The sequence below is a fragment of the Oncorhynchus keta genome, chromosome 22 (assembly GCF_023373465.1).
Source record: "Oncorhynchus keta strain PuntledgeMale-10-30-2019 chromosome 22, Oket_V2, whole genome shotgun sequence".
Classification (NCBI taxonomy): Eukaryota; Metazoa; Chordata; class Actinopteri; order Salmoniformes; family Salmonidae; genus Oncorhynchus; species Oncorhynchus keta.
In genome coordinates, this window is record NC_068442.1 from 35,171,175 (window position 1) to 35,315,353 (window position 144,179).

The window sequence follows — 144,179 nt, forward strand, 5'->3', positions numbered from 1 at the left end:
TCATAGGCCTATCAACCAAAGAAACAATGCAACCCCACTAGATGAGATCGTAGATTCAGTGGAATTTTTTAAAGACATGAGCAAATAGATCGAAGCCTGTTCACCAGTGAAGATAGACTTATGAATCGCCTTTCTTAAACAAGATGAGTAATGTGACTAACACGATACCTAAAACTATAGGGGAATTAAGGACAATGGTAAATGGATGACAAATGGTCAAATTTGTTTTCTCGAGTGTGTGTATTATAATTGTCATGTAATCAAACAATGGAATTGTATTCGTCACATGCTTCGTAAACAACAGGTGTAGACTAACAGTTAAATGATTACTGACAGCCCGGCCCCTCCCAGCAATGAAGAGAGAAAGAAAATGTTGAAATAATAATAAGGTATAGCACGTAATAATACAAGTAATAATAGATACACAATAAGTAATGATAACTTGGCTATACACGGGTACGAGTACTGAGTCGATGTGCAGGGGTACGAGGTAATTGAGGTAGATATGTACATATAACTATGAATAAAGTGACTAGGCAACAGGATATATATTAAACAGTGAAAAAAGGTTAGTGCAAAAGAGGTCAATGCAGATAGTCCCTGTAGCTATTTGGTTAACAATTTAACTAACTATTTAGCAGTCGTATGGCTTGGTGGCCTTATTTAGTCATTCTAAACCTTTAGAAGCAATATTTGCATCTGTAAATGTCAGATAAACCGTTAATGAGCGTTGTGACAATAGTTTCATATCCCATCTTTGTTTTTGTTTTTTGTCTTACCTTCCTAATTCTGTACAGGTGACGAGTAGTAGACATATACAGTAGACATATAAGTAAACCGTGTCAAGTGAATTCATATGGACTGTCACAGTACCAGACACGCCCCCTCCCTGCGTCATGTCCTGTTTTATAAGGTTCCATCATAGGCGCACTGTCCACATGGCATACCCTACACCCCTCAAACTCAACTCTGGATCTTTTCATTTCCCCCTCTAATCAGAGACTGATTTAGACCTGGGACACAAGGTGTGAGCAATTCATTATCAGGTAGAACAGAAAACCAGCTCCGGAACTCATAGGGTAAGAGTTCAGTAACCTAGGCCTATACTGTAGCCTATGACTATGAAGTTCTGGTAGCATATATACCTTTATAAATGAAACTATTTTCTATAGTGCCTTACACGTTCCCTATTATTTCAATAATGTGCATGCCATCACCATTCAGTAGCCTAACATTAATAGGAGTAAGTCGATTAAGGTTGTATTAATTTTACAACGAGTGAAAGTATTTTGCACCATATTTTCAATCAATAATGTTACGGTAATATCTAGGCTTTAACTTTCAAATGTTAATAGTTATAATATTGTGTTCTAGTCTATTGCTCATTCATTGGTCATGATGAAGTAGGCGTTTTTCTAGAGTTTAGCCTATTTCGTCCTATCAGCGAATAACCTGCTGCTCTCACCTATCATTAAATCTATACAGTTATAAATATTAATATGGTGAGAAACAATGCTAAAGACCATTTTCCCAGAGGAAATCAGATAAATAGCTAGAATATAAAGTATAAAAAGAGCTGTTTAGAATGAACGCGGCTATAGAGGCCCTGTCATTGGAGCTGAAACGAATCCGCCTCCTTTACTTTGATGCTGCTTTTGCTGATAGACCTTCAACTTGAAAGTACGAATAGTGCACTATCGTAAACACACCCCATACATCTTTGTCATTGATACAATGATAACATAGGTCTGGGGATAGATTGGGAGTTTTGAGAAGTCTTATATCAGTATCTCGCTTCACAAGAATGTGTAGCCTAGCATGAAGAGTAGGCTATTATAAATATAGGCGAGTCAATAGGCTATTAAATAGCATAGCCTACAACTTTCGTTATCGCATATAGACAATAAAATAGCGATTTATTGAACATTGTGCACACCTTTTGACCTTCACACCCTTTAACTTTTCGGTGGAAATATCACATCAATACAATAAGTGCATGGTAGCGATGGCTAATGTCAATGTTCCCATAGGTGGACAAAATACAAAATGACAGGTTTCTTTCGCGACTTCCTTATGAAATGTATAAACCCTAAATATCACAGCTAAAGCAATGTTACTAGTTTAAAGCTGACACACTCATAGCAAAAAAGAGCATGGAAATGATTTACCTTAAGGCAATTGCTTATGGATGAAAGTCTCTCTCTGATTTCAGCACCTGTTGCCTGTTGAAGATATCCATCAAATTCAATGTCAACTATAGAAAACAACAAGTTGGCGTTATACATAAACAGATGTAATTATGCAAGGACAAAATATTATTATCAGAAAAAGTGCTCTATTTCAGATGGTGCACAGCACAAAATTCGCCGAAGCTGACAAAATACTATTTTAGCAGCAGATTTTAAACAAAAATAGCTATTTTTGAAGTGGAACTGGCAGCATAACAAGCTTAGTCTACTTATAAATAGTCTCTGGTTTTTAATATGAAAATTGCAGTAACAAGATATAGCCTACTGTACATCACCCTGTGGGTAAAGGAAAAGAGAAGAGCTCGCGCGCGCACACACACACACACACACACACACACACACACACACACACACACACACACACACACACACACACACACACACACACACACACACACACACACACACACACACACACACACACACACACACACACACACACACACACACACACACCTGCTACTACTCAATTGCAAAACTTCTGCCTATTTAGAACGCATTTACTTTTGATCCACCAATAAGGTTCATAATAAAACAAGTCCAGGCCTATAATCACATAACATAAGAATAATCTGTATTTCAACTGGTCACAAATGTCCTCAAAAAAATCTAAACGGAGAGTGTGCAGTTAGTATTTTCCTCAGTGATCTTAAGGCTTGGTAAAATAACGTTTATCTAAAATAATACAAGCATTTTCTGTGTTGCCAAGATCCTCTGGGGTCTATTGTTGTCCGTTGCAAAGGCCTGATTAATTAATTTCACACTGTAGCTCCAGAGAAGATTTTCCCACAAACAAGTGACCGAGAAAAATGTAGCCGCAAAGAAAGAAGTCAAAATCAAGTTCAACAACGTGCAGGCGCTCATTAGCATGACAATGATGTCTGGGCGCACAGAGGTCTTCTTAACAAGAGGGTCTGGCGTCAGGACACTCCACCTCCCAGACCCCTGAACATTTTCCCAGGCTCTCCTAACAATCGCACAACTGTTTGCTTTAAACGCCAGCGCTGGGGCCACTCGGTTCACCCCATCATTACTCCGCGGACTGCACAATGGACGATTCCGTTAAGACATGACATTGCATAGGGTATTAAAGCCGAAATACTACTAATGTTTTCTTACTTTTAAGTGGAAGTCAAAATCTATATATCATTTCAAACTTAGTCTACTTTAATAAGCAACAAAAACAAACCATGTATAATGATGTATATGATTTATAATGCTGTTATTATTAGTAGTAGTATTCATGTTATTATTATTATTATTATACTTTTGTAAGAAGTACAAAAAATGGGTAATACCTACGCAATACCAAAGTTTACAGTTTATTGATCTTATATCCAACTGAAATAAGATTGACAACCCGTTGGAATAAATCTAATGCATACGTACATACCGTGAACTTGGGGTAATCCATTAAAATAGGCCTTACTGATGTCCAAACTGAATTTCAGTTATAGAAAAACTCTAGCTCTGCAGCAGCAGTGTAGAGTTTGCTGCAGCTATACGATATTGAACCAATCCCATAGAGAAAAAAACCCGGAGCTATCTGGATGCACTTTAGCTATACAATGAGTCAATCCACCCCGGAGCAGTTTATGCCAAACACTGACTTTACTTTTGCTTGAGTGGCCTGAGACAGGCCAACTAGCAGAGACGACTCTCTGATATGTGCAAGTAATCAGTCTGCCAGTCAGTCCCGCACCACATTTTCTCACCGCTTCGGAGGGAAGCTGCACATATCTGTCATTGGTCCCCCTCACAGGCCCGCCTGGTGTGGACGTGTCCAGAAACACAAACAGTTGTGCTCCTCTATGCATTGTCCATTGTGAGTTGCTGTCTATTGTTCCAACTCAGCGTGAATGGTCCTTTTCCCTTTTTAGTTACGCCCATTATCTTTTTCTGAATCATTCGCTAGACATAAGCAAGAGACAGATAGATGGGTAGGCTATAGTGTGGTGGAGATAGGAGAGGAGTGGTGGGAGGGATGACGTAGAGAGACCTATAGAAGGGACCCAACACGACTTGGATGCATGAGAAGAGAAATAGAATGCTTGAAAGCTTTTGCCCATCACTTGGTGTCATATCAAATCAAATTATATTGGTCACATACACGTGATTAGCAGATGTTATTGCGAGTATAGCGAAATGCTTGTGCAAGACGCAATACACCAGAACACTGTCTGACAGCTACTTCTCATTGAAACCAAACGTTTACCCTTTAGATACGTTTTACATATTTTCACAAAATATAAAAGTACAACTCCATCTTCCAGCTCCAATTTCTTTGAAGTCAACTCTCATTCAATCCTCGTAGAAAGGCAGGATTGCACAGTTCTAATGAGGTGATTAAAATAAATGCCGGCACCCATTTCAGAACCATAGCACCAGCGGAGAGGGAGTGACCTGTCACTGCAACTACTTGTGCTGCGCCTGTTGCTTGAAGTAGCCTAAACTTGCGTCAACTGCTTGCCTAGTCACGGAGTCACAGCGACGAGAGACAGAATACGCACCAAGCCTTCAGTCCCTTCCAGAAAAAAGCACGGAACATGCAAACGCAATGACTAGAGGTGGATAAGACACCGTTCCTTTTCTAACAGCCGAGCACAAGAACGAAGCTCTGCAGCCTCCTCTACCACTAAGAGAAAAGGCTCGGTGACTACGTCTCCATCCTCTGACCGGGCGTAACCGTGCTCTGATCAAGAGTATTTTCACATTCAATAACCGACTTAACGCCTGTAATAAATTAGCAGATACCACATTTCAAAAAACGATGGATGATCTGGTTGCGGATGGATTCAGCGTTGGGTTGAAAGATACGTGCTAAGTCCAAGCTTCTTATATTTTACTACGTGAGTGAATACGTGCTTACGTCAGGCTCAGGGATAGGTTACCCTCCTGAGTCACAATTTAATGGTATTGTGAAAGGGTTTGGTATGTAAGCTTGATACTGGCAAATAACAATCCATATTTCAAAATAATAATTTATCTCTGTTGAATATCTGAATATAATGGGCATCAAATGTATCAATTAGGCCACCCCCCAAAAAATGACAACCTTTGCAAGGTTTGAAGGCTCCTGACAAAAAATACTTCTGGTGAGATGAATTACTGTGTATAGACACCTGCATGGCCTATATTTAGCATAATGTAGCATAATGTATTTACTCATTGGAAAGTCATAGGCTACTAGTCAATTAACAGAGATAATATTAATACCCACCAGCGTTTCGTTCGATTTACTATCTTTACAGTCTTTCTCGCAGCTCATCTGACCAGAGATAAAACCATGGAAATAAAAGTGTAAAAAGTAACCCAACAACAATAATAACAGTAATGTAATTTATCTTAATTAAAAACATAGTCACTTCAATGTCAATTTGAGAAGCATGTTTATTTTGATAACAACCTCAATCTTTAACGTCAAGGGCAGCAGAGCTTTTTTGAATTAGCTGACCCCTAACTCGGGCCTCTACGTTATAACAGGGCTTTATTCCCAGTGTAAACATATATAGTATAAGGAGTCAATTGGGCCAAGGGAATCGTTTATTTGATTTTTAAGAATATAGGCAACTTTTATGAACATATGTACATCCACACATTAATGTATTTAATTATCAGTAGGCTATCAAATGGAACTCCTGAATCTAACTTATACTTTATCCATTAAGGATATTAAAGACCTTGGTTGTTGTTGTTCTTGCTCAGGGATGCCACTTAGACATAGCCTACACTTCACATAACCACAACGTCTGGAATATTCTTAATATTACATATAAAACACATTAGGATCTATTATGATTATTATTATTATATTCGCAACTTATTTATATTGCATAATATGTGTAATATTTAGTATAAAACTGACATCAACAGCATTTCACCCTGCCTAAGTGGCGTCGCGTGGTAGCTAGCCTACTGCAATGTAGTATCTCACTGTAAGATCTGTAACATACCTGTAACTGCATTGCAGTAGGCTAGCTGATGCCATTTAAGCTTGGTGAAATGCTGGAATTTCATTTTCATAAATTAACAGTTCATGTCAGATTTATACAACATATTGCACCTATTATGCAATATAAATAAGTTGCGAATATAATAATAATCATAACAGATCCTAATATGTTTGATATGTAGTATTAAGATTATTCCAGGCGTTGTGATTATGTGAAGTGTAGGATATGTCTAAGTGGCATACATGAGCAAAACAACTATTTGGTACATCATTTGGCTTTAATAGCTCTTACCAAATAAAATAAAATGTTATCACATGCACATATTTAGCAGATATTTTTGCGGGTTTAGCGAAATGCTTGTGTTTCTAGCTTAAACAGTGCAGTAATATCTAACCATTCACAACAATACACATAAATCTAAAATTAAAATAGAGAGTACTTTTAGACATTGCAAAATTCGTGTGAATATAAGCTGATAAAATGAACCTACATTATAGTTTTGAGATTCACAAATTTCAGCATGTATCTCGAATCTGTGGCAATTTTGTTCAAATCATAAACCACGTCAAGAGAAAGGTCCTTCTGTAGCTCAGTTGGTAGAGCATGGCGCTTGTAACGCCAGGGTAGTGGGTTCGATCCCCGGGACCACCCATATGTAGAATGTATGCACACATGACTGTAAGTCGCTTTGGATAAAAGCGTCTGCTAAATGGCATATATTATTATTATTTAAAGGACTGAAGCAACTGCAGAAACAGCGACCCCCATTGGACGAAAGCAGCAGTAGTCAAAGAATGCACGGTATCTTATGACAAACATTGATGAACAACCTGTTGCACAAAATGAAAAAGCTATTGTTCACACTTTTATTATATTGTAAGGAAATTATAATCATTAGTCGTGGCAATTAAGTAATATGGTTGTAGCAGTTTATAAACCGTTTGAGCCACATCATATTGCATATATTTTAGGTGCTATAGGCCTATCACATTTGATACATTTTTAAAATTGCAGTTAATAAACATTTTTCATTAATAATGTGGATAACATAATGGAAATAAGAAAAATCCAAAATTATAGAAAAAAAGTATGCTCGTAAAAGACTCCATGTGATAGATTAGAGGTTAGGTACTATAAAACTCAGATATCACTCATTAAACGTAGATCCACTAAACATAATTTGATTGTCCTTGGTATTTTAAATATAAAGAAAACAATTATTGGTGTTATCATGTTGTATTAAATATAAAGAAATCGCCATAACAACACATTCAGTTTAAGTGTCAAATAGCTATTCCAAGAAAATAAAAATAAGAAAATAAAGCCATCACTATCGTGAATTAACACTAGACCCCTAAAACACGTAAATGTATATAGTCTCCCCACTCAACACCTGATTTCATGTATTCCACACAATGCATAGATTATTATGTTAAATCATTAATGGTGTGTCGTTATATATTCATAGGTGTGGATGGAAGAGGTGGCTGGAATGACCCATGTGTTGCATACTGTAAGATTAATGAAAACGGTTGAAAAATCTGTACTGATACCGAACACAATGAAATTCTATCGAGATATTTGGTGAGGAAATCTATACATTTACCGAAAGTGAATCAAATGAAGCCAACAACACCGACGTTCATAAAAAAAAGTATAGGCCAATGGACATTTTGATAGGCTACCTAAAATAACGTAATATGATTCTGGGTTGACTTTTATTTCATATGTTGAAGAATAATTTTTAGTACATTATATCAATTTCGTGCTAAATTCGATGTTTTTTTAAATCTGAGATTAACATCCATACAGTATTGTGCAGTGCAATGCTTATACACTGAACGCACATTCTTGTTGTATTCTATTGAATTGTAGTTTTTGATATTTTTTATGTTTCAACCTGGTCTTAAGACATATTACTTATCGCTGAAAAAGGAGGTGGTAAAACCTATGACAGCCACATAGACACTTGCTGCCCAGCTACAGTAAAAATCGGCTACTGTATTCTAGAAATGTGTTGTATATGTCATCTCTGTGTGGAACACCTGATCATTTTAATTCTATTGGTCAAAGAACACAATCATGTATCCATTTTTCCAATGAAGTGAAACATACAGTATGCTCAATCTAATATAAAATACTGGTAGTTAATCATTCTCTGAACAGTCAATATGATGGGACATATAAACTCACAGCAAAATATCCTTCAAGGGTAAAATCCACTTAAGTACTTTGGTGTGAGCATACAATTATTAGGATTGATTTGGACAGAAGAGCAGGAATCGCATTGATCATTTAGAAAAGGATGGAAATAAAACACCCAAATGTCTGAATATAACATGTAACATATTGAAGTGTGTATATATTTGTGACCCAGATAGAATCTAACTGATAGTTTCAGTGTCTTCTTAATGCACAATATCTATTCGTTTGATAAATAAATATGTATTTTGACAAAGTCATAATATCTTTGATACCAAAGAGGTTTTGTAAAACAAGGTAATCACAGTGTTGAAAAGAAAATCATTGGCAACTCTTATGCCATCTTCTTACTGCATCTGGCTGTTGCCATACTTATCCTTACTGCCTCCATGCACAGCTATTCAATAACCATTGCATGACAGTTTGGAGCTTTGATATATATTAAACTCTTATATATCTGTAATATAACTGTAAATGCAATAATTACCTTGCCATAACTGGATTTCTGTCTGAAGAGGACACTGGTGAAATACCTCTGATACATCTTACCGACTGTAGATAAATGGGATTCATACTAGATGCTATAATGTCCCAAATGTACACTATGTATGTTTCCCCACATTCTTATAGAGATGGCTCTCTGAGTGTTCTAATTGGAGATTCATTTCAGAAAACATTCTTTCATCTTTTTCCCTCTGATGTGAGTGTGGGGGATGAGGAGATAGAGAACAACATACAGTATCAGTCGACTGCCAGACCGCTGCATTAGACTGTAAATTACTATAATCATATTCATTTATTTTCATCATATATGCACATTTTAATTTTCCTGTAATTCACATAGATAAGCAGCATAATGTAAATATTGTAATCTAATGCATGATAGCAGAATCAATGCAATATTGCCCAACCTAACCATGTGAGTGAGAAGAATCTGAGCCAAATCCAACGTTATAGAGAATCATGCACAAAGATTAGTACATTTGTGTCTGTCACTCACAACAAGCCTGTGATCTGATCAGCCATTGATAGACAAAAATCAAATTCCAAATCAATAGCTTCAGAATGAATCATATTAAATAACAATATATATAGCCCATAAATAATTGCTTTGAATATGCATCAGAATTACTACACATACACCCACACAAAATCACAGAATTTCCAGCATCAAGTTCAATGGTTTACAAGTGACCACTTTTGGGAATTGTAATCGCCATACTTCAAAGGGCTTGACCCCACATAAGGGCATGAGGGTCATGCATCAAGCCAAAGAGAGAGCAAATATTTGGGGTGGTGGGATACCTCCCTCAAGCACGCAAGCCCTCCACCAATTAGTACTGACCTAACATGCCTATGACCTATTGTGAGCTATTGTCATGATAGGACTCAATTTAAAATCCAAGTTAGCTTAATCGGAAATTAATACGATCACGTTTTTATTGCATCTAGATGATCAAAAGATGAACTCAACTGTTTGGTAAAATGAGAATAAAATGGGAAACAGTAGAACCTGTCTAATAGCTAAGTAATGCTCACAAATACTTAGCCCTATCATCAACTCAACTTGTCCCTGCATGCTATTTAGGGGGAGACATTTTGAAGGTGTCCCCACAGAAAGGCCAAAGTTTAGGGGTGTAGGCTGACATCAGTCAAAAAATCTACAGAGCAGAGGGAATAGCAAGTGCCCCTTCCATCCACTGGAGATTCATAAGATATAGTTTGATTTACACTGAGTTCATTGAATTTGGTCATCAGTGCTCTCTCAAAACATTAAGTGCATAACCACTCTGATGTTTTGCAATGTCATATAAACCAGAAGAAATACATGCATAGACAGCACACATAAATACTAATCCTGCCAGGGCCTATGTCTAGTAACCTTTACTATGCAGCCTTCTCTACCATGCAGCTACTACACCAACCTCCACATAAGCTGGTGAGTAAGGAGAACCGGAGGCAAATCTAACACCAACAGTCATTGTCCAAGCAACACAAGTGAGTCAGGAGAGCAGTGTTTGCACGGATGCCATGCCTTATGACCTGCAATGTACAGTATACTGTATCTGTGGAAAGTGTCAGCGGAAATGTCCACTGACTCAATGCAGAGGCTCTCATAGGGATAACATCGATCTGTATCATCAATACGTATATCTTCTGTATCATCAATACATATATCTTCTATATCATCGGTGAAGGGAATATTTGGAGGAAATATGATACTGGAATAAGCACATTCTGGATTCTGTCTACACACATGTTAAAGAAATTCTGACAAGAAATCATGTGTGAATGTGAATACATCAATAACACATCAAGAAGGATGTTAAGTGTGAGGTAAAAACAATCGCAACTTGCACTGCTCTGAGCTTGAGTAGACCTATCATGTCACAAGAATTCCATGTGATAGATAACATCTATCAAGTTAAGATTATTAGCTAATAATCGTAACTTGATAGGTAAGGTTATTAGCTCTGTCTCTCCACAGCAATGACACATAGAATGAATCCCATATTTTATGCCTAACAACATCAAATGTGAGAAGGAAATATAAATTCCAAATCATTACATTCTCTATTATCGTTATGCACGACTCAACATTATACTCATAGAATTGTATTAACTTAGTGTAATTGTTGAAAAAACAGAAATGATAACCGATAGCCCAATGCACATACATATTGCATTTTTTTTCTTACAAATGAAGGGATGCAAAGTTGCCAGCTTTGAGGCCTATATGTGCAACAAGAATAACTAATCAAATAACTATATGAAAGTTTATAAACTTACAGTGTATTTCCTGGAGAGTTCCTGCAGAGAAAGATGCTTATTCGTTCCCTACCATGAGAAAAAAGACTCGATTCTATCTGCCACCCCTCTTTAATTACAAACAAGCTGAATTTTATGTTAATGAGCAGTGACATCAGTCTCAACCATTTGCGCAGCATAAAGGAAGGGGGCAAGGGGCAAATTCTCCTCTCCTTTCCCATGCAATTTCGACGGTCAAGTTCAAGCACAAAGATTTTTGGGACAATTGTCATTCAAAACACGTATGTGTATAGGGACATATGCAAAATTCTTTGAGGGACATAGACCTCAAATATTTTTACCATTTAGGCATTTTGGTAGGGCCAGCCATTTTGCTATAACTAGGCTACTTGTGGAATGTGGAGATGAAATTAAGGTACCTCGAAAATAATCATTAGTCAAATTTGAATCCATGATGTGGCTCAATTTAATTTTCTAATCATCGGTGAGTATTTGAATTCAGAGGGAGGCCTACATTTGGATACAATTTAGATACAATTCTCATCAAATAAAACTGGAATGATATGTAAATGTAGAGTAGGAAATACAATGAAACCTTTCTCAATTTATTATTTCTTCTCCAAACATTCCTCCTTAAAAAACAACCATCATATTGTTACAAAAAATAGCATTCAGTTTCACTGTCTCAAAATACAGTAGGCCTATTATTATATGGCCAGTAAAGTTAATGGTGGGGTAACAGTAGAGAAATAACAAAGACAAACATGAGAAGATTTAAGATGCAAAGTGTATATACAGTAGCAGTCAAAAGTTTGGACACACCTACTCATTCAAGGGATATTCTTTATTTTTACTAATTTCTACATTGTAGAATATTAATTTAATGAAGACATCACAACTATGAAATAACACATATGGAATCATGTAGTAACCAAAAGTGTAACGGCATTCTTTGTTTGTGGAAAGAGAGTCGGACCGAAATGCAGCGTAGTGGTTACTCATGACTTCAATAGAGAAAGTGACACATGAAATAACGATACAAAAACAACAAACGGAACGAGAAACCTATTACAGCCTATCTGGTGAACACTACACAGAGACAGGAACAATCACCCACAAAATACACAGCGAAACCAGGCTACCTAAATACGGTTCCCAATCAGAGACAACGAGAATCACCTGACTCTGATTGAGAACCGCCTCAGGCAGCCAAGCCCATACAACACCCCTACTCAGCCGTAATCCCAATAATACAAAAACCCCAATACGAAAATACAACAACATAAACCCATGTCACACCCTGGCCTGACCAAAAATATAACGAAAACACACAATACAATGACCAAGACGTGACAAAAAGAATGTTAAACAAATCAAAATCTATTTTATATTTTAGATACTTCAAAGTAGCCACCCTTTGCCTTGATGACAGCTCTGAACACTCTTGGTATTCTCTCAACCAGCTTCATGAGGAATGCTTTTCCAACAGTCTTAAAGGAGTTCCCACATATGCTGAGCACTTGTTGGCTGCTTTTCCTTCACTCTACGGTCCAACTCATCCCAAACCATCTCAATTGGGTTGATGTCGGGTAATTGTGGAGGCCAGGTCATCTGATGTAGCACTCCATCACCCTCCTTCTTGGTCAAATAGTTCTTACACAGCCTGGGTTTTGGGTCATTGTCCTGTTGAAAAACAAATTATAGTCCCACTAAGCGCAAACCAGAAGGGATGGCATATCGCTGCAGAATGCTGTGGTAGCCATGCTGGTTGTTTGCCTTGAATTCTAAATAAATCACTGACAGTGTCACCAGCAAAGCAACCCCACACCATCTCACCTCCTCCTTCTGATTCACGGTGGGAAGCACACACTCAGAGATAATCCGTTCACCTACTCTGTGTCTCACAAAGACACGAAGTTGGAACCAAAAATCTAAAATTTGGACTCATCAGACCAAAGGAGAGATTTCCACCAGTCTAATGTCCATTGCTCATGTTTCTTGGCCCAAACAAGTCTCTTCTTATTATTGGTGTCCTTTAGTAGTGGTTTCTTTGTAGTAATTCAAATATGAAGGCCTGATTCATGCAGTCTCCTCTGAACAGTTGATGTTGAGATGTATCTGTTGCTTGAACTCTGTGAAGCATTTATTTGCGCTGCAATTTCTGAGGTTGTTAACTCTAATGAACATTATAGCATCATCCACTGCAGCAGAGGTAAATCTGGGTCTTCCATTCCTGTGGTGGTCCTCATGAGAGACAATTTCATCGTAGCGCTTGATGGTTTTTGCGACTGCACTTGAAGAAACTTTTAAAAATGCACACCTGTTCATTGAAATGCATTCCAGGTGACTACCTCATGAAGCTGGTTGAGAGAATGCCACGAGTGTGCAAAGCTGTCATCAAGGCAAAGGGTGGCTACTTTGAAGAATCTAAAAAAAATTGGTTACTATATGATTCCATATGGGTTATTTCATAGTTTTGCTGTCTTCACTACTATTCCACAATGTAGAAAATAGTTATAAAACATTTATAAAACCTGGAATGAGTAGGTGTGTCCAAACTTTTGACTGGTATTGTATATATTGCAGATCTGCTAGAAAATGGTTTGGAAATTACATTTAAAAAATAATGTATAAATTGTCATTTCGATTTGTTAAGAAAAGCTTGAGAGATGTACAGCTCATCTTTTATGTCGGATAATTCTTTGTACAGCAATTCCAATTATTCCATCACAGAACACAGATGTTTATGCACGCACGCACGCACGCACGCACGCACGCACGCACACGCACACACACACACACACACACACACACACACACACACACACACACACACACACACACACACACACACACACACACACACACACACACACACACACACACACACACACACACACACACACACACACTTGTCCATGGTGGCCAAAAGAATACCTACGGGATGCTATGAAGACCAAGAGCCACGTAGTGTAATATAATTACCTTTGTACATTTCAGTAATTATGCAAGTACACACGTGCACACATTCATGAAGTCAGAATCCTGAATCAGTATAATGACAAACTATAGCAAATGTGCTACACACAGTCATGCTAATCCAATTTGGCTTGGTTCAGCTGAATTATCTGCATTTATGTAGCCTAAACCCCTAATCAGGGATACTACGGGATGATCTAAACAAGTGAATATGATGGTTTCATTGAATTTCATCCTATTGCAGGTGTGGCATTGGCACTTTGGACTTCTTTTTTGTCTCATAAAGTAAAGAGAAAGAATGGAGAACTACTCTAGTCCTAGTGCACGCAATGCAAGGTGGATGGATGGATGGGCATCCAGGATAACCAAAGGTACTGTATATACCTCCATTAGACTATGAATACATGCCTGAACATGCAGAAATGTTATTACTTAACAATTACAATGTTATTCGGCCTATTTAGACTGAGGGTGGACCACAGAAATGATATACAAAACGCTACAGCTATCATAACTGAGAATGTAGCTGGATTTTCTTTCTTCAATCCCATGTTATGCACAATGATCACTTGGTATTTTGTTATTGTCTAAATGACTTAAGACACCAGTCTGCAGGAGCAATGACGACATCAACAAGAAAGAGAGAATCCATGATCTGTTAATGTGTGGTAATACAGGACAAAGGAGGCAAACACTTTCATGTGCTGCTTGACACATGTCACTCTAGCAGTGCTAGTCACATGCCAACTGGTTAATCAATCGTCTTTGAAAAGCCTTATATCTTGCCACCACCACATCTGGCATTTGGATCATTTTAATTTGTTCAATTCAGTACAGTACAAACGGTGAATGGCGGTGTTATAGGGAGGGGCTGTGCACTGTGCACAGTGTCTCCACAGGGGCTCTTTCTCTACATTGTGTTTCCAGTCCATCCCTGTCCGAGGCTCCCCCATGAGATATGGCGGTGTCTGAAATGTCATAGTCATGAATCTCACTCCTCTTTTACATCCCTCTGACAAATCAGTCCCAATCTCCTTGGTTACCTTACCAATATCCATGCATCAAACAGAGAGGAGGATGCAGCCTGTGAGTGGAGGGAGAGGTGCAGGAGGTGGGAGGGTCCACTGACAGGGCCACCGCTGCCACATTTGCATGTATTCAAATAAGGCATGAATAACATCCACGCTGCAAACAAAGACGGACCAATAGGATGGCCTCTCTTCCACCAGCCCACAAGCCCACAGTATTCACAGCAGCACACTGGGACAGAGACAGGGAAGTGGTGTGGGAACAGAGAGGCCCCTCAGCAGTGCAGGGGGGAGACACTTGTGGCCCCCAGAATATTAGCATTTCATTTGTGCCCACTTCCCAGTAATTTCTGGACACAGATGGTTAATGTGGCTGAGGAATTACCATTTGTATCAAAGATGGTAGTGATGGAAGTGTTTTTAAGGTGCTGTTTTTCTTTTATACTTGACTGTGTCTTCAATGAGCTATCAGAAAGATGTTATGGATCCAACCATATGTATCCATAGATATTTTACATTCTAGTCATTTAGCAGACGCTCTTATCTAGAGCGACCTACAGTTAATGCATTCATCTTAAGGTAGCTAGGTGAGACAACCACATATCAGTTGTACTGATACAGCAAAGTCAGTGGCAGTAGGAAAAGACCAGTGCAGGTAATATTATGTATATTGTGTCACACAACATATTTTAAACACATATAGACAGTAGATTTAGATTGGATCTATACAGCACCCAGTGGAGGCTGCTGAGAGGGGGGGGAGGCGCTTCTAATAATGGCTGGAATGGAGTCTACCACATGGAAATCACATCTGATCTGTTTGATACCATTCCATTGATTCCATTCAATACATTATGAGCCGTCCTCCTCTCAACAGACACCGCTGACGGCAGCACACTGTGCCTACCATCATATCTAGGTCTACAGACCAGATAGTCTACCCGCTTTCTCCACCGATTCTACAACACTAGTCAATCAAACACAATTTCGCACTGAATTCTCCAAAGGAAAGAGTTTTCATATTCAAACAAACTGGACAGCCCTTTCAGGATTTACAGGTGAAGAAGTTGTCACGCCTTGGTCTTAGTATTTTGTGTTTTCTTTATTTGTTTGGTCAGGCCAGGGTGTGACATGGGTTATTGTGGTGTGTTTTTGTCTTTGGGGTTTGTGGGGTGTCTACGTAGTCTATGGCTGCCTGAGGCGGTTCTCAATCAGAGTCAGGTGATTATCGTTGTCTCTGATTGGGAACCATATTTAGGCAGCCATATTCTGTGAGTGTTTCGTGGGTGATTGTTCCTGTCTTTGTGTTTGCACCAGATAGGGCTGTTTCGGTTTTCGTTATTTCATTTCGTTATTTTTGTAGTTTCTGTATGTATAGTTTTCCTTCATTAAAATATCATGAATCATCATCACGCTGCATTTTGGTCCGATCCTTGTTCTACCTCTTCGTCAGAGGAGGAGATAGAAGAGAGCCGTTACAGAAGTAGGCTTGGTGGTGCATACTTGCATAAGCTGGATGTTACCATCGTTCACAATGCTTAGTTTAATTTCACTCACCATTCTGATTGAAATCTCACGCTCTTGTGCACAAATTCTGTGGGCACAACATCCAACACAAATCCAGCTAGAGGGGTGCTGCCAATCAGAAGAATGTTCAAATTGTAGACCCCCACCAAGTGAACGTACATGCTAAATTCAGATTTGAATGCCATTATTAGCTTTTTGGCAAAAGATCTTGGAGGTTTTGCTCTGTGTGCTCCAGTGGCAGAATGGAGGCGACTTCTTTATAGAGGATTATCTGTCATTTCTATGCATGGCCTGGACCTGTGTATGTTTGTATCATGTGCGATCAAGCACATCACACTGGATGTTTAAGAGGCACGTAGAAAGGTCCTTGTTGCCAAAATATTACCCCAGCACTGTCTTAGAAAAGCTCAGACAATATCTTTAAAACCCTACAACAAACATCTAATCAAATCACAGATTCTAAACCGATTGTCTTTGTCTTTTCTACTGCAATTCATATTTACTGTTTATGTTTAAATGGAGTTGCTGACTATCACATTTGACACTTTTTTTGGTTGTTTATGTGAACTTGGTTAATTAAGTTAAGTCTGCAAGCACTGTAGCACTGTATCACTGTATCACTGTAGCACTGTAGCAATGTATCACTGTAGCATTGTAGCACTGTATCACTGTACCACTGTATCACTGTATCACTGTAGCACTGTATCACTGTATCACTGTAGCACTGTATCACTGTAGCATTATATCAATGTAGCACTGTATCACTGTATCACTGTAGCATTGTATCACTGTATCACTGTAGCATTATATCAATGTAGCACTGTATCACTGTATCACTGTATCACTGTAGCACTATATCACTGTAGCACTATATCAATGTAGTACTGTATCACTGTAGCACTATATCAATGTAGCACTGTATCACTGTAACACTGTATCACTGTAGCATTGTATCACTGTAGCACTGTATTACTGTATCACTGTATCACTGTAACACTGTATCACTGTAGCATTGTATCACTGTAGCACTGTATTACTGTATCACTGTATCACTGTATCACTGTAGCATTTGATCACTGTATCACTGTAGCACTGTAGCACTATATCACTGTAGCACTGTATCACTGTAGCACTGTATTAATGTAGCACTGAATTACTGTAGCACTGTATCACTGTAACACTGTATCACTGTATCACTGTAACACTGTATCACTGTATCACTGTAGCATTTGATCACTGTATCACTGTAGCACTGTAGCACTATATCACTGTAGCACTGTATCACTGTAGCACTGTATTAATGTAGCACTGAATTACTGTAGCACTGTATCACTGTAACACTGTATCACTGTATCACTGTAACACTGTATCACTGTATCACTGTAACACTGTATCACTGTATCACTGTAACACTAGAGCCATCCTGTGAAAATAGTGTCAGTGTGTTCTACTGCAGCCAGTTTCAAACAAGCAAACCTACATTTTTTCTGTTTGTTGTTGATCTGTCTACTGTCTTTTCCCTTTGAGGTTGAATTCAACACACAAAATACATTACTGCAGTGGCATAACTTAACAAAAACAACATTTTAAATATTGAACACTGATACAAATAATCTAAATGTCCTAAGCTGGAAAAATGTGACAGGTTCTTTGGATCTGGGTTGAGCAGGCAGAGTGACGTAGAGGCAGACAACAACAAGAACAGTTGACAAACATTTAATGAATTAAGGTATGGTTTCACCATTTCACTGTGGCCCATCTCTGGCCCTGGAACACATTCACAAACCAAGCAATTTATAACATACTAAGAAAACAAAAAGCAGAGGAGGTGGTGCAGCCCAGGAGGCAGGCATCCATTTTCCTTCACGTACAAGACTCCATTACCATTGTTTCTATTCACCATTTATTTCAATACATCGAGAAATGTTTAACTTAAAAGTAAAACTTCTCCTAAAAGTGACACTGCATTAGTGTGACTCACAGCCAAGAGCAGAGAGTGAGATGCATGCATATTTAAAGTTTTAATCCTCATGATCTGCAAAATATTTATCTTCGGGCAATCAGATGTAAGACCCCGCCGTGTCCAAAGCATGCAACAAAGAGATTATCATTAGGTAGAGCCTATAAGTGAGGCATTCAGGGTCTTTAGAAGGCATGGGGCGGAACTAAGACAGGGATGAAACTAAACACAGACAAAGAATGTGAAAATTAGCCACGGACAGACAGATCTAAAGACAATTAGAAGACATGGGCAGAAAGATACTGACAGAACTCAAGAATCAGCCAGTTGCATTATTATGCAACATGATTGACCACCTGCAACCAAATGTAAAAATCAAACTACATGTTCTAGGCACATTTTTAGGGAAACAGTCAGGAGGCTAAATAATAATAATAATAGTTAATGAAAATACTATAGCTAAAGTTTCCTTGTAAAGAATCAGTAAACTTGTCACGACTTCCGCCGAAGTCGGCTCCTCTCGTTGTTCGGGCGGCGTTCGGCGATCGACGTCACCGGCTTTCCAGTCATCGCCGCTCCATTTTTCATATATCCATTTGTTTTGTCTTGTTTCATACACACCTGGTTTTCATTCCATAATCACACTGCATGTATTTAGTCCTCTGTTCCCTTCCATGTCTTTGTGTGTAATTGTTTATTATTAATGGTTTATATTCACGCGCTATACTTAAGATTTCATGTTCCGTGTTTTTTGGGCACTTAGATATCATGTTGTGCCTAGTTTTTGACCAGAATAAAAGTGCGCCTGTTTACTCTACTCTGCTCTCCTGCACCTGCGCCTTAACAGAATTACACACCAACGATGGAGTCAGCAGGAGCAGGTACCCCGGTTAGAGAAGTCGAGGAGCGCGTCCAGGAACATTCAGCTATGTTACAACATCTTGGTGCCATGATGGATCGCGTTGTCCAGACTATGGACCGCTGGGAGAGACAGGAAGTCTCTCCAGTGCCTCGACCAGTGCAACCGGGGTTGCCTCTACCCGTCCCATCTGGAGCCAGTCCCAGTGGGATACGTCTCTCCCTTCCCAGGGAGTATGATGGGACGGCCACACAGTGCCAGGGATTCCTATTACAACTGGACCTTTACCTGGCCATTGTGCACCCAGCTCCCTCGGGAATGGAGAGAGTGTCTGCCCTCGTCTCATGCCTCTCAAGGAGAGCCCTGGAGTGGGCAAACGCCGTGTGGGAAAAGATGACACGGCGTTGGACCACTTCGAGGAGTTCACCCGTCGCTTACGGGCCATCTTCGACCATCCGCCCGAAGGGAGAGTGGCGGGAGAACGGCTCTTCCATTTGAGGCAGGGGACGAGGAGCGCCCAGGAATTCACCCTGTAATTCCGGACCTTGGCCGCCTGGAGCAGGCTGGTACGATAGGACCCTCATCGACCACTATCAGTGCAGCCTGCGTAAGGACGTTCGACGTGAGCTGGCCTGCAGGGAGGCCAACATCTCCTTCGACCAACTGGTGGATTTGTCCATCCAGTTGGATAACCTGCTGGTCACCCGCGGACGCCTAGAGGGGGCACTGTCGGTGTCATCTTCCAGCAGGGAAGTTTGGTTTATTTTCAGCGTGTGTAGTTTATAAAGTATTTAACTCAATCATCGGTGTGACAGTTCTAGGTCATGGTTGTTATCGTTTGGGACCGCACAGGTTATCGCATGGATTAGTAGCAACATTGTTTCGAAGCTTTGACATACAAACCAACAAACCATTGGACGGTCAGACAGTACACCGGCAAGCCTGAAGACCACAGCTAAGATCTCTCTTGTTCTCTTTCTCTCTTTCTCTTCCCGCTATTGTTCCAGTGCTAAACCCTGCAACCAGACTTTCTATTTCTCAAATGCACTTCCCATTGAAGTTCATTAGAGCTGGACTATTATTGCCCTGCCAGAAGTATTTGGGTGGACATTTTAGTTAAAAGTGAGGTTACTTGTAAGTTGTGTATTGTTATTTGAACTGTATTGAGGTGGGGTGTACTAATGACATGTGGGCGAGAAGATTGTGGACATTTTTAAGGCCTTTGTGTCTCTGAATACCCCCCACATTCATACCCTCTGCACTCCTCCACTGGAAGATAATACAGATTATTTCAAATCCTCAATTGATGACTGGGTTCTTTCTTGTATGAAGTTTCTGTTCAATTTCTCTGCCATTATTATTATTATTATTGTATTAGGTATTCTTGGTGGGGTTACCCCTGTGCTGTGATGTGGGTTTTATAGGGTGTGTATTCTCTTTTCTCTCCATTGGCTATCTGGTAAACAGGCTACACTCTAGGCAGTCTCTTCTGCTGATGTGTGTGGGTCTGGTAGTGGTACTCTCTCTAATCTACTATTTTCCTTTCGGCATGGTTAATAACTGCCTGGTGCCCGAACAAAATCTTTCTTAATCCCTCTCTAATAAATACCGCTACAGAATTGCCGCCCAAACAGGGACTTGGATCAGAAGAAGTTCTTGCCTATGCAAGTCGCGCCCTTAACTCAGCCGAGAGGAATTATTCAACGACGGAAAGGAAGTTCCTCGCTGTTGTCTGGGCTTTGGAGAAATGGAGCTACTACTTGGAGGCGAAGATCTTCACCGTTGTCACAGACCACGCTGCTCTGCAGTGGGTTCTGGCATCAGGCAAGACCAACAGCCGTCTTATTCGCTGGTCTATCAGACTGCAGAAGTTTGACTTCATCATTGAGTATCGCAAAGGAAAACTGAATGTTGTACCAGATGCCCTTTCTCGGATTACAGAGACTGCCAATGTTTGTCCTCCCTTGTGCAGCACTTACACTACCGCTAAGTGTCTGGATGATTCCTTTCCTCTGAATGATGAGAGTGAATGGAGAGCACAGCAGAAGGATGCTGCCATCATGGCGATCCACAAGAGTCTGTCTGAAGAAGACTCGAAGAATCGCTTCAATGATAAGTATAGCATAATTCAGGATAAAGTGGAGATGGAATACACAGCACCCATTATCGCGTCTTCATTCCTTCTACATTGAGTGACCAGATAATCCAAGTTTATCATGCTAATCCCATGAATGGCCATCTTGGAGTTTTTAAGACTTACCGAAGACTACAAGAGGTGGTTTACTGGCCAGGCATGCGGGTTGATACCCGGAAGTTTGTACAGCAGTGTGAAGTCTGCCAGAGATACAAACCAGACATTGGCAGACCTGCCGGGAAAATGCAGCAGACCGTGGTGAACCATCCAAATGAAATGTTGGGAATTGACCTCATGGGACCTTTTCCTCCCAGCCGGGGGACCCGGAATGAATTTTTATTGGTGGTAGTGGACTACTACACACACTGGGTGGAGTTGTTTCCCCTCCGCAAAGCCACTGCATCAGCCATTGCTCTAATTCTGCGACGGGAGGTCTTTACCAGATTCGGAATTCTAGACCAAATCCTCTCTGACCGAGGTCCGCAGTTCATATCAGGAATATACAAAGAGCTCTGTACCTACTGGGGTGTAATTGCCAAGCTGACCACAGTTTACCATCCTCGGACCAACCTGACCAAGAGGGTAAACCGAACCCTGAAGGGGATGATTGCTTCATTAGAGGGGGATCAGCACACAAGGTGGGATCAGCATCTTCCTGAATTTCGCTTTGCACTGAACTCTGCCTTGCAGGAGACTTTTGGGGTCACTCCCGCCAAACTACAATTTCTGGAAAATACAGGGTGTACTCAGTTCTACAGCTTCTGGAGAATATAGGGTGTACTCAGTTCTACAGCTTCTGGAGAATGCAGGGTGTACTCAGTTCTTCAGCTTCTGGAGAATACACAGTGTACTCAGTTCTACAGCTTCTGGAGAATACAGGGTGTACTCAGTTCTACAGCTTCTGGAGAATACAGGGTGTACTCAGTTCTACAGCTTCTGGAAAATACAGGGTGTACTCAGTTCTACAGCTTCTGGAGAATACAGGGTGTTCTCAGTTCTATAGCTTCTGGAGAATAAAGGGTGTACTCAATTCTACAGCTTCTGGATGGTTCATCACTGCCAATACAACAGTGCCTTCATAGACTTTAGACCAAGTCTGACCAAGTCCATACAACTACAGTTGATGTTGGAAGGTTACATTCACTTAGGTTGGAGTCATTAAAACTCGTTTTTCAACCACTCCACAAATTTCTTGTTAACAAACTATAGTTTTGGCAAGTCGGTTAAGACATCTTCTTTGTGCATGACACAAGTCATTTTTACAATAATTGTTTACAGACAGATCTTTTCACTTATAATTCACTGTATCACAATTCCAGTGGGTCAGAAGTTTACATACACTAAGTTGACTGTGCCTTTAAACAGCTTGGAACATTCCAGAAAATTATGTATGGCGTCACAAGCTTCTGATAGGCTAATTGACATCATTTGAGTCAATTGGAGGTGTACCTGTGGATGCATTTCAAGGTCTACCTTTAAACTCAGTGCCTCTTTGCTTTACATCATCGGAAAATCAAAATAAATCAGCCAAGACCACAGAAACAAAATGTAGACCTCCACAAGTCTGGTTCATCCTTGGGAGCAATTTCCAAATGCCGAGTCCTATATCGACATAACCCAAAAGGCCGCTCAGCAAGGAAGAAGCCACTGCTCCAAAACCACCACAAAGAACACCATTCCAACCGTGAAGCACAGGGTTGACAGCATCATGTTGTGGGGGTGCTTTGCTGCAGGACGCACTGGTACACTTCACAAAATAGATGGCATCACGAGGGAGGGAAATTATGTGGATATATTGAAGCAACATCTCAAGACATCAGTCAGGAAGTTAAAGCTTGGTGGCAAATGGGGTCTTCCAAATGGACAATGAACCCAAGCATTTCTTTTTTATTTCACCTTTATTTAATCAGGTAGGCTGTTCCAAATGGACAATGACCCCAAGCATACTTCCAAAGTTGTGGCAAAATCGCTTAAGGACAACAAAGTCAAGGTCTTGGAGTGGCTATCACAAAGCCCTGACCTCAATCCTATAGACAATTTGTGGGCAGAACTGAAAAAGCGTGTGCGAGCAAGGTGGCCTACGAACCCGACTCAGTTACACCCAACTTCACCCAACTTATTGTGGGAAGCTTGTGGAAGGCTACCTTAATTAAACGTTTTACCCAAGTTAAACAATTGAAAGGCAATGCTACCAAATACTAATTGAGTGTATGTAAACTTCTGACCCACTGGGAATGTGATGAAAGAAATTAAAGCTGAAATAAATCACTCTCTACTACTATTATTCTGACATTTCACATTCTTAAATAAAGTGGTGATCCTAACTGACCAAAGACAGGGAATTCTTACTAGGATTAAATGTCAGGAATTGTGAAAAACCTGATTTTAAATGTATTTGGCTGAGGTGTATGTAAACTTCTGACTTCAACTGTATGTGTAGGACCAAAAACAGAGACAAAACCTCTGAAGAAAGAAAGAGTTTGAGTCAAAACACTCCCTTCTGACACTCTCCAAACTCATGAAATAAACTTTCAATAAAATACATCATTACTGTGGAATAACTTAACACTTTAAATGTCACACTTGAATAAATAAACACGTACCTTTGAGTACAATTGACCACACCCCAAACATTGGTGGTCCTCAAATGGCTTTCAAACAAATTACTAGCACAGCAACAACACATCCCTAAACACACAAATAACCCTTAAGTATATTGAACAAAAATATAAACGTAACAGGCAAAGATTACAGTTCATACAAGGAAATCAGTCTATTGAAATGAATTAATTTGGCCGTAATCTATTGATTTTACATGACTGGGAATACAGATATGCATCTGTTGGTCACGGATACCTTACAAAAAAGGTAGGGGCGTGGATTGGAAAACCAGTCAGTTTCTGGTATGACCACCATATGCCTCATGGAGCATGAGACATCACCTTCGCATAGAGTTGATCAGGCTGATGTTGTCCCACTTCTTTTCAATGGCTGTGCGAAGTTACTGGATTTTGGCGGGAACTGGAACATGCTGTCGTACACGTCAGTCCAGAGCATCCCAAACATGCTCAACGGGTAGCATGTCAATTGAGTATTTGTATTTGTATTTCTTATGGATACCCATTAGCTGCTGCCAACGCAGCAGCTACTCTTCCTGGGGTTCAGCAAAGTTAAGGCAGTTAGCAAAACTAAGGCAGTTGACAAAATTAAGGCAGTATGCAGGCCATGGAAGAACTTGGGACATTTTCAGCTTCCAGGAATTGTGTACAGATCCTTGTTATACGGGGCCAAGCATTATCATTCTGAAACATGAGTTGATGGTGGTGGATGAATGGCACTATACAATGGGCCTCAGGATCTCATCATAGTATCTCTGTGCATTCAAATGGCCATCGATAATGCAATAGTGTTCCTTGTCTGTAGGTTATGCCTGCCTATACCATAACTCCACCACCACCATGGGGCACTCTGTTCACAACATTGACGTCAGCAAACCGCTCGCCCACACGACACCATACACGTGGTCTGCGGTTGTGAGGCCGATTAGACGTACGGCCAAATTCTCTAAAACGAATTTGGAGGTGGCTTATGGTAGAAATGAACAACAGCTCTGGTGGACATTCCTGCAGTCAGCATGCCAACTGCACACTCCCTCAGAAATTGAGACATCTGTGGCATTGTGTTGTGTGACAAAACAGCACATTTTAGAGTGGCCTTTTATTGTCCCCAGCACAAGGTGCACTCAACAACGAGTGTATATAGCAGGCCTGGAATTTCGTGATTTTAGAGGCAAGGCCATTTAGTCTTCAAGAGGTGCCCATCTGCCATGGCACAAACAACATCTGATAGGGCACCAAAGCCATTAACCAAAATGTCCAATTAAATTGGTTTGAAAATCAAAAACAGTAGCTATACTGTTAAGAAAGACATCAGTGTATGTAAATGTATATAAACAATTAGCCTACATGTAGAAGTGTAGGTGATAGCCTATTCATATTGGCTACAGCCCATCATGTCAAAACCGATGCTGACATAAGGGAGGCACCTGAAAATGTAGCCAAACTTTAATGAGACGTTTTATTACATATACTGAACAAAAATATAAACTCAACATGCAATAATTTCAACAATTTTACTGAGTTACAGTTCATATAAGTAAATCAGTCAATTGAAATATATTCATTAGGCACTAATCTATGAATTTCAAATGACTGGGAAGATGTGCAGCCATGGGTGGGCTTGTGAGGGCATAGGCCCACCCACTTGGGAGTCAGGCCCAGCAAATCAGAATGAGTTTCTCCCCACAAAAGGGCTTTATTACAGACAGAAATACTCTCCAGTTTCATCAGCTGTCCGGGTGGCTGGTTTCAGACGATCCCGCAGGTGAAGAAGCCAGATGTGAAGTTCCTCGGCTGGCGCGGTTACACGTGGTCTTTGGTTGTGAGGTCAGTTGAACGTATTGCCAAATTATCTAAAATGATGGAGGTGGCTTATGGTAGAGAAATGAACATTAAATTATCTGTCAATAGCTCTGGTGGACATTCCTGCAGTCAACATGCCGATTGCATGCTACCTCAACTTGAGACATCTGTGGCATTGTGTTGTGTGACAAAACAGCACATTTTAGAGTGGCCATTTATTGTCCCCAGCACAAGGTGAAACTGTGTAATGAGCATGCTGTTTAATCAGCTTCTTGATATGCCACACCTACCAGGTGGCTGGATTATTTTAACAAAGGATAAAAGCTCACTAACAGGGATGTAAACAAATTTGTGCATACAATTTGGGAGAAATACACTTTTGGTGCGTATGGAACATTTCTGTGATCGTTTATTTCAGCTCATAAAACATGGGACACAATTTACATGTTGCGTTTATATTTTTGTTCAGTGTTAATAAATCTCACCTGCAGTACTAGCAAATATGGTTTGGTATGGGTACTAGCTGGTCATGTCTAGAAGCGACACAGCTTCGGTCAAATTGATGTCAAAAGTAGATTTTTTTTCTTCTTGCATTTTAGCTAACCCTTTTCCTAACTTCATTCTCCTAACTTGATGCGTTCAATTTCATAGCCTGCAGCATATGTTCAATTTTGACAGAAGTGGCGTGCTTTCTCAATAAAAATCGTACTAGATGTATTTATACATTTGTAATGTTCATCCCTAATTAGGGTCCACTGAGAAACACTGACCCACACTTTGGTTCCTGTCACCTTAAAACTAAAGTTTGTAAATTATCTTTGCTAAAACTGCAAAATATAACGAACAGATTAAGTGTCTCATCACTTTGTATGAGAAACTACAACTCCCACAATAATAAGCCCAGTTAGTGTGATTGGTTTGGACAGCTGTGAAAGTAGTCTACGTGTACTTGGCTTTATGATACAGTATCTATAAAACTAGGCTATTTTTTTATTGCTAAGCAGGTTCAACTATTTATTTTCTACATTAGAAAATGTATTATTGTGATTAAGGTATATTTTTACTAGGCGTCTTCCACCACTTTTGACAGTTTGTAACCGGATCCAAAGAAATCGTGAACAGACATCTATCTATTCGAGCCAATGAAACCGCTTGTTTTCTGCGGTTTGTGGAACCCAAATCCAGGCCTGCCTACAGTAGCATAATGTCATCAGCTCAGAGATATTTAGAGGAAAAGGAAGCGTCCCCCCCTAGTTAAATGAAAGTCAATGAACTAAGAAGACCAGACCCATCTGCTATTGCATTGGTGTCAGTTAAGTAGACCTGAACTTACAATTTATGTTCAATGGTAAACGGACAGAGTGAACAATCTTAATTTATCTGCCATCTTTGATCAGTTGTCAAGACACAAGTGTGTCGCTAACACTACGAACATATACTTCAGTTCGTTGAAGAGAGATGGTGAGTAAGCTAGATGTTTAATCTGTGTCCACTTGCAACCAGTATGTAATGCTTCGCTAGCTAATTCAAATGCTTGTAGCTATAGCATTTAGCTACAAAATAGCTAGGTAGCTAGCTTAGAAATGTCAGCTATCGGTAAAATGTCGCTACTGGTCACAGTTACTGCTTCAGGTTCTCTTCAAATTGAGAGCTATATGTTAGTTTGAAGTTAGCATAAATTGCTATTGCATTCTATTAGCCACGGACACGTTGCACACGTTAGATAGCTTACTTGGGCTGCTAGCATGGATGGTAACCTTCAAAGCTAGCACTTCCCCATGTCATGGCTATCTTGGGTCATTTCTTTCATTGGCTTAAGAGGACTTGGTTCCTTCCTTGAAAAGTTGAATGACTGACAGTTGTAGGAGGGCACCCCCCACTCTCGACACGTGTAGTAGCGACACCTTTGAGACACGCAGCAGTTGTGTCGGTTGAAAAGATTCTCATGAAACTCCATGTTGGTTGTCTACGAACGCTGGTTTGACCCCTTTTTGTACTGTAGCTACTTTGATTAACAAGGTGTGTGTCTGTTTGTCTGAACAGGCGCTAATTGGAGTGCAGCTGGTGGTCAGCTTGCTGGCTGCTAGCATCATGCAGAGAATGACTCCACACTGTTCTTTTGCCCGCTGGCTTCTATGCAATGGCAGGTAAAGTAATGTACACAAATCTCATGCAGAAGTGGATTTGGAGTTTAGGTGTAGAGACATCCTGATAGTGGTTTGGAGTTATTCCTTGTTAGATGATGAGGGTAGGAGAAATTGCCTAATCATAGTGAATACATTTGAGTAAAACAACAGTCATACTACTAGCCAACTACTTGCAATGTATATATGTTTAAAACAAATATAACTTGATCCTTTCAGTCTATTCCGGTTCAAACACCCCTCTGAAGGAGAGCTGTGCGCCCTGGCAGGCAAACAGATGCCCAGCAAGCCCAGCAGGAGAGACAGGTGTGAGCTGAGGGGGCATGATGATACAGTATAACTGGTGTCTTTTCTTTTGTATCACTGTTATGATAGTAGACTGTGCTGTTACAGGGAAGGTTTGCTGACTTCTTCTTTGTAGGAGACAGAATGGGGACAGCAAGCCTCTCACAGTGCCGAAGGACATCGACCTTAACTTAGAAAAAGCTCCAATTGGTGTCCTTGATGCCCTTGGTAAATAAAACAAAAGCATGACCACTACTGCTGACTGAAATGCCCTCCAAGCCCTTGCATTTAGGCCTTATCTTTTCCTTACAATATTTATGCTTTGTCTCTCCTTTCCCATTATCAGTACTGCGATTCTTCCTGGAGTACCAGTGGTTGATTGACTTTGCAGTGTATGCGATGGGCATCTACCTTTTCACTGAGGGCTACTTCTGTGTAGTTGACCCTGCCATGGAGGTCCACATTGGGGCCTTCTGGTGTGTGCTGACTGTTCTCTGCTGCCTGTATCCTTCCGTTCACCTTCTCTGAGATCCCATAGTTGTTTGTATTACAATTTTAACTTGAAAATGGAATTTAACTTCTTCTTAAGACTTAAGTTGTACTCACTGTACCTGTCAGTGTTATCACCATGTAAAAACTGTTGGTGTCAATTCCTACAAAGTGGCCTCCTTGTATACATCAATAACCCTATGAAAGTCCCGCCTACTTCCTGTTGCAAGTCCCGTACTGTTTTATTCAAGCTTATAATCAAAATAAACGTAAACCATAAACGTGGTCATTTTAAGGTAATTTTAAGATGCAGTATGTGAAATGATATTTGTATTTTTGAATTAATTTGCTTTTTGATTATGGAAAAATAAAAATTCAGTCAAACCTTCATGAAAGGCATCAGGTAGAAGTAAATTAATCCACAAATATAATTTGACATGTCTTAAGTGAGCAAGTTTTCATGAATTTGATATAAGCTTGACCGTATGAAACTTGCAACAGGAAGTATAGCGTGTCACCCAAACATGCACAGTTGCCAAAAAAACACTCAGATGCACCTGTTGTGCTCCTCCTTGATTGGAGTTGTTTGTTGAGAGACTGCCCGATTGTCCATGTGTTGCCCTTAACCCTCTCACAGGAAAACCCTCCACTCCCTGATGGGCCACTATTTCCGTTCTGATGAGGGGGGTGAGCGTTCAGTGTGCTTGGCCTTTGGTTTCCTATCTCTGCTGGTGGCCATGTTGGTGCTAGTGGTCAGAGAAGACTACCTGGAGTTTGGCCTGGAGCCTGGTATGTCCACGACACTAACCCCTACTACAGCAGTCTCATGGGGATGTACACTGTGTGTACAAAACATTTAACACTTTCATAATATTGAGTTACACCCCCTTTTCCCCCCTCAAAACAGCCTCAATTTGTCAGGGCATGAACTCTACAAGGTGTCGAAAGTGTTCCACAGGGATGCTAGCCCATGTTGACTCCAATGCTTCCCACAGTTGTGAAGTTGGCTGGATGTCCTTTGGGTGGTGGACCATTCCTGATACACAGGAAACTGTTGCGTGTGAAAAACCCATCATTGCTGTTCTTGACACACTCAAACTGGTGCACCTACTACCATACCCGGTTCAAAGGCACTTAAATCTTGTCTTTCCCATTCACAATCTGAATGGCACATGTTCAGTTGAAGTCGGAAGTTTACATACACTTAGGTTGGAGTCATTAAAACAAGTTTTTCAACCACTCCACAGATTTCTTGTTCACAAACTATATAGTTTTGGCAAGTCGGTTAGGACATCTACTTTGTGCATGACACAAGTAAAATAATTGTTTACAGAAATATTATTTACTGTATCACAATTCCAGTGGGTCAGAAGTTTACATGCACTAAGTTGACTGCCTTTAAACAGCTTAGAATTTTTCCAGAAATTATGTCATGGATTTAGAAGCTTCTGATAGGCTAATTGACATCATTTGAGTACCTGTGGATGTATTTCAAGACCTACATTCAAACTCAGTGCCTCTTTGCTTGACATCATGGGAAAATCAAAAGAAATCAGCCAAGACCTCAGAATTTATTTTAGACCTCCAAGTCTGGTTCATCCTTGGGAGCAATTTCCAAACGCCTGAAGGTACCACGTTCATCTGTACAAACAATAGTACGCAAGTATAAACACCATGGGACCACGCAGCCGTCATACCGCTCAGGAAGGAGACTCGTTCTGTCTCCTAGAGATGAATGTATTTTGGTGTGAAAAGTGCAAATCAATCCCAGAACAACAGCAAGGGACTTCTTGGATATGGTGGAGGAAACAGGTACAAAAGTATCTATCCACAGTAAAATGAGTCCTATATCAACATAACCTGAAAGGCTGCTCAGCAAGGAAGAAGCCATTGCTCCAAAAACGCCATAAAAAAAGCCAGACTACAGTTTGCAACTGCACATGGGGACAAATATTGTACTTTTTGGAGAAATGTCCTCTGGTCTGATGAAACAAAAATAGAACTGTTTTGTCATAATGACCATCGCTATGTTTGGAGGAAAAAGGGGGAAGCTTGCAAGCCGAAAAACACCATCCCAACCGTGAAGCACGGGGGTGGCTGCAGCATGTTGTGGGGGTGATTTGCTGCAGGAGGGACTGGTGCACTTCACAAAATGGACGTCATCATGAGGTAGGAAAATGATGTGGATATGTTGACGCAACATCTCAAGACATCAGTCAGGAAGTTAAAGCTTGGTCGCAAATGGGGTCTTCCAAATGGACAATGACCCCAAGCATACTTCCAAAGTTGTGGCAAAATGGCTTAAGGACAACAAAGTCAAGGTATGTGAGTGGCCATCAAAGCCCTGACCTCAATCCTATAGAAAATGTGTGGGCAGGAACTGAACAAGCGTGTGAGCAAGGAAGCCTACAAACCTGACTCGGTTACACCAGCTTTGTTAGGAGGAATGGGAAAAAGATTCTCCCAACTTATTGTGGGAAACTTTTGGAAGGCTACCTGAAATGTTTGGCCAAAGTTAAATAATTTAAAGGCAAATACTAATTGAGTGAATGTAGACTTCTGACCCACTGGGAATGTGATGGAAGAAGTTAAAGCTGAACTAAATCATTCTCTCTAAAATAAAGTGGTGATCTTAACTGACCTAAAACACATTTTTACTAGGATTTAAATGTCAGGAATTGTGAAACTCCTGAGTTTAAATGCATTTGGCTGAGGTTTATGTAAACTTCTGACTTCAAATGTACACAATCCATGTCTCAAGGCTTAAAATGTATTCTTTAACCTGTCTACTCTGATTTGAAGTGGAATTGTGGCATCAATAAGGGATCATTGACTGACCAGGTGAATCTGTCATGGAAAGAGCAGGTGTATGGGATCAGTAATATGCCAAATGTATTGTGTTCATCGCCCAAATATGCCATTAACTACTTTTGCGGTGAGCTTTACAAACGGGTGTACACCGCAATAGTGTTGCAAATATAGAGTCAACTAGGGTTTCGATTCTTTACATTGTACACATATGGTTAACATTATGGCTTACCATACTGTAAGGCAGGCATCAACATGGCTGAACGGGTACAAACCCCCCTCCCCTACGACTACAAATCGCTTTCTACGGGTTTCCCCTACGACTACAAATCGCTTTCTACAGGTTTCCCCTACGACTACAAATCGCTTTCTACGGGTACAAACCCTCTTTTCCCCCCCCTACGACTACAAATCGCTTTCTACGGGTACAAACCCTCTTTCCCCCCCCTACGACTACAAATCGCTTTCTACGGGTACAAACCCTCTTTTTTTTCCCCCCTACGACTACAAATCGCTTTCTACGGGTACAAACCCTCTTTTTCCCCCTACGACTACAAATCGCTTTCTACGGGTACAAACCCTCTTCCCCCCTACGACTACAAATCGCTTTCTACGGGTACAAACCCTCTTTTTTCCCCCCTACGACTACAAATCGCTTTCTACGGGTACAAACCCTCTTTTCCCCCCCTACGACTACAAATCGCTTTCTACGGGTACAAACCCTCTTTTTCCCCCTACGACTACAAATCGCTTTCTACGGGTACAAACCCTCTTTCCCCCCTACGACTACAAATCGCTTTCTACGGGTACAAACCCTCTTTTTTCCCCCCCCCTACGACTACAAATCGCTTTCTACGGGTACAAACCCTCTTTTTCCCCCCCCTACGACTACAAATCGCTTTCTACGGGTACAAACCCTCTTTTTTTCCCCCCCTACGACTACAAATCGCTTTCTACGGGTACAAACCCTCTTTTCCCCCCCTACGACTACAAATCGCTTTCTACGGGTACAAACCCTCTTTTTTCCTTTCCTACAACTACAAATCGCTTTTTAAGCTTTAACTTTTTGTATTTTACATGTCAAATCCCTGACTAAATTCAGGTGACCTAAGCTCTTCCAAATATGGAGTTGCAGGTTTGCCGTATCTGTCATGTTTGCGCATATCTTTATGGCAGTCATTTTCCTTAAGGTCCTTGGAAATGACCTGCATATCTGATGTTCTAAAAAAATTCTAATGCAATATATCGATTTACAAATACCAAATCAAAAGGTGTTTGTTTGTGGATAGTGATTTACATTTGTGGGTTGGTACTTATTTGTACAGATCATGATACACGAATACAAAATGCATGCTGTGTGTTCACAATACATTTGGCATGATATTGATCCCATACAGGTGTTCCTAAAGTTCTGTAGTGTGTGTGTTTGTAATAAAAAACCAAATATATATATATATATATATCACACTTAACTTTGATTTGTTTAGTTAATTTTATCATTTTTATGCTTTTGTATTGCAGGTTTTAACAGTCTTTTTGACAACCTTGAAGTTTTTGCAAAACAGCAAGGCTTTGCTGAGTGGTCGTAAGTATCTTTTCATTGGACAGCTTAAATGTATTTAAAATAAATATGTAAATCACAACTTGGGTCCATAGAATAGTCATTCATGGACTGATATGCTTTTAGTGATCTGTGTGTTGGCAAATGTTCTCTCTAATGTTTGTTATATTTGGACTCCCATCAGAGTCCCGGTGACCAAGCTGACTGTGAAGTTGGGTCTGGCTGCCATCTGTGCTTTTATTGGTGCTTTGCTGGCCTTCCCTGGCCTCCGCCTAGCCCAGACCCACCTGGACGCAGTTCAGATGAACTCAGACCGCCCATTCATCCAGTAAGAACACTAACACCGATTTAGCTGTGAAACCAAATAACCACTTGGCTCCACTAGTGATGTCTTCCTGTTCGGTATTTTCTGCTTCCTGTAGGATTCTGTTGCACGTTAGTTTTCTGGCTCCAGTGGTGGTGATCGTGTTGTGGATCAAACCCATCGCTAGGGACTTCCTGGGGAATGCTCCCATGGGGAAGACCTCGGTCACGCTGTAAGTGTGTGTCTTGGTACTCTATATGTACAAAAGTATGTGGACACCCCTTCAAATTAGTTGATTCGGCTATTTCAGTCACACTCGTTGCTGACGTGTATAAAATCGAGCACGCGGCATGTAATATTCATAGCTAAACAATGGCAGTAGAATGGCCTTACTGAAGAGCTCAGTGACTTCACGTGGCACCGCCAAGGAATGCCACTCTTCCAACAAGTCAGTTCGGTCAACTGTACGTGCTTTTATTGTGAAGTGGAAACGTCTGGGAGCAACAACAGCTCAGCCGCAAAGTGGTAGGCCACACAAGCTCACGGAACAGGACCACCGAGTGCTGAAGCGCTTAATCGTCTGTCCTTGGTTGCAACACTCGCTACCAAGCTCTAAATTGCCTCTGGAAGCAACGTCAGCACAATAACTTTGTCTGGAGCTTCATGAAATGGGTTTCCATGGCCGAGCAGCTGCACACAAACCTAAGATCACCATGTGTAATGGCAAGCATCAGCAGGAGTAGTGTAAAGCTCGCTGCCATTGGACTCTGGAGCAGTGGAAATGCGTTCTCTGGAGTGATGAATCACGCTTCACCATCTGACAGTCTGACTGATGAATCTGGGTTTGGTGGATGCCAGGAGAACACTACCTGCCTCAATGCATAGTGCCAACTGTAATGTCTGGGGCTGTTTTTCATAGTTCGGGCTACGCGCCTTAGTTCCAGTGAACGGAAATCATATCGCTGCATACAATGACATTCTAGACGATTCTGTGCTTTTAACTTTGTGGCAACAGTTTGGGAAGGCCCTTTCCTGTTTCAGCATTACAATGTCCCCATGCATAAAGTAATGTCCATAGAGAAATGGTTTGTCAATCGGGGTGGAAGAACTTGACTGGTTTGCACAAAGCCCTGACCTCAACCCCATCGAACACCTTTGGAATTAATTGAAACGCCGACTACAAGCCAGGTCTAATCGCCCAACATAAGTGCCCGACCTCACTAATGGTCTTGTGGCTGAATGGAAGCCAGTCCCCGCAGCAATGTTCTAATATCTAATGGAAAGTTCCCAGAAGAGTGGAGGCTGTTATTGCAGCAAAGGGGGACCAACTCCATTTCAATGCCCATGATTTTGGAATGAGATGTTTGACGAGCAGGTGTCCACATATTTTTGGTCATGTAGTGTATGTATATACTTGCTGTATTCCACTCTTGTGCACCCCCTGATTTCCTATACTTCAATGTTGAAATATTACAATTATGACTGTTTGGCACCCTTGTGCTCATTCCTTCTTAGGGCTGTGGCGGTCATGAAACTTAGTCAGCTGGTTATTGTCATGCAATTGACTGCCGGTCTCACGGTAATTGACCGTTAATTAACATTACAGTACATTATAAAGAAGTTTAACAAATCCATTTAATATACACCATCTCAATAAATCCATGATTTACTTTGGGTAGGTCTAAAGAAACATATGAAGAGAATGTACAGTATTTTAGAAGAACTGATTTTATGAGTGGGCCTACTGTATGTTATCTGGCCATGCGTAGGTTCTAGGATAGTTAATTTAGCAGACAAGATATGCTTTTTAGTCCTGTGCCATTTTATATTATATGATTTTATAGTAAGAATAATAGAAAGGATATTTTTCCCATTCCGGAGCAGAGTGCGCGTATGGAGTGTACAAGTGATCATTTGAAAGGTCCTATACGCTTGATTTTAATCTAGTTGTGAATGATACGAATCTTAGAATGTCAAACAATACTAACATTTATGAGCTGGATGATGTGACCTAGTTAATTGAGACTATCATCAATAGTATGTCAAATTTGTTTCGATTTAGAATGTCCCATTATCAAATGGGCAGAGGAAACAAGACATCTCCGTATGCACTGGAATAGCGAATGAAGGCCACTTTCCCGCGGTTTGTTTTGTAACCATGTCAGGTAGGCTACTCTGGTTTTATAGCAGCGCATGTGCTTATCATAAGCAGCTGAGAAATAAATATAGTAGCAGCTTTGATCATCTTTTTAGTGGCAACCATCTCAACTCTGCTTTCACACAAGATTGCATATAGAGATGTCTGGGCTTATAACACTTACTGCGTGACAGGTGATATTGCGCCCACACTTTGTATGCCATGGGCTCTCCAACAATGTTCTTGCAGCTCTCTAGTGCTTAATTTGATAAGGCATGTTAAATCTGTTAAGGAATATAGGTAGTAAAATGTTTTTACAATGAAACATATTTAATTAAACTGACAGTCCCGATCTCTGCGCTCTCGAAAGGAATTAAGGGGAGAGCGAGGAGATGGAAACGCACAGTGGTGAGATTGTGTAGCTAAAGGAAGTGTCAGCCTATTCATTATGAAAATATAACAGCCTACAATTTGTGAATTTGTTTTTAACTGTAAGCCGCCTTGCACAATCAATGAACCAACAGTTTTGCCTATGTGTACTATAATAAAATAAAAAATAATTAAATAAATAAATAAATATATATATATATAAGACATCTGCCGTGTGTTGTAAGCGTTACGCTATGTATTGTATAAGGAAAAATAATTTTCATTCAGGGTTTTTTTCGGGCTTGGGCTCAAGTCTATATGTATCCATAAGGTCTAATATGTGTATGGGTGTTTTGAATTGATCATCACCTTAGAAAGCACTGTCCACTTCATTGTTTGGCTTTGAAACAACATCCACAATCACCATGTTTTCCACTCAGTTTCAACCTGTTATTGAATTTTCCTTCAAATTGATCGATCAGTGAGGTGGGTTTTAAAAACTGTTCTGATAAGTGTTTGCTATGATTTGAGATCCAATTTGCATTGATGTCTGTGGTTAGAGGGACTATAGAGATCAGAGTACACTGCCATTAGAAGTTGGGTACTAACAACACATGTCCAGAATGCGTAAGAGGAGATTAACGTGACTCAATGGTCATGTGGAATTTGACTGTGGTCATGACTGCCAGTGTGGCGGTATTGCAGTCACCGCAACAGCTCTACTCATAGTGTTGCCGTCTCTGTGTGTTATCCCAGTATGTCAAGCGTGATGTTTGACAGTGTTCGTCTGTGGACGGTGGTGGTGCTGTGCTGCCTGAGGCTGGCCCTGACCCGCTACCACATGCAGGCCTACCTCAACCTGTCCCAGAAGTGGGTGGACCAGATGAAGAAGGAGGCAGGACGCATCGCTGCCATCGACATCCAGAGGAAGGTAAGATGCCTAAACCTCTAAACCAGCCATTTTGTTTTTCGAATTACCGACAATATGATTTTCAATACTGTTTTTTTTTTTTTTAAGTTATGCATGCATACATACACTTTTTGGGGGGGCAGAGGGGTTGGGCTGGGGTGTGCTACGCCACTGCTTAAACTATAAGGTAAGTATAACTATAAGAAATCTAAGGTGTCGAATTATCTCCAGCTCAGGGCTCCAGCTATGCATTTGGTTTGCTAACTTTCTAGCTAATTGGCTAGATTTCTAGCTAAGTGGCAAGATCAAGCTTCTTGCTTACAGCAGAGACATACAATCTCTGTTGGCTCAAGATCCCTGTTGCCTAAATTGTTTTAGAAATAGTGCCCCTTGTGTGCACTTCCGGTAATACCGTATACCCTGGTATGGTACAGAAATGGGTTTGAAAATATAGGTACCGCCCAACCTTAGTTGACAGAGGAAACCTGTATCCATGAGTCTTTGTTGTCCTTCCAGGTGACCCGAGTGTTCTGCTACCTGACCATAGTCACCCTGCAGTACGTGATCCCTGTTCTACTCCTCCTCTTCTCTACCCTGGCTCTGAAGGTTCTGGGTAAGACATGTACAGCACCTAACAACATAAGCAACAACTCTAATCTCAGTGAGGCCTTCAGTGACTGCTGAGAATCTGCATTCTACAATTTAAAAATGGAGAGTCATGATCATTTACCAACCGCTTCACCATAATGCCTGATGTTACAGGTAACTGCCAAAATAAAGGAAATACGTGTGTAAATGAGGGATGCAAAGTGTATTGAAAGCAGGTGCTTCCACACAGGTGTGATTCCTGAGTTAATTAAGCAATTAACATCCTATCATGCTTAGGGTCATGCATAGAGATGGCTAGTTGCCCATTATTTGGGCAACCATGGCTAGAAGAAGAGATCTCAGTGACTGAAAGAGGCATCTCAAAGGAGCATAGGTGTTGTTTTTTTAAAGAATGTGACATTTAGAAAATCTAGTATGTTTTAAATGACAAATTGTTATACTAATTTCGGCTTTTCATTTAGTAGACTTTGCTGTACACTTTTGAGGAAGAGAATGAACTTTCCAGACTCTTGTTTGATAATCCGTTGATAAAGAGAAAAAGGGACCCGCTGTACCCAAATGAACAAATGGCGGGAATCAACGCAATTGGGCGTTAGATGATACATTCTCAGGATTGGTGAGCCTATTTTGTTGATATTTCTTGGTTACTGTGTTCATTTTGACTAAACAGTACGTTCTGAAGAGGTGTGTGTGTGTGTGTGTGTGTGTGTAGTACGATTAGTACACAGTATACGCTACTGGTCAAAAGTTTTAGAACACCTACTCATTCAAGGGATTTTATTTTTACTATTTTCTAATTTGTAGAATAGTAGTGAAGACATCAAAACTATGATATAACACATGGAATCAAGTTGTAACCAAAAAAAGTGTTAAACAAATCAAAATGTATTTGAGATTCTTCAAATAGCCACCCTTTGACTTGATGACATCTTTGCACACTCTTGGCATTCTCTCAACAAGCTTCATGATGTAGTCACCTGGAATGCATTTCATTTAACAGGTGTGCCTTGTTAAAACGTTAATTTGCGAAACTTCTTTCCTTCTTTGTGTGTTTGAGACAATCGTGTTGTGACAAGGTAGGGGTGGTGTACAGAAGATGGCCTTTTACCAAATAGGGCTAAGTCCATATTATGGCAAGAACAGCTCAAATAAGCAAAGAGAAACTACAGTCATCACTACTTTAAGACATGAAGATCTGTCAATACGGAACATTTCAAGAACTTTGAAAGTTTCTTCAAGTGCAGTCGCAACAACCATCAAGCGCTATGGAAATGGCTCTCATGAGGACCGCCACAGGAATGGAAGACTGCGAGTTACCTCTGCTGCAGATATGCGAGTTACTTACCAGCCTTAGAAATTGTAGCCCAAACAAATGTTTCAGAGTTCAAGTAACAGACACATTACAACATCAACTGTTCAGGAGACTGTGTGAATCAGGCCTTCGTGGTCAAATTGCTGCAAAGAAACCATTACTACTAAAGGACTTTATTATTATTAAGAGACTTGCTTTGGCCAAGAAACAAGAGAAGTGGATGTTAGACCGGTGGAAATTTGTTCTTTGGTCTGAACTCCAAATTGGAGATTTTTGGTTCCAACCGCTGGGTCTTTGTGAGATGCGGTGTGGGTGAACGGATGATTTCTGCACGTGTATTTCCCACCCTGAAGCATAGAGGAGGTGGGAATGCTTTTCTGGTGACGCTCTTTGGTTTATTTAGAATTCAAGGCACACTTAACCAGCATGGCTACTACAGCATTCAGCAGCGATATGCCATCCCATCTGGTTTGGGCTTAGTGCGACAATCATTTGTTTTTCAACAGGACAATGACCCAACACACCTCCAGGCTGTGTAAGGACTATTTGACCAAGAAGGAGAGTGATGGAGTGCTGCATCAGTTGACCTAGCCCCCCACAATCACCTGGCCTCAACACAATTCAGATGGTTTGGGATTAGCTAGACCGCAGAGTGAAGGAAAAGCAGCCAACAAGTGCTCAGCATATGTGGGATCTCCTTCAAGACTGTCGGAAAATCATTCCAGGTGAAGCTGGTTGAGAGAATGCCAAGAGTGTGCAAAGCTGTCATCAAGGCAAAGGGTGGCTATTTGAAGAAATACACTTTTCTTGGCAATTACATGAGTCCATATGTTATTTCATAGTTTTGATGTCTTCACAATTATTATACAATGTAGAAAATAGTAAAAATAAAGAAAAACCCTTGAATGAGTAGGTGTTCTAAAACTTTTGACCGTAAGTATATACAGAACAAAAATATAAACACCATGTAAAGTGTTGGTCCCATGTTTCGTGAGCTGAATTAAAAGATCCCCAGCATGATCATTACACGGTTGCATCTTGTGCTCAAGATGATTAAAGGCCACTCTAAAATGTGCAGTTTTGTTACAACACAATGCCACAGATGTCTTGAGGGAGCATGCAATTTGAATGCTGCCTGCAGGAATGTCCACCAGAGCTGTTGCTAGAGAATTGAGTGTTTAATTTCTCAACCGCAAGCCGGCTCAACATTTGTTTTAGAGAATTTGGCAGTACGTCCAACTGGCCTCACAGTCGCTGACCACATGTAAAAATGCCAGCTCAGGACCTCCACGTCCGGCTTCTTCACCAGTAGGATTGTCTGAGACCAGCTGCCCAGACAGCTGATGAAGCTGGGTTTGCACAACCAAAGAATTTCTGCTCAAACTGTCTCAGTGAAGTTCTTCTGCGTGCTGATCGTCTTGACCAGGGTCTTGACCTGACTTCAGTGGACAAATGCTCACCTTTGGTCACTGGCACGCCGGAGAAGTGTACTCTTCACGGATGAATCACGGTTTCAACTGTACCGGGCAAACGTATGGCGTTGTGTAGGCAAGCAGTTTGCTGATGTCAATGTGCAGGCATAAGCTATGGACAACGAACACAATTGCAGTTTATTGATGGCAATTTGAATGCACAGAGATACCGTGAACAAATCCTGGGGGAACATAGTCTTGCCATTCATCCACCGCCATCACCTCATGTTTCAGCATGATAATGCATGGCCCCATGTCGCAAGTATCTGTATACAATTCCTGGAAGCTGAAAATTTCCCTGTTGTATATTCACCAGACATGTTACTCATTGATCATGTTTGGGATGCTCTGGATTGACATGTATGACAGCGTGTTCCAGTTCCTGCCAATATCCAGCAACTTCGCACAGCCATTGAAGAGATGTGTTGCGCTGCATGAGGCAATGGTGGTCACACCAGATACTGACTGGTTTTCTTATCCATGCCCTTTTCTTTTGAAGGCATCTGACCAACAGATGCAGTCTGTATTACCAGTCTTGAAATCCATAGATTAGGGCCTAATTTATTTCAGTTGACTGATTTCCTTATTTGAGTTGTAACTTAGTTAAAAAAAAAATGTAATTTTTGCATTTTTAAAAATGTTTTTGTTGTGGGCAAATGCTGTTAGAAGTAGGCAAGACATTTCAGACATCGTGTGTGTGTGTCAGTAAGCAGGAACTCTACCCAATTGAGCACTTGCGAGATTCTAGAGCGGTGCTTGACACACAGTTTTCCACCACTATCAACAAAACACCAAATGGTGGTATTTCTCATAAAAGAATTGTCGCATCCCTCCAAGAGTTCCAGGCACTTGTAGAATCTATGACACGGTGCATTGAAGCTGTTCTGCCTCATGGTGGCCCATCACCTTATTAAGACACTTTGTTGGTGTTTCCTATATTTTGGCAGTTACCTGTATTTGTAGCCTGTAAGTTGTTCATTTAGAATGTCGCATGTGGTAACGGCCTTCGTTCCTGCTGTGTTTTTGTTCTGTATGTCAGGTGACTTCTCATGGAGTGGTGCGGAGCAGGCTCCGGGGGTGACTCCTGCCCTGGTAATGCCCACAGTCACTCCCGTCCTGCCAGGGCTGGAGGAGGACGAGGATGGGGTGGAGTACATGGAGGAGGACATCCAGGCCACGGTGGCTCGTCTGACAGAGAGCTTCTCAGCCCTGCGCTCCATCCTCACCCCACTCTTCTTCAGAGGCCTCTTTGCCTTCCTTACCTGGTGGGTGGCCGCCTGCCAGGTCATCAGCAGCCTGTTTGGCATCTACTTCCACCAGTACCTCATGCAGAACTGAGGAAGAATACACAGAACTACACTATCCACAATACATAGCTAACACAAGCCCAGTGTGATGTAGGCAGGTAAAACTCTTTAACACAACAGAAGGACAGGATGGGTGCTCTTGTCTTACTGTAACTAAGGTGTCACGGATGTAAAAAAAAGACATGAGGCTTTCTTCTGACACACTACTACTTTGTTGTCCTGTGGGACACAGATTATGTTTTCTGTGACTGCCTGGGGACTGATGGAGATGCAGTATAATGGGGACTGAACTCTGTCCCTTGCTACTTAACACTTATCTTAAGCCTTATTCATTTTTCATCACACAATATTGTTAAATGCTGCAAATGAGACTTTACTATTAGGAAAAAGGTACCACTATTAGACAGATTCAGAAGCTCTTGAAGCTTTTTAAAATTGTCGTCCTATAGTTGAATTTTTTTTAAACCTTTATTTAACTAGGTAAGTCAGTTAAGAACAAATTCTTATTTTCAATGACGGCCTAGGAATAGTGGGTCTGTTCAGGGGCAGAACGACAGATTTGTACCTTGTCAGCTCGGAGGTTTGAACTTGCAACCTTCCAGTTACTAGTCCAATGCTCTAACCACTCGGCTACGCTGCCGCCCCTGTTCTAATACCGTACCGATTGTCATGAACCCATGGAGTTCAGTCTATGTAGCAGTCATCACCACTTGTGTATGGATTTATCAAACTCGGCCCTTGCCTCCTTAATCATGCCTCCTTAATCATTTATACCCACCTTTTAAAACGAAGCACAGAGGATCAGTTACTGTGTTTATTTAATGAAGTGAGTCAGAGGAATTCCAAGTGCCTGGAAACTCAGGGATTTTAAATCAATGATATGATCTTTTTTCATTAAATGTTTTTTTTCTCTGTAAAATGGTAGACTGGTGATAGACATTTATCTGTATCATTTGATAACACTCCAGCCCAGACTGGATTTGGCCAAATTGACCTGTTATCAACCATCTTTCAGTCTCAGCAAAGTTTGTTAGTTGTTTGAACAAGGTACTTTGTCTTTTATTGCTGCCAAACTATAATTTTACAGATGTAGGCTTAGAACAAATCTCGCTTAAACCTAGGTCTGAAATGCGTTGCTGATTGTAGTGTCAACGTTTTTATTTATTTTTAATGTATTTATTTCTACTCTATTGCCCATGGTCATATTGTGTTGGAAAGGTACAGGTGTCGTGCTGCTGTACGTTTGGGTCATGGTTTATGGCACGTGTGATTTATTTGATTTAATGTTCGCTAATCATTTCACGGTGTGTGTGGTTTGTATGAAGATGCTGTTTTTACAATTAAGAGACTTCTGAATGCATGGCGTTAACTTTAGTTGTGTACAAGTGTTTTTATTTGGTTGTGTGCCTTAATAAAACAATAATTGAATATTTTTATGATTCTTTTCAATCTTTTAGTTTTTAGTATGCCAAAATCACATGTTTTGATTATCCCAGCAAATTGTAAATTTCAGATTTTATTTTCTCCCAATGACTTCTTTTCTGTTCTTATAAAGCATAGGAGATAAGGGTGATAAAAGATGGGGGTCCTTCAAAGTTAATCATTTGACAAAAGACCATGCATGACAATGGTGAGTAGCTGCTGAATTGGGCATTCACCTCTGACCTTAATCATTGATAATTGCCTTGCACTTATTCTGTCAACAATCTGATAGACACATATTTTTTGTAAGTATATTTAGATTTTTCGATCGAAGTATATTCAATATCATATACCTTTGTAGCAATGTGATGCTAACTTATGTCAAATTTCTCAAATGGTATATTTTTGTGGATATCACTTATTGTGAAATAATATTGGTAAAACCAGCTTGCTATTGTACAGCGCTAATGGACATGACCTTCCCTCAGACGTGACACAGCCAGAAAGGCCCGTGGAGCTGACTTTAAAAATATATATTTTTTTAGCTTTATTTAACTAGTCAAGTCAGTTAAGAACAAATTCTTATTTTCAATGACGGCCTAGGAACAGTGGGTTAACTGCCTGTTCAGGGGCAGAATGACAGATTTGTACCTTGTCAGCTCAGGGGTTTGAACTTAGTCCAACGCTCTAACCACTAGGCTACCCTGCCGCCCCAATGATTTAGTGAGGGACTGACTTATCTGAGCCTTCACGTGCTGGTGAGGTGGGAATGTTTCATTGGAGGATATCGATAGTGCTCAAGCACAGAACTAGATGGGACCAGATAACACATTGGAACTTTGTTATGGATGGCTGAGATTCTGATCTTGATTGTCTGTTTCACTAACAGTCTTTTTCTGTTTGACAACATTGTTTTATAATTGTTGAGTGAAATTTCTGAAAAAATGATTTTCAGTTCACGGTGCATTTTACAATGATGTCAAAACCGCTATTATGAGTACTTTGACATCCTTCTGAGAATTTTCTACCTAATCCTCTATTGCTCCTCCTGGTATAAGGCCTATATAAAATGTATGTGGTGGGGCTTGCTCTGCTCTTAAGGCCAGGCAGATTCAGGTCTTTACTAGCCTCTGACAGGTCTGGGAGAGTGTCTGGCTTAATGAACTGGAAGGTGACAGGGTTGACATATCTATATAATCACATTAATTATGTGCATGTGTTTGGAGGCCCCCAGTCTGCAGCCTGCAGCCACCATGGCTGTTGCTATAGGGACCAGGCAGCTACCAGACAACGGAGGCTTCAGTCATGCCCTGCAGACTGGCCCTATCCTCAGGGGAGCTGCCCAGACACCACCCCTGTGACTCTTTTCATTTGGGGAGCAGAGGCCATGCCGACGGGTGGGAGAGGGATAATTCTAGCCAATTTCATTCGGGTTATTCTAAATTGTACGGAAATGCTCGAGGGAAGAACATATTCACTGTATGTGATGTTCAGCTGTTATTGTAAGGCATTTTGTATTGTCTGCACACTATATAAAGCTTGTCTGGTTTTAGTGTTCCTTCATTCTTGTTCCCCCCTCAGTTGGAACCTAGTGGTTTGACATGATAGTGAGTGACTAGATGTATTCAGTGGAACAATCTAGATAAATAGACACATGAAAGATACACATAGTAGATAGCATTTTATCGGTCTTCAGATAAATATACATCAAAGGAAATGCTGTGACTTCTGAATCAACATGTTTTTAAATTAGTCAATTAGATGTACAGCCTTTGGGTCAAAATAACTTACAAATCAAATATTGCTAATTGAAAGGCAGCCACATCATTAAAACAAGTATAAAGCCATGGGTTGTTTTGATAAATACTGCCAGCGCTGACACTACCCACTGGGCACATATGTCAATCCAACGTATAGTTTTGATATACATTTGGTTGTGTTGTCAACTAACATAAATTCAACATGTAATCAATAAAAAATGTCACAATGTCATTGCATTTAGGTTAAAAAGGTTAAAGACTAGATTCCCTTACGTTGATGACTTTCTGCAAATCCAATCAGTTTTCCACGTTAATTCAACGTCATCACATTGTTTTTTGTTGTTGAAATGACATGGAAACAACATTGATTTAACCAGTTTTTGCCCAGTGGTATTGATGTGCTGGAATAACCTGTGTGGTTTTTACTGACAAGTGCTTATATTCAAAAATACAGTGCCTTGCGAAAGTATTCGGCCCCCTTGAACTTTGCGACCTTTTGCCACATTTCAGGCTTCAAACATAAAGATATAAAACTGTATTTGTTTTGTGAAGAATCAACAACAAGTGGGACACAATCATGAAGTGGAACGACATTTATTGGATATTTCAAACTTTTTTAAATCAAAAACTGAAAAATTGGGCGTGCAAAATTATTCAGCCCCTTTACTTTCAGTGCAGCAAACTCTCTCCGGAAGTTCAGTGAGGATCTCTGAATGATCCAATGTTGACCTAAATGACTAATGATGATAAATACAATCCACCTGTGTGTAATCAAGTCTCCGTATAAATGCTCCTGCACTGTGATAGTCTCAGAGGTCCGTTAAAAGCGCAGAGAGCATCATGAAGAACAAGGAACACACCAGGCAGGTCCGAGATACTGTTGTGAAGAAGTTTAAAGCCGGATTTGGATACAAAAAGATTTCCCAAGCTTTAAACATCCCAAGGAGCACTGTGCAAGCGATAATATTGAAATGGAAGGAGTATCAGACCACTGCAAATCTACCAAGACCTGGCCGTCCCTCTAAACTTTCAGCTCATACAAGGAGAAGACTGATCAGAGATGCAGCCAAGAGGCCCATGATCACTCTGGATGAACTGCAGAGATCTACGGCTGAGGTGGGAGACTCTGTCCATAGGACAACAATCAGTCGTATATTGCACAAATCTGACCTTTATGGAAGTGGCAAGAAGAAAGCCATTTCTTAAAGATATCCGTAAAAAGTGTCGTTTAAAGTTTGCCACAAGCCACCTGGGAGACACACCAAACATGTGGAAGAAGGTGCTCTGGTCAGATGAAACCAAAATTGAACTTTTTGGCAACAATGCAAAACGTTATGTTTTGCGTAAAAGCAACACAGCTCATCACCCTGAACACACCATCCCCACTGTCAAACATGGTGGTGGCAGCATCATGGTTTGGGCCTGCTTTTCTTCAGCAGGGACAGGGAAGATGATTAAAATTGATGGGAAGATGGATGGAGCCAAATACAGGACCATTCTGGAATAAAACCTGATGGAGTCTGCAAAAGACCTGAGACTGGGATGGAGATTTGTCTTCCAACAAGACAATGATCCAAAACATAAAGCAAAATCTACAATGGAATGGTTCAAAAATAAACATATCCAGGTGTTAGAATGGCCAAGTCAAAGTCCAGACCTGAATCCAATCGAGAATCTGTGGAAAGAACTGAACTGCTGTTCACAAATGCTCTCCATCCAACCTCACTGAGCTCGAGCTGTTTTGCATGGATGTGCAAAACTGATAGAGACATACCCCAAGCGACTTACAGCTGTAATCGCAGCTGTAATTTTGCAGCTGTAATTTTGCACGCCCAATTTTTCAGTTTTTGATTTGTTAAAAAAGTTTGAAATATCCAATAAATGTCGTTCCACTTCATGATTGTGTCCCACTAGTTGTTGATTCTTCACAAAAAAAATACAGTTTTATATCTTTATGTTTGAAGCCTGAAATGTGGCAAAAGGTCGCAAAGTTCAAGGGGGCCGAATACTTTCGCAAGGCACTGTATGTCAAAATAACTTGAATGTGTCTGTGAGAATACTGTTTGTAACTGAAGTTACTGTTTTTACCTTTCTACATTTATCCACAGTTGAAGTAGTTTGTGTCAGACACATAAACATTTCTCCTGGCAATAATTCCATGTTGTCAATCAGAACCTGCCCATATACCCTCTGTGTGTGTCTTCAATACACTAATTATGCAGTTTTATCTGAATACCATCACATTGCACTGCATTAACTTGTCACTTTTTCCATGGAAAATCACATAATTAATTACCAGTAGTAGCACTAATGGCTGATTCTTTCTGCATTGTCTTGCCTTCAGAGTGATGGTGTGAAATACGTTGACCTCTTGTGGACTAAGGAGTTCACTTCAATCTACACACAAACCCACAAGAAACTAAACGGATACAAGATAATTTTACATGAACTATTTTCAGACTTTTTAAACATTAAATTGATAAATGAAACAATAACACGCCACAAATGATCTGCATAAAACACAAAAATCATTACAAAATATATATATAAAAAACTCGAGCAATAAAATGTGTCTCAATGTTTTTTTTCCATAGACAAAAGTTAATTTATGCAGTTTATTTGATAGGTGTCTGATTGTCAACATACCCTATTCCCATTGACCCACTGAAAATGTGTTTCCTTTTCAGGAATGAATAAATAACTGGAATTTATTTAAACAAAATACAACAGTGCTGAAAGTAGTAAACCTTTGAAGATGTATGATGATGACTAGTAATGATTCTTATACACCATTATATGCTAAATGTTGGCTTGTTTTGGATATTGCTTCACAAATAATTAAATTGAACACAATATCCATTAATAAGAAATAAAGCACATGTTACATTCCCTTTAGTCTTAAATGTGTCATCATTTTGCATTACTAAAGCCAGTGTCCAAAAATAAAGACTTTAACTATGCAGTATATAGTGCAAAACCAAACAGCTTTGCTCAGTAATTTCCTAGCCTTAAAAAGCAACACTAACCCTGTATAATGGAACCAATGATCCAAATCCCTGAGAGACTTATTGATGCACAGATTTTAAATACAAAAATCCATAAGTGCAGATTGCATTTTTGTTTTTCTTTAATCAATTCCTATCCAGACTAACTTCCCACTCACTATCACAGAGGGTGTGCCACTATGATAGATGAGTAGAACCTTGGTGCTCCCTAATCGGTCTCCTGTGAGCTGACCACTTCATTGATTTTGGGCTAAAGGCTAAAGCATTAAAGTTATATACAGTGCCTCCGAAAAGTATTCAGACCCCTTGACTTTTTCCACATTTTGTTACATTACAGCCTTATTCTAAAATGTATTAAATACAAAAAATCCTCAACAATCTACACACAATACCTCATGACAAAACATATACCTTATTTACAAACCAAGCCATGAGGTCAAAGGAATTGTCGGTAGATCTCCGAGACAGGATTGTGTCGAGGCACAGATCTGGGGAAGGGTACCAAAAAATGTCTGCAGCGTTGAAGGTCCCCAAGAACACAGTGGCCTCCATCATTCTTAAATGGAAGAAGTTTGGAACCACCAAGACTCTGCCATGAGCTGGCCGCCTGGCCAAACTGAGCAATTGGGGGAGAAGGGCCCTGGTCAGGGAGGTGACCAAGAACCCGATAATCACTCTGATAGAGCTAGAGAGTTCCTCTGGAGATGGGAGAACCTTCAAGGAGGACAACCATCAGGCCTTTATGGTAGAGTGGCCATATGGAAGCCACTCCCCAGTAAAATGCATATGACAGTCTGCTTGGAGTTTGCCAAAAGGCACCTAAAGACTCTCAGACCATGAGAAACAAGATTCTCTGGTCTGATGAAAACAAGATTGAACGCTTTGGCCTGAATGCCAAGCATCACGTCTGGAGGAAACCTAGCACCATTCCTATGGTGAAGCATGGTGGTGGCAGAATCATGCAGTTGGGATGTTTCTCAGCGGCATTGACTGAGAGACGAGTCAGGATCGAGGCAAAGATGAACGTAGCAAAGTACAGCGATATCCTTGATGAAAACCTGCTCCAGAGCACTCAGGACCTCAAACTGGGGTGAAGATTCACTTTCCAACAGGATAACGATCCTAAGCAGACAGCCAACACAATGTAGGAGTGATTTTGGACAAGTGTCTGAATGTCCTTGAGTGGCCGAGCCAGAGCCCGGACTTGAACCCGATCTAACATCTTTGGAGAGACCTGAAAATAGCTGTGCAGCAACACTTCCCATCCAACCTGACATATATTGAGAGGATCTGCAGCACTCCACCATCAGGCCTTTAGAGAAGAATGGGAGAATCTCCCCAAATACAGGTGTGTCAAGCCTGTTGCGTCATACCCAAAAAGACTCGAGGCTGTAATCACTGCCAAAGGTGATTCAACAAAGTACTGAGTAAAGGGTCTGAATTCTTATGTTAAACATGGCTAAAAAACTGTTTTTGCTTTGTCATTATGGGGTATTGTGTGTAGATTGATGAAAAAACAACAATTTATTCAATTTTAGAATACGACTGTAATCTAACAAAATGTGGAAAAAGTCAAGGGGTCTGAATACTTTCCGAAGGCACTGTAACTGGGGACCTGAATGTAAAGTACTACTCTGAAACACAGTGCTCTAAGAACATGGCTAAATGACAATCTCCCTTACCCTCTGCTCTGTAGCTCAAACAGGATGAGAGAACCACACTGATATGTGGTTTGACATACCCTCTGACCCCAACACACAGACAAACCAACAAAACCCAACAACACACCCAGCAATATATCAGGATCAGAGAGGCAGTGACACATGTTCATCACCCACAAGGGAGAGTCCAGCCCAGCTCTAAGGGGGGTCTCTCTTTCCTCTGGGATGATGTGAATTAATGAACCTCATCTCCCCATCCTCCTCTCTCTGTGAGTGGGCAACCATGTGGCAGGCTTGCTTTGGCTTGAAGGAGGGTGGGTGGTGTGTGGTAGTCGCTGCCAACTATCTCTGCCACCCATCGCTAATTTCTAATTGCCTCAGGGGCAGCCCCCCTTTCTCCTCTGCCCCTTGCTGAGCCGGGTAGGGAAAACCTCCTTTGGGGAATTCCTCTCTCTCATTGGCTGGGTAAGGTTCCTGGGGAGTGTGGCGAGCAGAATCGGGGGTGCTCATTGGAGAGTGCTGCCTCAGATGTTGCAGCGGCGGAGAGGTCGCAGAGCAGATGCGCTCCGGGGAGGCTCGCTCTGATTTGATGCTGAGGTTGAGGGAGGGGTGAGGAGGAGTGGTGGGAGTGGAGGCTTGAGAGGGAAAAGAGCACCCTCTGCTGGACATCCTGGTACACAGCAAGCAGACAGAGAAAAGGGAAGAGAATATGCATCACATAGAGCGGGGGTATTCAACTCATTCCCTACGAAGTCCGAGGCCTGCTGGTTTTCTGTTCTACCTGATAATGAATTGCACCCAGGTCTAAATTAGTCCCTGATTAGAGGGGAACACTGAAGAAACGCAGTGGAACTGGCTTTGAGGTCAAAAGTTGAGTTTGAGGGACATAGAGCATGAAATAAATCCCCACATGCTATTTTTCCTATAAAGGGCACTAGAAGACTCATCACAACAGTATCATGGTCCATCCTTGTTCAATGTTTAACACTTAGTAATTGAGTAAGGTTTCATATCAGTGGTCTTACACTGGGCTGAGGTGGGGTACATGTTGCTCCTGCTGTTGTGCCGTCTGCCACGGGTTCACTGTACCACGCTGTAGACTCACAGCATGGGAGAAACCTGGGTGGCTGTAGTCTGGGACAGAGGAGAATGATTATTTTATATCACTAACTAAGAAGCACATACAGATGTCAGAAGATCAGAGCTGCAGTCTTACCAGATGGTCCAGCAGAGAGGCCGTAGCCCCCAAGACTCTGGCCCAGCAGACCTGCCTTCCCCATGGTCAGCATGTGGTTCCCTGGGTGCATGCCCTGGTACAGTATGCCTCTCTGAACATTACATGGAGAGAGAAGCAGTTACTCAGTTCAAAACATTATAAACTGGGTGGTTCGAGCCCTGAATGCTGATTGGCTAAAAGCCGTGGTATATCAGACCATATATCATGGGTATGACAAACCATTTATTTCTACTTCTCTTATTATGTTGGTAATCAGTTTATAATAGCAATAAGGCACCTCAGGGGTTTGTGATATATGGCCAATATACCATTGCTAAGGGCTGTGACCTAGCACTCTGCATTGCATCTTACCTAAGAACAACCCTTGGCTGTGGTATATTGGCCATATACCACACCCCCTCAGGCCTTATTGCTTAAATACAGGCCATGTGAGTAAGTGTGAGAGTGAGAATTATAGTGTACAAGCGTGAGTGTGGTTGGTCCTCTGATTGGCCTTTCGTAATGACATCGTCATTACACTAATCTCTGATTGGTCTCTTCATATTGACATCATCATAATAACATCGACATCACTCTGCTCTCTGATCGGTCCCTTCATTATGACATTATCATTAGGACGTCATCATAACTGGGGCTGTGGCAGTCATTGAATTTTGTCAGCCGGTGATTGTCAAGCAAATAACTCTTGGTCTCACAGTAATTGACCGTTAATTAACATAAACACATTTAGCATCTCCTGGCTTCCAGCCACTGCCGACCTTTGGAACATCTACATTTTAATAAGTCACATAAATCCATGTAATATAGCCTATACCTTCACAATGAATCCATGATTTATTTTAGACAGGTCTAAAGAAACATGATATGAAGAAAGTTGTATATTTCAAAAGAACAGAATAGCATACTCGGAATTGTCCTTATGTTAGGACCTGAACTGGCTATGCCATATGGCTGTGGGCTACACTAGTTCATTTATCAGACAAGAATTGCTTAGAATTACGTGGCATTATTTTATAGTATGAAGAATACAATTGAACATAGCTGAATAAAATAGAAAGGATGTTTTCTCCAAACGATTTCTGAGGGTGTGCGCACATGCAGCTATTCTTTATTGAGTGGTTAACAAAGAAATAGGTCCCTCTATATGCTTAATTTAGAGCTATTTATGCAACTTTAGTTGTCATACAAACATTGAGCTATATGTTTAGATTTTGAATACGTTCCAAGGCGACATGAAGCGACTATATTGATGATAAAAGTTGCATGAAAGGCATGAGCTCGGCATCGCTTCTTGCACAGGCTGCACACACTTCATCAGTCTCTCATTCACAAGTTGTCAAGCACTTGATAATGCCTCAAATTTCTTGACAGAAACCCCCTGGTGTGGCTGTAATGCCCCCTAAAGAATAAATGCCTTATGCGGCCAGTGGCCGTTGTGCCCATGGGCTGAATATAATAATTATAATTCACTTCTCCAGGCTACATGTTCCGATGCACCTCTCACTCACATGGCTCTCTCAGATATCGCAATTCTTATAAGCTAATGCCTGTCACATTATTGGGTTCTTCCCAAAGGCTCCACAGCTCCAAAGTAGGCTACAAGTGAAGACAGACACATCGGGGACGCAGCTGTGCGCGTTCTTCTTATCGAATTCACATTTACACATTTACTTTTCGTCAGCCAACAAGATGAGTAGGCCTAACGAACAGCAAAAGCATTAGCCTATGTCAATCTACTATCCACCATAGTACAACGGTTGACGTATTCTATTGGTCAACTTGTCCTTCTGTGCGAGAAATAAATATTCCAAACATTTTCTGGGGCAGTTGTGGGTGTAAGGACAGACGCTGGAGACAAGAAGCAAGTGCAGGGAGTGAACATTTAATGAAACACGGACAGGAACAGAATATGGACAGCGTCTGGACAGGGAAACAAAAATAATGTAACACAGGGAAAAAACTGAGGAGCAGACAGATATAGAGGGGCAATCAACAAAGTAAGGGAATCCAGGTGGGTCCAATGAGTCTTGATGTGCTTAATGATGGTGACAGGTCTGCGTAATGAAGGGCTGCCTGGCGCAAAGCGGGAGCAGGTGTGACAGTACCCTCCTTTTAGGGGTGCCACCCTGCATCCCACCTGGGCGAGCCTGATGGGCTGGCCGAGGCATGGCGCTGGACTAGCCGGCTGAGGCGTAGAAGCCCGATGAGCCGGCTGAGGCGTGGGAGCCCGACGATCCGGCTGAGGCATGAAAGCCTGACGATCCCGCTGGGGCGTGGGAGCCTGATGGGCCGGCTGAGGCATGATGTGGGATAGGAGCCTGATGAGCCGGCTGAGGTGTAGGAGCCCGACGATCCGGCTGAGGCATGACGTGGGATGTGAGCCTGCCGTTCCAACTGAGGAAAGGAAACCTCTCGAGCTAGCTAAGGCGTGGAAGCCCGACGAGCCAGCTGAGGCACCCCCTGTTTCATCGGTCACCACCAAAAACAAAAAACAAGAACTCCCTGATGCTTCAAATAGTGGTGTCAGCATTCTGTAAGGACAGACGCTGGAGACAAGAATCAAGTACAGGGAGTGAACATTTAATGAAACATGGACAGGAACAGAATACGGACAGCATCTGAACAGAGGAAAACAAAATGACAATAATGCTGACACGGATAACAAACTGAGGAGCAGAAAGATGTAGTGGGGCAATCAACAAAGTAAAGGAGTTCAGGTGAGTCCAATGAATGCTGATGTGCGTAATGATGATGACAGGTGTACGTAATGAAGGGCAGCCTGGCGCCAGAGAGGGGAAGTGGAGGCACGCGTGACAGTGGGATGCGATAGATCCCAAATTAATACAACCACTCACATCAAAAACCTTTTAAAAGAGGCTGATGCAACAGATTAGAAAATGTATCTTACAATGCTGATAAAATATTAGGCTATTTCTTCACATTATAAGCGCAGCAACACCAGTTGTAAGCGGATGAATGTGCTTAATTTTAATTTTAATGTCTAAAAAACGTTTTTTCACTTTGTCATTATGGGGTATTGCTTGCAAATGGAATTTGTTTTATTCTATCCATTTTAGAATAAGGCTGTAACGTAACAAAACGTGGAAAAGGAGAAGGGGTCTGAATACTTTCCAAATACACTGTAAATAGCAAATGTAGGACGCTTATTCCATGGTTCATTTTCATGCCAGCCAGATAAGCTATTCTCCTGCTGTAAAGCGAAGCAATGTGCTTAATATTAGGAGTTGAGAAAGTTGAGAAATAAACTGATGGGATCCTCCTTAATAGAGGACATCAAAACTCTGTTTTCATACGCAATTGCATAGTCTACAGAAATGTTGCGCAACATGAGCTCATGGGCTCTCATGAAGTGTTTGATTTGATTTTCGAATACATTTGCATGGATGTCAGAGTGACTATAGGGACAATAGAGTGCTGAGTACCAGGCAGTTATCAAGTTTGGTAGACTACTATTGACCATCAGCAGCATCAGAGCTTGGAGAAGCCTAGTTACCGTGACTAAGCGGTTACATGGAATTTGACTGCTCTCATGCCTCGTGACTGCCGGTGTGGTGGTAATATGGTCACCGTAACATAACCCTGATCTCTGATTGGTCCCTTCATAATGACATCGTCATAACCCTGCTCTCTAATTGGTCCTTCATAATGAAATCAACATAATGATACTGTCATTACCCTGCTCTCTGATTGGTCAATCATAATGATAATAATAATCATAATCATAATAATAATCATAATATCCTTCCTGTTTGGCCCTGTCCGGGGGTGTCCTCGGATGGGGCCACAGTGTCTCCTGACCCCTCCTGTCTCAGCCTCCAGTATTTATGCTGCAGTAGTTTATGTGTCGGGGGGCTAGGGTCAGTTTGTTATATCTGGAGTACTTCTCCTGTCCTATTCGGTGTCCTGTGTGAATCTAAGTGTGCGTTCTCTAATTCTCTCCTTCTCTCTTTCTTTCTCTCTCTCGGAGGACCTGAGCCCTAGGACCATGCCCCAGGACTACCTGACATGATGACTCCTTGCTGTCCCCAGTCCACCTGGCCATGCTGCTGCTCCAGTTTCAACTGGCCTGGGCCCTAGGACCATGTCCCAGGACTACCTGACATGAGGACTCCTTGCTGTCCCCAGTCCACCTGGCCATGCTGCTGCTCCAGTTTCAACTGTTCTGCCTTACTATTATTCAACCATGCTGGTCATTTATGAACATTTGAACATCTTGGCCACGTTCTGTTATAATCTCCACCCGGCACAGCCAGAAGAGGACTGGCCACCCCACATATGCTCTCTCTAATTCTCTCTTTCTTTCTCTCTCTCGGAGGACCTGAGCCCTAGGACCGTGCCCCAGGACTACCTGACATGATGGCTCCTTGCTGTCCCCAGTCCACCTGACTGTGCTGCTGCTCCAGTTTCAACTGTTCTGCCTTATTATTATTCGACCATGCTGGTCATTTATGAACATTTGAACATCTTGGTCATGTTCTGTTATAATCTCTACCCGGCACAGCCAGAAGAGGACTGGCCACCCCACATAGCCCGGTTCCTCTCTAGGTTTCTTCCTAGGTTTTGGCCTTTCTAGGGAGTTTTTCCTAGCCACCGTGCTTTTACACCTGCATTGTTTGCTGTTTGGGGTTTTAGGCTGGGTTTCTGTACAGCACTTTGAGATATCAGCTGATGTACGAAGGGCTATATAAATAAATTTGATTTGATTTGATTTGGATTTGATTTAATGACATCGTCATAACCCTACTCTCTGATTGTTCCATCATAATGAAATCACCATAACCCTGCTCTCTGATTGGTCCATCATAATGACATCATCATAACCCGGCTCTCTAATTGGTCCCTAGGTAATGGCATCGTCTTAACCCTGCTCTCTGATTGGTCCCTTCGTAACAACATCGTCATAACCCTGCTCTTTAATTGGTCCCGTTGTAATGATATTGTCATAACTCCCAGTAAGACTAGCTGTCGCCATTGGCGTCGGCTAATGGGGATCCTAATAACACAAATAAAAATGTATTTGTTATTGGTCCCTTCATAATAACATCCTCATAACCCTGCTCTCTGATTGGTCCCTTTGTAATGACATTGTCATAACCCTGCTCTCTGATTGGTCCTTGATAAGGACCATGAGTGATAGTGAAACTATATTCTATAGCCTGCAGTACTGCAAAACCTCCTGCTAACCTCTTGTTATGACTGACAAGTAGGATTTAAGAGATCCTTACAGCACTGTTGAGGTTGGCGCGAATGCCACCCATACCAGGGTGGCTCTCTGCCCGCCGGTTGTCATTGCCCAGGTTCAAAGGGGGAGGAGTCTTCATCTCCAAGGCCCGGCTCAGGTTACCATGGGAGAACATGGAGTAGCCAATACCTTTACAGAGAGAAAACAAATAGGAAGTGAGAAACAAGATGTGGGTAGAATAATGTTTCACTCACAGACAGTACACTCATTCACTCTCTCTCAATCTCTCTCACTCACTCCACCTGTAAAACAGAAGTTCTTTTTTAGGATTAAACTTTATCTCTTGTAGACATGTGGCATTTCAGATTACCAAAACGTACATTGTTAATGTTAACCTCATAATGAAAAAAATGAAAAAAAAGCATTTTTTTTAAACATATGTTTTGGTCTGATATGTATTACATACATCATAATGTACAGTGTAAAGCATTTCAAAATGCAGGGTTAATTGACTACATAGTTGAGCTGCGATGGCGTTCCATTGAGTGGCCTCCCTACTACTAACTATAGAGTATGAAAAGTGGAGTTGAGCTCAACTGAGATGACCAGCAGGTGCAACACACTCACTGCTCAGAAACCAAAGATCAGCCTCCAGACGCTGTTTCACTCGTGGGGGGGACTGTTTCACACAACACGTAAGCATGCACACACACACGCACACACACACACACACACACACACGCACACGCACACACACACACACACACACACACACACACACACACACACACACACACACACACACACACACACACACACACTTCCTGTTTGAACAGCCAGCTGCACAGCACTGAGGTGGCCTCATTCTGTAGGCAATCAATGACAATAATGGTACCTCTCTAGGAATGTTTGCAAAGAAGAACTAGGGGGCCAGGTCTTACCTGAGTGTGGAGACATGAAGGCAGCGTGGCTGTGGGGCCCTGCAGGGCTGACTGAGCCTGGTCTGGGGCCCATTGGCTTGAAGGCAGGGGGTCTGTGGGAGCTCAGGCTGGGGTTGGACGAGTTGGGGTATCCATTCTCACAGCCAGCAGTCACCAGGAACTGGGCCTCAGGTGAGAGCAGTGAGGGGGCCTGAGGAGAAATATGGGAGAGTGTCTGTTTCAGTTGAGATCAGAAAGTTAGGTCTATTGCCGCTGCATTGTACTGCTAAAGTATCTCTTTAAGTACAAAATGTGCTCACTGAGTCAAATGAATGGTTTGACCGTTCAATAGAATAATTTTCTCAAACTGCCATTCTTCTTCACTAAATACAATAAATCAATGAAACAGCTTTAGTCCATTTACAGCCTTTGGCTCAGACAGCATGTGTTTCATAAGACAAGTGTGAGTAGTTACATGGTAGCGCTGGCGGGCCAGGGAGAGGTCCATGCCCTCACTTAGTGGACCGAACTTCTCTGCTGCAACCTGCATGGGCTCCTCAGTGTCCAGCAGCTCTGTCCCGTCCAGACCCAGGCCTTTCCTCCGCAGAGTCTACAGCAACAGGACAGAGAAAAGAGCAGCACACATACATTACCTCAAGGATACCACAGCCTGTTTATACTATTGCCTCTTGGGATGACCTAATGATACAGAAGTGGGCTGTACCAACATTGCTTTTTCAATGCGTTATAGGGTTGCCCAAGTAAGAATTTCATAAGCTTAAGCATTAAGCATTCATAAGCTTAAGCAACATCAAAGCTATCTCAACTTCATTGGGAATTAATTGGAACCTTGGACATAACAAATGACTATACATACATACTGTATAGGAGAACATGTGTAATGTGTAGACCTAGTAATGTATTTATACCTCCATTATGTCTGTGTTGGTCCTACTCTCGTGAGGCTCGCTGTACTCTGTGTACTTGAGTAGGACCTTGTCCATGTCAGTGCTGGCGTACTGGAACAGACGGTTGGTGCTGTTGAAGATGATGAGGGCAATCTCACAGTCACACAACACACTCAGCTCATACGCCTTCTTCATCAGGCCAAACTTACGCTTGGTGAAAGTAACCTGGGGACAGAAACATATTGGTTCAATGTATTATTTATCATGTGGGACTGTTTAACTAAACCATGGCAAATACAATAATGATGGAAAGTGATAGAAATAATCAAAGAGTTGTACCTGTCTATTCCGCTGGTCCAGGATACGAGAGATTTGTATTTTTTTCCTTCCCATTGTGATCGCAGTCTGACAGGTGGCTTTACACTGTGAAAAAATATCACATTTTCATCAAAAAATAATTTCAACTCATCACCTTTTCATCACATAATAGAGAGAACATTTCACCAGGATATCCCATTGCGATAAATCATCTCTTATAGATCACATGGCAACATCAACAAACAATTACACAATCAAACCTGACAAACTTTCAAAAAGCAAACCATATGGTTGAGACCACTGCACTTTGGTATTTTATTAGGATCCCCATTAGCTGTTCAAAAGCGGCAGCTACTCTTCCTGGGGTCCACACAAAACATTAAACGTGACATAATAAAGAACATTAATAGACAAGAACAGCTCAAGGACATAACTACATACACATAAAAAAGGCACACGTAGCCTACATATCAATACATACACACAAACTATCTAGGTCAAATAAGGGAGAGGCATTGTGCCGTAATTCTTTAAACCAGGTTTGCTGTTTATTTGAGCAATATGAGATGGAACGGAGTTCCATGCAATAATGGCTCTATGTAATACTCTACGCTTTCTTGAATTTGTTCTGGATTTGGGGACTGTGTAAATACCACCTCTTGTGGGGTAAGTGTGTGTGTCAGAGCTGTAAGTTGACTATGCAAACCATTTGGGATTTTCAACACATTAATGTTTCTTACAAAAATAAGAAGTGATGCAGTCAGTCTCTCCTCAACTCTTAGCCAATGGAGACTGGCATGCATAGTTTTTATATCAGCCCTCTGATTACAATGAAGAGCAAGATGTGCCACTGTTCTGGGCCTGCTGCAGCTTATCTAGGTCTTTCCTTGCAGTACTCAACCCCAAGACTCGACAATAATCAAGATAAGACAAAACAAGAGCCTGCAGAACACCCCCCTATCCACATCGATGGAACAGTAGTGGAGAGGGTAGTAAGTTTTAAGTTCCTCGGCGTACACATCACAGACAAACTGAATTGGTCCACCCACACAGACAGCATCGTGAAGAAGGCTCAGCAGCGCCTCTTCAACCTCAGGAGGCTGAAGAAATTCGGCTTGTCACCAAAAGCACTCACAAACTTCTACAGATGCACAATCGAGAGCATCCTGTCGGGCTGTATCACCACCTGGTACGGCAACTGCTCTGCCCACAACCGTAAGGCTCTCCAGAGGGTAGTGAGGTCTGCACAACACATCACCGGGGGCAAACTACCTGCCCTCCAGGACACCTACACCACCCGATGTCACAGGAAGGCCATAAAGATCATCAAGGACAACAACCACCCGAGCCACTGCCTGTTCACCCCGCTATCATCCAGAAGGCGAGGTCAGTACAGGTGCATCAAAGCTGGGAACGAGAGACTGAAAAACAGATTCTATCTCAAGGCCATCAGACTGTTAAACAGCCACCACTAACATTGAGTGGCTGCTGCCAACACACTGACCCAACTCCAGCCACTTTAATAATGGGAATTGATGGGAAATTATGTAAAATATATCACTAGCCGCTTTAAACAATGCTACCTAATATAATGTTTACATACCCTACATTATTCACCTCATATGTATACGTATATACTGTACTCTATATCATCTACTGCATCCTTATGTAATACATGTATCACTAGCCACTTTAACTATGCCACTTTGTTTACATACTCATCTTATATGTATATACTGCACTCAGTACCATCTACTGTATCTTGCCTATGCCGCTCTGTACCATCACTCATTCATATATCTTTATGTAAATATTCTTTATCCCCTTACACTTGTGTCTATAAGGTAGTAGTTTTGGAATTGTTAGCTAGATTACTTGTTGGTTATTACTGCATTGTCGGAACTAGAAGCACAAGCATTTCGCTACACTCGCACTAACATCTGCTAACCATGTGTATGTGACAAATAAAATTTGATTTGATGATTTGATTCGATTTGAGCTAAGTCTCGCGTGGCCGTGAGAGCTAGCTCTGTTCCTTTTCATTTCTAAAGACAAAGGAATTGTCCGGTTGAAACATTATTGAAGATTTATGATAAAAACATCCTAAAGATTGATTCTATACATCGTTTGACATGTTTCTACGAACTGTAATAGAACTTTTTAGATTTTTCGTCTGGACTGTGCTCGCGTTGTGCATTTGGAGTACAGAACTAAATGCGCGGATGAAAAGGAGGTATTTGGACATCAATTATGGACTTTATCGAACAAAACAAACATTTATTGTGGAACTGAGATTCATGGGAGTGCATTCCAATGAAGATAATCAAAGGTAAGTGAATATTTATAATGCTATTTCTGACTTTTGTTGACTCCACAACATGACGGGTATCTGTATGGTGGCTGAGCGCTGTACTCAGATTATCGCATGGTGTGCTTTTGCTAATAACCTTTTTTGAAATCTGACACAGCGGTTGCATTAAGGAGAAGTATATCTTTAATTCTATGCATAACACCTGTATCTTTTACCAACGCTTATGATGAGTATTCCTGTAAATTGATGTGGCTCTCTGCAAAATCATCAGATGTTTTAGAGGCAAAACATTACTGAACATAAACGCGCCAATGTAAACTGATATTTTTGGATATAAATATGAACTTTATTGAACAAAACATACATGTATTGTGTAACATGAAGTCCTATGAGTGTCATCTGATGAAGATCATCAAAGGTTAGTGATACATTTTTTCTCTATTTCTGCTTTTTGTGACTCCTCTCTTTGGCTGGAAAATTATTTTCTGTGACTAGAATGTTTTACTGTGACTAGGTGCTGACCTAGCATAATCAGATGGTGTGCTTTCGCCTTTTTGAAATCGGACACTGTGGTGGGATTAACAACAAGTTTATCTTTAAAATGGTGTATAATACTTGTATGTTTGGGGAATTTTAAATATGAGATTTCTGTTGTTTGAATTTGGCGCCTTGCACTTTCACTGGCTGTTGTCAAATCAATCCAGTTTACGGGATTTCAGCCGTAAGAAGTTAAGGGTTTCAGTGACTTCATTAGCTGTGGTTGCTGATGTGTATATGGTTGAATCATCAGCGTACATGGACACACATGCCAGTGACAGGTCATTGTTAAAATTGAAAATAGTAGAGGGCCTAGAGAGCTGCCCTGTGGTACAACACACTTTACATTTGACATTAGAGAAGCTTTCATTAAAGAAAACCCTTTGAGTTCTATTAGAGAGATAGCTCTGCATCCAAGATATGGCATAGGTTGAAAAGCCATAACACAAGGTTTTCAACAACAGGTTATTAATATCAAAGACTACACATAAATCTAACATTACAGCTCCCACAATCTTCTTATTATCAATTTCTTTCAACCAATCATCAGTAATTTGCATCAGTGCAGTACATGTTGAGTGCCCTTTTCTATAAGCATGCTGAAAGTCTGTTGTTAATTTGTTTACAGAGAAATAGCATTGTATTTGGTCAAACACCATTTTTTCCAACAGTTTGCTAAGAGCTAGCAGCAAGAACCAGCAAAGGCCTCTTTATCACTCTTGGGCAGTTGAATTACTTTTGCCTCCCTCCAGGCCTGAGGACAAAGACATTCCTCTAGGATCAGATTAAAGATATGACAGAGAGGAGTGGCTATAGAGTCAGCTACTATCCTCACTAGATTTCCATCTAAGTTGTCAATGCCAGGAGGTTCGTCATTATTGATCGATAACAATCATTTTCCCACCTCTCCCACACTAACTTTACAAAATTCAAACTTGTAATGATTTTCTTTCATTATTTGTTTCTTTATGTATGAATACCATGGCTCACTGTTCGTTGTTTGCATTTCCTGCCTAAGTTTGCCCTTCTTTGCCAATAAAATAATAATTAAATGGTTTTGTGATGAATAAGCCATCTGATTTGATGGTGGTCCTTCTGTAGCTCAGTTGGTAGAGCATGGTGCTTGTAACGCCAGGGTAGTGGGTTCGATTCCCGGGACCACCCATACATAGAATGTATGCACACATGACTGTAAGTTGCTTTGGATAAAAGCGTCAGCTAAATGGCATATATTATTATTATTATTATTATTATTATGAAAGATGGTAAAAGAAAGTACAATGTTTTTTCCCATAATTTTTTACATCATTGATCTTGGCTTCATAATACAGTTTCTTCTTTTTGTTGAGTTTAGTCACATAATTTCTCAATTTGCAGTAAGTCAACCAGTCAGGTGTGCAGCCAGTCTTATTAGCCACTCCTTTTGCCCCATCTTTATTAACCATACAGTTTTTCAATTCCTCATCAATCCATGGAGCCTTAACAGTTCTAACAGTCAGTTTCTTAACAGGTCCATGTTTATCAACAATAGGAAGAAGCAATTTGCAGGATCTGGATGCTCCTTATCAGACCAACAAATATTTTTAACATCATCCACATAAGTCACAGCAAAATCTTTTGTATGATCTCTATACTCTATTTTAGGCCCAGCTTTTGGAACTTTGGCTTTCCTGGATATAGCCACAATATTGTGATCACTGCATCCAATGGGTATGGATACAGCTTTAGAACAAAGTTCTCCAGAATTAGTAAGAATGTGATCGATATATGTGGATAATCTCGTTCCTGTAGTGTTTGTAAACACCTTGGTAGGTTGATTAATAACCTGAACAAGATTACAGGCACTGGTTACAATGAGAAGCTTCCTGTTGAGCTGAAAACTTGATGAAAACCAGTCAATATTCAGGTCCCCAAGAAAGTAGACCTCTCTGTTTACTTCACATACACTATCAAGCATTTCACACAAATTATTTAATATACTGACTGTTAGCACTCGGTGGCCTATAGCAACACTCCAAAAGAAAAGGCTTTAGATATGCCGAGAGTCCTGTAACCACAACACTTCAATAACACTAGACATAAGATCCTCTCTAAGCATTACAGGGATATGACTCTGAATATATACAGCAACACCTCCCCCCCAGGGCGGCAGGGTGGCCTAGTGATAGTGTATTGGACTAGTAACCAAACGGTTGTAAGTTCAAATCCCCGAGCTGACAAGGTACAAATCTGTCGTTCTGCCCCTGAACAGGCAGTTAACCCACTGTTCCTAGGCCGTCATTGAAAATAAGAATTTGTTCTTAACTGACTTGCCTAGTTAAATAAAGGTTTAAAAAAACATAATAAAAAAATAAGCATTTCTATAGATGTTATATCCTTATATTGCTACTGCTGTATCATCAAATGAATTATCTAACTGAGTCTCAGAAATGGCTAATATATTCATATTATCTGATGTCAGCAAGTTATTGATTTCATGAACCTGTCATGTCCTGACCATAGAAAACCTGTATTTTCTATGATAGAGTAGGTCAGGGCGTGACTAGGGGGTTTTGTTCTAGTTTATATTTTCTATGTGGGGTTCTAGGTTTAATTTTCTATGTTGATGATTTGTATGATTCCCAATTAGAGGCAGCTGGTTATCGTTGTCTCTAATTGGGGATCATACTTAAGTAGCATTTTTTTCCACCTGTGGGTTATGGGATATTGTTTATGTCAGTTGCCTGTTATCACTGCATTGTCTTCACAGTTCGTTTATTCTTTATTTGTTTTCTATTTGCTTAAGTTTCACTTGTTTCATTAAAAGTATGTGGAACTCGGCCTTGGCCCGACCATCATTATTACGAACAACGTGACAGAATATCCTTATTTCTAAGGCTAAATATATTATTTTCAGCCCTTTCCTGGGTAGCTTATTAGAGATAGACATAATATGTCAAAGAGCAAAAAAAGCAAGAGAACAGTCTCTGTGCAGGGTAGGCCCATACACAGTGCTGTCACTCAACCGTATCAAAATAAGAGCACCAACCACCATACAGTATGGGAAAATGTCATCTGTTTTCTTTAACCCTTCCCCCTCGTCATGGCAGTCTATTTATTTATACCCTGATGAGGCGATAGGGGCTAAAGTTAGAGCAGGCCCATGCAGGGCTGGCACTCCCCTAGTCTGGGTTACCCCGGGACCAGTGTACACCAGCCAGCTCCCTGTAAGGTCGAACACAGGCCCTGGTGGAATACAGCAAAAGAAAATAAAGTGTGTTTTCGACCAGGAAAAGTTGCAAACCACCCCCTCTTCTCCCATGTTCAGGCAGATGTCACAGAGAAACATTTTTAAGACCTTTTTTTCCCGTTTTAACCACAGATCATAGAAACACGCCGTTTTCACATACAGCGGTACCAGAGCGCCAAGTCTAGGACCAAAAGGCTCCTTAACAACTTCTACCCCCAAGCCATAAGAATGCTGAACAATTAATCAAATGGCCACCGGACTATTTACATTGACACCACCCGCCCCCCTCCATTTGTTTTGTACACTGCTGCAACTCACTGTTTATCTATGCATAGTCACTTCACCCCTACCTACATCTGCACTGTTGGTTAAGGGCTTGTAAGCATTTCACAGTAAGGGCTACACTTGTTGTATTCGGCACATGTGACAAAGTTTGATTCAATTTTTTTCCTTCGACCGCATGGTTTTGTTTTTGCTCTGACATGCACTTTTTAACAAAATGTGGAAAAATGGAAGGGGTCTGACTACTTTCCTAATGCGCTGTATTATAGACACTGGTATGGTGCTGAAGATAATGAGTTTGAGGTTGAAAAGTTGCGGAGTTGCCCTTTAAGGTACAGTATATGCTTGTATTGTTAGCACACCAATAAGTTACAGATCAAGATCAAGAAATCACATTCAGCACCTTACTGCAAAGTAAGTGATAACAATACCGGTCGTATATCACACAAAATGTTTGTGTTTTATTGCTTGAGATAAGTTGATTGTTGAGATCAGAAAGTGAGGCCTATTGCAGCTCTCTGCATCCCTATCCTCAGCTGGATTGGCCGTAGCTGCAGACTGTCTAAGCAGCTGACTGAACTGTACTGTCTCTACTGATGCAAAGCCCAGAGGAATATTCCCCTCGTTTTCCTCTCATATTGGGCATGTATGACCTCCTCTATATTTAGAGGTCACATCCAAATTGTGAGTGAACGGATATGGTGCCGGTGTTCCCACGACCCCCAGAGTCCCCCAGAGTGCCCGCTGCCCCCTCGCCCATGCTTGGCACACGGGCACTATGGGCATTTCTGAGGAATCCACCTCTGTGCACCTATCATTACCTTATAAAGTATCCACTGGCCTCTACAGACAAGACACTCTCACCTATCAAACTGTAAAACACAACAGAATCAATGTTTTCATTCATACATCGTTGCCACTCACAAAATGTTCTATGAATGAAAACTCTTTACGAATAATACCGCTTTATTAAGACTGACAGAATTAGAAAGTAGACAAGTCCCATAAATCTATAGTGCAGCGTACTAGTAACAGATCCTGGGCCAAATTAGTAGTAAATGCTCTGATATTGGATTGCATAAACAAGACATCCACCATAGAACACACCAAATGACTGGGTTGCGTGAATAACCCAACATGTTGGGATGTTGGGATTACCCAAACATGGGTTAATTTAATTTGGATATTTTTTACTCTCATGCTGGGTTGACCTAGCAGCTGTTTCTTTTTTATTGCTTTCTTTAGTGTATTTTCATGAGGTGTGGCTTGTAGGGGGCGGCTTTCAGCAAGCTCTTGTTGGCAACCAATAAGAATAAATGTAGGTTAAGTTTGCATGAAGCAAAGACAATTTTTCCCTTTTTTTATTTTACACATTCTTCTTTAATATTTTGATTGATTTATTACATATTATAATAAGATATACCACCTTATTGCATCCCAACAATGGGATTTATATAGACTTTCAGGAAGCTCATACACTTCTGTAAGCATCATTGAAACTACAAAAATTTAAATATCCAACCTTCACATGTGACAACATTCCCCAAGAGAGGATGGCTTTCACTTCAACAGTAATAAATTCATTAACTTCTTTGAGGAAAAGATCATGATTATTAGCAAGCAGTTTACGGACTCCTCTTTAAATCTGCTTATTCCTTCAAAGCTCAGTTGTCCTGAGTCTGCACAACTCTGTCAGGACCTAGGATCAAGAGAAACACAAGTGTTTTAGTACTATATCTCTTGACACAATGATGAAAATAATCATGGCCTCTAAACCTTCAAGCTGCATACTGGACCCTATTCCAACTAAACTACTGAACGAGCTGCTTCCTGTGCTTGGCCCTCCTATGTTGAACATAATAAACGTCTCTCTATCCACCGGATGTGTACCAAACTCACTAAAAGTGTCAGTAATAAAGTATCTTTTGAGAAAGCCAACTATCGGCCGATAAAAAAAACTATCGGCCTATATTTCGAATCTTCCATTCCTCTCAAATATTTTAGAAAAGGCTGTTGCGCAGAAACTCACTGCCTTCCTGAAGACAAACAATGTATACGAAATGCTTCAGTCTGGTTTTAGACCCCATCATAGCACTGAGACTGCTCTTGTGAAGGTGGTAAATGACCTTTTAATGTTATCAGACCGAGGCTCTGCATCTGTCCTTGTGTTTCTAGACCTTAGTGCTGCTTTTGATACCATCGATCACCACATTCTTTTGGAGAGATTGGAAACCCAAATTGGTCTAAACAGACAAATTCTGGCCTGGTTTAGATATTTTCTGTCGGAAAGATATCAGTTTGTCTCTGTGAATGGTTTGTCCTCTGACAAATCAACAGTATATTTCGGTGTTCCTCAAGGTTCCGTTTTAGGACCGCTATTGTTTTCACTATATATTTTACCTCTTGGGGATGTCATTCGAAACCATAATGTTAACTTTCACTGCTATGCGGATGACACACAGCTGTACATTTCAATGAAACATGAAATATGAAAATTGCCCTCGCTAGAAGCCTGTGTTTCAGACATAAGGAAGTGGATGGCTGCAAACTTTCTACTTTTAAACTCGGACAAAACAGAGATGCTTGTTCTAGGTCCCAAGAAACAAAGAGATCTTCTGTTGAAACTGACAATTCATCTTAATGGTTGTCCAGTCGTCTCAAATAAAACTGTGAAGGACCTCGGCGTTACTCTGGACCCTGATCTCTCTTTTGACGAGCATATCAAGACTGTTTCAAGGACAGCTTTTTTTTTTAACTACGTAACATTGCAAGAATCTGACACTTTCTGTCCAAAAATGGTGCAGAAAAATTAATCCATGCTTTTGTTACTTCTAGGTTAGACTACTGCAATGCTCTACTTTCCGGCTACCCGGATAAAGCACTAAATAAACTTCAGTTAGTGCTAAATACGGCTGCTAGAATCCCGACTAGAACCAAAATATTTGACCATATTACTCCAGTGCTAGCCTCCCTACACTGGCTTCCTGTCAAGGCAAGGGCTGATTTCAAGGATTTACTGCTAACCTACAAAGCATTACATGGGCTTGCTCCTACCTATCTCTCAGATTTGGTCCTGCCGTACATACCTACACGTACGCTACGGTCACAAGACGCAGACCTCCTAATTGTCCCTAGAATTGCTAAGCAAACAGCTGGAGGCAGGGCTTTCTCCTATAGAGCTCCGTTTTTATGGAATGGTCTGCCTACCAATGTGAGAGACGCAAACTCAGTCTCAACCTTTAAGTCTTTACTGAAGACTCATCTCTTCAGTGGGTCATATGATTGAGTGTAGTCTGGCCCAGGAGTGTGAAGGTGAACGGAAAGGCTCTGGAGCAACGAACGGCCCTTACTGTCTCTGCCTGGCCGGTTCCCCTCTTTCCACTGGGATTCTCTGCCTCTAACCCAGTTACAGGGGCTGAGTCACTGGCTTACTGGTGCTCCTTCATGCCGTCCCTAGGAGGGGTGCGACACTTGAGTGGGTTGAGTCACGGATGTGAGCTTCCTGACTGGGTTGGCGCCCCCCTTGGGAGATCTTTGTGGGCTATACTCGGCCTTGTCTCAGGATGGTAAGTTGGTGGTTGAAGATATCCATCTAGTGGTGTGGGGGCTGTGCTTTGGCAAAGTGGGTCGGGTTATATCCTTCCTGTTTGGCCCTGTCCGGTGGTATCATCGGATGGGGCCACAGTGTCTCCTGACCCCTCCTGTCTCAGCCTCCAGTATTTATGCTGCAGTAGTTTATGTGTCGGGGGGCTAGGGTCAGTTTGTTATATCTAAAATACTTCTCCTGTCCTATCCGGTGTCCTGTGTGAATTTAAGTATGCTCGCTCTAATCTTTCTCTCTTTCTTTCTTTCTCTCTCTCTGAGGACCTGAGCCCTAGGACCATGCCTCAGGACTACCTGGCATGATGACTCCTTGCTGTCCCCAGTCCACCTGCTGCTCCAGTTTCAACTGTTCTGCCTGTGATTATTATTATTTGACCATGCTGGTAATTTATGAACATTTGAACATCTTAGCCATGTTCTGTTATAATCTCCACCCGGCACAGCCAGAAGAGGACTGGCCACCCCACATAGCCTGGTTCCTCTCTAGGTTTCTTCCTAGGTTTTGGCCTTTCTAGGGAGTTTTTCCTAGCCACCGTGCTTCTACACCTGCATTGCTTGCTGTTTGGGGTTTTAGGCTGGGTTTCTGTACAGCACTTTGAGATATCAGCTGATGTACGAAGGGCTATATAAATACATTTGATTTGATTTGACAACTATGCAACAGAACAGATGAGCAGGAATGACATTTACCCTCATGGGTGGTTAAAAAGAACTGTCCGAATGCCACGCCCCTACTAAAACTACGCCTCGAGCCTACTGATCTGACCCACTGGGTCATATCTCAATAACCCAGCACTAATAACCAAGCAGTTTTTATAGAAAAGCACCCAACTAAGTGAACCAACGCCTGCAACCAAGCAGTTGGGTCAACCAAACAAACCAGCATTTTTGTTGGAGTGTAGCAGGCCTACATTTTCTTCTGCAGAAGATAGTATCTCACCTCAGATGTAAATTAAGAGAATAGAGGGAAGTGGGGGATCTGAGCTAAAGAGAAGCCAGAGATCTTTATCACATAGGGGTTTACAAAAAGTTCATTTCTCTCAGATATAACTTCTCACCACAGACAACCCCCCCTCTCACACAGCCAGGCAAATATAGCATTTACCACCCCCCTAAATGGTGAGGACTTGGCCTTCTCAGAGTGGTTTTGAATGTTTCTCAAACCACTACTGCCAGCAAACCAGCACACGCCTAATGTCACCTAATTCTGGATAATGCAGTCTGTATGACAACTGCTGCTCAAGGTCTCAAAAAGGCTAAAAACAGCCAAGTAAGACAGCAATGTAGCTGTCAGCAAGAGTTTCACTGTCTGTAAAATCATTGGAGTGTTGATGAGAATATACATTTGGCTGCCTTGGGAGCTAATGACCACATTTTATGGTCTTAATTTCCGATGACCCTATACATACACTTTTTTACACTCCAGAGATCCTGGTATCTACGACCAGGACCAACTATGATCCTTTATTGATGTCACTTGTTAAATCCACTTGAATCAGTGTAGATGAAGGGGAGGAGACAGGTTAGCGAAGGATTTGTAAGCCTTGAGACAATTGAGACATGGATTGTGTATATGCGCCATTCAGAGGGTGACTGGGCAAGACAAAAGATGTAAGTGTCCTTGAACGGGGTATGGTAGTGGGTGCCAGAGGAACCGTTTGTGTCAAGAACTGCAACGCAGCTGGATTTTTCATGCTCAACAGTTTCCTGTGTGTATCAAGAATGGTCCACCACCCAAAGGACATCCAGCCAACTTCACACAACTATAGGAAGCATTGGAGTCTACATGGGCCAGCATCCCCATGGAACAGTTTCAACACCTTGTAGAGTCCATGCCCCGATGAATTGAGGCTGTTCTGAGGGAATAGTGCAATAATTGCACACATACAGGATCTACAGCTCCTAGCGACCGAGAGCAGCTTCCTCTGACATCTTCCCGGAGGCCAGACAGTGGAAACGAGACCATTACACACTAACAGAGCAGGCCTCTAACACAGTCAGGCTCTCTCTCCCAAAGACACCCTGCAGTCCCTGGAGACAGGTAAAGACTAATTGCTGAGTGTCTCACTGAGACAACACGGGGTGAACACCAACAACACACTGTTGTGTCATTACCAGTCAAAGCTGTAGCACTACTTCATAATATATAATAATAATATATGCCATTTAGCAGACGCTTTTATCCAAAGCGACTTACAGTCATGTGTGCATACATTCTACGTATGGGTGGTCCCGGGAATCGAACCCACTACCCTGGCGTTACAAGCGCCATGCTCTACCAACTGAGCTACAGAAGGACCACATGAGTGGGGGACTTGATACAGGGGCGTTACTTCTCACTAACACACTGAATGGTAATTCCAGTGAATGTTAAATGGGAACTTACTCATGAACACTGATACTTACTGTATCTTTACACAACGATAATAACGGTGTCATGCACATTCCATTAAAAATAAATATGTTTTGTGCTAATGTTTACTCTTTGCAATAACTATATATTTACCCTTTTAGGCTTATAACTTTGAATAGAGAAGCATAGGTTTGGGTTACAGTATGATCCAACTACCATACAATATTAGCTGGAAATAAGCATACAAGCAGAGCATATGGCACCTGACCAGGCCAAAGCCCAACACATTTTTTCGGTATTAGTTGTTGATGCTTCTGCCAGTCATTTCAGCTCAATGTCAAGATGAGAAACCAGGTCTCAAAATAGAAGGCAGGAATCCTATTTGCATAACCCAATACATAAAGCCCCTGAGCCAAGGCAACCATGCCGACGCAAACATTTATTGACTCTACACAATTATCATCAACCAACCTCAATTATACAAATTTGAAATGTAAAAAAAATACCTGTGAGGCATGAAGATAACACTTAATTTATTGCTGAATGTATCACACATTAAGGTTTGCATGAAATCTGGGATAAAGACAGAAATATATATTTTTTTATACAGTATAAATTTGTGAGACTGATTTATGTTTGAAAAATCAAAATTTTACCCCATAGGTATTTAAAATCTAGTGATATAGCAGGGTCAGAAAGTTCATATGCTTCGTCATATTCAATCACGCCCTGGCTGGACCTTTGCAAAACTGAGGTGTGAAAATATTTGGCTAATTTTAACAGGAGATAATTACATTTCCTGGATATTTCGGATTGAGACAGAATAGAAACACACTATGGGTAGGACAACTCATTTTTCTGGACTGGCTTTGGGATTTTTGATGACCACAGAGACCATAGTGTCATGTCAAGACTATACTGTCATGTCTCAGCTTAGAAAACTTCAGAGAGAGACAGTGAGGTACTCATGATGACTGCACAAGGGGCAACAGGTTCAATACTGAGTGACCAAGTTTTGTGGTTTTATTATGAAACGAAGAGGTCAACGATGCTCTCTTTCAGAACAAACATATTGCTGTCCATGGAAAAGCAACTTGACCACAAGAATAACAAACACAGAGGTTGTCAAGTCATGCAAATAATTTGAACTGTTCAGTATGCAATAAACACATATTTGTTGCAATTGAGCATTAGAAACATTTCCGTATTTTACAAAAAACTGTTGATTCTTAAATATTCTACTTTGAATACATGTTATTCTTTATGGATCCTAACCACAGAATGTGTGTCTTTCTATTGTTGTTTACACTCTCAGTTGGCAATGCTTGGATGCAAGTTAAGATTTTTGCAAAACTGAATGAGATTAAAGTGTAAGGATAAAGAAAATGCATTTAAACAGCCACTGGACCAGATTCCACTTAACATATTTGCAGCACAGAGAATCTTTCCATTGGGATAGAAAAGCTTGCCTCCCTATTGTGACAGTATCATTTACACCCACTAAGCCACTGGCATCATCTACAATAGATGTAGTTCTTACAAAAAACAGTGTATAAATGTTCTCTAGCATTTAACAAAACGTATGCATTACTTAACAAAATGTTGTACATGCAATGGGAATGAAATAACAACACACACAATACACCCCTCACCCCAAATAACCATTATTTATGCACACTATAAATGTTATATTTGTCAGTCATTATTATGATGTGTAGATAAATTAGCTGAAAGTGTCATGTCTTGTTGGGTATACATGGGGCATTACTCTTGCTATCCCTTTCCTTTCATCTTCAATTCTAACACAAATATGATCTGACTGAGGTGTGACTCAGTGGGATACAGTGATAGAATGAACATGTATTACTATTTATCATGCAAGCATTAGCCTAGGCCTACTTTTTCCATTACTTTTACTTCATTGGATGACATCTCACTTTTCAACTGCTCGAACACTACTATTAACTTGTTGCTAACATTTTGAAAAATCATATATTTGATCCTATCTATCTCTTTCCACCAAAATGAAACCATCAACAAAAACAGACCTACTGGTGATTGCACCTTAAATGTATCAAGTGAAATACTGTGTCAAGCACAGCATACGCAGGCACATGATAGTCTTACGTAATTATACAACTGGGCAACAGCACTATAAATACAGCTGTGAGGCCTGCGTGTGTTGTTGCTAATAATAAATAAGACTGCCAAATAATGACTGAATTGCTGACGTCATTCAAAAATACTCGGTTAATAATAGCCCTGTCCCAGAGTTAGGCATTCCTAAGTATCTATCTAAGTTACTTACATAGTAAGTACATACATAATAGCACGTGACTATGCAACAACTTACAGTATCCTCAGAATATAACGTGTATTTTAGGCAACTCGGAGAGTAACTGTGTTAAATGTTGTTTTGACAGAGGAAAACAACAAAGGTATGCGCTCAGCTCACCTATATTCTTTGATGTTTCTCCAGTGTCACGTTTTTCCCTTTTTCTTTACTGTAGGCTCTGCGTTTGACCCGTTATTTACTGAGAAATACGACAGCAGAGTATATTACTAGTTTGTTTCCTGTCTCAAAATGATTCAAGAGCTCTTCGTCCTCGTTGAAGTGAATAGAATACGCAGTTCCGTGGCTAGAGGTGTCCACTTGATGCTCGAGGATGATGATTCAGGAGCGCTCCTTCCAACATCGCGCACATCTCCGGCAGCAACAGCTGTCTGCAGCCCATTTGTAAATTACCATATATACCGCCCCCTCGGCTGTGCCCATTGGCTTAGCGTTGATACACTCATCCGCCTCCGCTAGCCAACATTTCAGTTGACGAGAGACTACAGAAGAAGGCTACAATTCAATGAAGGCTGTCACAACTGATGCCCCAAATAGTGTGTGTCAATATGACATGCTTGCTTCTTAGTTTTTATGTTATTGTTAGATGTGATATTTTCATCATACACATTACTGTACATGACAAGTCATGGACATGTTATATTATAACACATGAGAATAAATTAGGAAAATGTATTGTGAGATTAAAGAGCAACTGGCCCTAAAACCCAACTAATCATTTTGAAAACGGCCAAATTGTCATCAAAATGAGTCAGAAACATGTATTCTAGTGTCAAAATGTACTAAAAAGTGTAAATAGGATAATTTTGGTCATAAAGTCAGTCTCGTCTAAAACGGAGTTTGGAACCTCAGTGCGTCACAAGTAGGCCTAAATTAAGGTTGGGTTTGGATTACAGTTATGTCATCAAATAATGCCCCCTTTTGCCAAACTCCTCCTGCAAATCGCCTCTCAGACCACTATGCTTCCCTTCATTGAATGGGGCTCCGTTGTTTCATCGCCTCCAATGAGTTCAAAGGATCATGACCGTTTTAGCCTCAAAGCCCTATACGGATTGACCATGCATGCATGCTCCCACCAGGATGCACAGCTAACTGGTTTGCATGCCCTGCCAAAGGACCAGTGGTGGAAAAAGTACCCAATTGTCATACTTGAGTAAAAGTAAAGATACCTTAATGGAAAATGATTCAAGTAAAAGTGAAAGTCACCCAGTAAAAAACGACTTGAGTAAAAGCCTAAAAGTATTTGGTTTTAAATATACAAAGGTGGATATCATAACATATCCAGCAATATGATTGCAATGGTTTAGACCTCCAAAAATAATTTGATTCACTGTTCACTTGCTATTTTCACAGTTTGTCAGGCAAGACCTCAGAATGAAAGTGGTTCATGCGACACAAGTACCCTTGTTACACCTCCTATGTTGTTGCCAGTCCCCCTCGACTCCTATGAAAAGGATACGCCATCATGAGGCCTCTGATAGTGACCCGAGTTACTGCCCTAATGACACAGTGGCTTAATCAACAATGACAGGTAATGTGTATTATGTGAAAAGTTGTATTCAAAAGTTGCATTCAAAACTACCTTGCTTGATAAACTAGTTGGATAATTCACAAGCCAAGCAGATACAACCAGTAGAGTAATTTTGGTTGTGAAGTGCATTAGCAAAAAGCTTTGTCCTTTCTTTAGAACATAATGCAATTTACCACTTGGCTGTCTATTATATAATCCTGTCACAGGCCCTCCCAGTCAACACCACCTCACAAGATTGCCTGCTGCAGTTGTTCGAGAGGATTCCAGTTTGCAGCCGAACTGGCAGCATAGAGAAGGCCGGCAAGGGGGCCCTCATCAGCACTCCTATGAATGAAACAGTCAGCCACATGTTGGCTGTATCTGGCCAGCAGCCTTCACCAGTCAGCAGCAACAGCTTTCACAGGCTCATCATTCGTACAAATACAGAAGTTAACCCACTTCATTACTTTGATAACCCAATTGTGAAACATAATTTATGTAAACTGACATAATTTGTTGCTTATTTTCTACTTCTTAGATGCATATAACGTCCAGGGCATAACCTGGTCTGATGGAACCAGCCTGATCACTGTGTTCACCATTATATTTCACTTTCAATTTATGATATCTGAAGTGAAATAGAAAGGTGAACACAGCAATTAGGTTGGTGAGGAAGTCCAGACTGACAGACGGGCTTGATACTGATGTCTCTGAATGGAGAGACACTTGGCACTCTACAGTCGTGGCCAAATGTTTTGAGTATGACACAAATATACATTTTCGCAAAGTCTGCTGCCTCAGTTTGAAGGATGGCAATTAGCATATACTCCAGAATGTTATGAAGAGTGATCAGATGAATTGCAATTAATTGTGTGCCGTCATCATTGCTTTGCACAAAAAGGGCTTCACAGGCAAGGATATTGCTTCCAGTAAGATTGCACCTAAATCAACCATGTATCATCAAGAACTTCAAGGAGAGTGGTTCAATTGTTGTGAAAAAGGCTTCAGGGCACCTAAGAAAGTCTAGCAAGCACCAGAAACGTCTCCTAAAGTTGATTCAGCTGCGAGATCGGGGCACCACCAGTACAGAGCTTGCTCAGGAATGGCAGCAGGCAGGTGTGAGTGCATTTGCACGCACAGTGAGGCGAATACTTTTGGAGGATGGCCTGGTGTCAAGAAGGGCAGCAAAGAAGCCACTTGTCTCCAGAAAAAACATCAGGGACAGACTGATATTCTGCAAAAGGTACAGGTATTGGACTGCTGAGGACTGGGGTAAAGTCATTTTCTCTGATGAATCCCCTTTCCGATTGTTTGGGGCATCCAGAAAAAAGCTTGTCCGGAGATTACAAGGTGATCGCTACCATCAGTCCTATGTCATGCCAACAGTAAAGCATCCTGAGACCATTCATATGTGGGGTTGCTTCTCAGCTCACTCACAATTTTGCCTAAGAACACAGCCATGAATAAAGAATGGTACCAACACATCCTCCAAGAGCAACTTCTCCCAACCATCCAGGAACAGTTTGGTGACAAACAAGGCCTTTTACAGCATGATGGAGCACCTTGCCATAAGGCAAAAGTGATAACTAAGTGGTTCGGGGGACAAAACATGAATATTTTGGGTCCATGGCCAGGAATCTCACCTGACCTTAATCCCATTGAGAACTTGTGGTCAATCCTCGAGAGGCGGGTGAACAAACAAAAACCCACAAATTCTGACAAACTCCAAGCATTGATTATGCAAAAATGGGCTGCCATCAGTCAGAATGTGGCCCAGAAGTTAATTGACAGCATGCCAGGGCGGATTGCAGAGGTCTTGAAAAAGAAGGGTCAACACTTCAAATATTGACTCTTTGCATCAACTTCATGTAATTGTCAATAAAAGCATTTGACACTTATGAATTGCTTGTAATTATACTTCAGTATTCCATAGTAACATCTGACAAAAATAAGTAACACTGAGGCAGCAAACTTTGTGGAAATTAATATTTGTGTCATTCTCAAAACCTTTGGCCACGACTGTACATTAAAATGTTACTAGACACAACTTTTACTTGTGTTGTCTTTTTTAAATGATTTAATTGAATAGTATCAGTCAATATGATGTGGGAGAAACCCTGTGTATTCTGTACCAGGATCAGGGAACTCCTGTTGTTGTCACGCCCTGATCATGGAGAGCTTTTTATTCTCTATGTTGGTTAGGTCGGGGTGTGACTAGGGTGTGTCATCTAGGTGATTTATATTTCTAAGTTGGCCTGGTATGGTTTTCAATCAGAGGCAGCTGTTTATCGTTGTCTCTGATTGGGGATCATATTCAGGCAGCAATTTCCTTCTTGGTGTTTGGTGGGATCTTGACTATGGATACTTGAATGTTAGCACTATTGTTAGCGTCACGTTTCGGTTGTGATTATTATTTTGTTTTGCTGTGAGTTTCACTTAGTAATAAAAAGATGTGGAACCCAGTACACGCTGTGCTTTGGTCCACTTATTATGATGATCGTGACAGTTGTATACAGGACACCGCACTGGAAGATGTTTACCAAGGTTTCTGATCCTGATTGCCGCCAGACAAAATGCAGATAGGCACAGTATCTCTATCGGCTGGGAAACAGCTGAGGGCAAGGTTCTGACAGATGGGCTTGGCGGTGGAAATGACACACCCAAGAAACACTGACTTACCCCCAAGCCAACTCACGTATTGCTTCTATCATGGCCGCCAGCATGTCTTGAGGAGCAAGCCAAAAAACGAGGCAAAATCAGCAGGTGTAGTTCCCCTTTAAAATTGTTGGACACTTATTCCATTTTACTCAAGCTATTGGTGGCCATACCAAATGATGCAATGGTATAAAGCAATTTCTCTGACAAAAATTTGGTGATGCAAGTGTGACGGAGAGATGCTAGACCTGGACACTGTAATTGATTAAGAATCTATTGTGCAAGATATACCTAACTTCGCAAACACTTATCACACAGAATTTAACTGTAGGCCTTTGATGCTGTAATATACAGTTACGTTTCAACTTCACAACATTTTTGTATTGTAAATAATATTCATGAGTTCAACGCCTTATTTAAGTTGCATATTAACAGCTTAGGCTGGTGTTGCACCAAGTAAAATGCCATTTCACACACTCCATATTTTCAAGCATTGTGGTGGTGGCTGCATCATGTTATGGGTATGCTTGGAATCGTTAAGGACTGGAGAGTTTTTCCCAGAAAGACACAGCTGTAATTGCTGCCAAAGATGATTCTAACATGTATCGACTCAGAGGGTTGAATACTTATCTAATCATATTTTATTTTATATATATTTTTTAAAATACAAATGTTCCCAAAAAAATTCCACTTTGACATTTGAGTATTTTGTGTAGATCGTTGACAAAAAAAGACAATTAAATACATTTTAATACCACTTTGTAACACAAGAAAATGCAGAAATTGTCAAGGGGTGTGAATACTTCTGAAGGCACTGTATGTACTGTACATATAGGTAGGGGTAAAGTGACTAGCAGCAGTGTATGTGGTGAGTTTGAAATTGTGTTTGTGTGTATGTGGCGTCAGTGTGCATGTTATGCGTGTGTGGGCATGTGTAGTGTGTGTGTGTACAGTATGTGTGTGTCAGTGTATCAGTGTAAGTATGTGTGAGTATGTGGGTAGAGTCCAGTGTTTGTATAGTAAGTGCAAGAGAGTTAGTGCAAAAAAAGTGTCAATGCAGGTAGTCCGGGTAGCCATTTGATTAGCTATTTATCAGTCTTGTTTAAAAGTCTTATGGCTTTGGGGTAGAAGCTGTTCAGGGTCCTGTTTGCTTCCAGACTTGGTGCATTGGTACCGCTTGCTGTGCAGTAGCAGAGAGAATAGTCTGTGTCTTGGGTGGCTGGGGTCTTTGACAGTTTTTTTTACCTTTCTCTGACGCCACCAGGCATAGAGGTCTTGGATAGCAGGGCCTCAGTGATGGACTGTCTGGGGGCCATATGCACTACCCTTTGTAGTACCTTGCGGTCGAATGCCAAGCAGTTACCATTCCAAGCGGTGATGCAGCCAGTCAAGATGCTCTCGATGGTGCAACTATAGAACTTTTTGAAGATCTGAGGACCCATGCCAATCCTAAACAACACTGTAGCCCCGGTCTTGGTCTGTGTCGTTCATAGATATGTTACTAGTATACTTTTTGTGCCTTGTTCTGAAGAAAACATAGATAAACCACAGAGAAGACATCTATTTCTGTTCACTGTATTGGGTTTTCAAAACATTTTATTGGTCGGAGATGTTCTAATGAAGGCCTACCATTGGTATGACAAGAGTTCAACTCAAGTTGGATTGTGGATAAAAATTACCCATTTTCTTTCCATGATGAAAAGTGAAATAATCCTTTCATTTTGGTTCACAGCAAATTCTAGGAGCTCCCTATTTGCTGACTTGCTTGCTAACTCACGTACATTGGCTGTGTGTCAGTAAAAAGGTCATTCAAGATGAATGATGTCAATAATACAGCCTAAGAACAGAAGGGGATAGTGGTGGATAAAATTACAAAAAATATAATAAATGCTCCAAAGAGAGGTACACTACTGTACATAAAACGATTTGATAGGTAACTTAGATCACCCTTTGCCTCCTGCTGTTTATATTTAGTTTAAGTTCAATTGGTGAGTGTATAGACTGGCAATAAGAGCATCCGATATCCATTACCTCTGTCCTTAATGTCTCACTTTCTCACAATCTGCATTGAATCTCACTGCATACTTTTCCAGCTAGTATTACTTACATTGGTTGTGCTTGCTTGATCTACAATACATTTTTCACCGTTTTACTGAACTCACACGGCTAATCAAGGCTTATTACTCTTCAATAATCTAGCCACATCCCTTAGGCCAAACATAGTACTGACATGGTTTATTATATATAGCATGCATTTGTCAGTTCAAAGATGTCAAAAGTTAGTCCACATACTATCTTAATAGATACGGTATATTTAGAGGTAATTACTCAATCATTTATGTGAGCTACACTATTCTTGACTATTTTGGGAGGTGGCACATTGCTTTGGACACTCCTAAAAAGTATTTAAAGACAAGTGTTATTAACATTGAACAATCACAGACATACACACCCACACTGATTTCCAAGGAGGCCTTTCATGATGCAAGAGTTAGCAACATCCCAGAAGGCCGCTTCCATCCTGGCGATAGGCTACATCCCTGTGTGCAGCTGGATTCATCAAATCAGTGGAGAAAACACACGACACCATCACCTTTAAATAAAAGAGTAAACCACCTGCTAAGAATCATAGAAGCTGTGTTGACCTTTTGTCTAAAAGTTATTCATTATGGAGGTTCAAAGACAGGGCAGAGAAGATCTGTTATGTTACATTCAGTTACATTATAAATGGAATAGTGGTCGACATTATCATGTGAATTAATGCATGTATAGTATCATACATCTTACACGGTTGTCCAATAGCATCCTATAGCATACAACTTGGATGACGTATAGTATTGCACGTCTTTATCTGAGACCAGGTTGCTTCTTGCGCTGTAACAACATAAGAGAATTAGGGGGAGAATTTACATTGGCGGTTAGGGAAACTAAAGACAAAGGTTAGGAGAACTAAAAAGAAAATGGTTAGATGAATTTACGTAGCAGGTTAGGTGAATTGGGTTAAGTTTAGTATCAGGGTTAGCTAAAATACTACAGTTGTCCCTGACACCACTCAAACATGCAACCTTTGGATTGCTAGACTGTTGCGGATTTCACCCACCCATCCTCACTGACAAACCTCCCTAAACTAGACCATTAGTAGGTGTCATACATCTTGGAGGTGTTCAGAAATAAGTAAAATATATTTTGCATGCCTCTGAGGCCAGACCGCAGTGTTGTGACCAAAGTATTTTTACCCAAAAGCCTTATGAATCACATGAAGAGAGTATATTCTAAGTCAGATGAAGGAGCCTTTGGAAAGTGTTCACATTTAGACTTATTTTTTGTTTTCCTGAAACTGCTCACTTCTGCTTTCGACAACATCAGATGCTGCCATTTTAGTATGTGTGGTGAGGCTGTCAAATTCAGAAATAGACTCCATGGTCAGTGTGCATATGTGAGAGCAATTCTTCGTTGTGTGTACTTTTATAGCTGCAAGCTTATCTCCATCAGAACAGCTTCAGCTGCACTACAGGTGTCCTGCTGTCTTCAAGACAGTCACATGCAGATAAAATTTCCCTTACCCCTTATTACTAGAGATCAGCATCAGTACATACACATATATAGAATTATACCTAATTAAGCTTTGGTTTTCTTGGAACTTTTGTTGCTGTAGGGGTTTAACATGTGCTATACACTTCAGAATGGATAAAATACAACCATGTTTGTTTGCATGAAATCAAAATATTATATTTGTATACTAGGGAGGTATCCATTTAATTAAAGTAACTTCAGAAAATGGAGGCATAGCCATAGTCTAAATATGGATGATGGAAAGAAATAGTAGGAATATTAATTAATCAAACTGTAGGCATTGTTTTTTTGTTAAGTGGTGCAATCCACAGAGGTCACAATGATCACCAATAGGACACATTTACTGTCAATCAAGTATTTTCTGAAATTCAATATACTGTAAACTGAAAGTATTAACGCAACATGCAACATGCCCACTGAGGTCGTTAAGACGCCAAACTACAGTCAGGTCAAGACCCTGGGGAGGACGACGACTTCGCAGATGAGCTACCCTGAGACGGCTTCTGACAGTTTGTGCAGAAATTCTTTGGTTGTGAAAACCCACAGTTTCATCAACTGTCCGGGTGGCTGGTCTCAAGATGATCCCGCAGATGAAAAAGCCGGATGTGGAGGTCCTGGGCTGACGGGTTGTGAGGCCGGTTGGGCATACTGCCAAATTCTCTTAAACGACATTTGAGGCGGCTTATGGTATAGAAATTAACATTCAATTATCTGCCAATAGCTCTGGTGGACATTCCTGCAGTTAGCATGCCAATTGCATGCTCCCTCAAAACTTAAGACATCTGTGGCATTGTGTTGTAACAAAAGTGAAAAAGGTGCACCTGTGTAATTAATGATCATGCTGCTCTGGTGGATTAATTATCTTGGCAAAGGAGTAATGCTCACTAACAGGGATGTAAACAAATTTGTGCACAACATTTGAGAGAAATAATATTTTTGTACAGTATAGAACATTTCTATGATAGTTTAATTCAGCTCATGAAATCAACACTTTACATGTTGCATTTATATTTTGATCAATGGTGAAATGAATTACGTTTCCTAAAGAAACCAAACATGAAAGGTGGGTGAGTGAATGCACAAGGCAGTAGCCTCAAATCAACAGAGCAACAGCAGTGCGCTCTCTGGGTAAACAGTGTTTGTTTCCAAGGCAACCACTGAAAAGTTAATTAGATTCAAAGAGGGAGATTTCGGGGAGAATGAATGAGAGGGCAGGCAGGACACTCCATTTCAAATTCCCAGGAACTCTTGGGGCGTAGCACAATCGCGAGCTGATGGCATTGCGTCATCTTTTGGCAATTTTAGACGCTCGTGCATGATAAGCGAAACAATAACTAATGTAGACACTTTTAGTTTGATTATTTTCAGGAGGCTACTATTGATTAATTAAATAGACAATGCCTAATTAAAGAGCTATTGATAACTAAAGAATGTATTTTGATGGATCCTTATTCATTTTAATAGCATGTCTGCACCAAAAATATGACGATGGCCTAGTCAACCCAACATAAATAAAAACCAAGTCATAATATACAAATAAAAATATTTGTTTTCTGGAGCATGGTTTCTTCATATGTAAAATGTATTTGAGGTTTAAATGCAATGCGCACTACTGCAATTGTGTTAACGTTCCCAAAATGCCTTCATGCCGGTGTAATTCATGTTTTGGAATGGAAAGTGAATAGTTTCTAACTTGTATAAATTTGTAGTTTCCCCCCGGCTGTGGACTGCTTCGGACGAGCACATCAACGCATTGTTCCGGAGAATCCAAGTGAAAAGTCCATTGTTGTTGCGAAGTTTTTAATCTGGGGATTTAAAGAACATCACATGCTCGGCTGGGGGAGTGGGTGCTCGCGCACAATACGCAAATAACACTCTAATTCCATGATCGGACTCTAAATCACAGGTTTCTTACCTTTTCCTATTCAAAACATTTTTCTACACTTAAAAACATTTGTTAGTTTGAAGCCTTTGGAAAAGAGGACCGCAAGAAGGATCCGGAGGATAAAGTGGATTCCCACCGCGATAACTTTTTCCAAGGAAGACAAGTGCGTCGACGTCAGTCCGTGATTTATTACCCAAGTATGACGGTTTACAGCCAGCGGTCTTTGATGGTCCTTGGTTTATTAGGGATCCTATCAGGGATTATGTCTCTGCTATCGGTCAATCTGATTTTCCATTTACAAACACAACAGATTGCTGTGAAGGAATCTCCCCCCACCATCTCCATCGTGCCAACTAATGTTTGGGCAGTGCTGATGCCAGTGTCTACAGTGCTTTCTGCTCTGTCTCTCACGCTCAATTTGAGCTCTGTCGTGGCCTGCCTTCTGCACAGCTACTTTACAACCGAGATATGCAGAGGAGATGATACTGAAAGGTAAATCCATCAACACACCTATACTTAGGATGCTATTTGTTGTAGGCTAACATATCACTGATACACCAGTAGTTTATTTGGTTGAATAATGTGCTTTAATTAGCCTATATTAATGTTTGACATTGATAGAAATAAAAGAATACTACATTCTTATGCATTCATAACTTTCAGTGTGTGCAGAGGCTGCTTGACTGACCGACCCCCTATCTCTAAACTCGGTATGAATCCTGGACGAACAATAGCATTTCCTCATTATGCACCCAGTGCACGGCCCTTGGCCTTGGCCTCAGTGGCCCTGCTCTTTCCCACTTTTTGCTTATAAATGTACTTTCATTTAGCTTCTGTGCACTCCAGTGCAAGTAATTACAAAGCATTCTGTTTAAAACGATCGATTTTGAGCAGAAAAGTATTCCACATGATGGAACAATTATGGACAGAAGGCCTAATTGCAACCTTGAATTTATTTTGGTCTAAATACATCATTTAGCACTTTCCATTAATAGTATGGTCATGTAACTGATGCATTTGCTTCATTTCCTCCCACAGAGCAGACTGGTTCCTATTGGATAGCCGAGCTGTCCGACATGTGGCCATCGGACTATTTTGCCTTGGGGTTTCAGTATACTTAGCAGGTAAGACCAACAACAAATAACAGTAAGGCCTAGTTAATGACCAGGACATATTGTGGACCAAAGCAATCTGCATCCAGCTGGTCTTAACACTTGTCACCCCAAACTCATTGGCAAAATCAAAAGTAACAAACTGCTACATATTTGGTAGCGTTATGTACACAGTAGTCAGCCCACATAACTATTCCACATCAAGTAACTCCCAAAAGCAATAAAGTCAGATTTAAAAAAGACAAATACACCTTATGGAACAGTGAGGACTGAAGGGTCACACACAGGTACACACACCTGGATAGCGTGTTGCATTAGAGTAGTGGCCTCCAGAGAGACAGTTAATATGTTGTAACATTTATTTTAATGTTTAAAATTATATTCTAATATATATTACTGCATTCATTTTCGCTGGATCCCAAGAAGTGTAGCTGTTGCTTTGGCAGCAGCTAATGGGGTTCCATAATAAATACAAATGAACCTCACGTGCAAGCTTTTAAATGAAATCTGCTTTAGCTAAATTATCAGACATTACATACATTTAGACCAACGGCTAAACAATTAACAGCTTCTACCAAATAGTTGTGACCCTAGAAAGGAAAACTTAATTTAGATTCCTACAGATATATTCCAGTTAATTTGCAGCAGAGGCAAAAGTCACTACTTTCAGAGCCCCTCCAATTGATTGATACACAAGGCCCAAAATAATGACTTCTTTGACATGTTAATGTATGTCCTGGCAAAGCTGCTGGCTTTCCATTCCATTGAGTCTCTTGTTGAGGTGGTGGGGGCAGGGCACCATTGTGATGGTAGGGTGAATGACCTGACCCCACAGCTCCCTTTCAGAGGAAACTTGGCCAGAGCCTCACTACAATGTCACAATGTCGTCATCATCATCATGTCCCAGAGCTGTGTTTCTCTCCTCCTTCCTTCAGCACTCTTGGGTCTGTGGTTCTTCTCCTGCTGAGAGATGTCCAATATAGTAAAATAGGTCACAAAAACACAACCGTGGCAATGCACTACATTAGAGTTATCCACCCCAGGGAGAAAAAGGATCTGAAAAGTGATCTTTCTTACAGTGTATAGACTCATCTTTCTGTACCTGTCACTGTGTCCATCTCACCCTCTTATCCTGTTTATCTTTCTCTATCCCTCTCTCTCTGCTGCAGCTATGTCCATCTACATGCTGCTGGTGTTTGAGGTAGAGCCAGGCATAGCGAGCGCATGCGTACTGGCCTCGGGCATCCTGATTCTGCTGATGATCGTGATTCACTCCCTGGTCAAAGCCGCCCGTACCGCCCAACACTACTGCGGTGGGGAACACACTGACACCTTGTACCAGAACCAGCACGGTGGGAGCACCCCTGCCGCCCGGCAAGGCAAGCTCCAAGACGGGGAAAAACCCAGGAGGCACCGCAACAACTCCCAACTCCACCGGCATTTGTCCTACCCCCCTCCCTGCACCGACCCTAAGCAGCATCACCAGCATCAGTACTCCCCATCCCACAGCCCTCAGAGCCACAGCAGTGACAAGGAGGGCTACAGTAGTGGTGGAAGTGGTTCTCGAATGCACAGGACCCTGTCAACAGAGTCAGGGCTGCTGCAGTCTCCATCTAAGCCCTGGAATGGCATTAACAATGAGATGCGCAGCGTGCTGGCCCGCAAGTCAGGAGCCTCCAATAAAGACTCTACTCTGGTGTGACCTGACCTGCAAAGTCTTAGCAGTTAGTACATTCCTAACCAACCATCAAACGTTCCGAAGGATACAGTATGGATAGAAAATATCGGAAGCTATTTAAAAGCTCGGAGTTATCCCTTCATGATCCAAGCACCACTAATACTATTACTGTACATTTCAATACAGACATACAGTGAAACTGTCATTTTAATGCACCTTTCCTAACAGCTCGTTCCCTTATTGCCTTTGTATTGACTTTTTACACAGAAACCATCACTATTAAACCCTCTCTAAAATGTTTACTTACTGGTATTCCAATGGAAAATGTTAGCAACTTCTAGCTACAGCTAATGCTATAGTTGCTACGTGATTATACAATTTAACAAGTGGCAGAGAAATGCTTTATTTTCTAAACTGTTTGGTAAAGATCAAAGGTGGTCTTTGAAATATATTGCCAAAACTGTATATTACACAATGTGTAGATAAATTTGGTAGTGTTTAGTCTGCATACTGTAAAACAAACATGTCATAACTTTGAGTAAAGGTCGTGAGTATGTTGATACAAAACACTGTAAAAAATAAAGTGGAGCATTTTAAGTAAACCAGTATGAGCACATTCAGCTTCATTCTAGTGCACTTACTTGAAAGTCAAGAGAGTGCCTAGAAGACCTTGAGTCCAAGTATAGCTTTGAGTGATGCCTGAGGAACAACTAACCTTGGACAGTGTCTTCCAGAGGTCAGGAGGAAGTGGATGGGGGATGTGGTGGAGTGGCAGTGGGAATGGGAGAGGGGGTCGCTTCATGTGCGCTGCATGCATGTGCCAATGGAGGGAAATAATAAAGTAAACAGAACTGAGACAAAAATGGCAAATAATAAATAATAATAAATAATGCAAAGAAAGGATTATTGCAAAGGAAAATAACTACGAACAAGAAATGGTGGCCCACGTCTATGAAAAAGTTACCTTGGCTTTCACTCAAAAGGAGTTTATAAGCCTCCCAACTCCACCCTTGAGCAGGGAGATTGTGTTTTTTCTCCTCAGCAGTGATGAGTGGGTTGTGGGCAATCAGACAAATGAAGGATACAGTGTTGTTACTGTGTAAAGGACACAGTGTTATTATGGTTTCCCAGAGCCAAAGTGAGTGGTTGTTTACTGCCTCTTACCTGCGCCCCTGGGAGGTGCTGATCTGTTCCTTCATGCTGATGGCTTGACGAAGGAGGCCATCGATGCTTTTGAAGTACAGGCTGCTGTTTGTCATGCTTTTCACTGCACTGGAAATTAAAATATGAATGTGTGTTAACAAATACAACATTGACTTGTCGATCAATGTTTTCAATATAATTAAAATCCTAAACAGTAGACTTTAGACCATGACTCCAATTCCGTCGCATAACTTTGGGTCATTGGACACCCCTTTAGCCTTGTGGGAAATGCCCTGGCACTGCCCGATGCACCTGGCTGTGTTGAGTAACACTTGCCTAATAAATCTGACTTTTATACCAATTCTTGGTATACAGTCTGAAACAAAGCACTGCAAAATCGTAGAGTTTAATGACAAGCCAGAACGTTGAATAAATTACATTTGAACTTTACCAGTTGTCTGTGTGGTTGGTCCTTCAGCTGCTCTAAATTTTAAACAAAATATACACAGAAAAGTATTTTTTCCCTAGCTTTTAAGAGCACCGGTACAACACAATTTATATCACCTGGCACATGCGCAAGTCCATGTATAGTTGAAGTCGGAAGTTTACATACACTTAGGTTGGAGTTTTTCCAACCACTCCACAAACTATAGTCTTGGCAAGTCGGTGAGGACATCTACTTTGTGCATGACAACTAATTTTTCCAACATTTTTTTTACCGACAGATTATTTCACTTATAAATCACTGTAACACAATTCCAGTGGGTCAAAAGTTTACATACACTAAGTTGACTGTGCCTTTAGCTTGAAAAATTCCAGAAAATGATGTCATGGCTTTAGAATCTTCTGATAGGCTAATTGACATCATTTCAGTCAATTGGAGGTGTACCTGTGGATGTATTTCAAGGCCTACCTTCAAACTCAGTGCCTCTTTGCTTGACATCATGGGAAAATCAAAAGAAGTCAGCCAAGACCTCAGAAAATAAATTGTAGACCTCCACAAGTCTGGTTCATCCTTGGGAGCAATTTCCAAATGGCTGAAGGTACCAAGTATGCACACGCAAGTATGAACACCATGCGACCACGCAGCCATCATACTGCTCAGGAAGGAGACGCGTTCGGTCTCCTAGAGATTAATATACTTTGGTGCGAAAAAGTGCAAATCAATCCCAGAACAACAGCAAAGGACCTTGTGAAGATGCTGGAGGAAATAGGTACAAAAGTATCTATATCCACAGTAAAAACGAGTCCGATATCGCTCAGCAAGGAAGAAGCCACTGCTCCAAAACCCCCATTAAAAAGCCAGACTACAGTTTGCAACTGCACATGGGGACAAAGATCGTACATTTTGGAGAAATGTCCTCTGGTCTGATGATACAAAAATATAACTGTTTGGCCATAATGACCATCGTTATGTTTGGAGGAAAAAGGGGGATGCTTGCAAGCCGAAGAACACCATCCCAACCGTGAAGCACGGGAGTGGCAGCATCATGTTGTGGGGGTGCTTTGCTGCAGGACGGACTGGTGCACTTCAAAATAGATGGCATCATGAGGGGAAAAATGATGTGTATATATTGAAGCAACATCTCAAGACAATAGTCAGGAAGTTAAAGCTTGGTCGCAAATGGGTCTTCCAAATGAACAATGACCCCAAGCATTCTTCCAAAGTTGTGGCAAAATGGCTTAAGGACAACAAAGTCAAGGTATTGGAGTGGCCATCACAAAGCTTTGACCACAATCCAATAGAAAATTTGTGGGCAGAACTGAGAAAGCGTGTGCGAGCAAGGAGGCCTACAAACCTGATTCAGTTACACCAGCTCTGTCAGGACGAATGGGCCAAAATTCACCCAATTTATTGTGGGAAGTTTGTGGAAGGCTACCCGAAACACTTGACCAAAGTGAAACAATTTAAAGGCAATGCTACCAAATACTAATTAAATGTATGTAAACTTCTGACCCACTGGGAATGTGATGAAAGAAATAAAAGCTGAAATAAATCACTACTATTATTCTGACATTTCACATTCTTAAAATAAAGTGGTGATCCTAAACAATTTTTACTAGGATTAAATGCCAGGAATTGTGAAAAACTGAGTTTAAATGTTTTTGGCTAAGGTGTATGTAAACTTCCGACTTCAACTGTAAACACCTGTTAGTATGCATGCATCGCGTGCATGTACTTCCGTCTTGTGCACCTGCCTTCGTTCATGAGCAAACATCCGGATTGCAACACATCGACCTGCGTTTAGGCCCTCTACTCTTTTCTATTTTTACCAGTGACCTGCCACTGGCATTAAACATAGCATGTGTGCCCATGTATGCTGATGATTCAACCACATACACATCAGCAACCATAGCTAATGAAGTCACTGAAAACCTTAAAGAGTTGCAGTCTGTTTTGGAATGGGTGGCCAGTAATATACTGGTCCTGAACCTGGTCCTGAACATCAAAACTAAAAGCACTGTATTTGGTACAAATCATTCCCTAAGTTCTAGACCTCAGCTGAATCTGGTAATGAATGGTGTAGCTGTTGAACAAGTTGAGACTAAATTACTTAGTGTTACTTTAGATTGTAAACTGTCAATGTCAAAACATAGATTAAATGGTTGTGAAGATGGGGAGAGGTCTCTCCGTAATAAAGAGATGCTCTGCTTTTTTGACACCACACTCCAAAAAGTCCTGCGGGCCCTAGTTTGATCTAATCTTGATTATTGTCCAGTTATATGGTGAAGTCCTGCAAAGAAATACCTAGTTAAGCTGCAGCTGGCCCAGAACAGAGTGGCACGTCTTGCCCCTCTTTGTAATCAGAGGTCTAATAGTAATACTATTCATGCTCTCTTGGCTAAGAGTTGAGGAAAGAACACGTCCCTTCTTTTTTTTTATAACAAACATTAATGTGTTGGAAATTCCAAATTGTTTACATAGTCAACTTACACACAGGACTGGTACACACACTTTCCCCCACCAGACATGCCACCAGGTCTTTTCACAGTCCCCAGGACCAAAACAAATTAAAGGAAATGTACAGTATTATACAGAGCCACGAGTGCATGGAACTCCCTTCCATTTTATATAGCACAACTGAACAGCAAACCTGGATGCCATAAGGTGTATGCACCAATTTTGTAAGTCGCTCTGGATAAGAGCGTCTGCTAAATGACTTAAATGTAAATGTAAATGTATCACGGCACAACAACTCCCCCATGTGACCTACTTGTGTGTATGTACTGATCTGTATGTGTAACTAAGATTGACACACACACTACATGTTGTTTTTAAATGCATGTCAATTGTAAAGTCTTTTGTCTGTAATGTCTTTTTCGTTATGTGTCGGACCCAAGTAAGACCAGGCTTTATTACAACAAAATGCGTATTTGAAATATTCTCTCTCATTGGTATGAAAGTTCCAAAGGTTTCTAAAACCGTATCACAAGCGAGGATTATTAACATTTCTATTTGTTGAAACAAAGTGTCAGAATTGTAGTTCACATGAAGCCAGCTGTGGTCCATACCTTCAGCTGAGAACCCAAAAGGGGGTTGACTCGCAGTTCTATTAAAATTACACAGAAGTCACTGGACGAAGGCGTTTTCTGTACGAGAGAGTTTTGTTAAGACACCCGACGCTTGGTGTGAACATTAACACACATCACTTGCGGTACAGGTTTGGAAGCATAAGGACCACATAAGGGCCAGCTGCAGCTTAACTATCTTTCATATCAGCGAGAAATACTTAAATTGATAAACACCTTTAATGGTTCCCACACAGCCATATCTCCATGTTACTGTGCATGTTTACAAAAGACAGAGGGTCCACCTGTGCTAATTAGCTATCTAGCATGCTCCAAACACCAGTTTGTAACAGAAGAAGGCCACCAAAAACATGTTGTCACTGAAAAATACTGTTGGCTGCAACTGTGATTAAGCCATTTAAAACAGTGCAGAGTAAATGTATTTGTGATGCGAAATTAAAGTAAAGGACTTTATGTTTCTAGAACCGTATCGCAATTGAGGCTCCTTAAGAGTACATCTTGGGCTAGATTACCTGCATGCATATTCCACAGTGTAGATTGCTCCTTGGCTTTGCTCCTCCCAGCTCTGCATATCTGTCTGGAAGAGATGATCAGAGAATAATATTATGAATTACGTTACTGCAAAAGTAGCTACCGGTATACATTTAGTTTTTAGACGTGTTTTTGGACAGCCCATTATAGCTACTGTAAAGTAACAAAACTACATCTATTCTCCTTAGCAAGTTAATATGTAGCTAAACTGCTTTGGATTCACTGACGTTACTTACTTTGTGTTGTACTAGCTCTGGGAGGGACCTTCTAACGTGTTCTTGCAGTCGATAAAGAGCCACTGATGGCTCGTTTGCCAACACGTACATGTTCTCCGTGAATTTGTCAGTCACTGCAGAGATAAACATTAATAATATAATACATACTGTTATGAGAAATAGCTACGTTAGCTGTTTAGCTAATGCAGCTACTAGCTAAGGTTAGCTAGCTGGTGATGACAGTTAACTTTAGCAAACAATTGTACTATAAAGTATTCAATAATTACCTCTTTTAACTTTCAGTTGCATCTCCTGGTCCTCCATCTTATACACAGTAAACGATCTACAATTAAATATTTGCAAGGGTTTAATTCGTGTTAAAGCGTTATCAAAAATAAACATGCAGTTTACGTGTTACTGTCATGCGCATCACAAATCATGTTCGGAATGCAACACGAATTAAAAAGATTGTTCCTAGATATTTATTCTCTCGGCATATCTCACGTTTACTGTTGGATTGAACAATTATCGTAGATAAAATCAGTCAAACAATTTCATACATTACACATGCACACATTCAAAAACACTTAATTCGATAAAGTTATTTAGAAGCAATGTAATGAATGGATGGACAGTTCGGGCGGCTTACCATTATCAATTGCATCATGGGATTTTGTAAATAAACTCACTTTCAGTTTTGATATCAGGAAGTTGGAGTGAAGAATAAAACATTGATGTTGCTATTTTATCCGATATTTTGAGCTGGACATATAAACCATTCCTTGCGACATAAAGGTAAAAATGAATATATTTATAATGTTCCATTGAGACTTTCCTATTTTGCAAGAGCTGATGTGGAATGGTTTTTCATCATTTCAGCTTTGAAAAGTAAGAGATAGTGAGATAATCATAGACATTTGTTCCATATTTGTTCTATTGACTTCTGTTGGCTAAAGCTAATCTATATAGTCATATATATCTCTACTCTGATTCAAGAGACCATGGATGGCACAGATGGTGTTGAGATACCAGATCTTGCAGCCAGTTTACACATATTCTCAGATGACCTAGCATTGGAATCCACTACATGTCTATCAGGGGAGGCCAGAGGAGAGCGGTTAAATGGTATGACTGTCAGTCCTACAACTCTTTGCTGGTTTTGCATGGTCTATAGGCTTTCTCATACAGTAATCACACTTGTCCATTTGTCTGCAGTGAATGTGCCAACACCATTTTCAGTTTGCATAAAGTCTCAAATGATTATAGGCATTGGAGTATGCAAATGTGATTAAATATCTGTATTGCTCCTTGCTACCAGGTGTGATGGTGACTACAGAGAACATGGTTGTGGATGAGGAGGAGAGCCTGTTGAAATACTCCACCACCCTCACGAATAGGCAGCGTGGGAACGAGGTCACAGTCAGACCAGCTACTTTAGACAGTAAGTATGTCTGTCTGAACTCAGAAAACACACTCAACTCTTTGTTCACTGCAAATTACCTTAAACACTACTGTGTATGCACTCTCATTCATAATCTATTAGATAATGCACAGGAATGTTACAGGAATGACCCTAAAATATCTCTGTGGTTTTATGTACACTGTATATGTATATTCCTGTGTATTTGTATATAATTGAGGGAGATTAAGGTATTATATGCATATCATTTAGTATATGGACAATTAAATGTACAAAACACTGACCCTTTGATGTCTCATCAGTTCTGTCCATTCACCAGCTAGCTGCCCAGGGGGAGGTCTTACAGGTGGCCACACACCTGAGCAAAGGTGAGAAATGTCCATATCTACTTACCAATAGTCCAAAGAGTAGAACTTGCCTGACTTGTGTAGTATTGTGGAACCAGCATGATGACTTGTAGGCAGTATCCTGTGTAAAATTAAAATGTTTGTTGACCTTGCAGACAGTTCATTATTAAACCGCCAGGATGAACGGGGCTTAACTCCTCTCATGTGGGCAGCAGCGTTTGGAGAGAAAGCCATGGTGGATTTCCTCCTAGAAAACGTTTGTGATATTTCTAGACCCTTGATCATTGAATTCAATGTTTAGTCATAAACAGGGTGGTGGTTGATTGTAACCTGTGTGGCTGCTATGACCTTGTGTCTTAGGGGGCAGATCCTAGTACGATAGCATGGGAACGGGAGAGTGCCTTGACCCTGGCGAGCTCAGGAGGCTATGCAGTCATAGTGAAACGTCTTCTTGAACATGGAGTAGATATCAATGCTTATGACTGGGTAAGGGTGTCAATTAGGATTCTTGATTTCTTCAGAAATATCACACATCAGTCTTCAATATGTTTTTGGGTGATTTTATTCATGGGATGTTGTATGTTTAAGAATGGTGGTACTCCTCTCCTTTACGCTGTTAGAGGGAACCATGTAAGGTGTGCTGAGGCCCTCTTAGGTACGTTGCCTCATACCCCTGCACACAGGTCATTTTAATTAATGATCTCCAAAACCAAAATACTGTAGTCATCTCAAAGTGGCACAAATACATATGATGGTCTTATGATTGTAATTCAGATAAAGGGGCAGACATGAACATTGAGGCAGATTCTGGGTATAGTCCAATGGCCTTAGCTGTTGCCCTCGGACACAAACAAGGTAAGCACTCTCTCTAATCTGTCATCTTCAACAACAAAAAAGTTTTACATTTAAAAAAAAACTTCCCTGGCAAAAGTAAATCATGTAATCAAGTAAAAAAACTTTTGTAAATCATGTGTTGTTTCAGTCCAAAAGGTGTTAGAGGACCATATTCTGAAACTCCTGAAGAAAAAAGCATGACACCAGCTAAGGGTACCAGGATGTGGTTAGAGGACGTTGTGCTGAACAGAGGATCACCTGCTGGCATCAGTGGTGAGGTGGTCGACCAAAACACTGACGCCACAAAAGGCGGTTGGTAGTGAAGACACTTGGAACGGAAGCTCCAACGTTAAGGGACACTGTGGTTCTTATCTTGTACATTTATTCAACATGTTTTTTATATTATGGAAATGCTTATATTTCTTCTTTTTTTGGGGGGGTGGCAAACTATCTTTAAAATATATATTTAAAAAAACTGGAGATTTTGCACCAATGGATAGTAAACAAATGTTGAAAAACAAAATGCATAGACATTTTACGACGTCATTTGGAATGGGAAATTAAATGCACAGCACAAGCATTTGAATATGCAGGTGGTTGCGTGACCTTAAAGCCTGGAAAGCTGCAATAAAATCCAGATTCTTTGTCTGAGCCAAATCTTCCCTTTTCCCTTGTTGTTTGTGTGCACAAGCAGGTAACCAACTTAAAATGTCCTCACCAAAAGCAATCAGATATGGTTCCCATTCAAAACCATTAATTTGGGGTGGTAGTCTTCCAGCAGCCATGTTCTTCAATGGCACTATACCCTCTCTTTCCCTATAAGTCTCTCCCTCTCACGCAGAAACAGAAACGTCACAAAGCTCTTTCCCCCAGGATGTCCAAGGAGTAAACAATTATTCTGCCAAAGAAGTCGGCACTGTTCTCAAACACTATTTGTAGCCTGTGCACCGTGGGGACCTCCTGGATGGGAAATCTGTGGGTGTGGAGTTAAGAACCAGATAAGCAGAGGAGTAATGAAAGAGAACGGCACAGAACAATGTTAATTGAAAGCTGCTCTGTAGCTACTAGGCATTAAAATCAACATTTCTGTATTACAGTATTTAGGTCCAGGCATAACTTTTCTGTACTATTACAACTTATTTAAGCAATTATTACAACTAAGACCCGTGTCCTGTCCAGGCGGTGTAGTTCTACATCAAGCTGCCTCACGTTTGAATTACAAGGCCATTCTGTCTCGAACTAGAATTACTACAACTAATTTGAACTGGTATGATTTTAGAGACATTTAATAATACATTGAAGGATATTTGTAGTGAGCTGCTGTCTTCTGGGTAAAAATCTATGATTTTAGCCAAGTCTCCATCTTTTGGGCATCCTGACGGGAAAGTGAAAGCCTTTTCAGGATCATTGACAGTCTGTCTCTTTTTTTACATATGACGTGTTATAGCATAGTATGACAATGAATCATTGAAAATAATACCTTAATAATAAATCATTTGGTGAGTACTTATTTGTCCTATTTCACGTGTGAATTGTTCTTCATGGTGGTACACTGACCAAAGGAGTTATGTGTGTGTGTGTGTGTGTGTGTGTGTGTGTGTGTGTGTGTGTGTGTGTGTGTGTGTGTGTGTGTGTGTGTGTGTGTGTGTGTGTGTGTGTGTGTGTGTGTGTGTGTGTGTGTGTGTGTGTGTGTGTGTGTGTGTGTGTGTGTGTGTGTGTGTGTGTGTGTGTGTGTGTGTGTGTGTGTGTGTGTGTGTGTGTGTGTGTGTGTGTGTGTGTGTGTGTGTGTGTGTGTGTGTGTGTGTGTGTGTATATATTTAACACCTTCCAATCCACGTTTTACCTGAAAGGCCACCTTGGAACTGCACCTTTAATTCTGAAACTCTGAAGGACTGTGGGAATTCCAGAGTAACTCACGGAGAATCGCCCTGTAAAAAGTTAACATAAAGTAGGTGCTAGTGTCATGGGTTAGTCTGCTGCAGGCTTTCACCTCACCTTTTGTGGGTGTTGTGTAGTGCACACACACACACACACACACACACACACACACACACACACACACACACACACACAGCATTCGGAAAGTATTCAGACCCCTTAACTTTTTCCACATTTTGTTACAGGCTTATTCTAAAATTGATTATTTTTTTAAAGACAAAATGTTCCTCATCAATCTAAACACAATAGCCCATAATGACAAAGCAAAAACTGTTTAGACATTTTTACTTTGTTGAAGCACCTTTGGCAGCGATTACAGCTTTGCTCTTGGGTATGACTCTCCAAGCTTGGCACACCTGTATTTGCAGAGTTTCTCCTATTCTTCTTTGCAGATCCTCTCAAGCGCTGTCAGGTTGGATGGGGAGCATCACTGCACAGCTATTTTCAGGTCTCTCCATAGATGTTCGATCGGGTTCAAGTCCGGACATTCTGAGACTTGTCCCAAAGCCACTACTGCGTTGTCTTAGCAGTGTGCTTAGTGTCATTGTCCTGTTGGAAGGTGAACCTTCGCCCCAATCTGAGGTCCTGAGTGCTCTGGAGCAGGTTGTCATCAAGGATCTCTCTGTACTTTGCTCTGTTCATCTTTCCCTCGATTTAGACTAGTCTCCCAGTCCCTGCAGCTGAAAAATATCCCCACAGCATGATACCGTTACCATGCTTCACCATAGGGATGGTGCCAGGTTTCCTCCAGACGTGACGCTTGGCATCCACGCCAAAGAGTTCAATCTTGGTTTCAAAGGATCGAGAAGGGCAAGAAGGTAGAGACAACAATACATCACACAAAGCAGCCACAACTGTCAGTAAGAGTGTCCACGATTGAGTCTTTTAATGAAGAGATTGAGATAAAACTGTCCAGTTTGATTGTTTGTTGCAGCTCATTCCAGTCGCTAGCTGCAGCGAACTGAAAAGACGAGCAACCCATGGATGTGTGTGCTTTGGGGACCTTTAACAGAACGTGACTGGCAGAACGAGTGTTGTATGTGGAGGATGAGGGCTGCAGTAGATATCTCATATAGGGGGGAGTGAGGCCCAAGGATCTAAACAATCTGACCCAGATGTTTTTGGGGGGTCGAGTTTATGGAGCTCCTTTAGCACCTCAGACTTAGTGACCGCCTGCAGGGAGAAACTTTGTACTGGGGCAGGGGAAAAGAGGGAGAAGCATCAGGGATAGTCACATTAGAATGGGTGGGAGATGAGGAAATGTTGGACTGGCAAGGAGGCATGGCTTACTCAAATAGGAATCCTGACTTAATGAAGTGGTGATTAAAGAGCTCAGCCATGTGCTTCTTGTCAGTAACAACCCCATCATCAACATTAAGGGACATGGGCAGCTGTAAAGAGGAGGGTTTATTCTCCAGGTCTTTAACCGTTTCAAAACTTCTTGGGTTTAGACCCACAGAGAGAGAACTGCTCCTTAAAAGGAACCAACTTCGGCCTTCCAGATGGCCTGAGTCACTTATTTCTCATTTACCTGAGCCAGTCAGCCTGAGTACACGTGTCCGAGCCTTTCACCAGATGCATTTCTTGAGGTAGAGTAACCCTGCAAGATCACGGTTGAACCAGGGGCTGAAACTGTTTTTAATTCCCATTTTCTTTATGGGGCCGTGTTTGTTAACAATACCACTGAAAATATCAAAAAAGAAGGTCCAAGCGTCTTCGACAGAGGGGATGAAGCTGATTCTATACCATTTTACAGGCCAGTTCATGAAGGAATGCTTGCTCATTCAAGTTGTTTAGCAAGCGTCTATGACAAATCAGGACAGGTCGTTTCACTGAGCATCCATTACGAACACAGGCTGTTAAACAGTGATCACTAAGGTCATTACAGAAAACACCAGACTGATACCTATCAGCATTATTTGTGAGGATAACATTGAGGAGAGTAGCCTTTTCTGGGTGTTTGGAGTCATACCTTGTGGGATTGGTGATGATCTGAGAAAGATTTAGGGAGTGCCATTGCTTTAGGACTTGGTCAGGTGTATTAAGCATGTCCCATTTTAGGTCACCCAGCAGGACAAATTTAGACTTAGGGTATGGGGTCAGGAGAGAGCTTAGGGCAGGTAGGGTGCAGACCGGTGCTGATGGAGGATGATAGCACCCAGCAACAGTCAACAAAGAGCCATTTGAAAGTTTAATGCTTGAAACCATCAAATTACATTTTTGGGGGACAGACTTGGTGGAGACAACTGAAGGTGATCCTTGGTAAAGATTGCCACTCCCCCACCTTTGGAAGATCGGTCTTGCCGAAAAAGGTTATAATTAGAAAGGTTAACATCAGTATTCAAAACACTCTTCCTTGACTTCTTGGTGACAGGGGGGCAGTATTGAGTAGCTTGGATGAATAAGGTGCCCAGAGTAAACTGCCTGCTACTCTGTCCCAGATGCTGATATTTGCATATTATTAGTAGTATTGGATAGAAAACACTCTGAAGTTTCTAAAACTGTTTGAATGATGTCTGTGAGTATAACAGAACTCATATGGCAGGCGAAAACCTGAGACAAATCCAACCAGGAAGTGGGAAATTTGATGTTTGTAGTTTCTCAACTCTTTGCCATTCCAATATACTGTCACACCCTGGCCTTAGTTATCTTTGTTTTCTTTATTATTTTGGTTAGGCCAGGGTGTGACATGGGTGATGTATGGTTTTTATCTCATCTAGGGTGTTTGTACTGTCTAGGTTTTTTTGTAGATTTATGGGTTTGTGTTCATTCTAGGTGTTTATATAAGTCTATGGTTGCCTAGATTGGGTCTCAATCAGAGACAGGTAGGTGTTTATCGTTGTCTCTGATTGGGAACCATATTTAGGCAGCCATGTTCTTTGGGTATTTTGTGGGTGATTGTTTCCTGTCTTTGTGTTCTCTGCACCAGATAGGACTGTTTCGGTTTTGCCACATTTGTTATTTTGTAAAGTGTGTTCAGTTTTTGTCCCCTATTAAAAACATGGACACCTACCACGCTGCGTATTGGGCCGATCCTTGCTACACCTCTTCAGAGGAAGAAATCTGCCGTGACATATACTGAGTAAATGGGTCATATTGCACTTCCTAGGGCTTCCACTACATGTCAACAGTCTTTAGAACTTTTTTACATATAATTTTTTTTTACCCCATTTTTGTGGTATCCAATTGTTGTCTCATCGCGACAACTCCCGTACGGGCTCGGGAGAGACAAAGGTTGAAAGTCATGCGTCCTCCGATACACAACCCAACCAAGCCGCACTGCTTCTTAACACAGCACGCATCCAACCCGGAAGCCAGCCGCACCAATGTGTTGGAGGAAACACCGTGCGTCGCCCCACAGACCTCCCGGTCGCGGCCGGTTACGACAGAACCTGGGCGCAAACCCAGAGTCTCTGGTGGCACAGCTGGTGCTGCAGTAACCACTGCGCCACCCGGGAGGCCCGTAGTCTTTAGAACTTTGTTTGAGGCTTCTACTATGAAGGGGGAGAGAATGAGAGGGGATTGAGCCAGGTGTCTGGCAGAGTGCCACAGGCTCGTGATGCGCGGTCACGAGAGATTTAGCTCTCGTTCAATAGATTTTCTACAGACATAGGAATTCTCCGGTTGGGACATTATTGAAGATTTATGATAAAAAACATCCTAAAGATTGATTCTATACTTCGTTTGACATGTTTCTATGACCTTTAATAGCTTTTTGAACTTTTCGTCCGACGTTCGGCTGGACCTGGACCTGAACGCGCGTTTGGAGTTGTTTATAGAAGCTATTTGGACATAAATTATGAACTTTATCTAACAAATCAAACATTTAATGTGGAACTGGGATTCCTGGGAGTGCATTCTGATGAATATCATGAAATGTAAGTGAATATTTATAATGCTATTTCTGACTAATGTTGACTACACAATATGGCGGATATCTTTTTGGCTGCTTTGTTGTCTGAATGCTGTACTCAGATTATTGCATGGTTTGCTTTTTCCGTAAAGTTTTAAAAAATCTGACACAGCGGTTGCATTAAGGAGAAGTGTATCTCTAATTCCATGTATAACACTTGTATTTTCATCAACATTTATGATGAGTATTTCTGTACATTGATGTGGCTCTCTACAAAATCACTGCATGTTTTAGAACTACTGAACGTAACGCGCCAATGTAAAATTAGATTTGTTGATATAAATATGGACTTTAGCGAACAAAACATACATGTATTGTGTAACATGAAGTCCTATGAGTGTCATCTGATGAAGATCATCAAAGGTTAGTGATTAATCTTCTCTATTTGTGCTTTTTGTGACTCCTCCCTTTGGCTGGAAAAATGGCTTTGTTTTTCTGTGACTTGGTGGTGACCTAACATAATCGTTTGTAGTGCTTTCGCTGTAAAGCCTTTAAATCACAGTGTGGCTGGATTAACGAGAATTTTATCTTTAAAATGGTGTAAAATACTTGTAAATGCTTGAGGAATTTTAATTGCGAGATTTTTGTTGTTTTGAATTTGGCACCCTGCACTTTCACTGGCTGTTGGCGAGGTGGGACGCTATCGTCCCACATATCCCAGAGAGGTTAACCCTTTCACGTACCATCACACGGGTCACACAGTCACAGTGGTTACTGAAGCGCACGATAACACCCATGTGATTAGAACGCTTATTTAGAACGGCCAGTTTCGAATGATGCAACAATCAACATTTGAGCTGGCCACACTTTTTTCAGAAACTATTTACACAAACATAGTCCCTACAAAGTTAAATCCATAATGTGAGCAGTTTATTTTAGGATGCGATGTTCTGATATTCACAGATATTCCTTAGCATAACACAACCATCCAAATCGGAAAGCGCTAGGACAAATGTAGCCTACAGCTAACTGAGGAAAGATTGACCCAACGCAACACAAGCTGTCATATTTTATAACTCTAGCCAGGTGGAATCCATGCAGCGGTGCAGCAGGCAATGGGAGTAAGTGTCACTACTGGTCTTTGAACAGCAGGAGGGGGCTTCAAAGACTCCTGCCACTTGTTGGGCCCAAAGGCCTCGACACATCTCACGTAGTCACACCTTAGTGCTAATTGAAGTTGTATCTGGTCTGTCCTAGCAAGCCTGGCAGCCTTAACTCAGCATTCAGTCCCCATAAAGTAAAATATATCATTGTAATGTACTTCATTTTTCCTTTCTTTTTTTCTTCTTCTTGGCTTTCAAAATAGCATCAGACAACACTACTCACTCTGTTCCAGGTTGAATGGTGTCTTCGGGTCTCTGCTGTTTGTTTGCTAGAGCACCCTCCGTATAGCTTGGGAAAAGGACACCTTGGTAGCTATAATCCCTTCAGTTAATCGTGGATAAAATTGTAGAAGGTAGCATCCGGCATATGTCCCTGCCGAAAAATCCAAGTTGATCTAACTCCAAATCTGTCCTTTTGTAAAAACCATGTTGAAAAATGAGAGCTCACATGCAGCTGTCTCTCTCTCTCTCAAATAGAGGTGTGCCAAGCTTGTACCGTCATACCCAAGAAGACTTGAGGCTGTAATCGCTGCCAAAGGTGCTTCAACAAAGTACTGAGTAAAGGGTCTGAATACTTATGTAAATATCATATTTCAGTTTATTTTAATTTTATACATTTGTAAAAAAAAGACAAACAGTTTTTGCTTTCTCATTATGGGGTAGTGTGTGTAGCTTGATGAGGGAAACAAATCAATGTAATACATTTTAGAATAAGGCAGTAACATAACAAAATGTGGAAAAAGTCTAGGGGTCTGAATACTTTCCAAATGCACTGTATATGGTGTAGCCTTATAATAGTAGTAATATCATGTACCCACAGGGTGCCTCCCAATTTATATTTTAGTAATTTAGCTCAGATTCAAAGCAACTTACACTGAGTGTACAAAACATTAAGGACCTGCTCTTTCAATGACATACACTGACCAGGTGAAAGCTATGATCCCTATGATCTCAGACTATTTGCATTGCCCCCCCCCTCTTCTACACTGCTGCTATTCTCTGTTATTATCTATGCATACACTTTAATAACTCTACCTACATGTTCATATTACCTCAACTACCTCGACACCGGTGCCCCCGCACATTGACTCTGTACCGGTACCCCCTGTATATAGCCCCGCAAATTGTTATTTACTGCTGCTCTTTAATTATTTATTTTTCTTATCTCTTACCTAAAAAAAAGTATTTTCTTAACTGCATATTTGGTTAAGGTCTTGTAAGTAATCATTTCACTGTAAGGTCTACACCTGTTGTATTCGGTGCATGTGACAAATAACATTTGATTTGATGTCACCTGTTATATCCACTTCAATCAGTATAGATGAAGGGGAGAAGATAGCTTAAAGAATGATTTTTAAGTCTTGACGCAACTGAGACATGGATTGTGTGTGTGCCATTCAGAGACAAAATATGTACAGTGGGGCAATAATTATAACCATAATTTGCTAATAAATTCATAAAAAATCATACAATGTGATTTTCTGGATTTTTTTTCTCATTTTGTCTGTCATAGTTGAAGTGTACCTATGATGAAAATTACAGGCCTCTCTCATCTTTTTAAGTGGGAGAACTGACTAAATACTTTTTTGCCCACTGTAAGTGCATTTGAGCTGGGAATGGTAGTAGGTGCCAGGCGCACCGTTTTGTGTCAAGAACTCCGTTTTTCACGCTCAATAGTTTCCTGTGTGTATCAAGTATGGTCCACCACCCAAAGGATATCCAGCCAACCTGACACAACTGTGGGAAGGAAGCATTGGAGTAAACATGGGCCAGCATCCGTATAATGCTTTCGACACCTTGTCCATGCCTCGACAAATTGAGGCCGTTCTGAGGGAAAAGGTGGGGTTGCAACTCAATATTAGGAAGGTGTTCTTAAAGTTTTATACACTCAGTGTAGTTATTGCATTCATCTTAAGATAGCTAGGTGGAACAACCACAAATCACATATCACAGTCATAGTAAGTACATTTTTCCTCAAAAGTAGATATTGTGAGAAGGAAAAGTCAAGTGCAAGTTCACGAAAGGCTGGTCATTTTATTTTTAACACTTTTCACTACTTCCCACAAATGTAAAATAATTGGATTGGTCTTGGCATGGGCTAAAGGGAGTTTCCATATACCAGTAATTTCCTTTCAAATCCATGAAGAGCAGTGGTGCATACTTCAGAAGAAAGGAGAGATGATTGGGTACCCTGGTCCCAGATCTGTTTGTACTTTTGCCTACTCCATTGTTATTGTCGAGCAAAACATTGGCATTAAAAATTCCATAAGGAGTTGGCAAGAGAGCAGAAACAGACTGGCACCCAGTCTAATAATTGGGACCCACGTTTTCATCATTGTTGTTGCCACACATATGCCAATACTGTCCCTCTTGAGTGCATGCGCACCTGTCATGTAATTATAGTTACCTGGTCAGAGAATTCCAACACGCTTCTTCATATGAGTCATGTACTTCTTCCCGAATTGCTTAACATCTCTGTTCAGAACAGAGCTTACTCTGTAAGATACATTGTGGCAATTTTACAGTCATTACTTCATCCTGCTGCAGAAGGACCATGTATCTTTTCCAATTATTTATATACTGGATACACTAGCTGACTGATAGGGGCCGCTGTGTTGAAGCCACCATGCCTCTCCATCTTGGCACTCCCTCACCAGTGTAAAAAATATTTTGAAAGCTATAGAAATGCATTTACTAATGTCTACATTTGTTTTGGCCACATTTATTCTAGTACAGACACCTTAATTCATACTTTAAATTATATTATGTGTGCTAAGCATCATTTTAAATGAATAAAAAATCTAGAAAACATTGTCCTGAAAGTATATCATTTTCAAATCAAAGTTTTTTGGTTGTGTATATAGTTTAGCAGATGTTCTAGCTAGCGGATGCAGTGAAATTATTAAACTAGAAACGGGGGCTGCAGTACAAACACATACATTTTACCCCCTCAGCCCTCGTGCTAGATATTTTACCCCCTCAGCCCTCGTGATAGACATTTACCCCCTCAGCCCTCGTGCTAGACATTTTATCCCCTCAGCCCTCGTGCTAGACATTTACCCTCGTCAAAACCGGATGCAGTTTGATTGCCATCTTTAGTGGATGAAAAATTCACAAACATTACCCCTTCGGCCCGCAAATTAGCTTGAGGGACCGAGTGAAAAGCTATGTTCTTATACCCATACTAACATACTGTGCACAATCAGTTAATTTGAGTATACTGTAAATGAATGGTAGCTGTGATCGAATACCCACACTAAAAATACTGTGTACTGCATACTTAATGAGTATATACTACACAAGTTAATTTTAGTATACTGTAAACGAACAGTATCCTTTCAGTTAAGCATACTAGAACTACACCTGTCTACCGGAAGTTGATTCTGTTGCTATGTAAATCGCCAAAGTTAGGTGACCTAAGCGCTTCCAAATATCTGTCATGTTTGCGCATATCTCTCTATAGAAAGGCCCATGGAGTTGGTGGAATCGTCCTTTAATTCATGGCCACATGCTCAGCTGGGCCAGGGGCGCTTTAATTAGGCGAGGTGAAAATGTCTGACAGATCTCAACTCATTAAAAAGGAGGAAATCGCCACCGCCCGAACTCGCTGCTTTCTCTTCCTCAACTCTTGTTAATCCAGACATTCTGTGCGTCTGTGAATCAACGTAAATCCACCGAATCTGTTACCTTTCATCTGAACTATCTGTTGCGATCGGGAGAGCCGGCCATCAGTTATCGATAAGAAACATTACTGTGCAGCCGTGTTCATTGATCTGGCCAAGGCTTTCGACTCTGTCAATCACCACATCCTCATCGGCAGACTCGACAGCCTTGGTTTCTCAAATGATTGCCTCGCCTGGTTCACCAACTACTTCTCTGATAGAGTTCAGTGTGTCAAATCGGAGGGTCTGCTGTCCGGACCTCTGGCAGTCTCTATGGGGGTGCCACAGGGTTCAATTATTGGACCGACTCTCTTCTCTGTATACATCAATGAGGTCGCTCTTGCTGCTGGTGAGTCTCTGATCCACCTCTACGCAGACGACACCATTCTGTATAATTCTGGCCCTTCTTTGGACACTGTGTTAACAACCCTCCAGGCAAGCTTCAATGCCATACAACTCTCCTTCTGTGACCTCCAATTGCTCTTAAATACAAGTAAAACTAAATGCATGCTCTTCAACCGATCGCTACCTGCACCTACCCGCCTGTCCAACATCACTACTCTGGACGGCTCTGACTTAGAATACGTGGACAACTACAAATACTTAGGTGTCTGGTTAGACTGTAAACTCTCCTTCCAGACCCATATCAAACATCTCCAATCCAAAGTTAAATCTAGAATTGGCTTCCTATTTCGCAACAAAGCATCCTTCACTCATGCTGCCAAACATACCCTTGTAAAACTGACCATCCTACCAATCCTCGACTTTGGCGATGTAATTTACAAAATAGCCTCCAATACCCTACTCAACAAATTGGATGCAGTGCAATCCGTTTTGTCACCAAAGCCCCATATACTACCCATCATTGCGACCTGTACGCTCTCGTTGGCTGGCCCTCGCTTCATACTCGTCGTCAAACCCATGTCATCTACAAGACCCTGCTAGGTAAAGTCCCCCCTTATCTCAGCTCGATGGTCACCATAGCATCTCCCACCTGTAGCACACGCTCCAGCAGGTATATCTCTCTAGTCGCCCCCAAAACCAATTCTTTCTTTGGCCGCCTCTCCTTCCAGTTCTCTGCTGCCAATGACTGGAACGAACTACAAAAATCTCTGAAACTGGAACACTTATCTCCCTCACTAGCTTTAAGCACCAACTGTCAGAGCAGCTCACAGATTACTGCACCTGTACATAGCCCACCTATAATTTAGCCCAAACAACTACCTCTTTCCCAACTGTATTTAATTAATTTATTTATTTTGCTCCTTTGCACCCCATTATTTTTATTTCTACTTTGCACATTCTTCCATTGCAAAACTACCATTCCAGTGTTTTACTTGCTATATTGTATTTACTTTGCCACCATGGCCTTTTTTTTGCCTTTACCTCCCTTCTCACCTCATTTGCTCACATTGTATATAGACTTGTTTATACTGTATTATTGACCGTATGTTTGTTTTACTCCATGTGTAACTCTGTGTCGTTGTATCTGTCGAACTGCTTTGCTTTATCTTGGCCAGGTCGCAATTGTAAATGAGAACTTGTTCTCAACTTGCCTACCTGGTTAAATAAAGGTGAAATAAATAAATAAATATTGTTTATAGTTATTACCGCTGAAAGCAGCTTGGAGCGCACGCTTCAAACATATTGTGTTATGTAAATGGGAAATGATCACAGCCCTACAGATCATCACAGGCCAATTATGCCATTGAAATATGGTTCAAATGTAATGAAATTACATGTACGTATAAAGACTAAGCTGGAAGGATGAAATATGAAATGTAATTGTTTGCTGAACTGATAAATTCTGATATCAACTGGAGATTATAGATTGAATAACTGATAACAGAGATTTATAAGCATTATCCTTCTCATTATTATAATGAATGGAAATTAACCTAAATGACTCCATTCTTCTTCATATTGAATTCCTATGGAACCTTATTTCTGAATGATCTCATTCGGTTAATAATGACAATGATTCTGATTTGACTTTCTGATTTGAATTTGATTGGATACATGTTATTCTGTTTCCTTTGTTATGCAGCAAACTGCCCAGTAAATATACCACTTTGTGGTTAAAGGAATTCCTGCCTCAGTCTCATCCATTCCTCTGTCACATGACCTGTTCACCTTGACTATTGTCAGTCATCCTACCTGTCCAGCTACCCACAATAATCTTTCACTCTCCTATATGCAAATCTCAATGGCAGTGTTTTTTCTTAAGGCCCTTGGAAATGACCTGTATATCTGCAGCTATAAAAAAAACAAAAGTAATCTGTTTGTTTGTGGCTAGTGAATTGCATTTGTGGATAGTGATTTACATTTGTGGGTTGGTGATTTACATTTGTGGGTTGGTACACACATACCTTCATATCTTTAGGTTGGTTGTTTTAAAGAACAATTTCAAGATTTCCACCAAAGACGTTGCCTCTCCGATCACTTTCCCTGGCTTGGACAAGAGACATTTAAGGTACACTCAAGATGTGACCATGTATAACGTCATTCAAGGGCTGAGGGTTTAAGCCCGACATCCCGTCTACTTTGTGTTTGGACTGCAAGGCATGTAATTTTGTCCTTGAAACATTTAATCTAAGTACTGTAGACTTGCCTTCATTTCTATAGACTGTTCCTTCGGGGGAGTGCCAATATGGCCGATCGGTGGCTTCAAAGCCACTCAATGGCCATAACGTCAGCAATTCAGGGTTTTTATAAATCGTTGGTCTGTTGTGGAACGTTCAAGGGGGATTTCAGCTTTGCATACCAGACGCCTTTTTATTTTTTACATCTACAACACACGTTTATTTTGAACTGTTTATCAAATGTGGTGATATCTAAAAGTAAAAACATCTAACTCGCACCTACAGCTGTTAAAATGTCGAACTATAACACGCTTTCTGCCCTGCTCTGTGTTTCGCTACAAATCACTGAGGAAGCCATGTCTGATTTCCTAAATGAAGGCAAGTTGCCGTATTACAACAGAGATGAAGCACTTCGATGTACGACAGTACTGGCAAAGGACTTCAACATGATTACCTCTTTCTCCGCTAGATGGCAATCGTGTTCCTTGGCTTTTTTCTTATTCCATTCATGACATTTTCCGTTTTGCCAAAGATTAGGTTCATGTGGGGTTTTGCTCTTCCATGCAGTGCAGAAGATGGTCGAGGTCAGCGCTAAAGGGCATCCTCCTTATTAAAGAAAGCGCAAGATTTTTAACATTTTTAATCCTAGGTTGTTACACTAGTATTTCAGTTTGCCACTGCATCTATTCCTCCCTTTAAGGCCAAGGTTTAAACTCAGCATCAATGTGTGTAGGCGGTCCACATAGGCCTACTGTAGCCAGATATGAATCCCAATTTCATGTGACCATGGTTTATAGGCTATCTGTAATTCAGGTAAAATGGTTTAAAATGGCATTTGAAAATAGTGCGTTCTTCAGACCATTTCATCAATACATTGGTGCCAAGAGATATTGAGGTAATGGATGAAAGGTCATCTAAATTAAAATTGATCAAAAGGGATTGGAGCTGAAGCCAACCAACCACAAACAAGGTGCATTGATCAACAAAATTGCAATCTTCAAGCATCCATTTTAATAACACAGTTCCATCATATTATGAAAGGTTTAGATGTGGGTCAAACTGCTATGGCAGACCTAAGGTTTAGACATTTCACATTTAATGGAGATGTCTTTAAAGCCATTTTGAATAATTAAATACACCCTTTGGAGGCCAGCTTTGTAGCTTTTAAAGCTAAATGATGTAGATTTGAGGGCTTGCTATATCCTTTACATAGCCTAGGTCTCTTGGTTAATAACACCTAGAAGGAGAAGCGGTGATAGAGGATGTTGTGTTTTCATAGGAGCTCATTATCACCCCAGATGAACCTCCTGCTGAGATTTTGGCATGGTGCTCCCCACTCTGCAGATAATCAATAAGTCTGAATTGCAAAACCTGGTGGAGTTAAGCCTGTATGACAATTGCCATCAATGGGGGGTGGAGGTTATAGGGGTTGGACTAGCAAAACTGCAGGGACTGTCCTCCTCACATCTTCCCTTGTACCTCACCACAGTGATTCAACAACACAGTGAGTGGCCAGATTGGGGTTGGGTGATTGATAATATGCCAGTCTGGCCCAAGCCAAGATGTCCTGGGGCTGTGTGAAAGAGGGAGTGAGAATGAGAGATCTAAATCTATGATATTAAATGCTATTCCCTGCAACCTGTGTATTGGACTAAACAAACAGTTTTTGGGGGATAGAGAGAGAGGTTGAGAGAGATGGAGAATAGAGAGAATGGTTGAGAGATGGTCCTGTAGATAGATAGATAGAGAAAGAAAGGAGTAAGGAGTGTGGGTCTGTTTACCGGTCACTGGGGAGATAAATAAGCCTTACAGAGCGGATTGAGGTTTGATCTATCCCAGCCAGGGTTTATGAGCTGTGGGCACTTGTGCAGATTGTCCTGATGAGGAGGATCATTAATCCCAGTTGCTTGCTGAGGGACAGAGGACCCTGCCTGGCAGCAGGAAGCAGATTTAGGTCTGCAGCGCCTGGGTAAATGATAAATGAACTCACTAGCTGACAGGTTGAATGAACTAACCCTGTTTGCAGTTCTGCTAGTTAAAAGTCAGCCAGGAGGGAAAACCGGAATGCTTATGAGGGAGTGGGCGTATTAGTGAAGGCTGGACTAATGAGGATTGGAAACACTGTGAAACAAAAAAAAAGGTAATGCACCTCCCCTCATGTATTTATTTAGGTTTGGCAGTTGTGAAAGTTTTTAGTTAATTAATTAAACTAAAACACAGTTTCTGAGAGGCTCAGAGGCCCAGACGCAGGCCTTTGTTGAATTGGGGAAGGAAATGAGAGTGACATGACGATGTTATGCATTTGTAAATAATTTGGTTTAGACAACATTTGCCGTGCTCTGAGGCTCCCCTCTTTTTAATAAAGCAGAAAATGGGCAACACTGTACGTCACAATCTGCTTGTGGTGGAGTCTGTGCTGCTGTATCTGGAAGAGCCACTCGCTCATCTCAACGCTAGAATTTTCTTCAATTTAGTGAGGTTCTTAATTAAACCATTAAGAAGCAAAGCATTTGCACAATATGCTCTGCTGCCTTCATTACAAATCGCAATCACTTGTAATGTATTCGCTTACAACTTCAAGCAATGGCTTTTCATGCGTTGTCTGCCTTATTGTGTGGAAGATTTTCCTGCTTTTCAGAGGAGTAGCAGGCTTTCATTATTGGCCAAGGGTAAAGGAGAACAGGCATGCCTACACTGTTCTAAATTACAAACAAGACTGATAGACAGCAGAAGAACATCCTAGTGTTCCGTAATTGCCTTTTGTTGTTTACAAAGATTATTTTTTTAGGACTACAATACAAGAGAGTACAATGCCAAAACATGGCTAAATCAAGAATGATACATGGAACTGGAAGTGTATTCATGGATGAGATGTTTCTTAATGTTTAGAGGACCTTGAACAACTGAATACTGTGGTGCTGCTGTACACACTTATTAATTCATATCTCATAGTGTATGATACAGAGTCAGACAAAATATTATTTTGAAATTGACAGTGGTGCTTGTACCTCAGTTCACCTAAGGTGAAAAGCAAAATGCTCATTTCAGGCCATTATGGTTGCTGGAGAGCAAGTGGAGTGTGCAATGTTGAGTTACCTCATGTTCTCTCTGAACCATGCAATAAATCAGGGTTCCCCAACTGGCGGCCCACCACTGATTTGATTTGGCCCCCCAAGTTTCTTTAAAAAATACATAAATGTGGACAGAAGAATGTATAAACATCAACAAATCAGCTCCAAGTGATTTTAATTTTGGAAATCTGTTACAGTTTTCCCACGCATAGAGATACAGTATATGTAATCATATACAAGTGCAAGCAAGGTTTGAAATTATCATATTTTTGGTCAAATATATCTATTTAGGCTTCTTGCAGTCAGATTGCAGTTCCGGCCTCCTGATCATCCTCTTAAGAAAAAAATGTTGTCACGGCTGGCTGAAGGACTGGACCAGGGCGCAACATGGTAAGCGTACATTTGACCTTTATTTAAAAATGACACCGACAAAACAAAGCCCAAAGCTTCACGGTTGGTTTTTGTTCTATGTGCCCTGAACAAAGTCAAAGTTAACTCCCCACAAAACAGGTGGGGGAAAAGGGTACCTAAGTATGGTTCTCAATCAGAGACAATGATAGACAATGATAGACAGCTGTCCCTGATTGAGAAACCATACCAGGTCAAGACATAGAAATACAAAACATAGAAAAAAGGACATAGAATGCCCACCCTAGTCACACCCTGGCCTAACCAAAATAGAGAATAAAAAGCCTCTCTATGGCCAGGGTGTGACAATTGTCCCGCGGCTGAATCTAGTTGATGATCCCTGCAATAGATTATAGGAGTAGAGACTGAACTGAGATTCTTTGTGTTTTGTATATGTACATTCATGAACTCAGTAAGGTCAATCCCAAGTCACTGACTAGTGCCTCCCTCACATAAACACTAGAATATTTAAGTATTAAGTGGAAGTATTAAACACTGACCTTGTACCAAGCTATGCTTTACACTGGAAAGCATAAGGCTTCATAATATAATGTTTAAAACTCTGTAGTATGACAAAGGTTCATCTTGTGTGAAAAAGTAACTTTTATTCCTTGTGCTATTCCTGAATAAAGCAGTGCATGTGCAGAATGCATGGTTGTTCTTAATCTAACTTCATGCTCCAGCAGCCAAGAATCCCCACTTGTTCATGATGTGGTTGGATGCCCACAGGACATGCCTTAGCCTCAGCTGATGTCTGTGGGAGGAATAGGGTCAGTCGTAATGACAGGAGCTCTACAGGAGCTCTCACTTGGGGATATAGCTTAAATATACCTTGTACACCTACATCTGCTGCATGGCACATCATGGTTAGGGCATAAAGGTGGTCATGGGGATGTAATATTGATCTCATGCTTGGTGAATTGCACCTGGGTTTATTGGTGATATCAACCCATTCGGAACTAACCGGATGAGTTATTATGGTATAAGCCTAATTTAACATGATTACTGCTTGATCCTGCAAGTTCTAGCATTGGAAATCAGTTCTTTGAAGTCAATTGAAAAGCGACCTCTGTCATAGGCACTCTAGAATGACAAAGAGGCTAAGAACTAACCCTTTCCTCTGTGTTATTATTACAGACAGGGACAACCTCTGTAGCATGGTTTATCCTCTCCTTATTCACCATGATCACTTTAAAACAATTCAAGGGCTTTATTGGCATGGGAAACATGTGTTAACATTGCCAAAGCAAGTGAGGTAGACAACATACAAAGTGAATATATAAAGTGAAAAACAACAAAAATTAACAGTAAACATTACACATACTATCTCTCTCTTTATTCACAGGCACACTGTCTTTATACGATCAGCCATGGATATCACCAGACAACCAAAGTCCATTTCTCAGTTCCTATGACCTCTTGTAAGGTAAGACAACAAAACCCTAGGCTTTTTTCTTTGCTGTGCCGTGGTAGTTAGAGCATCTAACATTGATAATTGAGGGAGGAGCTGAGCCCCTTCCTGAGATACAAGACATTAGACCCTTAGAGACAGTAAAGCTCTCATTGACTGTGACCTTCAGATATCTTCTGCAGGTATTAGTTACATCCTCTCCTCTAATTTCTTAATTCTCTTCTTTTCTACTCTCTCCTCCTCCTCTCCTCTGTGCAACTCCCAGCACCGTTGATGTCCTGATCTCTTGATAGCATTTGATCAACATGTCCTTGAGAAGTGTAACCCTGCTTGGAAAGAAGGTGAGTCGTAATCATGCCCACACACACCAGGCACAGCTAGGTGCTAGATAAATACCTGAGGCATGAAATTGTCTAACACCTATGGATTTATGTGGGCAAATCTGTACAATTCAGGGGGAAATGCCGTGGGTCAGGATTGGAAAAATGCATGGAAGATTTTGCAAACCTACCCAAATAGGAGGGGGAAGGTGTACTATAATAGGGATAGAAGTAGAGTCATGGATACATGGAGGTTATGTACTCTGTGTTATTATGTTATCATGCAAGGCAACACTGTATGACTCTAGTATTGTACTCTGTGTATCTTTGTTAAATTTGAAAGATGTATGATTGTGATTAAATACTGACTGTAGAGCAGAATTTCAGTTATACAACCATAAACCCATTGATATTACAAAGGATATTTATGCAATATCTGTATATTTCACTTTATATTCTTTAGTCCAGGTTGAAAAGCAGTTCATCATTATTCTGTAGTACACAAAGGTATTGAAAGGTGATGTGTAAATATGAACATTATTTTCTGTTTTGGGAACCATCGCCATATATCATTGTTTGGTTTGTACCATGTTTTGTGCTGCTACCATGTTCTTGTCATGTTGCGTTGCTACCATGCTGTGTCGTCAGGGTGTTGCTGCCATGCTATGTGGTTGTCTTACGTCTCTCTTTATGTAGTGTTGTGTTGTCTCTCTTGTCGTGATGTGTGTTTTGTCCTATATTTTTATTTAATTTATTACAATTTTTAATTCCAGCCCCCGCCACCGCAGGAGGCCTTTTGGTAGGCCGTTATTGTAAATAAGAATTTGTTCTTAACTGACTTGCCTAGTTAAATAAAGGTTACATTTGTTTTATTTTTAGAACTCACCTCTGCCTGTGTCTCGACACCTGATTCCAACTCTGCCTGCATCTACACACCCGAACAGGGCAGCTTATTTTAACTCCGCCAAATAATATTTGCCGCAATTATCACCAAATTGCAAATTCATTCTCATTAGCGCTGACTCTTGCAGATGGTGTAACAGACAGGAGCACCAGACACCTGCCTTTCTCTCTCTCCCACTATTTTTCTCTCTACACTGTGTGCAGGCAGAGAGGAGGAGGTGGAGGTTATGGGGTTGCGGAGAGGAGGGGGGAGTTAGGACGGCAGGGCTTGTTCTTCAGCATAGGCAGGCAGCACTGTAATTGGGAGACTGTGGAGAGGAGAGCCAGGCCAGCAGGTGATAATACAACTACAGTGGGAGGAGGGGGATTTGGGAGCTGAGGACTGGAGGCCTGGGTGAAGGGGGGTTCCTGGAGCTGCCGCCATCACCCACTACGTCATTGTCTGGGTCGATTCCTTCTCAGGTCCCCCCACCTTTATTCAGCTGCTCAATCTGGTCAAATCCAATTGAGACCCGTCTCAATGGATTCTAAGCCCAGGGCATAAGTGCTGCTCCCTCCCTATTTCCATTTGAATGCAATTCAAACAGTTTCACTTTCAATCTAATCCCGGTGCCTTAGCCTCCCATAATGTGGACTTATTCTCCTCTCCCCCTGCAGCCCCTTGCCAATGTAAAGATGAACCCTCCAGACAAGTGCCATGGCTCTGAATGTAAATTTGGGTTTTAGAAATCAAGACACTGCCCATTGTCCTCTGAAATTGAGTTAGCACAGCAGCAGAGACCCTCAGATCTGTTTCTTAGAGGTCTTACAGTAGGCTAAGCTTCTGTACTTGAGCCATTTTCACAACTAAACAAGAAAGAAGGTTGGGTTGAGTGGTTGAGTGGTTGAATATGATGACTATGAGAGAGTTTGTGGTGTATTCGTACTCTGGTGAAATAGCTTGTACTGTACGCATCCATAAGTATGTTGTGACTGTCACTTTATACACATTTCTGTCACAAATCAAGAAGGAATAGCATATCATATCCCCACGGACTAAATTTGATGGAATGGTTATCTGTAACTACCGGAGAGGCTGTGATATTAAGTGGTCTACTGTGAGGACATAGTCATGCATGCATCCATCCATATAAGTGTGTGTAATGATATAACTGTCACCTTATACACAAAATACCATTGCTCAAGCACCCTGGTGAAGGCTTTTAGAAATACGCATGTTCTATTATTCAACTTCCATTGTCCTCAATGAGTGGCTTGCACATCCTGTTGCTTATAGACATTACTGCTCTCAATGCTCAGGGTTATCTGAATTCCTCATGTCAACACTCTTGGTATAGTAGAAGGGAAATTACCTCATATATATATCACAAACCTGCAGCATTAAAAGAACAAAATGAGAATCATTCAACTCATACCTAAAATAATACTCTAACCCCAGCCCCTGTTTTCTTCAATCATCCTCCTATTCTTCTGATGAGCTGAAAATGTGAGCGATTATTCCTGAATGTGTTACAGGGTGGAGGGTTCCCCGTGACAGAGGACCCTTCGGCCGTCCCAGTTAACTACCGCATCAAAAAGCACATGAGCAATCCATCAGGAGAAGGGGTTCCAAGTGATCCATCTATCTCAGGGCCTCTCCTCCCATGCAGCCAAATCAGCGCTTATCACCACATACAAGTGCCTGACCGCAGAGCTTGTTACTGTAACTTGTGGTGAAGGAATGAAGGCATCAACTGGGTAGTGCTGTGCAGTACAGTTAGTTGCATGGCACATTGGAAAAACTGGGCTGTAAGCTACCGGCAGCCAGTCGCATTACGAAACAATGCATCTTGTGACCATGTGGTGAAGGCACTTACTGGATACTGCTGTACAGTACAGTGACTTGTGTAAAACATTGAAGCTAATGTACAGATTGCCAGTCAGTCACATAACACTTTTCAATTATTGAACTGTACATTGACTGAATTTAAATGATATTGCCCCCAACCCTGACTGACATTAATGACTTGGGCAGAGGATGATGTTGTCTTGAAGTGGTCTGTAATAGGTTGTCTGTAGAGGTGGTGTGCTCAGCCCAGGCCATTTAGTTTGACCTGCTCATGTTGGGCTTGGATGAGGATTCCTGTACAGTATATAGAACAGTGGTCTGGAATGGTCAGCAGGTGATAGGTGATGGAAACCGATGTGGAAGAAGGAGTGAAATTATTGGAAAGTCCTCTCCTTAATCTGAGCTGTTAATGCATGGATGAGTGTGCACACCTCCCCTTCCCCCTTGTGTGTGTGTGTGTGTGTGTGTAATCTTGTGAAACCTCTCTGCTGAACGTGTATAAATCCTGGGTTCTGCTTGTGTTTCTGATCTAAAGAATCCTTTGATCTCTATAGCTTACATCATGTTCCCAATTATTAGATTCTGCGTTAGTCATGTGGACAAATCAGTCTGGATTTACATACTGCATTAAGATTGGATTTCTACTTAACAGACATTGCGTTTCCTTCCAGGATAAGTGTTCAAATGTTTGCAAGTCTTGTGAATATATACTGTCATTCTGTTTCTTAGAGTCAAAGGCAGTGTAGAGATGAGCTATAATGGGAACATAATCAGATGGATTAATGTGGTCCGTTTGTCGCATGTACAAAAATAGGCCTACATCTTGACACACAATGTGAGAAGTAAAATCTAAGATTGATTTCTTACAAAACCAAGAAATCGGATTGATGAGGATTTCACTTTGGCAACATCAGATGGTAGTGAATGAGATTGCCAGGAGAAAGTGGATTTCTACCACTTATTTCATTGCTTCTGTGACTGAGGTTCACAATCCGATTTCTACGAAACAGGTTTATTGAAAGGATTTTAAATGTGAATTGGAGATTTGGAGTAAAACCATTTTAGTGAGTGGTGGTCACCAACCCTTCTGAAGTCAGTCTGAAGCTGTGAATCATTGTACTGAAATGAAATGTAAGTGGGGATGTAAGTGGACAGAAGAATCTTTCGATACTGGTATCGTCACAACTCGGAACCAAAAGCATCTACAGAGAAATCAACAAATACAAAATCAACATTTAAAATAGACACATAAACAGAGGTGAAGATGCAGCATACAGTAAAAACAATAAATAAAAGACAACAAAAACAAACATGAAAAACATACTTAATTTTCTAGAGAATGTTATCGGCAAGGTTCCTGATTTGTTGAAATTATTTACTTTCCCTAATCAACTATGTCTTACAGCAGGTCAGCCACCAGGGGAGACTTGTCGAGGCCTGGTGACAGATGGAGTATACATCACGAGAAGATGGCGCCATCTGCTGGATGTGCCAGGTCTCGACGGGCAGGTCTCTCCGGCCAGGACTAATTGGGTCTGATTGGGGATTGGTGAGTAATCAAGGGCTGATTGCTCACCAGCTATTCAAGTCCCATAAAGCTGCCAGAAGGGCAGCACACAGGGGAGAGACTGGGGGAGGAAAGGACTCCCGTATTGTTGGGGATGGTACCAGAGGTAACAGGAGGGAGTTCAGTTTTTGATCCCCACAGGATACAGCAAGACCCGGAGCACAGAAGACGGTATCCCGGAGATGGTCTCATGGGAACTATGAGAACTATTATTTTAATAAACACCTTTGAAACTGAGCTAATCATACTCTGTCCGTGTCTGATCTGTGTAAATGTTTTGACCCAACCCCCTGGTCTGCCACAAGTGGTGTAGAATGCGGGCACTCTGACAACGTGGTCAGATCAGTGTTGACGTTTACGCAGCATCAGCATGGATGAGTTGATCCGGTTCTGAGGAGCTCAGTTCATCCGGGCCGAACAAGCCCAACAGACGGTTCAAGAACGAACACTGGAGGAACAGCGGCTACAAAACGTCCACCTCATTGAGGAAATCAGGAAGCTACAAGGAGGAGTGTCTACTGAATCACATCCAAACCAGTTTTTAATCAAGCTAACAGAAGATGATGACATCGAAACCTACCTCTGTATGTTTGAACAGACAGCACTACGGGAAGGGTGGCCAAGGCAGAAGTGGGCCAGTCTCTGGGAATGCCCAAAAGGCATTTTGGGACCTGAACGGTGAACAGGTGGCTAACTACAACGGACTCAAACGGGAGATACTCAGCCGCTACGGGTACAGCCTGGCCCAACGGGCTCAGCTATTCCATAACTGAAGGTTCACAGCGATACATCCCTCCGAGCTCAGATGCGCGACCTACTGCGCATCACCAGGGGATGGCTCCTAACCAACATACCCACCCTCTCCATCCTAGACAAAGTGTACCTGGATCGCTTCCTATGGGCACTACCCCACGACATGAAGAGGGCAGCTAGTCTATGCATACCCCAGACATTGGAGTGCCTCCTGGAAGCAGCGGAGACTCATCAGAACACTCAGGCCCTGCTGAGTGGGAGCCGGGCTGAGTCGGCAACCCATTCAAGGAGTCGGAAGGACAGCCCCACTGCTGGGTACCCCGAACCGACAGTCGGCAGGGCCAAAGGACCATAAACCCGTGGAGAGACGGATGGGGTAGGGCTGACCCGCTACCGACAACCCCAGGTAGATTGAAACCAAAGGAGGTGTTTTGAGTGTGGCGCTTTACCTGAAATTTCCCGGCTCGAGAGGAGTCGATGCCATCAGCAATACCCAGAAGCGAGGTGGGTCACGCAGTGAACTACTTCACCTGTTGGGCACACCACGAATCAACTGCACCCATGGTCCCGGTGAAGGTTGGCGAACACGACACGGAAGCTCTATTAGACTCCGGAAGTATGGTTACCCTCGTAACCATGAGCCTACTGAACCAGGAGATCGAACATGGTAGGGAGATGTCCATTTCCTATGTTCACGGGGACACAAAGCGGTATCCAACCATATGGGCCAACATCGTGATGCCACAAGGGAACTGCCAGATGATGGTGGGTGCAGTACCAGAGTTTCCTGTACCTCTCCTGGTGGGACGAGATTGTCCACTGTTTGCAGCCCTTTGCGGACATGAGCTGAGGAAGGAGTTACGAGCCGTCCAAAGACGTGACTGGCCCCTTCCACGCATCAAGACACAGGTCGAGTCCTTCCTGGGACTGGCAGGATACTATAGCCGGTTTATCCCCAACTTTGCGACTATAGGTTCTCCCCTCACCGATCTAACCAGGGTCCGCCCCCGGAAACAGTGAAATGGACGGACGAGACAGAAGCGGCATTCAGCCAGACGAATGCATGTGACACGGGACTAGGTGCCGTTCTGTCCCAGATACACGATGGGGAGGAGCACCCCATCATGTACATCAGCCAAAAGCTGCTACCCAGAGAGAAAAATGACTATTGTGGAGAAGGAGTGTCTAGCGGTGAAGTGGGCGCTAGACACTCTCAAATATTACTTGTTAGGTACCCACTTCACCCTGGTCACGCACCATGCTCCCCTGGTCTGGATGACCAGGGGAAGAGACACAAACGATCGGGTCACCAGATGGTTTTTGTCCCTTTAACGTTTGCCATTTACAGCAAAGAACTGTAAGGAAAGGCGGCCAAAGAAAGTGTTGGCTTTTGGGATGACCAGTGAAAAATACCTGCTGGAGCGCATGCTACAGGTGGGTGCTGCTATGGTGACCAGTGAGTTGAGATAAGGTAGGGCTTTACCTCGCAAAGACTTATAGATGACCTGGAGCCAGTGGGTTTGGCGAAGAATATGTAGCGAGGACCAGCCAATGAGAGCATACAGGTCGCAATGGTGGGTAGTATATGGGCTTTGGTGACAAAACGGATGGCCCTGTGATGATAGACTACATCCAATTTGCTGAGTAGAGTGATGGAGGCTAATTTGTAAGTGACATCGCCGAAGTCAAGGATCGGCAGGATAATCAGTTTTACGAGGGTATGTTTGGCAGCATGAGTGAAGGAGGCTTTGTTGTAAACGAGGAAGCCGATTCCAGATTTAATTTCGGATTGGAGATCCTTAATATGAGTCTGGAAGGAGAGTTTACAGTCTAGCCAGACACCTAGGTATTTATAGTTGTCCACATATACTAAGTCAGAACCGTCCAGAGTAGTGATGCTAGGTGGGCGGGCGGGTGTGGGCAGTGATCGGTTGAAAAGCTTGCACTTAGTTTTACTAGCGTTTAAGAGCAGTTGGAGGCCACGGAAGGAGTGTTGTATGAATTTGAAGCTTGTTTGGAGGTTTATTAAAACTTCTTATGGCTGCAGGGGTAGTATTGAGTAGCTTGGATGAAAAGGTGCCCAGAGGTGCCCAGAGTAAACTGCCTGCTCCTCAGTCCCAGTTGAGAATATATGCATATTATTATTAGTATTGGATATAAAACACTCTGAAGTTTCTAAAACTGTTTGAATGATGTCTGTGAGTATAACAGAACTCATATGGCAGGCAAAAACCTGAGAAGAAATCCAAACAGGAAGTGGGAAATCTGAGGTTGGTCGATTTTCTCCCTGCCCCTATTGAATACACAGTGGGATATTGGTTATGTTGCACTTCCTAACTGTCTTTAGAAACATGTTTGTGTGAAGTGGGACCGAATGAGAGAGGAATGAGTCAGAGGTCTGCCAGCACTCACGCGCTGGTCATGCGCATTTCACATGAGAGGTAGCTGCGTTCCTTTGCTTTTCTGAAGACAAAGGAATTCTCCGGTTGGAATATTATTAAAGTTTTATGTTAAAAACATCCTAAAGATTGATTCCATACATCGTTTGACATGTTTCTACGGACAGTAACGGAACTTTTTGACATTTCGTCTGCAACTAGGGAACGCGCTTCATGACATTGGATTTGTTTACCAAATGTGCTAACAAAAGTAGCTCTTTGGACATATATGATGGACATTCTCAAACAAATCAAACATCTAATGTGGAACTGGGATTCCTCGGAGTGCATTCTGATGAAGATCATTAAAGGTTAGTAAATATTTATAATGTTATTTCTGGTTTCTGTTGACTCCAACATGGCAGATATCTCTATTTGTTTTCTGATCGCTGTTCTCAGATTATTGCATGGTTTTCTTTTTCCGTAAAGCTTTTTTGAAATCTGACACAGCGGTTGCATTAAGGAGAAGTGTATCTATATTTCCATGTCTAACAATTGTATTTTCATCGACATTTATAATGAGTATTTCTGTAAAATGATGTGGCTCTCTGCAAAATCTCTGCATGTTTTAGAACTACTGAAGTTTTAAAACAGTGTCCAAAGAAAGGCCAGATGTATACCGTATGGTGTCGTCTGTGTAGAGGTGGATCAGATAATCACCAACAGTTAGAGCGACATCATTGATATATACAGAGAAAAGAATGGGCCTGAGAATTGAACCCTGTGGCACCCCATAGAGACTGCCAGAGGTCCGCACAACAGGCCCTCCGATTTGACACTGCACTTTATTTGAGCAGTAATTAGTGAACCAGGCGAGGCAGTCATTAGAGAAATCAAGGCTGTTGAGTCTAGCGATAAGAATACGGTGATTGACAGAGTCGAAAGCCTTGGCCAAGTTGATGAAGACTGCTGCGCAGTACTGTCTTTTATAATTGTTAGTTATGATATCGTTTAGGACCTTGAGCGTGGCTGAGGTGCACCCGTGACCAGCTCGGAAACCGGATTGCATGGCCTCCTCCTCAGTGTCCTCTTCCTCAGTGTCCTCATTCTCTTCCTTTTGTCCTCTTCTGTCCTCCTTCCTTTTCTTCTCCCTCCTCTTCCTCACAATCTATCACCTTTTCCTCATAATCATCACATTTGCCTTATAATCCATCACCTTTTTCTAATAATCCATCACCACTTTCTCATAATACCTCAAACAGTGATGCGGTTTGGATCCCGGACACAGTTATTTTCCAGCTTACTGTGTACCATGCCACAGTTAGGAGGAACCCAGGCAGTGTTTTTAAAAATGAGGCTAACTTAAAATGTCTCTCAAAGGTGGTCTGCAGAAGAGCTGGCATGACCTTGGGTCAAATATGTGACGTTTTTCTTGATTCATCAGGGATCCTTGTACACCCTTTTTTGTTCAGGTATAACTATTTTGGTTTCTATGTAGAACCCTTTCCACAGAGGGTTCTACATGGAACCCAAAAGGGTTCTACCTGGAACCAAAATGGGTTCTACCTGGAACCAAAAAGGGTTCTCCTATGGGGATAGCAGAATAACCCTTTTGTAAGCCTTTTTTCTGAGAGTAAGTAAGTAGATCTAATTGAAATAGCAATGGTTCTAACATACGTTTGTAAAGCAAACCACATTTTATTTTAACTTGCCTTTTTTTTGCAGGTGCAACACCCATGTGTCCTGATTCAACAGACCCTTGGTGAGTCATGTATGGCTTCTCCCATTTCTCTCTAACTCATTCTCCATGTCGTTCACTCAAACTCACGTGTGCACATTTGCAGAGAAGAGGAAAAGATTAGCCAATTACAGTCATTTCTAACAATGATTGTTGCAGGAATGATATGACAGACACGTCACTTTTGAAAAAGACGATATTTGATTGTCTCTTTAATTTTACCTACATTTACATTTAAGTCATTTAGCAGACGCTCTTATCCAGAGCGACTTACAAATTACCTTTAATGCCTCTTTACACATACTTATATTTTTGCATTTACTTTTCTTGGGAGATTCTCTGTCCGGGACAATGTCCTCAGGATTATGGAGCAATGTGTATATGTATAAAATGTTGTTTGAATATTACAACATGTATTAGGATTAAGCTAAACCTTGCCATTTAGAGATGAGTTAAAAATGTTAATTATCCAACTACTACTGTCTAATTTTGATATCATCTTTCTTAAAATGTTTCAGATTGATGATCAATGAATTAATGTCCCACTTCAATATGAAGGGACAGAAAAAGAAGATCCCAGAAATGTTCATTACATTTTTCTCAAATTTTGGGTACAAATTAGTTTACATCCCCGTTAGTGAGCATTTCTCTGTTGTCAATATAATCCATCCACCTGAAAGGCGTGGCATATCAAGAAGCTGATTAAGCATGATCATTACACAGGTCCGTCCACCTTGTTCTGGGGAAAATAAATGGCCACTCTAAAATGTGCAATTTTGTCACACAACACAACGCCACAGATGTCTTGCTGAGTTCATTTCTCTACCATAATTTCGCTACCAACGTCGTTATAGAGAATTTACCTGTCACGTTCTGACCTTAGTTCTTTTGTTATGTCTTTGTTTTAGGTTGGTCAGGGCGTGAGTTGGGGTGGGTTGTCTATGATCGTTTTTCTATGTTGTGTTTTGCGTTTGGCCTGGTATGGTTCTCAATCAGAGGCAGGTGTCGTTAGTTGTCTCTGATTGAGAATCATACTTAGTCAGCCTTTTCCCACCTGTGTTTGGTAGGTGATTGTTTTCTGTTTTGTGTATTCACCGTACAGGACTGTTTCGTTTCGTTCGTTCTCGTTTTTGTTTTTGTGTTCATGATAATAAATGATCAATATGGAAACTTACCACGCTACGCATTGATCCTCCTCTTCTTCCACCACAGACGAGCATTACATTACCAGTATGTCCAATCGGCATCACGACCCCAGACCACGTGGAACCATGTCTGCCCAGGACCTCCACATCCGGTTCTTCACCTGGGGGGTCGTCTGAGACCAGTCACCCAGACAGCTGATGAAACTGAGGAGTATTTCTGTCTGTAATAAAGTCCTTTTGTTGGGAAAAACTCATTCTGATTGGCTGGGCCTGGCTCCCAAGTGAGTGGACATATGCCCTCCCAGGCCCACTCATGTGAAATCCATTCGGGCCTAATGAATATATTTCAATTGACTGATTTCTTAAATGAACTGTAACTCAGCAAAATTGTGGAAATTGTTGCATGTTCCATTTATATTTTTGTTCAGTATATTTTAAATGCACGAATATGTTGCAGCTTTTAACTTTATTGGTTACTATGGAAACAAATAGAAATGTAATGAACAAGGTTTTCAATACCCAACTTTATCCTCTGTAATACTTTCTACAGGAGGTAATAAAGTGTAGCCAGGTGGTCATTACCAGGTTATGATGAGGTCCTAACTATGACCAGTAGGCTACATAGCATAGCATATAATATAGTGGTCAGAATTATATGACTAGCTGGTCAGATAGAGGTCACAATTATGACCAACTGGTTGTATGGTGGTCAGAAAAAGACGCCATACAGGTTTTTCCCACAGTGTAGGTTATACTCCCACTGTATCTGCAAGCTGTTGGCTAGAGTGCATGTGCCAATACCAGAGTGGGCACATACACTATGTAAAGAAACATCTCTGGTGATAAAACCATCAGTAGAAAATGCGATGCAAACCCATTTAACTTGTATTTGGTGTAATTTAACCGCAAAAGTTATTTTTATGTGCACTATGTCATCATTACAAGTCCATTTGTTTTTGTATTTATTATGGATCCCCATCAGCTGCTGTCAATTCCTGGGGTCCAGCAAAATTAAGGCAGTTTTATGAAACACATACAGTATCTGGTGGGAAAATCCACATATTTTATTGCTGATGATATTAGAATATTCATATGAAAATCCGTCACCAATTGGATGGAAACCTAGCTACGATGCACAAAACTGCAAAACGATCATTTTGACAGTCTGACTATATATAAAGATGGAAAGAAACACACGTTTTCTATCTTGAATGTCAAATCAAATCAAACTTTATTTGTCACATGCGCCGAATACAAGTGTAGACTTTACCGTGAAATGCTTATACTGTACAAGGCCTTAACCAACAGTGCAGTTCAAGAAGAGTTAAGAAAATATTTACCAAGTGGACTAAAATAAAAAGTAATAATAAAAAGTAACACAATAAGAATAACAATAACGAGGCTATATACAGGGCCACCGGTACCTAGTCAGTGTGCGGGGGTACAGGTAATTTAGGTAATTTGTACATGTAGGTGGGTTGAAGTGACTATGCATAGATAATAAACAGCGAGTAGCAGCAGTGTACAAAAAGGGAGGGGGTCAATGTATATTGTCCGGTGGTGATTTTATTAATTGTTCAGCAGTCTTATGGCTTTTGGTCCTAGACTTGGCGCTCCGGTACTGCTTGCCGTGCGGAAGCAGAGAAAACAGTCTATAACTTGACTGGAGTCGGACAATTTTATGGGCTTTCCTCTGACACCGCCTATTGTATAGGTCCTGGATGGCAGGAAGCTTGGCCCCAGTGATGTACTGGGCCGTTTGCACTACCCTCTGTAGCGCCTTATAGTCAGAGGCTAAGCAGTTGCCATACCAGGCGGTGATGCAACCGGTAAGGATGCTCTCAATGGTGCAGCTGTAGAACCTTTTGAGGATCTGGGGACCCATGTCAAATCTTTTCATTCTCCTGATGGGGAAAAGGTTTTGTCGTGCCCCCTTTGCGACTGTCTTGGTATGTTTGGACCATGATAGTTTGTTGGTGATGTGGACACCAAGGAACTTGAAACTCTCGACCCGCTCCACTACAGCCCCGTCAATGTTAATTGGGGCCTGTTTGGCCCGCCTTTTCCTGAATGTGGGGGTTATAAAGTAGCAAATTTATCAAATTTTCCAGGATAAAATACCCACCAACAAAATATAATTCTAGGATACTCCTGTGAGGATGTACCTGTGCTATCGAGTTGTTTGACATTTCCCTTAATCCTCCCCACATGAATTCACTGTTTGCAAAATTAGCTACAAATTAATTGCTAGGTCTTGTTAACTGCTATTGCTGGTCATGTTTAAACACTGTGCATAGTAAATTCAAAGAACACAGACCAGAGTAACATTAAGATATTCATTTAGAAAATTTCTTTCTTAAGAAAAGTTTAACTTTGTTTCCTTTGAAACGCAAAGTTGAGCTACCATCACGTGTTTTGACCAGACATCTGTAGCACATGGCAGTAACGTTATTACTTTTAATTAGCAGGTTGTCATTATTTGTATCTTTTGACACCCTTGAGCTACCAATGCATAGAGAGTTCTAATTCCAAATACTGTGTACAGAACAGTTACTGTTTATGCGAGTAGGCCTACATGGGAGGCTCAATCCGTAGGTGACATTTGGTCAAAATCACTGATACAGGTTGCTGATAAGGTCTCCCTCGTCCACAACTCTGATTTGGTATGTCTCCAGAGAAACCTGGATTTGAAAAAATATACTATATTTTTCCAAATACTGTAGGTGGAATGTTATGCTATTGGTGCTGGTGAAAATGTCCATATTGAACCACTAAACAATGGTAGGCCTATAGATTTAAAAGGAACACGTTCATGAAAATGGGACGGATTGAATAAATAAACCGCATTTGAGAAATTATCAAAAATATACATCTGGGGCCAAAATAATGACTTTTGAAATAATTGAGTAACTCAAAATGTGTTAGGAGAAGATGAATGCAATAGTTGTTTGCTTTTGGGCTCCCCCTGTGAGAGGCAGCTCCAGACTGATGCTCATCTGCACATCAGATGGTAGTGAATGAGATTACCAGGAGAAAGTGGATGTCTACCTCTTATTTCATTGCTTCTGTGACAGGTTTACAATCTGATTTCTCTGAAACAGGTTGAAATCAAATCACACTTTATTGCTCACATGTGCCGAATACAACAGGTGTAGACTTTACAGTGACATGCTTAATTATGAGCCCATTCCGAACAATGCAGAGTTAAAAAAATAAGACAAATATTAGCTAAATAAAAAGGAAATTATAACACAATAAAAAATAGAATGAGGCTAAATACAAGGACTACAGTACCGAGTCAATGTGCAGGGATATGAGGTAGTTGAGGTAATACTGTATGTACATGTGGGTAAGTGTCACGCCCTGACCTTAGTTATCTTTGTTTTCTTTATTATATTGGTTAGGTCAGGTTGTGACAAGGGTGGTTGGTTTAGTTGTTGAATTGTCTAGGTGTTTTTGTCCTATCTAGGGTTTTTGTATATCTATGGGGTTTTAGTATGTCTAGGTATATGTAGGTCTATGGTGGCCTGAATTGGTTCCCAATCAGAGACAGCTGTTTATTGTTGTCTCTGATTGGGGATCCTATTTAGGTTGCCATTTTGGTCTTGTGGGTTATTGTCTATGTGTAGTTGCCTGTTAGCACTTGTTAGTGTAGCGGTTTGTTATTTTGTTAAGTGTTCTTTGTTTAATTAAAAGAAGAATGTATTCTTATCACACTGTGCCTTGGTCTCCTCGTTATGACGAATGTGACAGTAGGGGTAAAAGTGACTAGGCAATCAGGATGTATAATTAACAGAGGAGCTGCAGCAGAGAGACCAGTCAAGGACCATATCACCTCCACCCTACCTGGCATCCTAGACCCACTCCAATTTGCTTACCGCCCCAATAGGTCCACAGACGACGCAATCGCAGCCACACTGCACACTACCCTAACCCATCCGTCCCTCACGACGCCAGGACAGCGGAGTCAATCACCACCTTCCGGAGACACCTGAAACCCCACCTCTTTAAGGAATACCTAGGATAGGATAAAGTAATCCTTCTCACCCCCCCACCCCCCCCTTAAAAGATTTAGATGCACTATTGTAAAGTGGCTGTTCCACTGGATGTCATAAGGTGAATGCACCAATTTGTAAGTCGCTCTGGATAAGAGCGTCTGCTAAATGACTTGAATGTAAATGTAAATGTAAATGGACAAGAGGAATGCCTATGTGAGAATGTTATTCATCAACTACAGCTCAGCATTTAACACCATAGTACCCTCCAAGCTCGTCATCAACCCTGGGTCTCGACTCCGCCCTGTGCAACTGGGTACTGGACTTCCTGACGGGCCGCCCCCAGGTGGTGAGGGTAGGTAAATACATCTCCACCCCGCTGATCCTCAACACTGGGGCCCCACAAGGGTGCATTCTGAGCCCTCTCCTGTACTCCCTGTTCACCCAGGACACCTACACCACCCGATGTCACAGGAAGGCCATAAAGATCATCAAGGACAACAACCACCGGAGCCACTGCCTGTTCACCCCGCTATCATCCAGAAGGTGAGATCAGTACAGGTGCATCAAAGCAGGGACCGAGAGACTGAAAAACAGCTTCTATCTCAAGGCCATCAGACTGTTAAACAGCCACCACTAACATTGAGTGGCTGCTGCCAACATACTGACTCAACTCCAACCACTTTAATAATGGAAAAAATGATGTAAAAAATGTATCACCAGGCACTTTAAACAATGCCACTACATTACCCTACATACCCTACGTTACTCATCTCATATGTATATACTGTACTCTATACCATCTACTGCATCTTGCCATCTACTGCATCTTGTAATACATGTATCACTAGCCACTTTAAACAATGCCACTTAATATGTTTACATACCCTACATTACTCATCTCATATGTACATAGTGGAGTTTGGAGTGTGACTGTTTGAGGTTGTGGACAGGTGTCTTTTATACTGATAACAAGTTCAAACAGGTGCCATTAATACAGGTAATGAGTGGAGGACCGAGGAGCCTCTTAAAGAAGTTATAGGTCTGTGAGAGCCAGAAATCTTGCTTGTTTGTAGGTGGCCAAATACTTATTTTCCACCATAATTTGCAAATTCATTAAAAGTCCTACAATGTGATTTTCTGTATATATTTTTTTCTCATTTTGTCTGTCATATTTGAAGTGTACCTATGATGATAAATTACACGCCTCATCTTTTTAAGTGGGAGAACTTGCACAATTGGTGGCTGACTAAATACTTTTTTGCCCCACTGTATATACTTACTCGATACCATTTACTGCATCTTGCCTATGCCGTTCTGTACCATCACTCATTCATATATCTTTATGTACATATTCTTCATCCCTTTACACTTGAGTGTATAAGGTAGTTGTTGTGAAATTGTTAGGTTAGATTACTCATTGGTTATTACTGCATTGTCGGAACAAGAAGCACAAGCATTTCGCTACACTCGCATTAACATCTGCTAACCATGTGTATGTGACAAATACAATTTGATTTTGATATATGAAGAGTGTCTGTGTGTTGAATTGACACTGTAGTATGTGTGGGTAGAGTCTAGTGAGTGTGCATAGAGCCAGTGGGAGGGTGTCAGTGTGAAACAATTAAGTTAAAGAAATGAGTAATAAAGGAGGTTAATTTAAATCAACTGGCTCTCAGTCTCACGTCCGGATTAGACATTCATCCATGTTTTTCAAACATCAAAGTTCGAAGAGTTTAGGTATTAACTACACATTTTTAAGGTTATGGTTAAGTTTAGGCAGTAACGCTGAATGGATAACATTTGGGATAGGCTTAAAACAATAATCGAAACTTTCTATAGCTGGAAACGAACCTTTGGAATCAGAGGCAGATTCTTTGAACTTGTAACCTTTGGAATCAGACAGACCCTAATCTGTTTCATCTGTCTGTGGTGTTCTCCACCACCCTCTCCATGTTCGCCATCTTACCCATTATCCCCAGTGTATTTATACCTGTGTTCTCTCAGTTGCCAGATCGTCTTGTCAAGCTTACCAGTATGTTTTTCCGTGCTCTTGTTTTCCTAGTCTCTGTTTTTCTAGCCCACCTGCCCCCACTGTACCTTTTGGACTCTGACCTGGTTAATAAACTTCTGCCGGTCCCTGACCTGCCCATTGCCTGTCCCTTGTATTTCAATAAATATCAGAGACTCGAAACATCTGCCTCCTGTGTCTGCATCTGGGTCTTGCCCTGTGTTATTATAGGCAGATGCTTACGCCCATCTGCCATCCCTGTCCACAAAACCGAAACCTATTTGAAGGTAACAGCGCTCACTGTTGCCCTACTGGCTGGATTCTACGTTATCTATCAATGTCCTCAGACACAGATGGACGTTGAATACTAGCCTTTATCACGGGTAACCTGGCTGTGTAAATAGTCCTGGAAGCCATTTGATTAACTGTTCAGTAGTATTATGGCTTCAGGGTAGAAGCTGTTCAGGTGCTTTTTGGTCCCAGACTTAGTGCGACAGTACCGCTTACCATGCGGTAGCAGAGAGAAAATTCTGACTTGGGTGGCTGGAGTATTTTCGATCCCAGGCTGTATTACAGCCAGCTGTGGCCGGGAGCCCCATAGGGCAGCACACAATTAGCCCAGCATTGTCCAGGTTAGCGAAGGGTTTGGCCAGGGGTTGTTCCATGGCTCATCATGCACTAGCGAGTCCTTGTAGTCCTTGCGGCTGTCATTGGTGCGGCTGTGAAAGTTGACATTGTGTTTTCCAATGACATAACCAAGAGGTAGAATATATGGTGAAAACAATAGTGGTCCGAGAATGGAACCTTGAGGAACACCAAAACTTACCATTTGATTTGTCAGAGGATAAACCATCCACAGAGACTGACTGATATCTTTCCGACATAAGATCCAACCCAGGCAAGAACTTGTCCACATAGGCCAATTATGGTTTCCAATCTCTCCCAAAGAATGTGGTGATTGATGGTGTCGAAAGCGACCGTAAGGTTTAGGAGCACAATTATAGATGCAGAGCCTTTGTCTAATGCCATTAAAGAGTTAGAATATTTCTCATAACGAGCAACCGGATAATTTCATAATAACGATGACTTTCTCATTATCACGTGATCTTTCTCGTAATAACGAGATAATGGATTATCTCATAACGAGTTATTGAATTACTTCGTAATAACGTGATCTTTACAAAAAAATATTTAACCCCCTTTTTCTCCCCAATTGCGATCTTGTCTCATTGCTATGGTAATGATGGAACCCCAGGCTGTAATGACACTGCAACATTGTGATGTAGTGCCTTAGACTGCTGCGCCACTCGGGAGGCCTATGATAACATGATCGTATCTCGTAATAATATAACAAATATATTTTTCTGAGTGGAAGCAATATGCTACCATACTAAAGGAACTCACTTCTGCCACAAATGTATGCATCAATGCACACAACTGCAAAACTGGATGTGAGAGAAAGGGGGAAATGATAGTTTGACTATTTATAAAGATGGAAAGAAACACGTTTTTATCTTGAATGTAGGGTTACACCTTCAAGCTACCAATGCATATATGAGATCTGATTCCTAATTCTACATTATGTATTGAACAGTTACTGTGTACTCTTATGCGAGTAGGCCTACACGGGAGGCTCTATCTGCAAGTGACATCTGGTCAAAATCCCTGATACTGGTCTCCCTCTTCCACCCTCTGATTTGGTATGTCTACAGAGAAACTTGGATTTTAATAAATATACTATATTTGTCCAATTACTGTAGGCAGAATTTGATGTTATGTTATGGTCAAAATGTCCATATTGAAGTAGTAAACAATGGTAGGCCAATAGATTGATTAGGATCACTTTCATGAAATCAGGAAAAATGGGACAGATTGAATAAATAAACAACATTTGAGAAATGATCAAAAATATACATCTGGGGCCAAAATAATGAGTTTTTAAATAAATGAGTAACCCAAAATGTGTTAGGAGAAGATGAATGCAATTAGGTCTAGTCTAATAGTTGTTTGGTATTGGGCTCCTGCTGTGAGAGGCAGCTCCAGACTGCTGCTGCTAACCTCTAATGGGCTCTAGCTGGGTAAATGGGACAACACTCCTCAATTAACAATGCTTCATTTACATCTGCCCCTCACTGACTCGCCCATCTTTCTGAGTGGAGCCCACCTGTGCTCTACAGTATGAAGCACTATTGGCACATAGATCAGTAGGCCATCAGCAGATTGAGCTTTCATTCATATCTCTATATCACACTACGCCTGTGCACCGCCAGGCTGTGTTTTCAGATTATAGATTCTCTAGAGGTTTAAATCACTGGATGAAGATCCTCTATTATTCCTATAGTAACCATGCAGAGAGATCTCTCTCTGTCTCTCTCTCACATACACACCACGTTAGATTGTCATGAAAGATCTCTGGTTTAACAGAAATCGGGGCGGCAGCGTAGCCTAGTGGTTAGAGCGTTGGACTAGTAACCGGAAGGTTGTGAGCTGACGTTCTGCCCCTGAACAGGCAGTTCCCAGGCCGTCATTGAAAATAAGAATGTGTTCTTAACTGACTTGCCTGGTTAAATAAAGGTAAAATTTAAAAAAATTAAATTAAACCCACCCAAAATTAAATTACCCCTATATTATGCACTATTCCACCTCAAAGCTCTGTTGTGATCTTCAGAAGTGCACAGTGGCAAGAAAAGGTATTGTAATGTTTATGTTTGTGTGAAAATGAGTTTGTTTGTGTGGATGAATGTTTGAGCATGTAACTATGCAGGTTAGATAGTGATCACAAGGTTATGTCTGTGTGGGTGTTTGTATGAGTATTTTTGTGTATATATAATATTTATATATATATTATATTTATATTTGAGATGTTTGAGAATGTTTGAGAATGTGTTTGAGAATTAAGAATTTTGAGCATGTACAGTAGATCTGAGTGGGTGTTTGTGTGCGTGCTTGTCACGTCAGGTCAGTGTAGTGCTTCATACATAAATGCATTTAGTCATAAATGGAAGATATAGTTCTGGATGGGTTAGGGGCATGGCACGGATATGACACTAGCTCTTTTCCCCAATCAAGCAGCCAGGCTTGAGTCTGTGTGTTTCATAATGTAGGGAATTGGGCCCTCCTTCAAAAACACGACTAAGACCTGCACAATTCTGAGCCATACTTAGCCTTCTATCCTTTCTCTATCTGCTTCTCATGCTATTAGGGATAAATCCCGTTCGTACCGCGTTACTTTTCCTCAGGGATTCTTTTGATTAGCGTGAAACCAGACTGTTGAGTTGGCTTCATAAAAAAATAAATAAATAAAGAAACAAGTCTTATACATCCTTAATCATCTTCCTCTGTGATACTTCAAAGATATCGGCACGCACAGCCTTCGCAATGGGGTCTTGAAAGAGAATTCATCCATAACTTCAAATGTGTACAAATGGATAAAGAAAGAAAGAAATCAGTGAGGTAAGCTGATAAGAGAAGAGAAACAGGCCTGTCTGCTTTAAGAGAACGCCAGCCAGCTCAGCCGAGCAAGTCTGCCACGCCAACAGGTAAACAAATGAAGGAGGAAGGCAATCAATTCGGTTCCGGATTCTTCTTCGCTCAATCATGTTGCTACAGAACATATTGCGACTAGAGGAACCTCACAACGATATATCCTGTCTTTAGAACAGATACCATAAACTCTACAGCCCTGTTTTACTCCAGAAACCCTTTGTATTTCAAGAGTAAATGATTTAATTGCCTTCAGCAGAGGCACCAATTAGGAATTTAAACTCAATTAAATCATTAGTGTGGAGTTTGTATTGAAGTTCTATTGTAGTACAGTTCAGACTGGAGCCCCTGCAGTGAATAAAGTCATTTTCTTGTAAGCATCGATGCATATTTGTCTAATTATTCTCTCTCTGGCGGTGTGGGGGGAGTTACATAGCCTATAGACCTAGGATCTTAATTAGACCACCTTGTTGCAGGAGAACATTCCTTCAATGCAGGACATTTGAAACTTGTAGTATATTTGAGGTTTGAAAAGGCATCCATTTCAGACTAGAATTCTCCCTAAAAAATGTATATTCACTATAATCAACATAATAATTCACATTTCCTGTTGCTGCAGGATTATTTTCCTGCTGTAGAGAACAGGCTCAAATTAAAATCCTATAACTTTACGCCTCAGCACAGTAAAGAGCCAACATTCACATTGCTAGCAGCTATGTGTCCACATCTACAATTGGATAATAAGGTCAAGCACTTTCTACTGTGCATCATTTGCTGCCTAGAGGTTTTATGAAAACTGAGTAGGAATGAGCAATATATGCCTCTGCTTTATCAGGCAAGCATTCATGGTTAGCTTAATCATTAATTGACATTGAGTTTGCTCATTTACTCCTCTGCTTTACACAGAAATTGAGAATAATGAATGAGTTTGTAATGGCAAACCAAAAGTAAGTTGATTCCCCAGTTCTTTTGGGTTATATTGTGTTTCAGGCTTGGTGTGAAGACCTGGGGGAATTGTTCTGCTTTTCATTCTCTGACATTTGAGGCATTAGCCTCAGAGCTTCTTGGCCCTGTTGGGTTGAACGACAAAGAGGACAGGCTAGTCCCAGTGGAACACCTTCCTTCAGCCCTCTCCTCTCTTCTTCCATATCTCATCCTCCCCTCTTCTTCTCCCTCTCTCCTCTCCTCATTTGACATTCAAGGAACGTTCCCCTCGTCTTCTGAAACCATTTCTAGACTTTTCCTGGAGTGTTATGAAAGAAAGGAATTTTCCCAGAATACTCAAAGGTGGACAGAGAGACATTAGAAAACCTGGGTTTCCGTTACCCATAACCTACCAGAAATATAATGGGATTGAATAAGAGAGCTACGTGAAGGGAATGGAGATGTAGTCTCACCTTCCCACCCACTTTTCCTCTAGACTCACTCTCATATCATCACCACCAGTCTAACATTTCTCTTCTCAACAACATGAGTCATGACAGGGTGAGATGGGCTCTACTTTACATGCGTTAGGAGGCGTGGAGCACCAGGAGACAGATGCCATTTACTTCCCATTATGTGTGATTCATATATCGTCAGACTCACGGGGGGGCGTGAAGAGAGCAGTCAGGTGAACAAAGGCCTGGAGACAAGCAGCATGAGACAGAAGAGACAATGCCATTGTCATGTCTGGCACGGAGGCTGGGGAGGAGTAGGGGGGTTCTGAGCAACATGTGCAACAGTCTTCAACGAGTGTCTGTGGTATATGACATGAGTGTCAGGGATGTGAACTGAAATGCATACTAAATGTACCATATCATCTTTGGTGTCCAAAGTCCATTCTCTACTGAGGGTGAATGGATGACTGTTTGGATTGGGAAAGATGAGGAGGAACTGATGAATAGGACCGTGGATGGTACCAAACATTTCTGGCAAGCTCTCCTGCTTCTGTGTCCGTAGCCCTTTCAGATCTTTACAGGATGAATGACTGATAGCCTCGATCATGGAAATATTAAAGGAAGGCAGAACATATGGACAGGATGACTGCAGCGAGAACAGTACAGGAAGTAGTGAGGTTTCCATATGCTGCTCATATTAGTACAGTCCACTATTTAGACAGGGATCTGCTTCTCTACCAATAGGGATGCAGCTGTCAGGAACAGGCAGGAACTCACATGAGAGGAATGTCAATGCTGGGGCTGACACTTCAACAGGATATCACCTTTCACTTGACGCTCCATGAACATGTTCATATGTGACTGGAGGAAATATACAGAGTGTTTGTGATGTATTTCAGAACTCAGTGAGATGACGTCTTTATTGGCTCTGTGCTGTTCTCTCTTCTCAGTGTCTTTAGAGTTTGTTTGACATGTTTTCTCTTTGAATCAATATCATGTTAATAATGTGTTTATAGATCAGAGGCTTTGTCTTTAGTGTGAGAAAGGAGAAACATTTATAGGATGTCTTGGATCTTTTTCACGTTTACAGTAACATGTGATGTTATATGTGTGATGTTGAGTCACATTCACCACATCGAAGAAACACAGTGCTTTACAAACAATATTACCAAACAAACAGAAGGATTTTGCATGCAAATGAAACCAAAGCTATCACAAGAAAACGAGCAGGAGTCATGTAGAGAAATGAAACGATCAAACTGGCAGTGCTATAACAACAGCAATGTGATAATTGTGTCTATTTGGTGCTTTCCCTACTATACATTTCTCCCTTGAACCTCAGCACATGATCTGTAGCACATACACTACCGGTCAAAAGTTTTAGAACACCTACTCATTCACCTACTCATTGTTCTTTATTTTGACTATTTTCTTCATTGTAGAATAATAGTGATGACATCAAACTATGAAACCACACATATGGAATCATGTAGTAACCAAAATAGCCTTTGCCTTGATGACAGCTTTGCACACTCTCTCAACCAGCTTCACCTGGAATGCTTTTCCAACAGTCTTGAAGGAGTTCCCACATATGCTGAGCACTTTTGGCTGCTTTTCCTTCACTCTGCGGTCCATCATGTCTCAAACCATCTCAATTTGGTTGAGGATGGGGTATTGTGGAGGCCAGGTCATCTGATGCAGCACTCCATCACTCTCCTTCTTAAGTGTGCCTTGAATTCAAAATAAATCACAGACAGTGTCACCAGCAAAGAAGCCCTACACCATAACACCACCTCTTCCATGCTTTATGGTGGGAAATACACATGCCGAGATCAGCCATTCACCCAAACCACGTCTCACAAAGACATGGCGGTTGGAACCAAAAACCTCTAATTTATAAAAAGGACAAATCTCCACCGGTCTGATGTTTGTTCGTGTTTCTTGGCCCAAGCAAGTCTCTTCTTCTTATTGGTGTCCTTTAGTAGTGGTTTCTTTGCAGCATTTCGACCATGACGGTCTGATTCAAGCAGTCTCCTCTGAACAGTTTATGTTGAGGTGTGTCTGTTACTTGAACTCTGTGAAGCATTTATTTGGGCTTCAATTTCTGAGGCTGGTAACTCTAATGAAGTTATGCTCTGCAGCAGAGGTATATCTGAGTCTTCCTTTCCTGTGGTGATCCTCACATGAGCCAGTTTCATCATAGTGCTTGGTGGTTTTTGCGACTGCACTTGAAGAAACTTTAAAAGTTCTTGAAATGTTCAGTATTGATTGACCATCAGGTCTTAAAGTAATGATATACTTTTGTTTCTCTTTGCTTATTTGAGCTGTTCTTGCCATAATATGGACTCTTTTACCAAATAGGGCTATCTTCTGTATACCCCCTACTTTGTCACATCACTGATTGGCTCAAAGGCATTAAGAAGGAAAGAAATTCCACAAATGAACTTTAAGAAGTCACACCTGTTAATTGAAATGCATTCCAGGTGACTACCTCACGACGCTGGTTGAGAGAATGCCAAGAGTGTGCAAAGCTGTCATCAAGGCAAAGGGTGGCTATTTGAAGAATCTCAAATAGAAAATTTTGTTCGATTTTTGTAACACTTTTTTGTGATTCCATATGTGTTATTTCATAGTTTTGATGTCTTCACTATTATTCTACAATGTAGAAAATAGCTAAAATAAAGAAACCCTTGAATGAGTAGGTGTTTTAAAACTTTTGATCGGTAGCGTACCTATATCTTACCTTTCATCAATGGCAGAATAACCAAACAGCTGCATGACACTCATTTTATATTCCTCTATCTAAAAAGACATAAACATTACAAAAGGTCACATCTATCATAGTGACTTTCCCATTGCCTATGGGTTTGCCTCGGGGTGTTTAAATCTGCATCAGAGACTGATAATATGATGTCTATTTCTCTGCCCCCCTAAGTCAAATTGTTAGACAGGGAACAATCTGTAGCCATGGACACGTGGAGGGAGGAGAAGGAAAGGGAGGGGCCTTTTTGATCTGTTGATATTTACTGACAACCTTTTATCAATATAAACATTTGCACAACAAATGCGAGTAAATATTTTTCATTACGTTTTATTTCAACATTTTGTGTTGCACTGTCCCACCACATGTTTGAGAAAAGACAGAGAACTGTGGGAACTGAATTGTGGGAGCTGAATAGGCTATTGTTGATGTCGAATGATCATGTGAAAGCAACTTGCAGACATGCAAATATAGCTCTGTGTATATAGTCAGGGAGGACGAAGCAGCCATGCCTATAAAGCTCTTTGCCTGGTCAGCCATGGTGACAGTTTTGAGGCCATGGTCCTCCTCGCTCTGCACATTCTCTTTCTCTCCTTGTTGCTGATATATTCTGGCCAGTCTGGCAGAGCAGCTGCCACAATCATGTCAATTCAACAGTGACTTATTGGCATGAAATGCAAAGGTATTTAATATTTTCAAAGTAAACTCTAACAACAAACATCGTAAAACATCAAGGGATATTTCATAGACATTGGCTGTGAGCCAATAAACAAAAGGTAAAGCTGTGAAACACAAGGGATAACCTTTATATTATGTTGTTACAGAAGAGCGAAGTTGTATGATCGCAGACAATAGAGAGTGATAGGGAGAGAGAAAGTCCAAAAAGGAGCTCAATTATATGCATGAGATAATTACAGCTTCCTAGATGAATTGAGAAAATAGGCTCCCGTCTGGATAAGGGCTCACAGAGGGAGAGAGCCGTCCTCTGCATGTGAAAAGTGTCCCCCTTTCTGCCCCCCGATTGTACAAATGGTTCACACTAGTCTATTTAAACATGCTGGCTTTTCAGATAAAGCCTGGGCCCCCGCCCTCGGCCCCCGGCCCCGCGTTCTGTTATTCTGTTCTGAGGCTTGATTATACAGCACAGAAGATTGAGTGTGGTGCCTGCATGCCTCTTGGAGGACAGATCAGTTCTGGCTCTCCACTGCTGTTTGTTTACTTTCTGAGCTGGCCAGTAGGGAGCCACTTACAGTGGAGTAGAGAGGGGAGTAAGAGGGAGGGAGTGGACAGAAAGAGAGAGGAGAGGAGTGAGATGGGAGAATGGGAGTGGAGAAAGAAAGGAGAAAGGGACAGAGAGAGGAGAGCTATTGGGATTTTTATTTTAATTTTTAATTTTAAATTTTACCTTTATTTAACCAGGCAAGTCAGTCAACACATTCTTATTTTCAATGACGGCCTGGGAACAGTGGGTTAACTGCCTGTTCAGGGGCAGAACGACAGATTTGTACCTTGTCAGCTCGGGGGTTTGAACTTGCAACCTTCCGGTTACTAGTCCAACCACTAGGCTACGCTTTCAGTGGTCTGTTAACCACTGAAAGGACTGTTAGGACTGTTCTTCTGTCACATTAGATGATCACTGCTATATCAGAGTGGAGTGATTGGAATGATGAGAGCATCACCTTTCAGAAGCTTTCTGTGTTAAATGCTCTTTATTGGTCCTGTAAAAGATACCCTTTGCTGTCCAAGGCTGCATCCTCCATTCTGCATGTCCTCTGGATCGGTGCCAGCCTCTGCCTTGCCTTGTGTTGATTTCTTTAAAGTGGCAGTTGAAACAATAACAAAGTGTTTCTGTAAAGAGCTGAGGGATTGGGCTGGACAAATGTAACCACTCTCAAATTCACAGACAGCTATCTATGTATGACTGACCATCCAAGATCTTAACATTATAGTTTGAACCATGTTCTGAGGCTATACAGTGTTTGTTACATTTACTTTGTATACAAACACTGGGTTCTGATGGAGTGTGACAGTTGAACTAAGCTATATACTCCAATAATCAATGCAGGTCTATAATAGATACAGTATGTGTACGTTATGTGCCATAGAGCTGAGTAATAGGCCTAGATAATGTATGTTATGTGCCATAATGCATTAGTCAGCGATTCTAGTCCCATCCATTTCCCCATATGCTGATTAATGCTGATCTAATGCTTCATTATGTTGCTTAATATAGCTAATGTGCTGACAGACCAGAGGTGCAGAGGGTTTCACTTTAGAGATATGGTAGTTGTGCACTCAATGAAACCAGACCCATACTGCAGTAATAATATAATATATGCCATTTAAAATCATTGAATGTTTTCGGTACTGTAAAACCCTTCTACTAAAACCCCAAACAGCAAGCAATGCAGGTGTAGAAGCACGGTTATAGTATACTGTTACCAGGTAGATTCCCTCCCTGGTAGATTCCCTCCCTGGTAGATTCCCTCCCTGGTAGATTCCCTCCCTGGTAGATTCCCTCCCTGGTAGAGGTTTCAGAAATGCAAGTGTGTGTGCACAGGCAGTAGTTTGTGAACAAAGAGAGTAATTCAGCTCGTGTTTTTGGCTCTACTATTGGCAGAAATGTCTTCTCATGGACATGGTAATCTCAGACACCATAAGCACATACAGCAGAGCTGTGGGTGTTGTTCAGATGTTGTAAAGTGTGCAGCTCATAACTCTCCTTTGAAAGGGGAGACTTCTCTCACATGAGCAACCTTACTGAGTGTATCATGTCTCTCTCATTAACTCTTCATCTCTCCCTGTCTCCTCTCTCTCTCTCTCTCTCTCTTCCTCTTTCTTTCTCTCTGCCTTTATTTCTCTCTCTCTCTCTTACTGTTTCACGTTAAGGGTTTCTAATGTCAGTGCTGGCGGCCAGTAAAGCTGAGTATCTCCCTCTGCTTGTAATACAACCTGTCCCCAGGACTCTCTCTTTCTTTGATGCTGACATTGTCTCTGCCACCGGCTATTGTTTGGAATTGAGTTTTCAGTGCCGCAATGAGCTGAGCTCTGTCAATTATTGTTTGGCTGTCTGGCATTGGGCAACATTAGACTCTGTTACTGGCTCATCATATAAGGCCTTGGGTTGGCGTGGAGACCCATTGGTTTGGCTTGAGAATGTGCATTCTCAAGCGCAAAGCAGCCGCTGTGGTTAGCCAATCTTAACAATGTACTTGAAACCACCTGAAATTAAATAATTTTATATAATCAAAGTGTAATAGGATATGACCAGCTACTACCTACTATAACTGGCTATTAGGGAATACTCACCTAATCCCTCCTTCTGCCATGTGATTTTTGGTGGGCTTGGTGATGGTTATTTTGACTATTGGTCCAAGTTTCAGACCCTGTAAAAAGACAGTACAAGGGCACTATTCTAAATCTGATCATGAGACGATTTAAGTTTTCATTAAATCATTTCTTATGCATTATGATGTGATTATAACCATATGATGTTGATATGTGGTATAGCTATTAAAACATACCATAGTCCTTGGCTTAAGCCACTGCTGCTCGGCCTCTGTGCAGCTGTGCACAGGTGGGATGACTGGTGTTTCCATCTGGGAATAGTGTGCAGACTGGAATAGTAATGCAACTATGTGGTTGCATAATGCAGTGCCAGCAACACATGAACAGTGATGTTGTGTCATTGTTACTGGCTCAGAGTGCTTCAGTACAACCTACGATGGGATATAAAAAGAACATGATAACACTATAAAATCACTCAACATGTGTCACGACCAGCAAAAATAACTGACTGGCGCAACATGTAACAGCCACTAAATTCAATACAGCAATACAGGTTTCAGCTTTTCTATTATGGGTACATGCCCTTGATTCAATTTAATCTAATGTGTCCAACATAACAGAGCTCACATAAACAGCAAGGAAGACAACTGCACAATAACTACACTAAGAAGGGTTTCATAGACATGGGTTAAGTACTAGACTAAGCAATGCCTCTTAATGCAGATCTCCATTGACAGGAACTTCTTAGTCTAAGACTAGGCTTCATCTCTGACTGTGTAACTGACATGTAGTGTGTCACAAACAGCTGACTTTTCACCCTACACTCAAACTGTGTGGTTTCTCAGTTTTCTTCATGGACCTGTAGCAGCAAGCCCTTATGCTGACCTCTCCTGTCACTTTGTCCCTGTTCGAAACGGTTTGGAATAAAAAGAATGAGCAATCATAATGTTAGCTAGCTACTGTAAAAGGTATGTCTTAACTCTGGGATAGGTGTCCCGCTAGCGGGAAAACTTCCGGTGAAACAGGAGGGCGCACAATTCAAATAAATAATCATAAAAATTCCATCGCACACCCGAACATATCTTGCACAAAGCTTACAAACAAACAATCACCGACAAGGACAATGAGGGGGAACAGAGGGTTAAATACACAACATATAATGAATGGGATTGGAACCAGGTGTGATACAAGACAAGACAAAACCAATGGAAAATGAAAAGAGGATCAGCGATAGCTAGAAGGTCAGCGATATCAACCGCCGAACGCCACCCGAACAAGGAGAGGGACCAACTTCAGCGGAAGTCGTGACACTTACATTTTGTACATTTTCCTCTGATTTGTCATCCAAAGGGTCCCAGCTATAACATGTAGACGTTTTGTTGGATTAAATCCTTCTTTATATCCCAAAAAGGCTGTTTAGTTGCATTCAACATGCAGAGAAAGGAATTCAAAAATCTACCACTAAACTTTGTTAAATTAAACTACATTACAGCTTTCAGTAAAGGTCCTTGTCTGGCCTGATATGCAACTTGGCTATACTTACCTTCATAGTTGAAAAGGTAACTGGAGACAAAGTTTGAATCCTTTTCCAACTTGGAGGTTGGTGCTTTGCTACTTGTCTTGGCCAGACGATGTAAATCTGTCACTGTTATCTTTAGCAGCCCTTGCAAGTGCCTTGAGTAAAACAGTGCCATGGTTGGTTTGGGAGGTGTGCGTTGACTAATTGCTAGCCACCTTACTAGTTAGCTAGCTAGCTATTAACGCGCTAAGAGACAAAAAAAGTTAAAGAACACAATAATCGAATCACAAAAATCACTAATTGAACGGATAAACAGAATTTTCAACAAGAATGATAAAAAAATATGATTCTAATAATATTCTGATATAATGATAAAACAAGCAACTTCGAGGCTAGTATGGCTACAATCAAGCTGACAGGACGCGATCGGGACAGGAAGCTATGTATCAGGTAGGAAGTTGAGCGGAAGTGGGCGTAGCTACGTTGTGCAAAAGGTCTATAGGGCCACCATCGCTCACACTCACTGTTGACTTAATCAAATTGTAATTATAAAGCCCTTTTTACATCAGCAGTTGTCACACAGAGCTTATAAAGAAACCCAGCCAAAAACCCTTAAGAGCAAGCAATGCAGATGTAGAAGCACAGTAATGGAGGAGTAGGAGGGAATTGCCCCAAGACACTGATCATGATGATTCGGAGATGGTAATGTAACCCTCTCACCAGGCTCGAATTTGACATGTATTACCTTACATAGACTATCTCAACAGCATGGGATGTTTGGTGAGAAGGACATCTCCAATAAGAATCCCTATTGTAAACTATCTAGGGTGATGACAAACTAGGGTATTAACTTCAGATGGAATGATTATAGATTTTTGTTATTATAAAAAGATATGCTTTCCCATTAATTAAATGAAACTGGGACAGTAAATGACTCCACCAATGAAACAGACATACAGCTCATGCTATATATTATCACATCTTCAATGTACCACATCAAAAGAAGAAATAATAAACCCTATGAGTCATGCACAACCCATGTCCAAATGACTTGCAAGCGTCCTTAAACCAGTTGGTGCGCGTTGGAGCTAAAAAATGACGACAGACATGAAGTCCCGAAGCACCCCGCCGTTGTGGTTACTCACTACTCGTAGATATTTCCTCGGCGAAGTATAGCAGTTCCGTGCAGGTGTCCTCACAAGATCCACAGCTATCAATGCAGACAGTACTCCTTAGCAGCAACAAATATCCCATGGTAACATGAGCTTGTTAATCTTTCACAAGCAATTCTCTCCAGGTCTCGGAAGCTATAGGTTTTGTTATATTTTTATTGTCTACTTGTATTGTTTTTCTTCACCAACACTGATAATGTCTCTCCATCATTTTTCAACGTCCCTCCCTACTTTTTTCCCCAGGCCTCCTGTTAACCAGGTCAACTGTCCCATTGGCCACAGCTTAACCTGCTACCTTATTGGTCAAAACTACAACCAAGCTATTCACTTGTACATTAAATAAATATTTATTCAAAAGAAATGCATTAACGACATTACAATTCAGGAGCGATCACCGTTTAAATCTAATACCAATTAATTATGACAAATGAACTCTATACCTGGTTTTAACAAGGGTATTACAGTAAGATGTTCCTAGATCTGTGTCTAAGGGCAGCGTGTACCTAGAGAATTAAAGTGAAGTGTTCATAGTTCATTATCTTTGATGGAGGTCTGTATCAGGGCTGTCATACAGCAAGCTCACACAAACACACACACACACACAATTGTTTATTTGTATATATTCTCCTTTATCTCTTTGTTTGTCAACCAAGTTGTCTGTGTGAGGGGAGTGACTATAGAATATGTTGAGAAGCTTTTCGGGAGGAATATATTGTCTTTGATCACTGGCTCCATCTGTCAGGTAATAAGACAGAAGGGGAAGAACACGTTCTGTAATTATTTCATTGGGAGATGGGCTGCCTGCAGAGACGTAATCAGAAAGTATTCAGGATATATTTAGCATAGAGTTAAAAGGGCCAGGTAATCGTTGGTGTCCCAAATTAATAGCTCGGGTTCGGGGAGACATGACATGGAATTTGCATGACCCAATGGCTGTTTGGTCTTTGGAAAGTCAGAAGAGATTTAGAAAATGGAAGAATAAACTTGATGAATTATTTGTCTCATGCTATCGGTGCTGCCAGTGCATATTAAAGCATACATCAAATATATATTTTGAAGCACTTAAGTCCAGTATCAGCCAGTATTTGAGCAACAACAAAAAAAACATATCGACCTTTCTCCTCGTTGGAGTGTGTTTCTGATGACAGACATGGACTCTGTTGTGTGCTGTAGTTAGCTGATTTGTTTGTGAAGGCTAATTCGTGTTAAAACAGAAGTGCTGTGAACACTTCTTTCCACAACTCACAGCCTGCTCGCCTTATTGACTCCCTTGTCAGAGTGAGTGCTTAGTTTGGAGAGATTTGCTTAGAGGTCCATGCATTTACATTACAGAACCACTGCTGCCCTCTCTATGAAGCGGGGTAATCGCCTCCCATTACAGCCAAGCGCCAAACCACTTCTCCCCTGAAAAAAAGAGATCTTCAAAACCAAACAAAAGCTGCCTCTCATAATTGCTGACTGTGTCGAGCAGAAGCCACTTCATTTTGTAATGTGTTTATTGTTTATCTGACAAGGGCCTGACTAGAGGCCTGTTCCCTCCTCTCCTCACATCCTCTCCTCTCACCTATGGATCACCAGCCCCCATCTGAGAGGCTTCATTTTGCCCTTATTTACAGCGTCTGGCTGCTCTCTCCACTTTTTCTCTAGTGCTCCATGGCCTCTGTGGCACTCTCACAATGCCTGTCACTGAACTGCCAAACCTCCAATATCATCCCACGCTTTGTCTTCCCTCCTCCTCCCCCATCCTCTCCCCTCATTTTCACCTCCAGCGTAATTTAACTCCCTTGCGCATCCCCAGTAATGGCGAGTGACCAAGTGCAGTTTGTTGATTGCCTCTAAGTACTTCACTTCTGGGTCAATAAGCTGTGGTGGCTGGACCGGTGCTAAGAACTCCCTCACCTCTGTTTTCCCCCTCTACCCCAAGCACACTGTCCTCTCTCATCTTCTCTCAAATCAAATCAAATGTATTTGTCACATACACATGGTTAGCAGATGTTAATGCGAGTGTAGCGAAATGCTTGTGCTTCTAGTTCCGACAATGCAGTAATAACCAAACTTCCTTTTCTGTCATCACCTCTCCTTTCTCCTCATTCGTCCATTCTTTCCTCCCATTGGGCACAGAAGTAAATTCAATGTCTGTTCATTGGCTCAACATAATTTCATTGTAATAATGCGGAAACAATGTTAATTCAACTAGTGTGTGCCCAGTGGGTCTCTCTCCTCTCATCTCCCTCTCCTCATCTCCCTCTCCTCTCTTATCTCCCTCTCCTCTGATCTCTCTTTTCTCCCTTCTCTTCCCTCTCTCCTCTCTTCTGATCTCCCTCTCCTCTCTTCACATCTCCCTTTCCTCTCCTCTGATCTCTCTTTTCTCCCTTCTCTTCCCTCTCTCCTCATCTCCCTCTCCTCATCTCCCTCTCCTCTCTTCTTATCTCCCTCTCCTCTGATCTCCCTCTCCTCATCTCCCTTTCGTCTCTTCTTATCTCATGCTCCTCTCTTCTCTTCTCCCTCTCCTCTCTTCTTATCTCAC

At 41.3% G+C, this 144,179-nt stretch overlaps 5 protein-coding genes and 1 long non-coding RNA gene across 15 annotated transcripts; 3 read left to right on the forward strand and 3 right to left on the reverse strand.

Moving 5' to 3' along the window:
* The first annotated feature begins 25,934 nt into the window (after positions 1-25,934).
* On the forward strand, positions 25,935-43,220 carry LOC118401393 (transmembrane protein 161A-like). Of its 4 annotated transcripts, none has more exons than XM_052475084.1 (12): positions 25,935-26,105; positions 28,125-28,228; positions 28,445-28,531; positions 28,647-28,738; positions 28,857-29,013; positions 29,637-29,788; positions 33,329-33,392; positions 33,553-33,696; positions 33,791-33,904; positions 36,935-37,109; positions 37,605-37,701; positions 41,521-43,220. In XM_052475084.1, exons 1-12 carry the CDS (start codon positions 25,950-25,952, stop codon positions 41,817-41,819), a joined length of 1,641 nt encoding a protein of 546 aa, XP_052331044.1. In that variant the 5' UTR covers positions 25,935-25,949; the 3' UTR covers positions 41,820-43,220. The 4 variants fall into 4 exon arrangements, with proteins under 4 accessions (XP_052331044.1, XP_052331045.1, XP_052331046.1 ...); XM_052475085.1 differs by lacking the exon at positions 41,521-43,220 and adding an exon at positions 38,159-38,313; XM_052475086.1 differs by lacking the exon at positions 41,521-43,220 and adding an exon at positions 38,162-38,311.
* Positions 43,221-44,878: 1,658 nt separating this feature from the next.
* On the reverse strand, positions 44,879-73,249 carry LOC118401394 (myocyte-specific enhancer factor 2B). 2 transcript variants are annotated; one of them, XM_052475088.1, is made up of 10 exons: positions 72,993-73,249; positions 66,104-66,280; positions 58,244-58,327; positions 57,926-58,129; positions 57,472-57,606; positions 57,018-57,207; positions 56,120-56,265; positions 50,853-50,964; positions 50,662-50,770; positions 44,879-50,306 (listed from the first exon to the last, which is right to left on the reverse strand). In XM_052475088.1, exons 2-10 carry the CDS (start codon positions 66,119-66,121, stop codon positions 49,979-49,981), a joined length of 1,326 nt encoding a protein of 441 aa, XP_052331048.1. In that variant the 5' UTR covers positions 66,122-66,280; positions 72,993-73,249; the 3' UTR covers positions 44,879-49,978. The 2 variants fall into 2 exon arrangements, with proteins under 2 accessions (XP_052331048.1, XP_035654755.1); XM_035798862.2 differs by lacking the exon at positions 66,104-66,280.
* An 8,330-nt stretch (positions 73,250-81,579) lies between these two features.
* On the forward strand, positions 81,580-85,708 carry LOC118401396 (transmembrane protein 221-like). The gene is made up of 3 exons (XM_035798863.2): positions 81,580-83,005; positions 83,552-83,637; positions 84,795-85,708. The coding sequence occupies exons 1-3, from the start codon at positions 82,713-82,715 to the stop codon at positions 85,325-85,327; spliced, it is 912 nt and encodes a 303-aa protein (XP_035654756.1). The 5' UTR covers positions 81,580-82,712; the 3' UTR covers positions 85,328-85,708.
* borcs8 (BLOC-1 related complex subunit 8) lies at positions 83,452-91,368 on the reverse strand. Of its 4 annotated transcripts, none has more exons than XM_035798870.2 (6): positions 91,011-91,368; positions 90,745-90,857; positions 90,490-90,554; positions 86,468-86,575; positions 86,019-86,110; positions 83,452-84,585 (listed from the first exon to the last, which is right to left on the reverse strand). In XM_035798870.2, exons 1-5 carry the CDS (start codon positions 91,123-91,125, stop codon positions 86,041-86,043), a joined length of 471 nt encoding a protein of 156 aa, XP_035654763.1. In that variant the 5' UTR covers positions 91,126-91,368; the 3' UTR covers positions 83,452-84,585; positions 86,019-86,040. The 4 variants fall into 4 exon arrangements, with proteins under 4 accessions (XP_035654763.1, XP_035654762.1, XP_035654764.1 ...); XM_035798869.2 differs by having other exon boundaries at positions 83,452-84,588; XM_035798871.2 differs by lacking the exon at positions 86,019-86,110.
* Positions 91,369-94,830, forward strand: rfxank (regulatory factor X-associated ankyrin-containing protein). 3 transcript variants are annotated; one of them, XM_035798865.2, is made up of 9 exons: positions 91,370-91,518; positions 91,720-91,848; positions 92,042-92,164; positions 92,446-92,511; positions 92,646-92,746; positions 92,851-92,976; positions 93,079-93,145; positions 93,265-93,345; positions 93,473-94,830. In XM_035798865.2, exons 2-9 carry the CDS (start codon positions 91,725-91,727, stop codon positions 93,523-93,525), a joined length of 741 nt encoding a protein of 246 aa, XP_035654758.1. In that variant the 5' UTR covers positions 91,370-91,518; positions 91,720-91,724; the 3' UTR covers positions 93,526-94,830. The 3 variants fall into 3 exon arrangements, with proteins under 3 accessions (XP_035654757.1, XP_035654758.1, XP_052331049.1); XM_035798864.2 differs by having other exon boundaries at positions 91,369-91,518; positions 92,851-93,145; XM_052475089.1 differs by having other exon boundaries at positions 91,462-91,611; positions 92,851-93,145.
* Positions 94,626-106,828, reverse strand: LOC127910637 (uncharacterized). Its single transcript, XR_008075552.1, has 4 exons — positions 106,310-106,828; positions 102,686-102,774; positions 95,168-95,252; positions 94,626-94,699 (listed from the first exon to the last, which is right to left on the reverse strand). It is a non-coding gene; the product is annotated as an uncharacterized LOC127910637 (long non-coding RNA).
* Positions 106,829-144,179: the final 37,351 nt, after the last annotated feature.

What these genes read in the sequence shown, in the direction of transcription:
- LOC118401394 (XM_052475088.1), bottom strand. An exon ending in CCAACACAGACATAATGGAG is followed by an intron (nt 57,607 to 57,925) that starts GTATAAATACAT and finishes CTGTTGCTGTAG; the next exon opens with ACTCTGCGGAGGAAAGGCCT. An exon ending in GCGCCAACCTCAACAGTGCT is followed by an intron (nt 50,965 to 56,119) that starts GTAAGGATCTCT and finishes TGTAATGTTCAG; the next exon opens with AGAGGCATACTGTACCAGGG.
- LOC118401396 (XM_035798863.2), top strand. Translation starts at nt 82,713, where the DNA reads ATGACGGTTTACAGCCAGCGGTCTTTGATGGTCCTTGGTTTATTAGGG. An exon ending in AGAGGAGATGATACTGAAAG is followed by an intron (nt 83,006 to 83,551) that starts GTAAATCCATCA and finishes TTCCTCCCACAG; the next exon opens with AGCAGACTGGTTCCTATTGG. An exon ending in GGTTTCAGTATACTTAGCAG is followed by an intron (nt 83,638 to 84,794) that starts GTAAGACCAACA and finishes TCTCTGCTGCAG; the next exon opens with CTATGTCCATCTACATGCTG.
- LOC118401393 (XM_052475084.1), top strand. Translation starts at nt 25,950, where the DNA reads ATGAGTTTCTCCCCACAAAAGGGCTTTATTACAGACAGAAATACTCTC. An exon ending in AAGCCCAGCAGGAGAGACAG is followed by an intron (nt 28,532 to 28,646) that starts GTGTGAGCTGAG and finishes TCTTCTTTGTAG; the next exon opens with GAGACAGAATGGGGACAGCA. An exon ending in CAAGGCTTTGCTGAGTGGTC is followed by an intron (nt 33,393 to 33,552) that starts GTAAGTATCTTT and finishes GACTCCCATCAG; the next exon opens with AGTCCCGGTGACCAAGCTGA.
- borcs8 (XM_035798870.2), bottom strand. Translation starts at nt 91,125, where the DNA reads ATGTTTATTTTTGATAACGCTTTAACACGAATTAAACCCTTGCAAATA. An exon ending in CAGAGCTAGTACAACACAAA is followed by an intron (nt 90,555 to 90,744) that starts GTAAGTAACGTC and finishes CATCTCTTCCAG; the next exon opens with ACAGATATGCAGAGCTGGGA. An exon ending in AGCACCTCCCAGGGGCGCAG is followed by an intron (nt 86,111 to 86,467) that starts GTAAGAGGCAGT and finishes ACATGCATGCAG; the next exon opens with CGCACATGAAGCGACCCCCT.
- rfxank (XM_035798864.2), top strand. Translation starts at nt 91,725, where the DNA reads ATGGATGGCACAGATGGTGTTGAGATACCAGATCTTGCAGCCAGTTTA. An exon ending in TGGATTTCCTCCTAGAAAAC is followed by an intron (nt 92,747 to 92,850) that starts GTTTGTGATATT and finishes CTTGTGTCTTAG; the next exon opens with GGGGCAGATCCTAGTACGAT. An exon ending in TGCCCTCGGACACAAACAAG is followed by an intron (nt 93,346 to 93,472) that starts GTAAGCACTCTC and finishes GTGTTGTTTCAG; the next exon opens with TCCAAAAGGTGTTAGAGGAC.